This window comes from Haliotis asinina, chromosome 8, assembly GCF_037392515.1.
Source record: "Haliotis asinina isolate JCU_RB_2024 chromosome 8, JCU_Hal_asi_v2, whole genome shotgun sequence".
Lineage (NCBI taxonomy): Eukaryota > Metazoa > Mollusca > Gastropoda > Lepetellida > Haliotidae > Haliotis > Haliotis asinina.
In genome coordinates, this window is record NC_090287.1 from 58026667 (window position 1) to 58170845 (window position 144179).

General features: G+C 39.2%; 2 protein-coding genes and 2 pseudogenes across 2 annotated transcripts; 2 read left to right on the plus strand and 2 right to left on the minus strand.

Annotated features, from left to right (window-relative positions):
- The first annotated feature begins 26146 nt into the window (after positions 1–26146).
- LOC137295047 (nuclear apoptosis-inducing factor 1-like) lies at positions 26147–34123 on the plus strand (annotated as a pseudogene).
- Positions 34124–34277: 154 nt separating this feature from the next.
- On the minus strand, positions 34278–47188 carry LOC137295318 (putative nuclease HARBI1; annotated as a pseudogene).
- Positions 47189–51149: 3961 nt separating this feature from the next.
- On the minus strand, positions 51150–66918 carry LOC137295319 (probable glutamate receptor). Its single transcript, XM_067826635.1, has 11 exons — positions 66843–66918; positions 61237–61409; positions 60608–60760; positions 59175–59336; positions 58553–58653; positions 57164–57251; positions 56553–56898; positions 55895–56112; positions 53620–53885; positions 53189–53380; positions 51150–51189 (listed from the first exon to the last, which is right to left on the minus strand). The coding sequence occupies exons 1-11, from the start codon at positions 66916–66918 to the stop codon at positions 51150–51152; spliced, it is 1815 nt and encodes a 604-aa protein (XP_067682736.1).
- A 4689-nt stretch (positions 66919–71607) lies between these two features.
- On the plus strand, positions 71608–83215 carry LOC137293418 (small ribosomal subunit protein uS5m-like). The gene is made up of 11 exons (XM_067823945.1): positions 71608–71741; positions 72318–72434; positions 73256–73384; positions 75105–75332; positions 76477–76511; positions 77262–77352; positions 79812–79858; positions 80249–80306; positions 80789–80851; positions 81289–81428; positions 81860–83215. The coding sequence occupies exons 1-11, from the start codon at positions 71678–71680 to the stop codon at positions 82211–82213; spliced, it is 1326 nt and encodes a 441-aa protein (XP_067680046.1). The 5' UTR covers positions 71608–71677; the 3' UTR covers positions 82214–83215.
- Positions 83216–144179: the final 60964 nt, after the last annotated feature.

The following is a 144179-nucleotide window of genomic DNA, read 5'->3' on the forward strand; positions in this document are numbered from 1 at the left end:
TTAAATAAATTTAAAATTTTAAATGCTAAAGCACGGCGTACTTTTAAACAGAACAAACGCCAATCTTGGCAAAATTATGTATCTAAAATAAATTCTCGGACACCAATGTCCGAGGTATGGAACATGGTCCAGAAAATCAAAGGTAAAGGTACTAAATCTACTGTCCATCATCTTAAACATGGAGACCAATTGCTTACTGATAAATCAGATATTGCTAATAAACTAGGTGAAACCCTTGCTAAACACTCTTCCTCTTCAAATTATGTACCAAAATTCCAGCAATATCAAAAACAACAAGAAAAGAAAACTATTAATTTCAATTCTGATAATGGGGAAGATTATAATGAAACGTTTTCTATTCATGAACTCCATACTGCTCTTGATCAAGCTCATGACACTGCTACAGGAGCTGATAACATACATTATCAACTCCTGAAGCACTTACCAGAATCCTGCCTAGAAACTCTTCTCAATATTTTTGATGAGATTTGGACATCGGGTAACTTTCCTCCCTCATGGCGTGACGCCATAGTAGTACCAATACCTAAACCTGGACGTGATCATACGGATCCGTCCAATTATCGACCTATTTCACTAACTAGCTGTGTTTGCAAGACCATGGAACGCATGATAAATAATCGACTTGTTTGGTACTTGGAAACAAATAACCTTATAACTGACATACAATGTAGTTTCCGTAAAAACAGAAGTACAGTCGATCACTTAGTGCGTTTAGAATCATTTGTTAAAAACGCGCTGATTAATAAACAACATGCTGTGTCTATCTTTTTTGATCTCGAAAAAGCATATGACACAACCTGGAAATATGGCATTTTAAGAGATTTACATGATTTTGGTTTGCGAGGTCGTTTGCCTCAATTCATAGCCAACTTTTTAAATAACAGGCAATTTCAAGTCCGTGTGGGTTCTACCCTGTCTGATCATTACAATCAGGATCAGGGTGTTCCACAAGGCAGTATTTTGTCAGTCACTCTTTTTAGCATCAAGATCAACAGTCTATCTAAAGTTTTAAACGATTTAATAGATGGATCTTTATTTGTTGGATGATTTTAATATTTCTTGCCGTGGTAAAAATATGCATACTATTGAACGGCAACTGCAGCTGTGTTTAAACAAAATAGATAAATGGTGTCTTGAAAACGGCTTCAAATTTTCCAAATCAAAAACCAATTGTATACACTTCTGTCGTAAATACAAACCCCAGAAAGACCCAGAACTATATCTCAGTGGTAGTCCTATCAAAGTGGTCAAGGAGGCCAAGTTCTTGGGACTTATTTTCGACTCACATTTGACCTTTTTGCCGCATATTAAATCCCTTAAAGCCAAATGCCTGGAGGCACTCGAATTATTAAAGGTTGTTTCAAATTCAAAATGGGGAGTGGATCAAACTACCCTCCTTCACTTATATAGATCACTGGTGCGATCTAAACTTGATTACGGCTCCATCGTATATGGTGGAGCTTGTGAAAGCAACCTAAAACTACTTGATCCTGTTCACCACCAAGGCCTAAGACTTTGTCTCGGTTCTTTTAGAACCTCTCCTATTGACAGCCTTCTCTCAACGTACGTCGTATCAAACTATCTTTACAATATATTACAAAATTAGCTTCTAATGAGTCTAATCCCGCATTTAATTGTGTCTTTAATCCTCTCTATGAGGATTTGTATAACAAAACGTCCTCCCTTCTTCCGCCTCTTGGGCTCAGAATTAAGCCATTTCTTGCTGCTTCTAGCATTGAGCTGGAAAATATAGCTCCCTCCCGTCTTCTTTCTTCTCCTCCTTGGCAGTTGGTTAGGCCACAAGTGGACCTAACATTAACATCATTTAAAAAATCAGAAACAAATGACTTACAATATAAACAAGAATATCATCAATTAAAACATAAATATAACAATTATAAATCCTTATTTACAGATGGATCCAGAACAATATCTTCTAGATTACCAGATAATAGTTCTATTTTTACAGCAGAAGCTAACGCCATATTAACAGCTCTCAAATATATTCAAAGACACCCTAAACGTAAACAATATATAATCTATTCCGATTCTCTTTCTTGCCTTCAGGCTATTAAAAACATTTCTTGCAAACATCCACTTTTAATAGAAATTATTGAATTGTATAATGATCTTGCAACTGGCCAATACGACATCGTCTTCTGTTGGTTACCCAGCCATGTAGGGATCTCTGGTAACACATTGGCTGACCTTGCGGCTAAAGCAGCACTCAACAAATCTGTGACACCACTGCCTATTCCTTACAGTGATTACAAAGCCACCATTAGGTGTTATATCCGTGATCTGATGCAGAAGAAGTGGGACACCCAAGTGGGTATAGATAAATTACATGAGATAAAACCTTACAATGGTTATACCCACTTAGGCTGTCAGTCCAGATTTGAAGAGGTTATTTTACGACGATGTCATATTGGCCACACTAGATATACTCATTCATATCTTTTAAAAGGTGAGAATCCTCCATTTTGTATCCCTTGTGATGAGAGAGTCACGGTCAATCATATTCTGCTTGACTGTGTTGAATTCTCCATCACAAGGGATAAATATGTCGATGTCAAAACTGTAAAGGATCTTTTTACAAACATTAATTCTCATTTAATTATAGGTTTTTTAAAAGAAATTGATTTTTTGATTGAATTTTGAATAACATGTTCTGTAAATAGATGTATTTTAATTCTTGGTTGTTTAGATTTGTAACTAGAATTGTTAGTGGCTGTACCATCAAAGGGGTTTGAAGTATTGTAAAATTATTGTCCTCCTGAGAGGGTACGTAAGTCCAAAAACATTGATAGTAAATTTAATTCTACCAGGGTTTTTAATCGTAGTATTCCTGTTGTTTTAAAATTGGCTAGCATATTGTACACTCGCCAGCAGCTGAAGGGATGGTGTAAATCCAACTAGGGTTCATGTAGGTAGCAAAGGTACTGTAAGTCCCCATGGTCCCTAGTGTGGTGATCTACCTTCAGTTGTTGGCCATCTATAGCCTGATTTTATAGTGTATTGTCCAAATGGTGACGTTGTTTTTAACTTTCCATGCTAGTTTTAATTCCATTTGTGATATTCTAGTTGTTTTACTGTCCTTCGTTGACAGGTTTTATAGTAGACAATTGATTTTGATATTAGTTTTTCTCGTCACGATATGGCTGAGATATTGCCGATGTGACGTAAAATATTAACTCACTCACTCACTTAAATCCAGATACGTAACATTCTGCTATATTTTCATCGGTAGCCTGAACAGAGTGTAGAGAGGAGCTGTAACCAGTAAGCAATACATCTTTTAAGTGTGTACACATGTATAGGATATCTACCAGTTTCTCCAAGGACAATTGTATTTGATGTAGACTTTCATTACCCTAGGAATCGTTTAAATGCCCTTTCCAAGCAACCGTGTTTATGAAAGTCCTATAATGTTCATACCCGTACAATGATATAAGTAATATCTTACAACCTTATAGTATCAAACGGTTAATCTAAAACTAAAACTGCTTTAGCTTTAATTGAAATGTTTTCGGCCGAGTGAGACCAGTCTAGAGTTCCAATAAATGATACCCCAAGATGCTGATAGGTAATAAGGACTTCAAACGTAGATGATTAAAATGTCTACTTTTCTGATTTTTTGACAGTTTTTATACTTTTTCAAAAAGAATAATTTTAGTCAAGGTTTACATTTAAAGTCCATGTATTGCAGCTGGTGTTTAAAACGTTAATTTGCCTTTGTGTATCAATCACTGACTCTGAGAAAAAATACCACATCATAAGCAAACATAAAACTATCTGAATAATTCAATAAGAACTGAATATAACTGAACACCAACGGTGCTTGAACAGGTAATCTTAGACACCATTTCTTTGATTACTTTACCCGCCTACAACGGCAGGACAATCAAATACTTTTGTAAGAACATTGTACGACTTAAACATTTTCAAAAATGCTTGTTACAGTTTTATCCATTTTTGAATGGAGACCATGGATATTAAAACAGACCATAGCTTGTGTTTTGGCACTGAATCAAATGCTTGTGAGAAATCCACAAAACATCCGTACAATGTGCAGTCTTTCTTGGAAACACAGTTACAAACTGCTGATTGAACAACTGATATATTGTCTGTGGTGGTAGAGCCTGCGACCCTAATCTGCTTCTTTTTAATCCAAAATTTCTGACCAAAATACCAAACGGTTATTTAAAATGTTTGTTTAGATTTGCCTAACGGGCAAACAGCGCAATAATTTCTGTGTTGCTTTGTTACATATTTATGTATTTGCACAATTAATGGTTTTTGCATCTATAAGGAATGATCCAGTATCATAGAATGCATTCAAATGTAATTTCGAGATACAACATGGAGATATAACATAAAGAACAAATTTCGACTTCCTTCCCAGCAGCAGTTTATCAATACTTGGCCGGATTTCGCCCCGTCTAATTGGTACATTGAATACATCGTTAGTTATGACCTGTGGCTGGCCATGTGGTATAAATGTGTTGCTACCACCTTCTGCGAAATCAGAGGAAGTCACACTGTAGTGACAATGAAAGAGATTCTTAAGATAGTCATGCCATGAATATACCGTAATGTTTTTATTAAATTGACGTGAACATGAGATGTACTTTAGCTTACGCTATTATTATTGTTATTTTTTACAGAGTAAGATTGAAATGCAGCAGAGAGGGTTCAGGTGAGCCTGGCACAGTCAGACCGGTCAGGCTCATCATCAGCTCAGGGCCCTCGCCCCCTCTACACGCAGCCCAGACAGCGAATGGGACTTCTCCCAGGAAACACTGCCTAGTCGAACCCACCAAGAACTTTCCGGAGAATATGAAGGCTCCCCAACACTGCAGCCTTCTGCATTACCCAGATTGTCAGAAGGGCTGTGCTCCCGGTGGAGAACCCGAGCACTCTCCTGATCTGCGCTAAGACATCAGGAGGTACCAAACCAAGGGCACCGAGAACAATGGGGAGACTGACGACAGTGTACTTGGGATGCAAGCCAGACATTTCAAAGGCGAGGTCCGCATATTTATCATGCTTTTCCTGAATCTTGCCAATGACATTGCTGTCAAAAGGGACAGAAAATTCAATGATATAAATAATTTCATTGGTTTAATCAAAAAGGACAAGATCAGGTTTGTTGGCTGGAATTATTGGCTGTATATTGGCCTATTCCAGAGAAGTTTAAAAGCGTCATTTTCCAGGCCGCCCTGGACATGTTCAGGGTCGTACCATGGATGGACCTCAGGGTCAAAGCCACAGGCATGGCGGAGACGATAGTAAAAGCAGCGAGCCATGCCATCATGTCTTTTAAGATAAGCTGTTTGTGCCAAGGAAGGGCATCCACTGACAAGGTGTTGGACAGTCTCTGTGAATTCATTGTAAAGACGACATTTCATATTGATATTTTCTTTAAGAATCACATTCTGGCGATTGCGAGTGGGAAGTGACTGGTCCTGAGCAGCAAAAAAGGAAGCCCTCAGTTTCACATCTGAGACCAGCCGACTTCATCCAGGCGAAGGAGTCAGTTGGATTGCTGTTCTGTTCCACACACTGCATGTACACTCGGTGGAATGGCTTCTCAGACAGCTTCTCCACAAAGGACCGACTCTGGGCAGACTTGGTGAAGGACTTCACCTGGTTTACTCCCATCACTGTACCGTCCAGCAGTACATCGCCATCAACAAAATCAACTTCAAACTTCAAATTGTGTCCAACAACCTTGGCACGCTTAAAATAGCTGTAGAATTCCTTGCTTTCATCGAGAGTCTTGACATGCATCACCAAAGGATCATCCGATAAATAAATATGTGCAAAAGTACACAATAAAATTCTGTCATAAAGAGTCTCCACATTAATCAAACCCCGGCCTCCTGAATTGATTGGCATATATAAACGATTCAGAGAGGAACGAGGGTGGTATGCTCTGTTATCAGACATGATCCTTCTGGTCAGGCGGTCAAGACTCTGGATGTCTTGTTTTGTCCAATCAACTACTCCAAAGGAATAGGACAGGACTGGCACACAAAAGTATTGGTGGCTTTGACCTTGTTTCGAGCATTTAGCTCTGAACTCCAGATTTTCTTTAAACGAGATTTATACTCGGCCTGAAGTTTATCTTGAATCTGGGCATTCTGGAGCTTGTCTCGAACTTGCATTTCAAGATAGGTGTAGGCCTGATCTTCCACAAGATGCTCAATAACTCCTCCCCTTTGTAGCTAGACCGATCCATCATTAGTAACCTTGCCACGTTTCAAATGAAGAGTATTACATTTGTTGAGTCCAAATGTCATACCAATTTCCTTAGAGAAGGATTCAACAAGGAGAACCTGTTCTTTCAAATTGGTATCTCCTTTGGCAAGGAGCTCGATGTCAACCATGTAGAGGAGATGAGTAAGAGGTGTTGGGGATCTGTGCTGAGGAGGTCCGGGGTGGTACCCTTCCTCCCTGTTGAGCAGAAAACTCCAAGGATTTAGAAAAAGACAAGAAAGCAAAGGAATGAAGGAGTCCCCCTGAAATATTCCCCTTCTGATTGGAATTGCCCTTGCGAGTACATCTTAAGTTCAGTGGACCAGCAACTCATTAAAGACTTGAGTAAATGAAGTAGTCGCTCAGGGAGGTCAATACACTGAACAGACTTCAGAATCCATTCGTGAGGGACAGAGTCATATGCCTTTTTGTAGTCTATCCAGCACATGGAGAGGTTGCGATGATATGTTTTAGCCTCTTCCAAAATCATTGTCTGTACAAGAAGTTGACCCTTGCACCCCCAACATCCCTTTCTCGCCCCCTTCTGCTCTCTGTAAATTATCTCATTGGAAGAGCAGTAAGATGACACGAGGTTTTTATTATTATTATTATTATTTATTGGGGATTACTGTTGGAGTCTGAGAGCTCATTTATATTTTGTTTTCAAATTTACGGTTTGCCACACACAGTTTTCTGGATATTTATTCATGAAATATAGAATTCTCGAGATGGCTTGACCTTATACTTTCTAAATCTATTTAAGTAATGGCTTCGCTCTTGTATAAGTGCTAGACATAGTGTTAAACCGATCTGGGTTTCGTTTGAAGATGTAAGAGTCATCTCACTGCGTTAACTCGACCGTTACATTCCTAAGCATTTGTATGCCAAATTTAGTTAAAACCTGGATTTAAGTGAGTGAGTGAGTGAGTTAATATTTAACGTCACATCGGCAATATTTCAGCCATATCGTGACGAGAACGTTTAATACTGAAATGAAATATATGAATACTATAAAAACCTGTTAACGAGGGACAGTAAAACAACTAGAATATCACAAATATGATTACAACTAGTGTGGAAAGTTAAAAATAATATCCCTATTCAGACAATACAACATAAAATCAGGCTACAGATTGTCAACAACCGAAGGTAGATCACCATACTAGGGACCATGCTACCTGCATGGACCCTAGTTGGATTTACATCATCCCCTCAGCTGTTAGCAATTTAGTCACATCTAGCCAAAAATTAAAAATACACATATACTACGACTAAAAACAGTGGAAGTCTAAACGTACAGGAAATGTTTTGGGACTTACGTACCCTCTCGGGAGGACAATAATTTTACGGTACTTCAACCCCCTTTGAGGGTAGAGCCACTAACAATTCAAGTTACTAATCTAAACTACCATGAATTAAAATGCAGCTATCTACAGAACATAATAATCAAAATTCAAAGATGAAATCAATTTCTCTTAAAAATCCAAGAATTAAATGAGAACTTACGGTGTTAAAAAGATCCTTAATTGTTTTTACATTGAAATATTTATCCCTTATGATGGAGAATTCAACACAGTCAAGCAAGATATGCTTGACCGTGGTTCTCTCACCACAAGGGATGCAATACGGAGGATCCTCACCTTTCAATAGGTATGAATGAGTATATCTAGTATGGCCAATACGACATCGCCGCATGATTACCTCATCAAATCTGGACTGACAACCCAAGTAGGAATAACCAATATACGGTTTTATTTCATGTCATTTATTTATACCTTGGGTGTCCCACTTATTCTGCATCAGATCACGGATGTAAGTTCTAATGCTAGCTTTATAATCACTGTATGGAATAAGAAGTGGTGTCACAGATTTGTTGAGTGCTGCTTTGGCAGCAAGATCGGCCATTGCGTTACCGGAAATACCTACGTGACTGGGTAACCAACAAAAGACGATGTCGTATTGGCCAGTGGCAAGATTATTATACCATTCAATAATTTCTATTAAAAGTGGATGTTTATAAGAAATATTTTTAATAGCCTGAAGGCAAGAAAGAGAGTCGGAATAGATTATATATTGTTTACGTTTAGGGTGTCTTTGAATATATTTAAGAGCTGTTAGAATGGCGTTAGCTTCAGCTGTAAAAATAGAATTGTTATCCGGTAATCTAGACGATATTGTTCTGGATCCAACGACCGTGGCACAAGCCACTGCGCCACCGTCCTTGGACCCATATGTAAATAAGGATTTATAATTGCTGTATTTATGTTTCAGTTGATTATATTCTTGTTTATGCTGTAATTCATTCGTTTCTGATTTTTTAAAAGTCGTTAATGTTAGGTCAACTTGTGGCCTAACCAACTGCCAAGGAGGATAGGAAAGAAGACGGGAAGGAGCTATGTTTTCCAGGTCAATGTTTGCAGCAGAAATAAATTTTATTCTTAAACCAAGAGGCGGAACAAGAGAAGATTTCTCATTGTATAAATCCTCATACAGAGGATTGAAAACACAGTTATATGCAGGGTTTGACTCATTTGAATATAGTTTTGTTACATACTGTAAAGCTAATTTTATACGTCGCTGCTCAAGTGATGGTTCATCAGCCTCGACATACAGGCTGTCAACAGGTGAAGTTCTAAAGGAGCCAAGACAAAGTCTTAGACCTTGATGATGGACTGAATCTAATTCTTTTAAGTTGCTTTTGCAGGCTCCACCATAGACGATGGAGCCATAATCAAGTTTAGAACGAACGAGTGATCGATATAGGTGGAGAAGGGTAGCTTGATCCCCTCCTCATTTTGAATTTGAAACCACTTTCAACAAGTCAAGTGCTTTCAGGCATTTAGTTTTAAGTGATTTAATATGTGGTACAAAAGTTAAATGTGAATCAAAGATTAGACCCAAGAACTTGGCTTCCTGTACAACTTTAATGGGCGTGCCATCTAGAGACAGTTCGAGGTCTTTATGTGGTTTGTATTTACGACAAAAATGTATGCAGTTAGTTTTCGATTTTGAAAATGTAAAGCCATTTTCAAGACACCATTTATTAATCTTGTTTAAACACAACTGCAATTGCCGTTCAATGGTATGCATATTTTTACCACGGCAAGAAATATTAAACTCATCCACAAATAACGATCCATCAATTGAATCGTTTAAAACTTTTGATAAACTGTTGATCTTGATGCTAAAAAGAGTGACAGATAAAATACTGCCTTGTGGAACACCCTGATCTTGATTGTAATGATCAGACAGGGTAGAACCCACACGAACCTGGAATTGTCTGTCATTTAAAAAGTTGGCAATAAATTCAGGCAAACGACCTCGCAAGCCGAAGTCATGTAAATCTCTCAGAATGCCATACTTCCAGGTTGTGTCATATGCTTTTTCAAGATCAAAAAAGATAGACACAGCATGTTGTTTATTGATTAGTGCATATTTCACAAATGATTCTAAACGCACTAAGTGATCGACAGTACTTCTGTTTTTACAGAAACCACGTTGTATATCTGTTATAAGGTTATTTGTTTCCAAGTACCAAACAAGTCGATTATTTATCATGCGTTCCATGGTCTTGCAAACACAGCTAGTTAATGAAATCGGACGATAATTAGATGGATCCGTATGATCACGTCCAGGTTTAGGTATTGGTACTTCTATGGCATCACTCCATGATGAAGTAAATTTCCCGGAAGTCCAAATATCATCAAATATTGATAAGAGCGTCTCTAAACAGGATTCTGGTAAGTGCTTCAGGAGTTGATAATGTATGTTATCAGCTCCTGTAGCAGTGTCATGAGCTTGATCAAGAGCAGTATGGAGTTCATGAATAGAAAACGTTTCATTATAATCTTCCCCGTTCTCAGAATTGAAATTAATAGTTTTCTTTTCTTGTTGTTTTTGATACTGCTGGAATTTAGGTAAATAATTAGAGGAGGAAGAGTTTTTAGCGAGGGTTTCACCCAGTTTATTTGCAATATCTGATTTATCCGTAAGTAACTGATCTCCATGTTTCAGATGATGGACAGTAGATTTAGTACCTTTACCTTTAATTTTTTGGACCATGTTCCATACCTTGGAAATGGGTGTCCGAGAATTTATTTTAGATACATAATTTTGCCAAGATTGGCGTTTGTTCTGTTTAAAAGTACGCCGTGCTTTAGCATTTAAAATTTTAAATTTATTGAAATTATGCACCATAGGATGGCGACGGAAATAATGTTCTGCTTTTTTCCTTGCCTTCCTAGCTTGTTTGCACTCATCGTTGAACCATGGTTTTCGAATATGTGGAACTGCAGAGGACTTTGGTATACACTCATCAGCTATGGAGTTCAATTCATCAGAAAAACATTTAATAGCATCGGGAACGTCAATAAAACGTTCGGGTTTAAGTTTTTCAGAACACAGTGTTTCATATAAAGCCCAGTTAGCCTTTTTAAAATTCTGCCTTGATGATGGAGGAACATCAGATGGAGTAACAGCTTTTAATATAGTAGGAAAATGGTCACTTCCACACAGGTCATCGTGGACTGACCATTCGAATTCATTAAGTAGTTCTGAATTTGTGAGTGACAAGTCGAGAGCAGAATAAGGCCCTGTACCAGGGTGTAAATATGTGTTGGAACCATCATTATAAATACATAAATCATTGTCAGAACAAAAGTCCTCCAACAATTTACGTTTAGTGTTTGTATTTACACTACCCCAGAGTGGGTTGTGCCCATTTAAATCTCCCATTATAATACAGGGCTTCTTCGGGAGTTGATCATATAGAGTTTGAAGATCGGTTTTGGCAAACGCCGAAGACGGCGAAATATAAAGAGAGCAAAGTGTAAACGCTACATGTAAAGTAATTCGTACTGCAACAGCCTGCATATTAGTAACAAGCGAAACAGGGCTTTGAATAACATTTTGTCTGACAAGAATGGATGATCCGCCAGTGGCCCTATCACCCGGAGGCGAAAAACAATGATATGCATTAAAATGACGAAGGTCAAATATATCTGTTTGTTTTAAATATGTCTCTTGGAGAAATATCGCTGAAGGTGTAAAATCTTGGACTAATAGCTGTAATTCATGTAAATTTGTCCTCATTCCTCTGCAGTTCCACTGTAGAATATATTCTTGGAATAAACTATCTTTTGGGGGGATTTATTGGGGATCTACCCCGCACTCTTTTGGAGGGCGACAAGCTATGTGCCCTAGAATGGACGTTTTCAGAAACGTCCATGTCTTCAAGAGACCCGTATTTATTAAACAATTGAACTTTATTTTGTGACCCCTTGGGAGCTCTGCCACTTTGTTGTTTTGAAGCATCAGGCTTTGGCTTCGGTTTACTTTTCACCGTTCGTCGACTATCAGCTGTTGATTGAGACTTTGAATGTGACTGAGATGATGATTTGTGATCAGAAGACGACTTTGAGGTACTAGGATGTGATTCCTCAGTCTGTGATGATATAGCAGGGTACAAAAGCTGTGGAGAATCACAGTTTACCGAAGTCAAAGTAGTTTGGCAGCATGTGGTTGATGTTGTTTTAGAACTAGAGTGAGTGAGTGAGTTAATATTTAACGTCACATCGGCAATATCTCAGCCATATCGTGACGAGAACATTTAATACTGAAATGAAATACATGTATCGTATAAAAAAACCTGTCAGCGAAGGACAGTAAAACAACTAGAATATCACAAATGAGATTAAAACTAGTGTGGAAAGTTTAAAAATAATATCACTATTCGGACAATACAGAATAAAATCAGGCTATAGGTTGCCAGCAACTGAAGGTAGATCACCATACTAGGGACCATGGGGACTTACAGCGCCTTTGCTACCTGCATGGAGCCTAGTCGGATTTACATCATCCCCTCAGCTGTTAGCAATTTAGACATATCTAGCCAAAAATTAAAAATACAGATATACTACGACTAAGAACAGTGGAAAGTTTAAATTTACTGTGAATGTTTTTGGACTTACGTACCCTCTCAGGAGGACAATAATTTTACAATACTTCAACCCCCTTTGAGGGTACAGCCACCAACAATTCAAGTTACCAATCCAAACTTCCAAAAATTAAAATACATCTATTTACACAACATGATTTCAAATTTCAACCAAAAAATCAATTTCTTTTAAAAAATCAATAATTAAATGAGACCTAACGCTGGTAAAAAGATCCTTAATTGTTTTAACTGTAAAATACTTATCCCTTGTGATGGAGAATTCAACACAGTCAAGCAGGATATGCTTGACTGTAACTCTCTCATCACAAGGGATACAAAATGGAGGATCCTCACCTTTTAAAAGGTATGAATGAGTATATCTAGTATGGCCAATACGACATCGTCTTAAAATAACCCCTTCAAATCTGGACTGACAACCCAAGTAGGTGTAACCAATATACGGTTTTATTTCATGTAATTTATTGATACCTACTTGGGTGTCCCACTTCTTCTGCATCAGATCACGGATATAAGATCTAATGGTGGCTTTGTAATCACTGTAAGAAATAAGAAGTGGTGTCACAGATTTGTTGAGTGCTGCCTTGGCAGCAAGATCAGCCATTGTGTTACCAGAAATGCCTACGTGGCTTGGTAACCAACAGAAGACAATGTCGTACTGGCCAGTAGCAAGACTATTATACAATTCAGTAATATCAATTAAAAGTGGATGTTTACATGACAAATTTATAATAGCGTGGAGGCAAGAAAGAGAATCAGAATAGATTATATATTGTTTACGTTTAGGGTGTCTTTGAATATATTTTAGAGCTGTTAATATGGCGTTAGCTTCAGCTGTAAAAATAGAACTATTTTCTGGTAACCTAGAAGATATTGTTCTGGATCCAGTGACAGTGGCACAAGCGACTGCGCCACCGTCCTTGGACCCATCTGTAAATAAGGATTTATAATTGCTATATTTATGTTTCAATTGATTATATTCTTGTTTATACTGTAATTCATTCGTTTCTGATTTTTAAGTGATGTTAATGTTAGGTCAACATGTGGCCTAACCAACTGCCAAGGAGGAGAAAAAAGAAGACGGGAAGGAGCTATATGGTTCAGCTCAATGCTGGAAGCAGCAAGAAATGGCTTAATTCTGAGCCCAAGAGGCGGAACAAGGGAAGACTTTTTGTTGTACAAATCCTCATAGAGAGGATTAAAAACACAATTAAATGCGGGGTTAGACTCATTAGAAGCTAATTTTGTAATGTATTGTAAAGATAGTTTGATACGACGTAAGTTGAGAGAAGGCTCATCAGCTTCGACGTATAGACTGTCAATAGGAGAGGTTCTAAAAGAACCAAGACAAAGTCTTAGGCCTTGGTGGTGAACAGGATCAAGTAGTTTTAGGTTGCTTTGACAAGCGCCACCATATACGATGGAGCCGTAATCAAGTTTAGATCGGACCAGTGATCTATATAAGTGAAGAAGGGTAGATTGATCCCCTCCCCATTTTGAATTTGAAACAACCTTTAATAAATCGAGTGCCTTCAGGCATTTGGCTTTAAGGGATTTAATATGTGGCAAAAAGGTCAAATGTGAGTCGAAAATAAGTCCCAAGAACTTGGCCTCCTTGACGACTTTGATGGGGGTACCACAGAGAAACAGAGAAATAACTCTGGTTCTTTATGGGGTTTGTATTTACGACAGAAGTGTATACAATTGGTTTTTGATTTAGAAAATTTAAAACCGTTTTCAAGACACCATTTATCAATTTTGTTTAAACATAGCTGCAGTTGCCGTTCAATAGTATGCATATTCTTACCGCGGCAAGAAATATTAAAATCATCCACAAATAAATATCCATCGATTAAATCGTTTAAAACTTTAGATAAACTGTTGATCTTGACGCTAAAAAGAGTAACTGACAAAATACTGCCTTGTGGAACACCCTGATCCTGATTATAATGATCAGACAGGGTAGAACCCACGCGGACTTGAAATTGTCTGTTATTTAAAAATTTAGTAATGAATTCAGGCAAACGACCTCGCAAACCGAAATCATGTAAATCTCTCAGTATGCCATATTTCCAGGTTGTGTCATATGCCTTCTCAAGATCAAAAAAGATAGACACAACATGTTGTTTATTAATGAGTGCGTTTTTCACAAATGATTCCAGTCGCACTAAGTGATCGACAGTACTTCTGTTTTTACGGAAACCACATTGTATATCTGTGATAAGATTATTTGTTTCCAAGTACCAAACAAGTCGATTATTTATCATGCGTTCCATGGTCTTGCAAACACAGCTAGTTAATGAAATAGGTCGATAATTGGATGGATCCGTATGATCACGTCCAGGTTTAGGTATTGGTACTACTATGGCGTCACGCCATGAAGGAGGAAAGTTACCCGATGTCCAAATATCATCAAAAATATTGAGAAGAGTTTCAAGGCAGGATTCCGGTAAGTGCTTCAGGAGTTGATAATGTATGTTATCAGCTCCAGTAGCAGTGTCATGAGCTTGATCAAGAGCAGTATGGAGTTCATGAATAGAAAACGTTTCATTATAATCTTCCCCATTATCAGAATTGAAATTATTAGTTTTCTTTTCTTCTTGTTTTTGATATTGCTGAAATTTTGGTACATAATTTGAAGAGGAAGAGTATTTAGAAAGGGTTTCACCCAGTTTATTAGCAATATCTGATTTATCAGTAAGTAATTGATCTCCATGTTTAAGATGATGGACAGTAGATTTAGTACCTTTACCTTTGATTTTCTGGACCATGTTCCATACCTTGGACATGGGTGTCCGAGAATTTATTTTGGATACATAATTTTGCCAAGATTGGCGTTTGTTCTGTTTGAAAGTACGCCGTGCTTTAGCATTTAAAATTTTAAATTTATTTAAATTATGCACCATAGGATGGCGACGGAAATAATGTTCTGCTTTTTTCCTTGCCTTCCTAGCTTGTTTGCACTCATCGTTGAACCATGGTTTTCTTATGTGTGGAACTACAGAGGACTTTGGTATACACTCATCAGCTATGGAATTCAGTTCATCAGAAAAAGATTTAATAGCATCAGGAACGTCAATAAAACGTTCTGGTTTTAGTTTTTCAGCACACAGTGTTTCATATAAAGTCCAGTTAGCCTTTTTAAAGTTCCATCTTGATGATGGAGGAACATCAGATGGAGTTACAGCTTTTAATATAGTAGGAAAATGGTCACTTCCACAGAGGTCATCGTGGACTGACCATTCGAATTCATTTAGTAGTTCTGTATTTGTCAATGAGAAGTCGAGAGCAGAATAAGGCCCTGTACCAGGGTGTAAATATGTGTTGGAACCATCATTATAAATACATAAATCATTGTCAGAACAAAAGTCCTCCAACAATTTACCTCTAGTGTTTGTATTTACACTACCCCAGAGTGGGTTGTGCCCATTTAAATCTCCCATTATAATACAGGGCTTCGGGAGCTGATCATATAGAGCTTGAAGATCGGTTTTGGCAAAAGCCGAAGATGGTGAAATATAAAGAGAGCATAGCGTAAACGCTACATGTAACGTAATTCTCACTGCAACAGCCTGCATATTAGTATTAAGTGAAACAGGGCTTTGAATAACGTTTTGTTTGACTAGAATGGATGATCCGCCAGTGGCCCTATCACCCAGAGGTGAAAAACAATGATATGCATTAAAATGACGAAGGTCAAATGTATCTGTTTGTTTTAAATATGTCTCCTGGAGACAAATCGCTGAAGGTGTAAAATCTTGGACTAATAGCTGTAATTCATGTAAATTTGTCCTCAATCCTCTGCAGTTCCACTGTACAATATTATTGGAATAAACTATCTTTTGGGTGGATTTATTGGGGATCTACCCCGCACTCTTTTGGAGGGCGACAAGCTATGTGCCCTAGAATGGACGTTTTCAGAAACGTCCATATCTTCAAGAGACCCATGTTTATTGTACAATTGAATTTTATTTTGTGACCCCTTAGGAGCTCTGCTACTGTGTTGTTTTAAAGCATCAGGCCTTGGCTTCGGTTTTCTTTTCACCGTTTGATCAGATGTTGATTGAGACCTTGAATGTGACTGAGATGATGATGATTTGTGATCAGAAGACGACTTTGAGGTACTAGGGAGTGGTTCCTCAGTCTGTGATGATATAGCAGGGTACAAAAGCTGTGGAGAATCGCTGTTGACCCAATTCAAGGTAGTTTGGCAGCCTGTGGATGATTTTGTTATTTTGGAGCGTGACTCCAATGTTGTTTTTGCCACCGCAGCATAACTTTCTGGAAGATCAGATCTTTTTACTATATTTTTGGCCTCAGAAAAAGAGATATTTTGAGTGAATTTGATTTTATTTATTTCCATTTGTTCTTTCCAAACAGGACATTGTTTAGAAAATGAGGAATGGTCGCCTGAGCAGTTGGTGCATTTTTTGAAGTCACTAGTACAATCTTCTGTTGTGTGTGTCTTCTCACCACAGTGGGCACACACAACGGACAATGTACAAGTACTTACACCATGGCCGTACTTCTGACATTTAAAACATCTCAGCGGGTTCGGAATGTACACGTCAACCTTGATGTTGCAGTAACCAGCCTTCAATGATTTTGGAGCTGTCGGAGATGAAAAGGAGAAGAGGTAAGTATTGGTTGGAACACTTTCATTGTTCTTACGGACTGAAAAGCGTTTGACGTCGAGCACACCTTGATCTTTCATTTCAGTCATGATGTCAAGTTCTGTCATGTCAGAAAACAACCGATCACGATCTCTGATGATCCCTTTGCTCGTGTTTAACGTCTTATGAGCAGATACAGTAACTGGAATTCCAACAAACGATTCTATGCTCATCAAATTGACTGACTGCTGACGTTTCCCACACTCAACCTGCAGTGCACCTGAACGTAACCGTTTAATACTCTTAACTTCCCCGGCAATACCTTGAATACCTTTGGCAACTGCGAACGGGTTCAATTTTAGAGGCATTTTATCAGCAGATTCAATAACAAGAAAGCGTGGCCAAAACTCAGTTGATCTGGACGGTCGAAGGTCATTATCATCAACATCATATTCAAGAGGACGTTTGGTTTTTTTTGTGGGGATTTCATAAGCCATATTTAGTGTTGAGATTTCATCATCCGAGCTCCCCACCCACCACGGAGTATCACGAGGACAATGCTAAAAACAAGCGGATCTCCAGCTTGCAGCACCAAGGATACCCGGATGATATACTCCAGCAGAAAAATTAAAAGATTAATAGTTCCACCAGATTGGCCCATGAGTCACCGCCTTCTGGCATAGGACTCTAGGCAAATTTCAGAACAACATATGTCAAAATCAAAAATGTTTTAGATAATATAGCCAAGTCCAAAGTTATAACAATTCTAAATGATATGTGTGCATTGAAAAATATAACAATACTCCATGCACAGGGCTTGGCATGACCAGCCGATTGGTCGAACCGGGCCCATTCGACCACCCGTCTAGGCGAAGTCAGGGCCAAAGTGGTGTATTGAGCAACAGGAGCACGATTGCAGGCCCCTATTGCCCTCAACCACCAGGATCCCCTCCTCCGCCGACACAGGGCCGCAACCCACGGCAAACGGGTTGGTGGACCAAATATCCCCCCGGGTCCACTACGGGAGTGTTGGCGAGCTCTTGGCGTTACCCAGCACCCACCACGAGGAGGTGGCTCGCCACGGGTGCCTTTAGAGCTAGAACCCGATGATTTTTTTGATATTGTAGCGTAACTTTCTGGAAGATCAGATCTTTTTACCAGTTTTTTGGCCTCAGAGAAAGAGATATTTTGTGTAAATTTGATTTTATTTATCTCCATTTGTTCATTCCAAATTGGACACTGTTTAGAAAATGGAGAATGGTCACCTGAGCAGTTGGTGCATTTTTTAAAGTCACTGTCACAATCTTCTGTTGTGTGTGTCTTCTCACCACAGTGAGCACACACAACAGACAATGTGCAAGTACTAACACCATGACCAAACTTCTGGCATTTAAAACACCTTAATGGATTGGGTATATAGGTGTCGACATTGATGTGACAATAGCCTGCCTTTACAGATGTGGGAGCTGTTGGAGAGGAAAATGAAAAGAGGTAGGTATTAGTCTGAATGGTCTCCTGGTTTTTACGTGTTGTAAAACGCTTAACATACGTGACCCCTTGATCTTTCATTTCTGAAACAATATCAAATTCAGACATGTCGGCAAATAATCCATCTCTATCCCTGATGATTCATTTGCTTGTGTTAAGTGTCCTATGTGGAGATACTGATACTGGAATGCCGACGAATGTGGTGGTAGACATCAGGTTAGTAGTTTGTTGTCTTCTGTTGCACTCAACGAGCAACGCACCTGAACGCAAACGTCTGATATTTTTGACGTCACCAGCAATTCCTTGTATGCCTTTCTGTATCGCAAAAGGGTTCAACTTCAGTCTGCTGTTATCTTGAGTCTCAATCACGACAAAACGTGGCCAGTAATCAATGGAAGTGGACAGTCTTTGGTCGTTATCATCTGGATCATTGTCAAGTGGACGTTTTTTCTTTGTAATGGGGATTTGAGAAGCTATGGTTATGGTTGAATAGTTCATCATCCGAGCTCCCCACCCACCACGGAGTATCACAAGGACAATGCTAAAAACAAGCGGGTCTCCGGCTTGCAGCACCAAGGATACCCGGATGATATACTCCAGCAGAAAAATTAAAAGATTAATGATTCCACCAGATTGGCCCATGAGCCACCGCCTTCTGGGATACGACTCTAGGCAATAATAAACAGTAACGTTTTCAAATTCTGTTTCGAAATTCGCCAAGGCTAGAAAATATAAACATACAATTCTCAAATTTTTGTGCAACACTACAGAGTTATAGCACAGGGCTTGGCGTGACCAGCCGATTGATAGAAACGGGCCGATTCTACCACCCGTCTAGGTGAAGTAAGGGCCAAAGTGGTGTGTTAGGCAATGGAACGCAGTTAAAAGTCTCAGTGTCCTCAACCACCAGGATCCCGTCCTCCACCGACACGGGACGCAACCCACGGCAAACGGGTTGGTGGACCAAATATCCCCCCGGGTCCACAACTGGGGTGTCGGCGAGCTCTTGGCGTTACCCAGCACCCACCACGAGGAGGTGGCTCGCCACGGGTGCCTGGATTTAAGTGATCCAAATACCTATATGAAAATTCTTTCAAACTGTTTTCATAATTATCATCTTGCTTTGCATACGTTTCTGACAAGTATCTTTACATCAGGCGCCAAGGCAGCACTCAACAAATCTGTGACACAACTTTTTATTCCATACACTGATTATAAAGCTACCATTAGATCTTATATCCGTGATCTGATGCAGATGAAGTGGGACACCCAAGTGGGCATTAATGCATTACATGCAATAAAACGTTATGTTGGTTATACCTACTTGGGTTGTCAGTCCACATTTGAAGAGGTCATGTCGTATTGGCCATACGAGATATGCTCACGAATACCTATTGAAAGGTGAGGAGGATCCGTTCTGTATCCCTTGTGATGAAAGAATCACAGTCAGTCATGTCTTGCTTGACCGTGTTGAATATCACAAGGGATGAATATTTTAAATCAAGACTACGAAGGATCTTCTTAGTAACGTAAGCTCTCATGTGATTATTGCATTTTAAAAGGAATTAGATTTGTTAAATGACTCGTAAATAAGTAAATATTATATTATTGGTAGTTTAGATTAGTAACTGTGATTGTTAGTGGCTGTACCCTGAAAGGGGGTGGACATGTTATATAATTGTTGTCCTCCTGAGAGGGTACGTAAGTCCCAAAACCTTTCAAGTAAATTTAAACGTTCCAGGATTTTTAGACGTAGTATTCTTGTATTTTACGTTTGGCTAACATTTCCTACACTCGCCAGCGGCTGAAGGGATGGTGTAAATCCAAGTGGGCCTATAGGTCCATGTAGGTAGCAAAGGTACTGTAAGCCCCCAAGGTCCCTAGTATGTGATCTACCTTCTGTTGCTGGCGATCTATCGCCCGTGTTTTATATTGTATTGTCCAAATAGTGATATTAGTCTTAACGTTCCACACTAGTTTAAAATTCAAACTGTGATATTCTAGTTCGTTTACTGTCCTTCGTAGACAGTTTTTTTCAAAATATACATATAATCCTTTTCATCGTTAACTGTTCTCATCACGTTAACTGTTCTCATCACGGTATGGCTGTAATATTGCCGAAGTGACGTTAAATATTAACACTCTGAGGTACCATCAGTATTTGCTAGTAATTCATAAACATATCTCTATATCTATATATCGTACAGTGGAAGTCTTGCATGACTAAGTTACAGACATCATACGATCACTATATTTTCTACTACTATTCGAACTGTAGAGCAATTATCTTGTACCCCAAATCTATCTTGCCTGCCATCACTTGCAGCTATTTGTATTGATTTGTAAACTAATATTATGTTGCAATTGTTTATTGTTTATTGTAGAGCTATTGAATCTTGTTTTGCTAGTCTCTGCTGGCAGACTACGAACATTTTTTAGCTCACAGTATTCCAATGGTTTACAACGACCACCTATATGCTCTAGCCAAGACAAAGATTCACCAGTGACCTCAGCTGTATAAGTCTATAGTTGGCGTTTAGGACAACCTTCCTACGAGACAACGGGAGATTACTGTTGATTCCGATGCTGAAACTCAAAAAGGTGACTGGGGTCAGTCCATCAAAGAACTAGATGTAAACCCTGGAAGCAGCACCGTATGTCCCCATGGTCTTTACCACGGTGATATACCTTCCGTTCCTGGCGATCTATAGCCAATTTATGCATCATGTTGTTGTGTTTATATTTAGTATGTAATGGTGATATGTTTTACGTGTTAATCTAGTTATGTTACTGTTCTTCGATGACAGACTTCTCAATCATATTATATGTAGTATATATATTAGGTTACTGTCACATTATGGCTGAAATATTGCCTCTGTGGTGTAAATAGTTACATTCACTCAATCACTGGCTCACTCAATACAAACAACAAAGACATGCAAGGTAGAGAAAGTGTTATATTCACCTTAAGGCAACAATAAGACAACTTGCAACTTGGCTAAGCAAGGAATACGATCACCACCTACAATGCTGGTCTTGTGGTGAAACGTAATATGAGATGAAAGGTAACGGCTAGCACACCTTAAAACAAAAGCAAGTTGCTGAAAGTTTCCATACAGTTCCTTGCATCGGAAAAGGGTCCGAAATACAGTATAAATGTATTAAAGATCACAATGTCATCTTAACTATGAGGCATTAAGAAAAACAGCTTGCAATTTCAAAGAAAATAAAGACTAACAGAAGTTTGTACCTTGATTGTTCAGTTTTGTGGGTTTTTTGGGTGGTTGTTCAACAATGTCTGTACATAAACAGGCCGGTATCAGAATCTGTGTTCCCAGGAATGTAGTTTTCGTCATTTTGTCCATGCTTTCAAAACAGCAGTGATCAAAGTAGAGTCTGATGTCAAACTGAATCTCAGTAGCCAATCCATATGGTATCTTAGTCTTTGAGTGCACATACGAATAAAGTTTCACTTGATCAAAATCAAAGATCACTTCTTTGTGTTTTGTCTCACCTTCACCAGCAGCCTTCAGCTCGGGTATCGCCTTTTGAAAGATTTTAACACCACAGAAACGTCCACCCATGATTTTATCGCCACAATATGAGAATGACCTCAAATATCGGTTGAAAATGTGCCTGGTATTCTCCAAAGTTAATGTCTTGTATTGGCCACGTGTTTGTGTTCTCATGTCTATGAAGAAATAACTTAGCATCAAATTCAAACGGAAATATGAGTCCAAGTTATCAATTCAGACAATAACCTACTGACGTATTTTTCTTACGTACAATGTTATTTATATAATATCAAGGCCATACCACACAGCCAAACGTTTCTAGCGACAGAGCCTCCTTTTGAGATATCCAGGATTTCCGTTTGTTAGATCACAGTGTATATAATGAAAGTTTCATTAAAACATGTATAAGCCATAAAATGTGACCGACAATGGTTTATGCTGTTCGATATAGTGTTCCATCCTAGAAGGGTTTCGATAGTGCACATGTCTGCATCTCCAGATGACACCACACAACTTCTGCCACCAGAACAAGAATGCTGCATCCCAGACCAATACCGACAGCATAGAAGATCCCTTCAAATTGTGTGAGGGCTACGGGCTTGTGGACGTCGTTGATGGGGCATTTATCTTCAGGAATCGACTGCAACCATTTGTTAACAGCTTCCTGTATGATTCCACTATCTGGGAGTAAGCTTACCCTGGAGGAGATATAGAGGACTGTGTATAAACTCATACTAGTTCACACGATTAGTTAAACGTTGATACTATTCCAGTTATGTCATATTCGTCTGAAACGAATTCGGCCATTGCCACACTGAGGTATCTTTGACTGATGGTGACTGTGTTTTGATATATAGCTAACGTGCCGTGTTTATGATTTGAGGTGAATCTCTGGTACAAATCTTGGCAGAAACCTTAGCTTCTTTATAAACTGTCACAAAATTGCCAAGTTCAACACTTCTGTGCTCTCTCTCTCTAGGTGTGTGTGTGTAGACGTCGGAGGGGAAGGAAGGACTGGGGGATAAGGACGGACGTAAAATTAGTGATGACACCAGGTGTTAGCTAAGGAAGGAGGTAAGTATATCCTACACAGTGGGTAGCAGTGATGAATACTGGTAAATGTACCTGTGTTTATATCAGCTTTCCTAAAACGTTTAAAGCTATATATGAAGCAGCATTTCAGATGATCTGAAATGATTTATCCAATGTCCTTCAATAGTTCTTGTGTAATGAACGGTATGTGCATTGAGCGTCGTACCTGTTTTGTAAATCATGTTTGAAGGGAGACGACTTTGGAACATAAACTGCGTCAAAAGTAGTTCCAAATGTTGAGTCTATGGCACCCCAACTGCATTTTGTCCGAGTAAAATAGTCGCTTACATCATTATGTGTCAAGAACGCATATTTTCCATTTTCGATTTTTAGGAGATGTTTAGTGAGATTGCTGCTCAGTACATCAGGATCTGTAATTGATTCCTCCTGAACTCGTTTTCTTACTGCAACGATGTCCAACTGGTGAGATTTCTGAAAAAATGGAAGTTACGCGTAACATTTCCAGACATTTCATGCACACTTTGTCACATTCTCAGACCTAAATCCAGTGTGAGGATCAGGCACTTCTGTTACGACATGTTTGGAGGTCAAGCCAGAGAATCTGTTGCGTGAACCCCCTCCTTAGTAATGTAACATGGCATTCATACCATATTCTCCTCCACAAGAGGAATTCATGACTAGATTCTTGCTTTGAGAGGATGCATTTAGTACCCATGTTGCGAGAACTGTAAGCATTAACACGTGTCGAAAATGAACACACTACACGAAAAGGGGTGAAAATGACCTCTGTGCTGTTGCACCAACCACTCTCACAATTGGAAAAAATGTGTTAGTTGGCTGGCAACATATCACTTGGGGTTTCTTTGATATGTCATACTCGCAACAGTGTTATAGTTTCATGCTCAGTCGCCATACTTTCCAGTAAATAGTCTTTCTGTTATTTGTATTTCATGATTTCAACAATTTCAGACTGATAATCTGTCGCAGTATCCTGTTTATACATGTTTTTCATGCATGCATATCACTAATCGGTTCTCACTGTGCATGCTTTACTTGGGTTATATTGAATGTTGTGATCTTGACTGAACAGCAATTTTCATTTGATGCGCTTTGTTATCCTCGAAGAAAAAGTATGCTCGACTGTTGAGTGAGTATTGAGACCAGTGCTGGAGCTACCAGACAATTTATCAAAGTAAAATGAAGACTGACCATTGGAAATTTGAAGTTCAATCTCTTGGAACATAGTGTATGTTTGTTGTCATGCAAAATATATGATAGGCCTGGATGTGACTACCGCACTTTTCTGGCTTGTTCAGCTGGGAAATGGAGGGGGAATCAACTATTTGCCTATTATATTCCAAAATTACATCCTTACTATAAATGAGGTTTGGTCATAATCTCTACATCGCGTGTGCCAAACACACATGCTTGCCCCAAAAACTGAATGTAAAGAAAGTCAGTTGGAACTTTCGTTGGGCAGATATCTAAACGTCAAAAGATGGAAGGCGTTGGAGAGACGATCGCTGAAGACTGGATCTCAGTGTGTCTGTGACATATTTGGGGAAAGCAAATACCCTACTTACGTCCAGCTGATTGTATACGACACTTGATTCATCACAACCTATTTTGTAGTCTTCTCTGGTAGCAAGTTCCGCTATGCTATTGAAGGGTTTTGTTTCTGTTCTGACAGCAAGGGTCGCCACGATGGTCCCACAATACACAGCTGAGAAAATGGTTGCAAATATCCACCATGATGCCAACAGAATACGGTCAGAGATTTCAGATGAAACGTATGGCAGTCCTAAAATATACAAAACAGATGTAAAAGTCAGCTACAGTTGTAAGGCCATGAGAGGTACAATATTAAATGATACATCTTAGTTCCATTAATGCATCATGTGTAAAACATAACAAACAATCAAACAAACAAAACCACACTCTCACCCAAATACAATCTGTTTACGTGTCTAATGGCTCACCTTGTCTTAAAGATGCCCCATACACATCAAACAGTGAGGACGTTATCCTTGCAATCACAGACATGCAAAGAGGATGTGTAGCGTCTGTCATATCATTATAGTGAACAGTTCGATGAGACTGGTCATGGTGCTTGTGGGAAAACCTAAAGCAAGACAGACAGACAGTTACAAGAATCACACAGACACCAAACAATATAACTGATGTAGGAAGGACAGGGCGTAGAAAGACCATCAGATTATCCTTGTCAACATCGTGTTCTTTCTTGTACAGGATCGTGAATTTAGACTGTAGTACTGGTGGCAAAATGAAATCTGCAGCATCCTGGCGATCGCTGTGGATGGTCAACAAATCCATCGACAAGTCCACTTCCTGAAAAGATTATATCTTTGAATAATACAGTGTATATGAGTGCTGAGTGATTTTACATCCATGGAGTTGACAAACATATAAATTATGATTATTATGATAATTCTATCTTTAATAGTATTTCGTAAACTAACATACCGTGTTAGACATGCCACCCTTATAATATAGCACTGTTTAAGAGTGTGAGAGTACTTTTGAACTGTTCACTGAGTATGTCCCTATTGCTGTTTACCAAACACTGTTGTTGCGGCATCCTACCTGCCTCTGTAACATCCCAAGAACACCTGTCCAGGATCCGTTCATGTTCCTGCCCCACTCGTCCTCTCTTGGCGGGATGACGTTGTAGCTGTAATTATAAGCGTTATAGCGTTATAACGCTGGCTCAGAACCGCGTATATCATTGTCATACCCACGCATGACACCTGTAATAAGCTGTCTGTATACTGACCACAGAGCCTACATACACACCAACAGCCAGTGGGTGAACAGGAAATGTCAATGTGGTCCGCTTCAGGGGTTCTTCAGTGCCACAGACCTAAATCAACTTCAGCTTTGAGGATATAGAACTGGGGCGGTATTCATAAAGAAACTAAGATTTTTCCTAAGTCGTAACTTAAGTTTTTGAAAACTGACTTAGCTAAGTCTGAGACTTAAGTTGATATTCATAAAGCAACTTAGTCAGAGACTTAGCTAAGTTTCCAAAGACAAACTAAGTTTTTTCCATAGTGTGTACCCGCGTGATCACCAGGGTGATTCCGAGTTATTTTTAGACTTCCGGTGGAACTCTTTCACAAAAAGGTGTGAAAATTGCTTTTTCGGGATTTCCCACTGGTTAATTACGGCAGACGACACAGTGAGGGGTCTGCGCTTGCGGTATTTAAACATTGTCAAAGAGAATGTCGGAGGCAGAAGCGAAGAGGAGAAAACCTAACTGGAACAAAGACGAAGTACTGCATTTGACCGAACTCGTCAAAACAAGCGCCAGTGTGCTGGAAGGAAAGTTTGGTCCGGGTGTGACATCGGCGAAGCGGCAAGAGGCGTGGCAGGTAACGTAAACATTCGGTCCGACTGTCAAATTGTAGTCAAGAATACAGAAATGCCTTAGACTACGTGCCACACATAGATCTTATTTGTTTTGAATTATATGTAAGCCTTGGATATGTACGATTTTCCCTTTTCTATCCTGAGTTACGACGCTAGTCTTATGAAACAAACAAATATTCATCAAACACTGGAGAAAAATACAGCCGAAAAAGACTGATGATTAGCCGAGGTCACACGACGAAGGAAAGGAACATGCATAAACGGAAAATGTTTTCAAAGTGAACATGACCTCAAACAAATAAGTTGATGAGGCTACAGCATATATTATCTTGAATAATTGTAAATGTTTTGATTGTTTTATCTACTGACAATTCACTGCCTGCAGAACTGGGACTAAAATTTAACGTGAAAGCTTTAAGTGATACCTGTTAAAGTATTACCATCAAAAGTTTTGGATCGATTTATAAACTTTAAAACAATGCCGGCACCCGTGAAGAGCCACCTCCTCGTGGTGGGTGCTGGGTAAGTGCTCTTCTCCCGTGTGGACCCGGGACAGAATGTGTCCACAGCACCCCATTGCTGGTCGTAAGAGGCGACCAAATTGGGCAACCTGTTGGCCGTGGGTTGCGCCCCTGTGTCGGTGGAGGAGGGGATCCTGGTGGTTGAGGGCACTGGAACAAGGACTAGGTGATCCTGTTGCCCAACACACCACTTCGGCCCTAACTTCACCTAGACGGGTGGTTGAATAGGCCCAATTCAATCAATCGGCTGGTCACGCCACGCCCTGTGCTACATATTGTACTGTTGCACCAAAGTTTGAAAATTATACTTTGATATGTTTTAAAGTCTTGGCGAACTTTTGGACTCCGAATTTCAATACCCAAGTTAATGTCTGTTTTTGCCTAGAGTTGTATGCCAGAAGGCGGTGGCTCATGGGCCAATCTGGTGGAATCATTAATCTTTTAATTTTTCTACTGGAGTATATCATCCGGGTATCCTTGGTGCTGCAAGCTGGAGACCCGCTTGTTTTTAGCATTGTCCTTGTGATACTCCGTGGTGGGTGGGGAGCTCGGATGATGAAACTTATACACTTACTATGGAATACAAAACCCCCCTAAAACGAAACAAGCGTCAACTGGACAGTGATGATGATGATCGACGACCTTCAAACTCAAATGAATATTGGCCACGATTTCTCGTGATCGAGACACTTGACAAATCACCTCTAAAACTCAATCCTTTTGCGGTATCAAAAGGTGTGTATGGTATTGCTGGTGAAGTTTCTAACATAAAAAGGTTACGTACAGGTTCTCTGCTCATAGAATGTAGTAGAAAACAGCAGGCAACAAATTTGATGTCCACTGAGTTATTCGTTGGAATACCGGTATCAGTTACTCCGCATAGAACTTTGAACTCAAGTAAAGGCATTGTGCGAGACCGGGACCAACTGTTTGCCGATATGGATGAACTGGACATTGCCTCGGAAATGAAGGACCAAGGAGTAACTTTTGTGAAACGATTTATGACCCGGAAAAACTCTGAAAATAGACCAACAAATACCTACTTATTCCATTTTTCTTCGCCAACTGCTCCATCATCAATTAAAGCAGGATATTGCAATATCAACGTTGACATTTATATACCAAACCCTCTGAGGTGTTTTAAATGTCAAAAGTATGGACATGGTGTCAATAGCTGCACAAATTCCATAACATGCGCTCACTGCGGTGAAAAAACTCACGTGACTGAAGATTGTGATAGTAACTTTAAAAAATGTACAAACTGCACTGGCACTCATTCATCTTTTTCTAAAGACTGTCCATTATGGAAACAACAGATGGAAATAAACAAAATTAAATTCACCAGAAATATTAGTTTTGCTGATGCCAAAAAGCTTGCTCTTCAGACCCCAGAACCAAATCAGTCATATGCCTCAGTTACTCGAGTATCCGCTGGAACGAGTCAAAAAGCAACTGCACCTATGTCCACCTTTTCCACATCATGCCAAACTGATTTGACATGGGTTGACACTGATACACCTGAGGTATACTCACCTCACCAGTCAACACAAACGATTGAATCACAATCAAAAACACCAGTCACAGTTGAAGTTCAATCTCGGTCAGTGTCAAAGGATAAATCATCATCACAGTCTACCCCAACACTCTCTCTTGGAAATTATGGAAAACAGGTTTCAAAAACCAAAGTGAAACCAAACAATGATACTTGTAAGAAAAATCAGAGTGGCAGAGCCTCTAAAGGTGCAGAAGATAAGATCCAGATATACAATAGGTTTGGATCCCTTGAAGCCATGGACGTGTCCGAAAACATCCAGCACAGGGCACATAGTCTGTCACCCTCTCGAAAGTCAAGGGGTAGATCCCCAATAAACCCCCCAAAGAAATAGTTTCTTCGAACATTTTACAGTGGAACTGCAGAGGCCTTAAAAATAATTTGCATGAGCTACATCTATTAGACCAAGACTTTCAACCGTCAGCAATCTGCTTACAAGAAACGCATCTGAAGCAGACAGATTCTTTAAACGTTCGTCAGTTCAGCGCATATAATTATTATTCTCCTGCTGAAAATAGGGCCACTGGAGGATCATCCATTCTTGTCAGAAATGGCGTTATCCACAGTCATGTGAAACTCACAACAAACCTTCAGGCAGCTGCAGTACGACTTACGTTGAACATTACACTTACTCTGTGTTCATTGTACATTCCGCCATCATCAACTCTTATTCTGGCTGATCTTCAGTCTCTCTATGATGAACTTCCCAAACCATGTGTACTCATGGGCGATCTGAATGGCCACAACCCGCTCTGGGGGAGTGCGACCACAAACACTAAAGGTAAAATTATTGAAGATTTTATTTCAAATAATAATTTATGTATCTACAATGATGGTGCAGATACATATTTACATCCTGGAACAGGAACATATTCAGCCCTTGACCTGTCAATAACTGACTCCAGCTTACTTAATGAATTTGAGTGGTCAGTCCACGATGACCTTTGTGGAAGTGACCATTTTCCTACTATACTTAAACGTGTGACCCCATCTGATACTCTTCCATTATCCAGATGGAATTTTAAAAAGGCTAACTGGCTCTTATATACCATACAATGTGCTGACAAACTCAAACCTGAACATTTTATTGACGTTCCTGATGCTATCAAGTGCTTTTCTGATGAACTAAATAACATTGCTGATGAGTGTATTCCAAAGTCCTCTGCTGTTCCACATATCCGAAAACCATGGTTCAACGATGACTGCAAACAAGCTAGGAAGGCAAGGAAAAAAGCAGAACATTATTTCCGTCGCCATCCTATGGTGCATAACTTAAATAAATTTAAAATTTTAAATGCTAAAGCACGGCGTACTTTTAAACAGAACAAACGCCAATCTTGGCAAAATTATGTATCTAAAATAAATTCTCGGACACCCATGTCCAAGGTATGGAACATGGTCCAGAAAATTAAAGGTAAAGGTACTAAATCTACTGTCCATCATCTTAAACATGGAGATCGATTACTAAACGGATAAATCAGATATTGCAAATAAACTGGGTGAAACCCTTGCTAAACATTCTTCCTCTTCTAATTATGTACCTAAATTCCAGCAGTATAAAAAACAAGAAAAGAAAACTATTAACTTCCATTCAGATAATGGGGAGGATTATAATGAAGCTTTTTCTCTTCATGAACTCCATACTGCTCTTGATCAAGCCCATGACACTGCTACAGGAGCTGATAACATACATTATCAACTCCTAAAGCATTTACCAGAATCCTGCCTAGAAACTCTTCTCAATATTTTTGATGATATTTGGACATCGGGTAAGTTTCCTCACTCATGGCGTGACGCCATAGTAGTACCAATACCTAAACCTGGACGTGATCATACTGATCCGTCCAATTATCGACCAATTTCACTAACTAGCTGTGTTTGCAAAACCATGGAACGCATGATAAATAATCGACTTGTTTGGTACTTGGAAACAAATAACCTTATCACAGATATACAATGTGGTTTCCGTAAAAATAGAAGTACTGTCGATCACTTAGTGCGTTTAGAATCATTTGTTAAAAACGCACTAATCAAAAAACAACACGCTGTCTCTATCTTTTTTGACCTTGAGAAGGCATATGACACTACCTGGAAATATGGCATTTTACGAGATTTACATGACTTCGGCTTGCGAGGTCGTTTGCCTGAATTTATTGCCAAGTTTTTAAATGACAGACAATTCCAGGTCCGAGTGGGTTCTACCCTGTCTGATCATTACAATCAGGATCAGGGTGTTCCACAAGGCAGTATTTTGTCTGTCACTCTTTTTAGTATAAAGATAAATAGTTTATCAAAAGTTTTAAATGATTCAATTGATGGATCGCTATTTGTGGATGATTTTAATATTTCTTGTCGTGGGAAAACTATGCATACTATTGAACGGCAACTGCAGTTGTGTTTAAACAAAATAAATAAATGGTGTCTTGAAAACGGCTTTAAGTTTTCTAAATCCAAAACTAATTGTATACATTTTTGCAGAAATTATAAGCCACATAAGGACCCTGAACTATCTCTAGATGGCACTCCCATCAGAGTTGTTAAGGAGGCCAAGTTCTTGGGCCTAATCTTTGATTCCCACTTAACATTTCTGCCTCATATTAAGTTCCTTAAAACTAAATGTCTTAAGGCTCTTGACTTGTTGAAAGTTGTTTCCAAATCAAAGTGGGGAGGGGATCAAGCGACCCTCTTACACCTATATCGATCACTGGTCCGTTCAAAACTTGATTATGGATCCATCGTATATGGCGGAGCCTGCAAAAGCAACCTTAAACTTCTCGATTCTGTCCACCACCAAGGCCTAAGACTTTGTCTTGGGTCCTTCAGAACTTCACCTATTGACAGTCTGTACGTCGAGGCTGATGAACCATCTCTTGAGCAGCGACGTATAAAGTTAGCTTTACAGTACATTACTAAGTTATACTCAAATCAATCTAACCCTGCATATAACTGTGTTTTCAATCCCCTTCATGAGGATTTATACAACAAAAAGTCTTCTCTTGTCCCGCCTCTAGGACACAGAATTAAACCCTTTCTTTCTGCTGCGGGCATTGAACTGGAAAACATAGCTCCCTCCCGTCTTATTTCTTCTCCTCCTTGGCAATTGGTTAGGCCACAAGTCGACCTCACATTAACTTCTTTTAAAAAGTCAGAAACTAATGAATTACAGTATAAACAAGAATGTCATCAATTAAAACATAAATATAGGAATTATAAATCCTTATTTACAGATGGGTCCAAGGACGGTGGCGCAGTTGCTTGTGCCACTGTCATTGGATCCAGAACAATATCTTCTCGATTACCAGATAATAGTTCTATTTTTACAGCAGAAGCTAACGCCATATTAACATCTCTCAAATATATTCAAAGACACCCTAAACGTAAACAATATATAATCTATTCCGACTCTCTTTCTTGCCTTCAGGCTATTAAAAATATCTCTTGTAAACATCCACTTTTACTAGAAATTATTGAATTGTATAATAATCTTGCCACTGGCCAATACGACATCGTCTTTTGTTGGTTACCCAGCCACGTAGGTATTTCCGGTAACGCAATGGCCGATCTTGCTGCCAAGGCAGCACTCAACAAATCTGTGACACCACTTCTTATTCCATACTCAGATTATAAAGCCAGCATTAGAACTTACATCCGTGATCTGATGCAGAAGAAGTGGGACACCCAAGTGGGCATAAATAAATTACATGCAATAAAACCCTATATTGGTTACACCTACTTGGGTTGTCAGTCCAGATTTGAAGAGGTCATCATGCGGCGATGTCGTATTGTCCACACCAGATATACACATGAATACCTTTTGAAAGGTGAGGATCCTCCGTTCTGCATCCCTTGTGATGAAAGAATCACAGTCAGGCATATCTTGCTTGACTGTGTTGAATATTCCATCACAAGGGATCAGTATTTTAATTCACATACTATGAAGGATCCTTTTAACAGTGTTAGTCCTCATTTAATTATTGCATTTTTAAAGGAATTAAATTTGTTAACCGAACTGTAAATGGATAAATATTTTAAAATTGGAAGATTAAATTAGTAACTCAAATCGTTAGTGGCTGTACCCTCAAAGGGGGTTGAAGAACCGTAAAATAATTGTCCTCCTGAGAGGGTACGTAAGTCCAAAAACATTTGACGTAAATTTCAGTTTTCCAGCTTTTTAATCGTAGAATAAGTGTGTTTTTAATTTATGGCTAGATTTGTCTAAATTGCTAACAGCTGAAGGGATGATGTAAATCCAGCTAAGGTGCATGAAGGAAGCAAATGTACTGTAAGTCCCCATGGTCCTTAGTATGGTGATCTACCTTCAGTTGTTGGCAACCTATAGCTCATTTTTATATTGTACTGTCCTCTATAGATACATTGTTTTAGATCTATTCACTAGTTTTATATTCTATTCTGTGATATTCTAGTCAGTTTTACTGTCCTTCGTTGACAGGGTTTTACAATGTCCGTGCTAGTAATTCATTTGTATTTTTATAATTAATCGTTCTCGTCACGATATGGCTGCAATACTGCCGATGTGACGTTAAATACTAACTCACTCACTTAAAACAATGCCAAGAATGTATGGAAAATATAAAAATAGGATATGCTTTCTCCCAAATGCACTGCCTCTTACTTGTTCACAACAGTAAAACAGTAATTTGATTTCAAACATGTTTTGGCTGTGAGACAGCAATTTATAAGCAGATAGTAACACATATATATCATAATAAAGGATGCCAGTTTTCATTCAAATCAACAGGTTATTACAGCAACCCTGAACTCTTCTGGTTTGCATCCAAGAACTAAGGAAGAGGTAGAAAAAAAAGTGGAAGAACATAAAGAGTCTGTCAAAACAAAAATATTCGGACTTCAGCAGAATGACTAAAGGAACAGGCAAGTAACCGACTTCAGTTCATAAATACAGTATATGTGTCACAGGTGTTAAATGATAACGATCCGTCTTCTGCCAGTTGTCTTGATAAAGAAGTTATTACTGATGGATTAATATTCAGTAACAATCTTCTCTGCATATTTGTTGTTGTATTTCTTTTATGAAGGGTAATATTTTAAAAAAATGTGATCCAGAACCAAATGGAACAGTGATTGTCCTATTTTCTTATTCTAATGGATATATATATGAAGTTATTTTACATAACATATATCAAATTAATGATTGTGATTAAATTTTAATATAGGAGGTGGACCAGCCCCAACACCAGTCAGCCCAGTGACCAATGCTGTCATTGATATTTTAGGCCACTGACAGGAGTGTGGCACTGACAGGAGTGCCTGGGTCACTTGACTCAACAATGCTGCAGGTACTTGACTTTGTACCAACTGATGAAAGGTAAACATGAATGATACGAAGTACTTTTTGGCTAGAACATGATCACATAACTTGTGCATAAATGCGATCACACACTGTTGGTGTGACACTCTCTATTGTAATAAATGTAATGAACAACTTCCATTATTACTTTTATCTACTTGTAATAACATAAAACAAGTCCAGTTATTACAGAAACAATATGTATATAAATGTTGTTTTTTGTAGACAGATTTATGCAGCCGTGTGTGACCCCCATCCACAGCCAGAGGGAGCGACAGTGGGTCCTGAGGAGCCGCCAGCAATCCATCACAATGCTACAGGACGCCCCACAGTTGAAGCTCTGTTAAAACAGAAATTGCAACTAGAAATAGAATGCCTCAAATTGAAAAAGGAGTACCTACAACAGAAGATAATGAAACTGAATTAACTTAAACTGCCATAAATGTTGATGTTGAATATTAGACATATGTACATACTTGGATAGTCATATTCCATTTTCTTCTAAATATATGGATAAAACAGATTCAGTTAGAAAGGAGAAGTATTTTGCGACTTAAATTTAACAGAACATAATCTACCATTTATAGTCCAAACTCAGACACTATGAAATAAGATCCTAATTTCCTACATGGAAAGTGTGTATAGGCGAAATGCTCCCTGTATCTCAGAGCAGCCACTGGTGTTGTGATCCCTGGTACACCTCCATCATGCCCATCTTACCTCCCAGATCGATCATTCCCATCTGTGGGTGGTACTTGAGTTTTTCTGTCCTTGCATATGTTGTGTAGGACAGCACATGCTATGATCACCTGATATAGTTAGGGATAAATGAAATTACATTCAAAAGTCAATTAAGGCAAAGTCAGGCAATATATATTTTGAGATGATGAACTATTCTATACATACCCTCCCTACCCATCAAAAGTTTAGAATCACTAGTGTAAATGTAGCCACATACTTCAGTCAACTGTTCAAAAATATATTTTGCAAAGTAATACATATTGTTGAAATAACTGTTTACATATGAATTGATGTATTGTGAAAACATATGAATTGAAGTATTGTGAAACAAATTTGTAACACTGAAAAGATTATTGACATGTGTTCAGTAAATGATTAGACTCTAGCTGTGAAAAATGCCATTTCCTTATAAACAAAATTACACCAAACTGCAGCTTTTCACATGTACAATACTTGTACATGCTTTAAACAGTTTGATGAATGATCCTCATGCAATTAATCATACATCCTGCAAAACGGTAATTTCTTCATCATAGTTTTGCCATTCAGCTTTGTTACTGTAATGTTTTAAGTACTCCGCGTACGCTTCATATACAATTCCCATTTTGTAGAGAAAACGTGCATGGCATGTTGGGTAGAGTTAGTTCAGGAGTCACGTCCGCCATGTTTGTACCTTAACGGTATTAAAACCAAAATCGAACATTTATCCATGTTTTGTGATCCATCACAAAATTGGCGACGAGGTAAACTAAATCTACATGTTCAGCAGCATGTCTGGTCACCATATTTTCGGTGAATTCAAGCCTAGTGAGGAAACTTGGGCATGTTACATCGAGCGGTTGGACGCATACTTTGTTACCAACGATGTAACCGAAGAAGAAAAGAAACGATCGTTTCTCATCAGTGTTGTGGGTCCTAAAACTTACGGACTTATGCGAAATCTAGTTTCGCCTGATAAACCGAAGGATGTTCAGTTCGACGTGCTCACCTCGGCTGTTCAGGATCACCATCACCCCCGACCGTCCGCCATAGTGCAACGTTACAAGTTCAACACATGCTTCCGGCAGCCCGGTCAGACTATCGGAGGATATGTAGCCGATCTTAGGCAGATCGCAGAATTCTGTGATTACGGAGAGGAACTTGAAAACAATCTGAGGGACAGATTAGTGTGTGGCGTAGCGGATGACCGCATACAACGGCGATTACTCTCTGAAACGAACTTGAACTACTAACGTGCTTTGGAAATCGCTCAAGGCATGGAAATGGCCGCGAAAAACATATCGGATATACAACCTCAAGGTCAGTCTCACAAGAAAACAACGGGAAACCACGGAAGTGTCAATTACGTGAGTAAAAACAAAAAACAATTCTCATCCAAGGGGCGTAACTCTGGTTTCTCTTCATCAAACGGAAAAGTAAACAAAGTCAAAAAGCCATGTTATCGATGTGATAGTGACTCTCATACCTCGGACAAGTGCAAGTTTATTGATGCAGAATGTTCATATTGTCACATTAAAGGCCATATCAAAAATGCATGCAGGAAAAGGAAAGGAAAAAAGCACAGAGTTAATTTTGTTGAGGGAGAGGAAAATGATGACAGTGAAAATGATGAAACTGCTTATGAACTGTTTTCTCTACAAAAAGGGAACAGCAAATCTGAACCATTCATGATTACTGTAGGTCTTAATGGCAAAGAAACAAGCATGCTTTATGACACAGGTGCAAGCATTTCCGTTATGAGTGAACAGACATACAAAGCACTTTGGCCTGACAATGCTCCTCCCATTAAACACGGACCAGTTGTTCTGACCAGTTATTCTGAAAACAAACTTGACGTACTTGGATACATTGAGATTGAAGTTACATGCAAACAACAAAAAGCATCAGCTCAGCTGACAGTCATTAAAGGTAAACAACCCAGTTTGTTTGGCCGAAATTGGATCCGAATGTTCAAGATAAACAATCTTTCAGATTTGAATTGTGTTTCCCTGAATGACATTCTTGACAAACATGATGATGTGTTTCGTGCAGAACAAGGTGAAATCCAAAACATGGTAGGCAAGATTTACGTTGATCCTGATGCTAAGCCTATCTTTTTCAAGCCACGCCCACTTCCTTTTGCTATGAAGGAAAAGGTGGACGCTGAGCTCGATCGACTTATCGATCAAGGTATCATTTCCCCGGTACAACATTCTGATTGGGCCACACCCATTGTACCAGTTCTCAAGGGGGACAACTCAGTGCGTCTCTGCGGAGATTACAAAGTGACTATAAACAGGGTGTGTCAGCAAGACCCCTATCCTATTCCTCGCATTGAGGATTTGTACGCTAGACTTTCGGGTGGTCAGCGTTTCACTAAGATAGATCTCACAAGTGCCTTTCTCCAACTACCTATTGATGAACAGTCAAAGAAATATACCACAATAAACACACACAGAGGACTCTTCCAATTCAACCGATTACCTTTTGGTATAAAATCGGCTCCTGGGATCTTCCAAAGGTGCATGGATAACCTACTTCAAGGCATCAACATGACCGGAAGTTATCAAGATGACATCATCACCACGGGCGCTAATGACAAACAGCATCTACAGAATGTCAACACTGTCCTCAGCAAGCTCTCAGAGGCTGGAGTTAGAGTGAAACGTGAGAAGTGTGTCTTTCAGACACCCGAGGTTGTCTACTTAGGACACCGTATCAGTGCCGACGGATTGCACCCAATGCAAGACATGGTATCAGCCGTAGCCAATGCACCAGCTCCGAAAAACGTGACTGAACTGAAATCCTATTTGGGATTGCTGAACTACTACGGTAGGTTCCTGCCAAACTTATCTACAGTGTTAGCACCACTGCACACCCTGCTCAAGAAGGATGCTAAATGGCAATGGGAAGCCATGCAACAGAAAGCCTTCCAGAAGTCAAAAGAACTTCTACAGTCTGCTGAAGTTCTCGTTCACTTCGACCGTGACAAAGAACTGGTGCTTGCCACAGATGCATCTGCCTACGGCCTCGGCGCCGTACTCTCACACAAGATGCCCGACGGTTCACAGAGACCGATTGCCTTCGCTTCACGTACCCTAAACCAGGCGGAAAAGGGCTACTCACAAATAGAAAAGGAGGGACTCTCAGTCTTTTTTGGTGTGAAAAAGTTCCACCAATATCCCTACGGCACCCACTTCTGGATCTCCAATGATCACAAGCCTCTACTATTCCTCTTCGGAGAAAAGAAAGGGATATCTGCCATGTCATCGCCAAGAATACAGAGATGGGCAATCACCCTCTCAGCATATGACTACGCGTTCATGTACACCTCGGGTAAGGACCTGGGTCACGCGGACGCTCTCAGCCGTTTGCCTCAACATGTGAACATACCTCCTGTGCCGTCGCTCCCTGAAACTATCTACCTCATGGACTTCCTGGAGACAACACCAGTTACAGCCAAGGAGATAGAGAAATGGACAAGTCGTGATCCCGTGTTGTCCCGAGTACACAGACTCGTACAGCATGGTTGGCCAGAGTCAACACACACTGATGCATCACTCCGACCTTACTCAGCCAGACGAAATGAGCTCAGCACTCATGGTGGTGTGATACTGTGGGGATCTCGTGTCATTGTCCCTGAACCAGGACGGAGTCGAATCCTTGATGTACTTCATGAGGGACACCCAGGTATTGTAAAGATGAAAATGCTCTCGCGCAACTATCTGTGGTGGCCACGACTAGATGAAGACATTGAGCTGAAAGTAAGAAGCTGTGAGCCCTGTCAGATCAATGCAAAGGCCCCGCCTGCTGCGAACATTCACCCCTGGGAGTACCCCCGTACTCCGTGGCAGAGGATACACATAGACTTTGCTGGACCCCTCATGAACAAAATGTTCCTGGTGATAGTCGATCCACATACCAAATGGATGGATGTACACGTCATGAACAACTCTACTTCCGAAGCAACCATCGGTAAACTACAGTCTTCCTTCGCAAACTTTGGTCTCCCCAAAACTCTAGTCTCAGACAACGGGACTTGCTTCACAAGTTCTGAATTCCGTGACTTCACACAGAAAAACGGAATAAAACACGTGTTCACTCCTCCGTACCACCCAGGCTCAAACGGTCTCGCTGAGAGGTCAGTCCAAACTCTAAAAGAAGGACTAAAGAAAATGGACGGTGGTAGTGTAGAATACAAAGTCTCACGATTCCTGTTCAGATATCGTTCCTTACCTCACTCAACCACAGGGAAATCCCCAGCGGAGCTGATGTTCAGCAGGAGAATGAGGACCAGTCTGGACTTGTTACACCCTGACGACTCTGAAACAGTGCTAAAGGCACAAACCACTCAGAAACATTACCGAGATACTCACACCAAACAGAAAACAATCTTAGCTGGTGACCCAGTCTACGTCGCAAACTTCGGATCGGGTCAGAGATGGATTCCGGGTAAAGTCAGCGAAACATCGAGTTCGACAGCAATCATAGTCCTCAACGATGGCCGAGTAGTCAGGAGACACTTCGACCACATCAAGCTGAGATACAGCACGAGCGAAGACGCAACACAGCTTGAGACACCCACCATGTCTCAGGCAGGCGAGACAACCATGTCTCCGGTGGGTGAGACAAAATCGAACACTTCGACAACGGAAGTTGGGCCGACCAACTCGCGACCAAGAACTGTGTCAACGCCGGTGACCCCTGCTAGTACACGCTCTGAGGCGTGTAACCTGAGGCGTTCGAGTCGCACGACCAAACCTCCAAAGAGACTGATCGACTCGATGTGAAGACCTGATGTTATGATTATACGAACTTTAAATGTGTTTCAGTGTTAAAGTTTAACCCAAGAATGGGACAGTTTCAGTTTTCGTTAAATTCTACAGTTCTAAGTGATTTCCAATGGACACTAAAGTTATCTAAAGTTCAAGTGATTTTCAGTGGACTCTAAGTCTTAAAAGTTTAAGTGATCATTGATCATTACCTATGACAGGCAGTCACTCCTCTTTTATTTCACAGAACTATTAAAATCTTAAAGGGGGAGGTATGTAATGTTTTAAGTACTCCGCGTACGCTTCATATACAATTCCCATTTTGTAGAGAAAACGTGCATGGCATGTTGGGTAGAGTTAGTTCAGGAGTCACGTCCGCCATGTTTGTACCTTAACGGTATTAAAACCAAAATCGAACATTTATCCATGTTTTGTGATCCATCACAGTTACCTTGTCATTTTTTTTGTATAATTTATGAAGCAAGTAAAGTGTGCTAAAGACATAACTGTTGTTGATTATATTTTTCTTACCTTGCAAGCCTTATCAGGTTTTAACCTGATTTCCCCATGAAGAACAGGAAATCTGCGCTTGAGTTGGCCAATTGCCCTTTCAACTGGGCTCCTTGTTCTTTTATGTGATCTGGGTTATGAAAACAACACAATAGAGTAAGCCTGTACATAAATCTGCAGCACTTCAAGAATTGTTTGTCTTACCATGTAAACTGCCATTTATTCAGTAAGTAACTCTGAAAATTAAAAATAACTAGTAATTCATTAAAATAGTTTATTTTGGTGGATTATTATGTTTTTGGAAAAATAATTCCTAGTGTTATTCAGCATACTCATAAAGAGCCTACATCCTGATTACGGTTATATTATTTATATACATCATTTTATATTCGTAATTCTTCTATGCTTATAAAAATATCGCATGTTACTTACACTGTTTTTGTATTTTTTCGTAACCGCTTCGATTATCCAGACTAAATGTAACAACGATTATGCTCTATAATAATTAATGACAACGAGTCCCCAATGTTTATGCGAGGTAAATACAAGGGACACCACTCTATGTTACAATCAGCAACTGTACACGGAAGTTGACGTACCTGTTGTAGTTTGTGGTCCAGCCAATGGTCTTAGGAAAGGGGTTAGCAGCCACTTCTTACAGGGGTAACAACTGTCACCGAGAAGGTGACATCCGATGGGGACAACACCTCGGTCGAATAACTGGTAGAGACCGCTGTTAGTCAATATGCGTGAATCGTGTGTCGATCCAGGCCACCGACCGACAACGTCAATTATCTTGTCTTCGCTATCGAAAGCGATCTGTGTATTGATGCTGTGGTAATTATGCCGGTTTACAAACTCATTTTAGTTTTCTGTTGGAGCTTGAATCTGAACGTGTGTTCCGTCGATCATCCCCACAACTCCGGAAAAGTGTGCAATCTGATAAAATTTTGACTGGTCACGCCTGATGTCACGAAGTTGAAGGGGGAAGCAAACGAACTGTTTGACAATCCTGTCAGATGACAAACTTCGAATGCAGTCATTCACAACTCTGGAAATAGTTGGCTGGCTGACACCTTGGTCGTAAGCATTACACAACTGAAATTTTCCGGTTGCAAAATGCCTCAGTGTGATGAGTGTCGTGTGTGGCATCCAGTGCGTGGTTACGGGTGGTTGTGGGCTCTACGTCTGGCGCTATTAGACTGGCAACGAATCTAATGCCATTCCCATCAAGACGGTATCGCCGAATTAGTTCTTCATCACTGGTATTCAACGACACGTGGCCTTCTTTGTTGAAAGCAACGACGCCTCCTCGCTAAGGCAGCCATGTTGTTTACTGACTTAAGTCAAACACCTTCTAGTTAAGCCAACCCCTGCCCGGTCTTAAGATTTAAGTCAGAAATTGCCAAAACTTAAGCCTAAGCTGCTTTATGAATATGACTTAAGTAAAATAACAAAACTGAAGTCAGAAAGAGTGAAAAACGTAGTTTTTCTAAAAAACTTAAGTTTTTTTCTGACTTAAGTTCTTTTATGAATACCGCCCCTGGACACTTGTTCACAATATTAATACTTGGGAATCATGCCGTCAGAACATCTGAATTATAACTTAATAATGAAGTGTGCGTTGAAGTCGGCAAACAGTCTTAGGTTTACTCATCACTAAATTCAAGCATTTTGGAGGAATGTCTGTCAATGTATAAACAAAACTCTTCGACTCGATCGTTTGGCCGATTCTAGACTGGTACAGGGGTATGAGGTAACAGAGAACATTCTGCAGTCAACGCTTTCATCTCAGACCGATACTTTTTATGGGTGCAGCCACATACACACCAAATCTCAGTGTGAACGGTGATTCAGGTTGGACACCCTTAGTGGTGAGTCAGGTGACAGCAGCTACCAGAACATATCCACGGTTAGCCAACATAAATAAAAGGACAAATAAACGTATATTCATATTGGACTAAGAATATGAGCAATACGGAAAGTGCTGCAATATGAAACCTGCTGGGCTTGTGTTAAAGAATATCTAGAGGACAATGGAATGGGTCACATAAACTTTAGAAACACGCCTTTCGACTAGTTGATAGAATATCTTTTGAAAACTATACGTCGAACTTGAGTGAGAACCCAAAGGCTAATCCTGACCACAACCGTTCATCATCTGGTCTCAGCAAGGTTCTATACTATAAACAGTTTAAGGGACAAAATCAAGCTGAGAGCTACCTCACTCACTTACCCTTTTCCCAGATCACACAGAGCCGCCATTCTTTAGTTTAGCTGTAGGGTAGCTCCACTTAGGTTTGTAACAGGACGTTTTATAATATCTGCTTTTTAACCATAAATATTGTTTTAATTGCGTCAGTATTATAGCAACTGAAATTCATGTTTTTATTTTCTGTCCTTTTTCAGACACCATTAGGTCTGAATTGTTTTTGTCATGTTGTAGTAAGCTAGGTTTTGAAATTGTATTTCACGAGCAGTTTTATGGCTTACCTAGCAGCCCGTTTCTAGCCTTTGATTTAATTTTTATGCACTGGTGTCTCCACAAAAAAAAACGTTGAAAGACTGGCTGTATAAACAAGTGAGACAATAATTCAGTTATCTGTCTGTCTGTTTTGTGTCAACAATTATTTTCATATAACCTGCAAACATAGGATTCCATGTTACATATAAAGGATGAGCTTCTTAACAGATTACATCAAAAACATCTACGATTTTGGACATCAACTTGATCAACTAAAATGCTGAAACGACGGATACAAACGGAAAGTCCGTCATTTTTGGGCTATTTCAGTATCCTGTACAGATGGATAGATATACTGTTATAAAGCTGGCCATATGTGTGGATATAATGATGACCTTATCAAATTTGTGGAAGAGATGGGCATGTATTATCTCTCGTTTGAAACGTACTTGTATTTGTCATTGGCGACATTTGAATGTTGCAACATATTACTTTAATGATTTTATTGATCAGTAACGACATTTAATGAAGTAAACTGTTGTGTTGTTTACGGAATATGACGTCTTTTGTTAACATTGTACTGGTCTGCAATTATCTGCCGTTAAATATAGAAAGTCTTACTCATGTAAAGCGTATAGACTCACCTGAAATTGAGACTGAACGCGAGGCTGTGCAATATCCAGAATTTCAGACCAGACACTGAATAGTTGTGAATTCTCACAGAACCATATTCCAAGTGGTACTTCTGTAACATCACACGTTTTCTTTATGATTGGTTAGTTTGTTATTTGTTTTACTCCGAACTCAACATTATTTCAGCTGTGTGGCGCTGATCTGTAAATCGAATCTGGACCAGACAATCCAGTGGTTAACAGCATGAACATCGATCGACACAATGAAAGACGATGACATGTGCCAACTATGTCACCGAACCTGGTCACCCCATCCCGTTGGTCGCCTTTTACGACACACATGGTTTGGTGGAGACCAATTCTTGCCCAGATGGTTACGGGTTAGTTTTTAATGAACGCATCGAGGCTCACGAGTATTTACTGACTACCCTAATATCAACGAAGCGAAGGATCGACATCTGACACTATCATATATAGCTCAGTAGACGTCTCGGCTGCCTATAACTGCAGTTAACTAGGAATGTACCCATGCATCCCTGACTGCTGCGTAAAGTATACTGTCAGACGCTATCCAAGACGACTGAAGGTCTGGGGTCTTGGTGCTTGCTCTTCTTGTCATTCTTTGGTTTGTCTAGACAAAGGAAAAACCCATCGCCTTGGGTATGTACTACTTGCGTGGACATGTGCTCTATATACATATTCTATCCTGTCCTGTTTCGAATATGGTATATGAATATTGAAATGAACAGTGAATACTACGTATACAGAAGCGTGTCGCTTGCGTCGAACCATTAACGCACGCATTCGTTGGTTAAATTTACATTGCTAGAGACACTTCTATTATCAAAACAAAAAATATCGGAAAGATGAGATTGAAGGTATTGAAATTACCTTCATGACAACTTTGAGTTGTCGACCATTGAATCCGAACTTTACATTGGGAAACACCTCTGTTATGTTTGTTACTGGCGAGCGGGAGAGAGGTACGTCAGTGAAAGCACGACCATTTGGGTGAATCATCTGTGTCCACAGTTTTGGCTCGATGAACCTTTCCTGTTTGTTGAAAAACAAAGAATGAATCAGTAAATATTCATGTTATCCTTCAAAGACAGTACTGGTGTTATCTAAGGTAAGGATTTGACAAGTGGTTGGCTATTGATCAAGCTGACGACGTATACAATCTTAAAAGTCGCAAACGCTATGAAGAGGCAAGACAAACCGCAGTTATCTTCACGATTCGAATCAACTGGGACCACAAGTAAATAGTTCACTTCTTATACAATCATGAAAACTATTAGATACATTTTGAATAATGTGTTTTGTAAATAGAAAGTTGATACTTTAAACACTTTAAACACACTGGTGGTGTGAATTGTCAACTGCGATTGTTAGTGACTCTACCCTCAAAGGGGTTAAAGTAGCGTAAAATTATTCTCCCCTTGAAAGGGTACGTAGGTGCCAAAACTTTCAAAGTGAAATTTAAACTTACCAGTTTTTTAAACGTAGTATTTTTTTGTCATTTTGAATTTCGGCTACATTTTCCTAAAATCGCAAGCGGCTGAGGGGATGGTGTAAATCCAGCTAGGGACCATACAGGTAGCAAAAGTAATGTAAGTCCTCGTGGTCCCTAGTATAGTGATCTACCCTCAGTTGTTGGTGATCTATCATGTATTGTCCAAATTGTGCTGTAAGTTTTAGCTTCATATGCTAGTTTTAGACTTGAATTGTGATACTCTAGTTATTTTATTTGACGACGGGTTTTATAATATCTACAGATTCTCTATAATCATATTTATTCTCACGATGCGGCTGAAATATTGCCAACGTGACGTTAAATTATAACTCACTCACTCACAATGATGAAACTGACTGACAGGTTATAAGCAGCCCAAAATGACATACAATTCCGAATCAACTTCAGCTGACAATTCATAAATTCTGTTCTGTTTCATAAATTCTGTTCAGAAATACATTAACTCACGGTTGATTAGTTCATATTTCAATTTGGGATTGGATGCGTCAACACGGGATGCTTTCACAGCCAACAATTTCAATTTGTCACAACGTCACAACGTTGTCACAACATTATGCATTAGATGTTACAACGTCATTTTGTGGACTCCTATTAACGCTTTGACGGCGTTGTGACCTGACGTTGTCTTGAGCAATTTTTACGTCGCCAGAAGGTTGAAGTTATTTGATGCTGACGTATATGACGTTGTCTTAACATTGTATGTAACGTTAATAATTGAATAGTTTTCCCAGTAGTGAACAGTAGATAAGTCGTGAGCCGAAATTCACTTCAATGGTTATTCATAAATTTGCATATTGTTTTGGTCGTGTGATTTTCTGAAGCTGCGACTGACTAATGAAGAAAGAATCTCATAGTGAAATATTTTACAGGAAAGTCTGTTATAACATCAAATTATAGGTACCGTTCTTATAACGGTGTGAAGAGTCCAAAGAAAAACGTTTCTCAATAAAAATAGACAACGTTGTTACTACGTTGTGACATGACGTTAAAAAATGACGTTAGACTGACGTTGTGAAAACGTTGTGTATTAGCTGGGTTATCTCTCACGAGCACCGATGTGGCTTCGTCAAATTCAGTTTATTTTTATAATTTGGCCTTGTATCATTAAGACTTACGTTTCTTCCTGGAAGTTCCAATACTGCCATGTTTTCTACTTGTATATCGTCATGGACGATTGGGTCAAGATAATCTCGCGACCCAGCAATGAGCACCCGGGAATAATGGCAGAAGTTAGCTGATGCCTTGGTGCGTTTGTCGCAAACTCCATACTGTCAAAAGAGAGGACCACGACAACATATGAATTTTAGCTGTTTCTATTATCTTATGAGACGATTTGTTTGCATTAATTATGTTTCATTGATTCATTTGTACACTTCTCATCACAACTGAGGGAAACTATATATCCACAGCTACCTCTTCGCATAATGAATTGTGAAGCATTAGCAGTATAACGCTAGATATAACGTCGAATGCCACCATTTTGAGGTTGTTGGTGTCTGCTCTATGGAATCAGTTTGGTAGTCACGAACTATGGAACATCAAATGTATTGACCACTGCACTTTTGTCTGTTTCAAGAATGTCCGTTGAAGTCCGTTACCTTGGAAACGTCACGCAACTACTCTACACAAACAGTGAATGACATCAAGTAGGTCATAACTGCAAGAGATAAGCAAGAACAGTACCACTGAGAGAAATAATGGCCTCAATGCATTCATTGAACTTATTTCAGAGTGGGAAAGTTTTGCGTGCAAACAAACAAAAGGATGCGTTTTAGTGTGAGTGAGTGTCACAGAGATATACCTACTTGCCCAAATAATAAAATAACAAAAATATATACATTTTACCTGGCGTAAGAAAGAAACAGTCGAAGTGACGTCGCATAATAACAGCAAGTTGAGATCTTGCTGAAGCTCGAGGTCTTCCGGGAATGTCAGCGGGTGCTCTTCTGTGAACATGCTGATGTCGTAGTTGATGAAGGTAATACCAGCCTCTTCCAACGAAGGCAAAGTTAGAGGATCTGGAACAGTTCGAACATGGCAGTATGATGAAAGATCACAATCTGAGCTGATTGGGTGTGTTAATACTGAAGAAAAACAATGTTAAACGCACAGCGTCACAATGTGGGCGAGCTTTGTCTAACAATCACAAACAGATGACCTCCAGTCAGCATCCTTCACTGGATACAAAAACCGTACATCATCAATCGTAATATCAATATCTGACAATTTATATTCAACAGTTTTTATTTATCTTGGATCCCTGCTACAAAGACTGCAGTTAAGCTGTACAGCTGTAACAAGACTTCTCCTGCAAGTGACCCAGAATTATTGACCGTTTGCACGAACATACATGCATAAGCGGTTTACTGACACTCGTTCAGATTTGGGAAACCCGTGCTCATATACAAATCAGCTACTATTACAGTGAGCCCGTCCATGTTGAAAGCCTTAATTCTTTCATGCCCTGTCCTACCAATCCTTACCAAATGTATAACATTCTATCAATATATTTCTTATGTCAGTGTTATATATTTGCAAATCACCTTGCTATGGAATTTCACGTAAAAACCAGATGCAAACATGTCAAGAACAGGAAACGTCAGTCGAAAAGGGCAATATGACATCTTAAGTCACTTCACACACATTTCATCTTCTTTGAGGTTGAGATAAAATTCTATTCACTTCAATTTTATATCTCTGCCATTCATGTCGTATGTCAGTGCATGTCAAATTTGATTATAATAAATTACGTACCTAGATCCGAGTCATGAAGAACAAGGACGGTCTGCCATTTGAGCGACATCAGCAACTCCACTAACATGCAGATCATGCTGTTCCTGGTGTCAGTACCTTCAGTCATACGTACTGAAAACGTATTCTACGATGATCGAAGAAATCAACGTCTTTAAGTGTTTAAGATATTTGACACACAAACAGATCAATAGGCATTGAGAAAGCAAACCATTGACCTTTTTAAATGAACATTCCGCACTAGCAGCCAGGCTTCTGATAGAGTAGCTACAGGGCATGGTGGACGTGATGCCATGGTTGACGATTACCAAGCAATATGAAATATACATTGGAATATAACATTGATGGAATGACCTTGGTCTAACAGACTTTCCACAGGACTAAATGATCAGAGGCATGACTCCCTGACTAAATGATCAGAGAGCACCATCGATCGGCGTTCATATTTTACACTGGGACATGTTCTTTGTGTGATGTGGATTACAAAGGAATTTGTTTTAAGTGTAGTTCGGTGCTGAAAGAATTGTAAGATGTAAATGCATAATGAATTTAATCAATTATTCAACCTTTTTTACGGACGATGTGACGTTTTGAATCTTTTGAAAAGGATTTAAATTATAAGTATAGTTTACTCACCTTTATCTGGAATGGACCCTTTGCTGAAAGACATGAGCTTCCCTGCTTACAATGAATGCATTTTCTCTCGATGATGTGACATGAAATCAGATAGTTCATTGTTTGTTGAAGTTTATCAATACTATAATGGTACAAGAAAAATATCATTTTGAAAATGTAAGTGTTCTGCAAATACGACCCTATCAGACTCTATACAAACCTTTTAACGACAACCCCGATTCAGCATGAAGTTGATTAGAACATACTTACAACAAACGCAGACTCAGAACATGAATTTCAGAGCTCGTTGTCGGGCAAACATGACATGACGAAAATCTATAAACGCACGGGTATATCCTCATCATAGTGGAGGTAAATGTTACCAGTCCCCTCTATGATATTTTAAAGCATCCTTCGGTATCGATTCAGCACATTGGTGTTTGGCTTCACACCTCGCAGCTGTATGTGTAAATATGCATTGGTGTGTGAATATATATCAGCTCAGTTTCAGTTTTGATTCAGCACGGAAGGCCACACGAATATATACAATGATCAACAGCATACTGGACGTCTGATAAATACTGGACTTCTGATAAATAATGGACTTCTAATAAATACTGGACTTCTGATAAATACTGGACTTCTAATACTGGACTTCTGATAAATACTGGACTTCTGATAAATACTGGACTTCTAATACTGGACTTCTGATAAATACTGGACTTCTAATAAATACTGGACTTCTGATAAATACTGGACTTCAAATAAATCAATACATACATCATCAATAAATCTATGTTTTGACGGTTATTCACGTAAAGTTAATGGATATATATTTGCTTTTGATGCTACTATATTTATTACAAATTAGCAGAACATGGCATTCATCTTCCAGGACATTTAATGTACAGTATTTGCACACAGTTGGTTTCGTATGAATTTCCACCTAATAACACCTTGCATGATACTATACTGAACGCAACTGGGATAAGTGGTTCGTATCAGTGGTTCGCACATGATGTTTCTTTAACCAGGGAATAAGAGAAAGCAAAAGGAGTATTTTAGGGCTTTACATGTCACTCCTTTATACAGCGATGTTTGCTTCTTATTTAATTCAAGAAATGCTGTATATTTCCAACTCTTTCATATCCACGCATAGCAACGCCCAAATCTAAGTAGATGGTTTACATGTGAAACCCAATTAAAACTATGACGCTCAGCGCTTGCGATTAAATCCAGATACGTAACATTCTGGAATGTTTTGATAGGTAGCCTGAACAGTGAATGGAGAGGAGTTTTAACCAGTAAGCAATACATCATTTCCATTCAGGTGTGTACACGCGAATAGGCTATGTAGCAGTTCCTCCCATTGTACTTGGTGTGTACTTTCACATACAGTATGGTTCAAAATTATTGAGAATAGCTAAAGCATTTCATATTATTAAACGAGAACAAATCAGATAAAATTGAATGTATTGTGAAAGTGAACTGACCTTTTCATGTTGTGTAGGTAACAATTTAATATTTTATCAAGTCTCCTTGAGCTTCACGGCACAGTCTAAGACGGGTAGGCATACTTCCTATCAGAGAGGTTAGTGTCTCGTGAGTTATGCTGTCCCAGTATCGGACCACTTCTCTTCATGTCTTCAATTTTTGTCAACCCCTTTTGATTCACACATTCTTTCATCATCCCCCAAATGTTCTCAATGGGATTTAAGTCAGGACTATACGCAGGAAATGGTAATGCAGTCACATGTTTCTCCTGAAACCACTGCTTGGCATGTTTTGCGGTGTGTTTAGGATCATTATCTTGCTGCAAAATCCAGTCATTTCCATAAAACACATGTGCACTTGGAAGGAGAAAATTATCTAATATGTTAGTGTAGCGTTGACTTGTCGGATTTCCCTCAAACACACACAGCGGGGTCGTTCCTAATAAGGATATCCCTCCCCATACATGAAACTTTGGGCTGTATTTAGGTCGTCGATACAACGGTGCTGACGCAGACTTTGTCCATATTTTCACATTATTGGGATATACCCATATTGAGCTTTCATCAGTAAAAATCACATTTTCCCAGTCAAAGTTTTCATGTGCCAAACACCACTCAACACGCCTGTCTTTATGTTCTTGTTTCATGAGAGGAGAAGGAATTCCAGTCTTTTTCTCCCATCCAAGATCAATCAAATTTCTTCTAACTGTAGATTTTGATACAACTGTTGATCCCCTTTCTATCATTTCATACCTGATGTTGGAGATGCTTGCCCTTTGCTTTTTAGACGCTAAAATTCCCAGCCGGACGCGATCTGAGAAGTCCAATTTTCTGGGTCTCCCTGCTCCTTTCTGGTGCCCAAAATCCTTTCCCTCTTTAAAATGTCTCCTAATCCTATACACAGTAGAAAGAGGAGTTCCTGTTCTCTCTGCCAATGTATTTACATCATCTATTCCTTGATTACACAACTCAAAAATCAACCTTCTTTTATCTTCAGCAGACATTGTTGACAGTGCTGAGGAAAATGACGTTTGCTACAAATTCAGGGGAGGTAACTCTAATTGTACTATACTCAGTAGGCCAAGATGAGTTACCTCCCTTATACCATTACTTAGTTTTAAGTATCAGTGAATCAGTTGAGGTGTTAGGATAGCTCAAAGTAAGAAGAAAAATTCTCAATAATTATGAACCAGACTATACATGCTTAAAGTATTACCCTTTCCAACCAATCGTGTTTATTGAAGTCCCGTAATTCTGATCCGTATGTTAATGTAGGTGATACATTACAATATCAAATGGCATATCTTTAAACCTATTAAAGCATTTTCGCTAGATACTAAGCTTTCTTTGCTGTTATGCAAATGTTTTCGTCAGAGAGGAACCAGTTTAGAGTTCCAATGAATAATACGCCAAGATACTGGTTGGAAGTGACATACATAGTTTATTTATATGTCCACTTTTCTCATTATGACAGTTGTGATCCTCTTTATAAATCATAGTTTTAATTTTATCAAGGTTGACATTTAAAGCCTGTGTATTGCAGTTGGTTTCTAAAACGTTTTCCTTTGTATTGTCTGTGGTTTTATAGCCTGTTCTAAAACCTGCTTGATCTTGATCACATTCAAACTGTCTGACCAGATACCAAGCGGTTATTAAAAATATTTGTATAGATTTTACATAGATACGTAATAGGGAAACGGCGCAGTAATTTCTCAGATTGTATTTATGACCTGATTTAATGTATTGGCAAAAGTATTGCCTTTGTCCACTTTATAGAGAATGATCCATTATCATACAATGCATTAAATGTGATTTCGAGATAAGACATGGTGATATGACGGGGACTTATAAAGCTGACAAATTACGAGGTCTTCCCTGGCAGCTTTATTACATTTGCGTTTATTAATACTTGACTGGATTGGATTTTGCCCCGGCTAATATGTGTCCTGAATATATCGTTAGCTATGTGTTGTTGCCATCTCCTGCGAAGTCAGAGGTCACACTGGAGTCACAATCAAAGAGATGAAATACTCATCTGATGAATTTACTGTAATGTTAATTTTTTGTAAACGGACATGAACATGCGATGTACTTCTGCTTTCACCAAATTAAGTGAGGATAACCAGTTGAGTGTGACAGTTCATTCATATTGTTTTCAAATTTAGATGTTGCATCTCTCCACACAGTTTTCTAGATATTTCTTGATGAAAGACATAAATCTTGAGATGGGATGTCGTTATACTTTCTAAATATATTGCGGTAATGGCACTGCCCTTGTTGAAGTGCTAAACACGCGTTATTAAACCAAGCTCGGTTTTGTTGAGTCCGCTCCATGCACTCTTTTGACATGACTATCATATTAGTGAACATTTGTATACCAACACATTACGACTGTTGTTATCTACTTAACAAAAGCTGTATTTACATATACTTCAGTATATGTGGTCGTTTTGCCAGCAGAGAAAACTATATCGGAAGATGTAGAGACGTACAATGGGATACAATATCAAATCTTAATCTCTGATTAAATACTATAACTGTCTTGATGGCATCTTAAATCACACTGCACCACGCAAGACGTATAAGAGTGCACATATACCATGCACATATATATCATTCATATATACCATGCACATATATATCATTCATATATACCATGCACATATATATCATGCATATATACCATGCACATATATATCATTCATATATACCATGCATATATATCACATCTTCCATTTACCACGTGGACGTTAAGCCGACTACACATTTGTAAAACACATTTTCAAAATGCGTTTATATGTACCACAAGACATTCGTATTGACGTGAATCCATCATTTATAAAGTCATTCAACTCTTCACAATCATGTACGTATAGTAAGGCATGTTGGCCAGTTTTAGCATTTGAATCACCAACCAGAAGAATCGACTGCAAACATTCTTGACCGTTTTCTGAAATGATGAGACGACGATTCTGTACTCGTATAAACAAGATAGCGTTCCCAAATAGATATATATATATTTGTGGGTCAGCTCAGATTAATTGTTGATTGCCATTCAAATACTGTTCTTACTTATATAAATCGTAGCTTGGAAAGCATACTGTTATATATGAAGTCAGAAATATCCCATATAAACCTAGAAGAGAAAACAAATAAAATTTGTTCTCGTCAGATCTAATATAGGTGTGACGAGCTTGTAGAGCTAAAATGAGTGGAACGTGCGATGATTCTGCACTAGAAGTACATCACACTGAAAAGGGTCCGGAGGATATGTCATATAATCAAACAAGTTTTTCTTATTGTGCCTAATGCATCTAAACTCACCACCACCCCAACTGCCATAATATTTTTCATGCATTATATGGATATTCAAAACTGCACGTAAACCAGTTAAACATTTCCAAATCTATACAAAAATCAGTACCCAATAAAGAAATGCGATGACGATATGAAATGAATTGGAATTATTCTACCAGAGGAAATTTTCATTTTAAGTGCATTTTGAAACAGGTCAGATTGCAGGTTTCAGAAAAGAACGAGTTGTTTCGAAATATTCTCCAAGTGTTGGAATCTAAAATTAAACGTGATTTTTAGGCTTGAATGATACATGATGCTGTGTAAACCTAGCGCAACGGAGTTATTCTGGTGCTATGACATATAACACACGACAAAGACTGAGCTGTAGTAGGCTAGCTCATCATCCGTCTAATCATCTAATCTAATCATCATCTTATGGTCCAATACTGTTTCAATATAGACATATCAAATTTACCAGAAGAATATTCTTCCTCAGTGGAATGAGATCACGAAATATGTCCAAGTTACATAAAAGATAATGCATAAATCACAAGATGTGGCTGATTATAGATCTTTATTTTGCACACTCCAAGTTTCAGAGAAATCAATATGCCGCTATTTATCACCAAAACGCAAACCAATCAGATACCGTTGGATACTAGAAGCGTTTTGATAGTGAACAAGTGTGTAGTTCCAGGTTATACCATACAACTTCTGCCATCAGACCAAGAACACTGCATCCCATGCCAATGCCGAGAGCATAGAAGATACCCTTAAGCTGTATAAGAGCTACTGGTTTATGGAGTTCCTCGATGGGGCATTTGTCTTCAGGAATCGACTGCAACCATTTGTTAACAGCTTCCTGCATGATGCCACTATCTGTGAGTAAGCTTATCCTGGAGGAGATATAAAGATATAAAGAACTGATTATAAACCCATGCTAGTTAACACGATTAGCTAAAAGTTGTGAGTAAACTAATCCTAGGGGAAATATACACATAGTTCATTTTGGTAAACTGTTTTATAATGTATTTTAGGTACTAAGGTGCCGCATGGCTTTTGTACTGTGCGAGTGGGAAATACTGCATCATGACTTGGTCACATTTATGGATCAAATGTGCATTCAACGTCATACCTGTTTTGTAATTCGTGTTTGAATGGAGATGACTTTGGAACATAAACTGCGTCATAGGAAGTTCCAAACGTTGAGTCAATGGCTTTCAAACTGCACTTATTCCGAATCAAATAGTCGCTCACGACGGTGTGTGTCAGGAACGCATATTTGCCATTTTCGATGTTTTGTAAATGTTTGGTGAGATTGCTGCTAAGTACATCAGGATCTGAAACTGATTCGTCCAGAACTCGTTGTCTGACTGCAACGACGTCGAGCTGGCGAGACTCCTGAAAATAGGAAAGTTCCATATAAAATGGTAAAACGTGGCATCCACCCTTTGTCACATTCTTAGAACTAAAACCAGGGTCGGTTAGTGGTAATATACAGTGTTTGATTAGCCAGTTGCCTATCAGAGCCTGCTGCCGCCTACTGGCCTTGATATCTACCGGCCCTTAATGAAATCTGCAGGCCCATTTGGTAAAGACAAACCAATAAAAACAAATTACACTTCACTATACAGTTTCACACTATTTGTATAAAATCAGTTAGCGAAGACTATGAAGCAGTTTGTCTTTTAGTTAAGACTGCTGCTGCCATTAATGAATCATGTGTGGTTCGCGAACGTTAATAGAAAAGATATGGGAAACATTCAGGTTGCACAAAGATTGACAGACAATTTACTGAGGGCCACAGAGGCCTGTACGTATTTGAAACTGCCCGCCTGATACAATAACAACTGGCGCTGAACCTTCGAATGCCGGTAATATATACTACGAACAAAAGGTATGGGAACATCCTAAAACAAGATAGTCTTATATAAACTTAAACGTGGTGAGGTGTTTTACACGCTCAGGTAAATGCATCTTTGTGTGTGCTAAACAGGCACTTTGACCGACATGTTAGAGCGTGCATCTGATTCAATATTCGATGAGTTTGATTGAAATAAATAAATAAATAAATAAATAAATAAATAAATAAATAAATAAATAAATAAATAAATACTTGAACGAAGAAATCAGAAAAAAATAACATAAAGACATTTGAATAAACGCTCCAGCACCATGGTTGCGTCAAACACTCAAACATAACAGCCCAGTGCATGTGGTAGACACACTTCATGGAGCTTGTGGCAACTCATCCTCGATATCTCCAGGGTATACGTTTCGATATGTCTCCACTATACACTGGACGCATCTACGGGTCGGCCCGATAATTTCATTACCTCCCTTTGCTGGCTTCGAATTCTCACAATAGGCAATCAGCCAGGCCGTCGTTATAACCGAGCTAGCCAGTGTCAAGAAAGGTAGCGGTCGCGAAAGTTTGCACGCAGTGCGACTCTGATTTGGGGGAAATCATACAGGCATATTTTTAGGTTCGAAACTTTTAAAAACATACATTTGTATGTGCAAAAAATCCTCCTACCTCTTTCAGAGAACTTCTGCATGGTTTGCTTTGCCAAGTTTAATCGGTTAGATAATTTGAAAAGCGAAAGCGAGACACCTGATTGAATAAAAAGCCGGACAAAGGAGATAATACATTTATTGGGCTGATGCATCCAGGGTATAGTGCAGACTTATCGGAACCTATACCCTGAAGATATCGAGGATGGTGGTAACTGGGCACCGGCAGTTGTGTACTGGTTCTGACGGGTTATGTGCTCTTGATGTTGCCTTCTACTGCGCGTCCAGAGCGAGTTCTGTCCTGTACTGGCTTAGAACCTGTCCCTCAGTGTGTGAATGACAGAGGGAGACACCCTAAGACGGCGAGAAAAACTTCATACGGATTCACCATCTTGTCACCATGCAATGATCCAGCTTCCGTCGTGGGCGCTTAACGGTTTGTGTGGTGGTTTGGTGAAGAAATTGTGAGGCGTGAATACTGTTTGTTTCTTTTAAAGGAAACGTTGATCAGCTATTTGCCTTTTTTAACGATATCAGATCATCAGTATAAGTCAGCTTTACCATATTCTCCGAATCTCGTTTCGATTTTTGACCCCAAAGTCGTTTGACACAAAAAATGAAGTTAAGGAAGGTCTATTCCTTCGTGAATTAGAAATCATTGCTCATGTAGTTACTGGACAGAACCACATCTCCTTCGCTATACAGATGTTATGGAGCTTTAGAATCCGGTACAAAAGAGCAATGGATAGGTCTTTAGACAAGCCACATATGCGATAATGTTAAAACCTGCACAACCATGATCGTAACTTATGTCATCACAGTTGAAACTTTGAAGTTGGTCAGCAAGGACTGATTGGATTTAATCGTTCAAGGTACTTTGTAAATACCACACTCACCTCCATCCGATGGTGTGTGACACTTGCTGCATCATATCCTATTTTGTAGTCGTCTCTGGCCGCCAGTTCGGCCATGTTATTAAAAGGTCTTGTTTCTGTTCTGACAGCAAGGGTTGCCATGATGGTTCCACAATAGACAGCCGAGAAAATGGTTGTAAATATCCACCATGATGCCAACAGAATACGTTCTGAGCCTTTAGATGAAACGAATGACGATCCTAAAATTAAAATGGTTACAGCCAGTTACAGGTGTAACGCCATGTGAGGTACATTATTGAATAAAACATGTCTATTCTAATGCAAGATGAATTTCAAGTATACGTTGAAGCCATCAACTCTAAAACATAACCAGCATGCAAAGAAAACCACCCCTTCCCAAAACACAATCTCTTTACGTGTCTATATTGTTGCAAATATCCACCATGTTGCCAACAGAACACGTTCTGACCCTTTAGATGAAATGAATGACGATCCTAAAATGTACAAAAAAGATTTCTACAGCCAGTTACAGCTGTAACGCACATTCTTGAATAAAACATGTTTATTCTAATGCAGGATAAATTTCAAGTATACGTTGAAGCCATCAACTAATAAAACATAACCAGGCAAAACCGTTCCCTTCCCAAAACACAATCCGTTGACGTGTCTAATGGTTCACCTTGTTTTAAGGAGGCCCCGTACACATCAAACAGAGACGACATGATTCTTGCCATCATAGTTTCTGTCATATTATGGTGAGCAGTTCGCTGTGACTGATTATGGTGGTGCTGGGAAAACCTTAAGAAAGACAGAGAGACAGTTACAAGAACCACAGAGACACCAAACAATATAATTGTTGTAGGTAGGACAGGGCGTAGAAAGACCATCAGATTATCCTCGTCAACATTGCTTTCCTTCTTGTACAGGATCGTGAATTTTGAGTGTAGTGCTGGTGGCAAGATGAAATCTGCAGCATCCTGGCGATCACTGTGGATGGTCAACAAATCCATCGACAAGTCGACTTCCTGGAAACATTAGATCTTTTAATTCTGTAATGACTGTGAGTGCTGTGTAATTTCACATCCATGGAGCTGCTAAAATACATACATAATCAATATTAATATAATCTATATATACCTCTTATAGTATTTCGCCAACTGAAACACCATGTCCATGTTAGACATGTCACCCTTAAAATTTGACATGGCGTAGGTGTGTCAGAATGTTGACCTATTCCCAGACTAATCTCCCTATTGATTTTAACTACAGAGGATTATCGGAGCATCCTACCTGCCTCTGTAACATCCCAAGAACACCTGTCCAGGATCCGTTGATGTTCCTGCCCCACTCGTCCTCTCTTGGCGGGATGACTTTGAAGCTAATTGATAGCATTGATTATTCTGTATCATAACGCTGGTCCAGAAACGCATATACCATTTTCATTCCCACGCACTGGTATTGAGTTGTCTGTATACTGACCACAGAGCTTACCTGACACATCATTTGTTACAGTTTCCCATCTAGAACTTTAATTTAATTTAATTTATTGACCAACATTTTGAGAGACAGGTCTGAAATCTTTAACTACAATACATGTGACTACATTGCCATCAACGTTGACATTATAAGACATCCAGCTTTATACCTGATAATATCTTACCATCAATCTCTCACAGAACTAACTAGACATTTTAGGACATACATAGAGCATATCCACATAAATCTGACTCAACATATCTTCCAAATTGGCACTTCAGAGACCTATTGGTGTCAAGACAAGATTGCATGGCAGGCTATTCACCAGCGAAGGCAACCAAATGAACAGAAAGGAGTGAGTGAGTGAGTGAGTGAGTTTGGTTTTACGCCGCTTTTAGCAATATTCCAGCGATTTTACGGCGGGGGACACCAGAAAATGGGCCTCACACATTGCACCCATGTTGGGAATCGAACCCGGGTCGTCGGCGTGACGAGCGAACGCTTTAACCACTAGACTACCCCACCGCCCCTGAACAGAAAGGAAACGTGTTACATGTTTGAAAAAGTTATATCATAAGCCATCTTTCAATTTCTAACATCCACTCGATCATCATAACACAGTAGGGCCTAACATCTAAGCCCAAAGGTCCCTGTCACTGACTATTTTTCTTTTTTTAATAAGTCAACAAAGTGACAAAGGGGTTCACACACTCTCATGAAGATGGCCATATGACTCTTGTTGGAATCAAATTTGTGAAGGGATTTGTCAAATTGTGATAAACTTTGTTTAAGTATGCATTTATTGATCAGTGGCCACATTTGAAAGTTGGAATATATTACTTTAAAGCTTAAGATCTTACTGATTACTGACGACATTTCAATACTCGAATATATTACTTTAATAATCTAATTGATAGTTGAGGATGGAGACTTTTATGGATAGACAACTTCTTTACCGCAGTGGATGCGATGATAACACCGTTATCAAACAAATGAACGGTGTTAGAATCTACACCGAAACATCGCATTCACTGCAACAAAGAAGTTGTCTATTCATAAAAGTCTTCCTCCTCTTCATAAATACCACTTAAAGGAGTATTCGATCGTTGGCGACATTTGAATGTTGGAATATATTACTATAAAGACTTTACTGACCATCGGCGATAACTGAATGTTTCAGTTATTTAAAGGATATTGACCTACCTGAAATTGAGACTCAATGCAAGGTTTTGCAATATCGTGAATTTCAGACCAGACACCGAGTAGTTGTTGATTCTTACAGAACCATGTTCCCAGCTGTACTTCTGTAACATGACACATTATTTTGACAGTTAGTTAGCTGGCTTGTTATTAAGCGCCGCTCTCTACGATAATATAGCTATATGGCTTCAGTCTATATATAATCAAGTCTGAACCAGACAACACAGTGGTCAAAGGCATGTGGATTAGGCATGTCAAGGCATGTCAAGCAAGCCATTAAGCCTGACCACTCGATCCCGTTGGCCGACTCTTACAACATATATGAGTTTCTGAAGATCCGTTTGAGGGAACATGTGGGCGAGCTGTCTAAAGCGAGTATGAGGTGGAGGGATCGAGCCCACCTGTGACCGGGTGCAAAAACTCTGGAGTCAAATTTGTGTGCAACTCTTTCCAGTTTGTTCACAACCCCTAGTGTACAGTATACAACCCTGTGTGCTTAAAAGAACCCACGAATCCGTTGGTAAATAACCATGTGAATACATGCAAACACCTAGTTGCGGGTACAACAACGTGTAGTAAACGTGGACAAAGTACCTTGACTATGTGTCCCAGTCCACCCATTTACCTTCATGACAACTTTGAGTTGTCGTCCATTAAAGCCAAACTTTACATTTGGAAACACTTCTGTCATGTTTGTTACTGGCGACCGGGAGAGAGGTACGTCAGTGACAGCACGTCCATGTGGGTGAATCACCTGCGTCCACAGTTTTGGCTCGATAAACCTTTCCTGTTTGTTGAAAACAAAGAATCAGTAAATAATCTTGTTATCCTTCAAAGAAAGTACTGGTGTTATCTAAGGTAAGGATGTGACAAGTGGTTGGCTATTAATCAAGCTGACGACGTTGTATGCATCGTAAAAGTCGCAAACGCTATGATGAGGCAAGACAAACCGCAGTTATCTTAACAGTCTTGGCTCCATGAACCTTTTCTGCTATTCAAAAAGATTTGTTAAAAACAATTAAGAATCAGTAAAAAGGCTTGTTGGTGTGGCTGGTTATAGATGAACCGGACCTTTCAATAACAAACGTTGACGACGTTGTGTGTAATTGTAACTGTCGCAAGTACAGTGACGTGGCAAAACAAACCTTAATGATCTCCAATTCATCTGAGACCACAAGTAATATATATAAATTATTGGTTTCGAAAACAGGGAATTGCACATGTAATATAATACCGAATTAGCCTCAGCAATGGAATACATTCTAACTGCAGGGCGATTTCTATGGCATTTATGGCAGACAGTTTCCCAGAGTAATGATGAACGACATCATAGACGGAGACAATGTCCTACTTTCTTATTACGGGTATTTTCGATCGCAGTCGAGAAGTAATGCAAATTTATCAAGTAAAGACAGGCTCAAGTTGGACGATGAAAGTTATTCGTTTTGAATATGTATGTTTTACAAAGAGTTATTTCTTGCCAAATGGCATATCTATTACATATGCAAAGTAAAACATATAAGATAGTGATTTTTCTTAAAGCTGGTTGACAATTACGTTCGTTCAGTCTTGATATTCAATCGGGATAGGGTGCGTTAACACAGGTGCTTCCCAGTAAAGAATTTCTCTTTGTCACAACATTATTCTTTCGTTGTTAAAATGTTATTCTGCACTCCCATTCTGTCACAATGTTGTGGCCTAATGTTGGGAGAAATCATTTTTACTTCGCCACAAAGTTATTTGACGTTAATGTACATTACATTTTCTTAACGTTCTATTTAACTTTAATGACGGAATAGTGAACAGCACATTTGAAACAAAGCCGACATTCACTTCAAAGGTTATTCGTCAATTTGCATGTTGTTTAAGTCGTGTTTTGTCTGAAGCTAAGTGAAGAAGGAATATCAATTGTCACCGATGTCATGGTTTTTAACTGGACAAGGTCCTTAGGTTGCCAAAACATCTACCGTGCCAGACATCTGTCTTGCAACGTTTGTTAAAAAAAATGATCAAATCCTGTCTATTTTTATTTCTCGACTTTGAGTCGCTAAGGCTTACGTTTCTTCCTGGAATTTCCAGTACTGCCATGTTTTCTACTTGAGTGTTGCCATCGACGATCGGGTCAAGATAATCACGTGACCCAACAATGAGCACCCTGGATTGATGGCAGAAGTCGACTTTTGTCTTGGGGCGTTTGTCACAAAGTCCATACTGTCAAAAAGAGAGGATGATGCAAATGGTAAAAACATTCTGTCCATACTGTCAAATGAAGAAAACGTGTACTTCAGCTGTTTTTGTGATTATGTGAAGAATGTTGCATTTGTTTTTATATTTCGGTGATTAATTATCTTCTCTATTGAAGAAAACTGTATATACAAATGTACCTCTTTTCATAATGAATTATGAAACATATGTACAGTCTTAAGCATTATAACGACATGACGGTGCCTTGTGTAGTTTACACAAACAGTGAATGACATCGAGTAAGTCGTAACTGCATGAGATAATCTGAAAAAGGTACTATTGACAGAAATAATGGTCCCAAGGCATGAATCGATCTTATTTCAGAGTGCCAAAGTTTTGCGTGCAGACAAACAACATGATATGTTTTGGTGTTTCACAGGTATAGGGGTATTTGCCTTAGTGACTAAAATTAGAATTTTGAAATAAATAGAAATACATTTTACCTGGCGTAAGAAAGAAACAGTCGTAGTGATGTCGCAAAAGAGCAGCACGTTGAGATCTTGCTGAAGCTGGAGGTCTTCCGTGAATGTCAGCGGGTGTTCTTCAATGAAGATGCTGATGTCGTAGTTGATGTAGGAAATTCCAGCCTCTTCCAAAGAAGGCAAAAACAGGGGATCTGCAATTATTTGGATATGAAAGAAATGTCAATCTTGAATAAAACAATTGCAAAAGCATAAAGTTACGACAAAAACAGATGCACTCCCAATCCTTTCCTGAATATTTGATAAGACGAAAAGTAAGATGACTCTTAATAGCCATATCTCACAAGTATTATTCACCAATACCTGTCTGTATTCATCTGGGATCCCCATTACTACCAACTGCAGCAAAGCTATGCATCTTTAACAAGACCTTCATTCCCATTACACATTTCCAATGCTCATAGCACTGTCCTTGTGATACTCCATGGCTGGTGGGGAGCTCGGATAATGAAACAATATAAACTTACCATGGCTTACGAAACTCCCCTCAAGAAAGCAAAACGTCCTCTTGATACTACTGCGGTGAGAAGACCCACACAACAGAAGATTGTGACAGTAATTACAAGAAATGCACCAATTGTTCTGGAGACCATTCCTCTGTCTCAAAAGAGTGTCTGATTTGGAAGTACCAGATAGAAATAAACAAGATAAAATTTACTCAAAATATTTATTTTGCCGAAGAAAAACTTCAGGCTCAGCTTCGGATCATGATTCATCATCACAGCCACCTGCAAGGTCTCAGTCGTTGTCAAATGTACAACAAATTCCTAAAGGAAAAACTAAAGCTATGTCTGATTCTTCGGAAAGCAAAGTGGCAGAGCCCCAAAAGGATCTGTAAACAGAAGTAAGCTTTATAACAAATACGGATCACTAGAGTACATGGACGTGTCCGAAAACGTTCAATCAAGGGCGCACAGCATGTCTCCCTCAAACAAGTGCGGGGTAGATCCCCAATCAACCCGTCCAAACGATAATCCGTTCCAAAAATATTGTACCGTGGAACTGTAGAGGCTTAAGGACCAATTTCAACGAGTTACAGCTAAGTACTTGTCCAGGATTTTGCAACATCAGCTTTCTGTCTCCAGGAAACCTGTCTGAAGCTGACACTTTTGATTTACGTCAGTTCATTGCATATAATTATTTTTCACCGCCTTTCGCCACATGAGGGTCTTCAATTATTGTAAAGCAGGACGTTATCCATAGTCCTGAAACACTCACAACTAGTCTCCAAGCTGTTGCAGTGAGACTAACTCTTCACGTTACCTTTACACTATGTTCTTTATATATTCCGCGTTCTTCAGCACTCCAGCAGTCTGATCTTCAAGCTCTCTATGACCAGCTTCCTAAACCTTGTATTATAATGGGTTATCTCAACGGCCGTAGCCCGATTTGGGGTGGTACAAACACAAACTCTAAAGGTAAAATTCTGGAAGATTTTATAGCCAATAATGAGTTGTGTATATACAATGATGATTCAAGCAGTTATCTGCACCCTGCAACTGGAACATACTCTTCTCTGGATCTGTCTCTTGCAGACTCTTCTCTACTAAATGAATTTGAGTGGTCAGTTCACAATGACCTCTGTGGAACTGACCACTTTCCAACTATCTTATCAGCAATTAATCCACCTGATTCTCCATCTTATACGAGATGGAATTTTTCCAAGGCAGACTGGTCGTTATTTAAACGTTATGCACATCTAAACTACGGCCGCAGTGTTTCCGTGATGTAACTGACCCTATTCGGGTTTTTTTCTGACACTTTAAATAGCTGATGAGTGTATACCAAGGTCCTCTACTAATCCACATGTACGGTAACCATGGTTCAATTCCGATTGTAGGCAAGCAGGAAAAGCAAGGAAAAAGGCAGAAAATTGTTTCCGCTATCATCCAACTGTCCACAACTTGAATAAGTTTAACATGCTCAATGCGCAAGCCCGTCGAACCTTCAAACAAAACAAAGTGCAATCTTGGAGGAACTGTGTCTCCAGGATTAAATCGCGCAGGCCAATGTCCAAGGTATGGAACATGGTTGAAAGAATTAAAGGCAAAGGTTCAAAATCTTCAGTTCACCATCTCAAAGATGGTGATAATTTAATTATTGACAAATCTCAATTTGCAAATACATTTGGCGAAACACTTGCCAAAAATTCATCATCGGCAAATTATGTCCCCGAGTTTCAGAAATACCAGAAATAACAGGAAAAGAAGAAAACTTAATTTTGAATCAAATAATGGTGAAGATTATAATGAAGTGTTTTCATTACATGAATTATATACAGCTCTTGAGCAAGCTCATGACACTGCAGCAGATGATGACAATATTCATTGTCAGCTACTGAAACATTTGCCTGAACTATGTCTGGTCACATTTTTAGATATATTCGACAAAATATGGACGTCTGGAAAATTCCCTCCTTCGTGGCGTAACGCCATTGTGGTCCCAATACCCAAACCTGGCAGGGATCATACAGATCCGTCGAATTACAGGCCGATATCTCTCACTAGCTGTGTCTGTAAAACCGTGGAACGTATGGTGAACAACAGATTAACTTGGTATCTTGAAACCAATAACCTGATCACAAATATTCAGTGTGGTTTCAGGAAAAATAGTAGTACCATTGATCATTTGCTACGTTTAGAATCCTTCGTTATAGTAAATAAACAGCATGCTGTATCGATTTTCTTTGATCTCGAGAAAGCTTATGATACGACCTGGATGCATGGCATTTTGAAGGGTTGAGAGGCCGTTTGCCTCTTTTTATATCACAGTTTTTAAAAGACAGGCAATTTCAAGTCCGAGTGGGTTCAACTCTGTCTGATCATTACAATCAGGATCAGGGTGCCCTCAAGGTAGAATTTTTAGTATTAAAATCAACAGTTTATCCAAGGTTTTAAATGAAATTGATTGATCATCATTTTTGTGGATGATTTTAATATTTCTTGTCGTTGAAAAAATATGCACGCTATTGAAAGACAACTGCAGTTGTGTTTAAACAAAATAAATAAATAAATGGTGGCTTGAAAACGGCTTTAAATTTTCTAAGTCCAAAAGTAATTGCATACATTTTTGTAGATAATATAAGCCGCATAAGGACCCTAAATCACACTCCCATCAAAGTTATACATCAAAGGATATAATCAATTAAAACATAAAATATAGCAATCATAAATCCTTATTTACAGATGGGTCCAAGGGCGATGACACAGTGGCTTGTGCTACTGTCAGTGGATCCAGAACAATATCTTCTAGATTACCAAACAACAGCTCTATTTTCACAACTAAAGCTAACGCCATATTAACGGCTCTTAAATATATTGAAAGACACACAAAACATAAAGAGTATATAGTCTATTCCGACTCTCTTTCTTGCCTTCAGGCTATAAACATATTTCTTGAAAACGTCCACTTTTAATTGAAATTATTGAAATGTATAATGAGCTTGCTACTGGCCAATACCACATCGTCTTTCGTTGGTTACCCAGCCACATAGGCATTTCTGAGATTACTGTGGCCTGTCTTGCCGCCAAGACAGCACACTACAAATCTGTGACCCCACTTCTTATTCCATACTATGATTACAAAGCTAGCATTAGAACTTACATCCGTGATCTGATGCAGAAGAAGTGGGACACCCAAGTAGGTCTAAATATTGGTAACACCTACTTGGGCTGTCAGTCCAGATTTGACGACGAATATTTTAAGACGTATTGGCCATACAAGATATACCCATGCATACCTATTGAAAGGTCAGGATCCTCCGTTTTGTATCCCTTGTGATGAGAGAGTCACGGCCAAGCATATCCTGCTTGATTGTGTTGATTTCTCCATTATAAGGGATAAGTATTTTACAGTTAAAACAATTAAGGACCTTTTTAACACAGTTAGCTCTCATTTAATTATTGTTTTTTCAAAAGGAAATTGATTTTTTGATTGAATTATGAGTAATATGCTCTGTAAATAGAAGTATTTTAATGATTGGTAGTTTACATTAGTAACTTCAATTGTTAGTGGCTGTACCCTCAAAGAGGGCTGAAGTATTGTAAAATTATTGTCCTCCTGAGAGGGTACGTAAGTGCCAAAACATTTCATGTACATTAAGACTTTCCACTGTTTTTAATTGTAGTATATGTGTAATTTGTGGCTAGATGTGACTAAATTGCTAACATCTGAAGGGACGGTGTAAATCCAACTAGGGTCCATGCAGGAGGCTAAGGTACAGTAAGTCTCCATGGTCCCTAGTATGGTGATCTACCTTCAGTTGTTGGCAATCTGTAGCCTGTTTTTATATTGTGTTGTCCGAATAGTGATATTAGTTTTAACTTTCCACGCTAGTTTTAATTTCATTTGTGATATTCTAGTTGTTTTACTGTCCTTCGTTGACAGGTTTTTCTTGTAAACATATATTTCATTTCAGTACTAAATGTTCTCGTCACGATATGGCTGAGATATTGCCGATGTGACGTTAAATATTAACTCACTCACTCACTTTATCAACATACAATGAAGACGTTTGATGGTTTTTTCTAGCCTAAATATAACTACCGTTAATAGTGGAATCTTCTGTCAGCCTTCTATTTAGATGCAAAACCTTATACTGATTAATAGCAGGGACTTAACTTGTCACCACGTAGTAGATCATTTAGTAGGTAGGTCATTTAAGGTTGTATACATTCATATAAATGATAAAAAGTCAGGTGTCAGGTCGATTTATAACTCTGTGGTAGATGTTTATGAGTGCGTAACAAAGATGAAACTGTAGTGATGGCTCAGTTGCAGACAGAAAAAAATTAATAATGTGGAATTCTTGAACAACTTAGACGCATTATATCTCCTTTCAGATTCAGGTTAAGGTATGTATTTACATAATCTGACACATGTCATGTTCTGATGCATGTCAAGCGTCATTTATACTCTTAAAAGATTTAGATTTGTTGACTGATTTGTAAACAGATACATATTTTATGATTGGAAGTGTAAATAAATAACTCAGCTTGTTAGTGGCGGTATCCTCAAGTGAGGGTGAAGTGCCGTAAAATCATTGTCCTCCTGAGAGGGTACATCAGTCCCAAAACCAATCTAATTTCCACTTATTTATTTATTTATTTATTTATTTATTTATTTATTTATTTATTTATTTATTTATTTATTTATTTATTTATTTATTTATTTATTTATTTATTTATTTATTTATTTATTGTCATTTTAACTTGTAGCTAAACTTGCGTACAGTCAGCAGCAGCGGAAGAGATGGTGTAAATCCAGCTAGGGTTCATGCAGGTAGCAGAGACACTGTTAAGACCCCATGACCCCTAGCATGGTGATCTACCTTCAGCTGTTGGTGACCAATAGCCCATTTCTACATGGTCTTGTATAACACAGTTTTCTGCTTTTAAAAATACATGTAAGCTAGTTTTAACTTGTTCTTGTGATACCCTGGTTATTTTACAGTCCTTTGCTGACTGATTCGTTTATTGTGCATCTACACCATTTCTCGTCAATATATGGCTGCAGTATTCCCGATGTGAAATTTTAACTCACTCACTCGTTTATACTCAGTCACTTACCTAAATCCAGGTCATGAAGAACAAGGACGGACTGCCATCTGAGCGACATCAGCAACTCCACCAACATACAGATCATGCTGTCCCTGATATCAGGACTTCAGCCTTCTGTAAGAGAACATGAAACTTTAAAGAAGATCGAGAAACGTCCTTACGTTTTTTTAGTGATGCACAAATAGATTCACCTAGATCAAAGATTTGAAAGTGTGGAACTGTGTGGAAGGAAATCATTGAGGATGTTCAATCAACATTCTGCAGGTTTCTGATATAGCAGCAATGATTCCATGGGTGACGATTAACTGACATAGGAATAAATCATTGATGGAACAATTTCGAACAAACAGACTTTCCACGGGCCTATATGGTGAGAGGCATGACTTTACAATATTGTAATATAGCAGCAGAGACCTCCATCGATTAGTTTTTACATTTCACAATGGGACAAGTTTTTTTTCTATGATTGCAAGATGCAGATTGAAATAAAGAACAAAGAAAGAATTTGTTAAAAGAACAGTTCAGTTTGAAAGTACTTGCACTAAGAATTGCATGATTTAAATGTATGATGAATGAATGCGGTCGCTTAATTTGCTTGCGGAAGACGTGATGGTATACACCTATATAGAGATAATTTATAAGTTATGTATGATGGATTTCATCTTTTACTGGAATGGACTGTCTGTGGAACGACATGAGCTACTCTGTTTACTTGTAGCTCATGCTTCTGCATTTTGTGGAGACGATGAAATGAAATCAAATAGTGTATTGTGTTTTGCCCTGGAAGTTAATCAGTGCACTTTTCTCAGGAAGCTAGTTAGAATTTACTTTGGACTTTACGACAGATCTCTAATGTTTGAATTCATGGCTCATTATTATGGCTGTAAATGTGTATTTGAACAATTTCTCCCATGGGGACCCAGCTTATAAAATGTTTTCCTCAGCACCACTATATTGGGTATCAAATACAATCGTATTGGGTAACATGTCTGTCATTGGTAGCAACCCGAGATGGTGGAGGAGGGAAGTGTGTTCGTTGTTCCTTTTGCTCAACAGAGAAATTCGACCAACACTTCACCTACACTGGTGGTATAACCGGATGGTCATGTCATGGCCTGTGCATCATGTTGATTTTTTCACTACTGGATGGTGAGAGTTAATGTTATATTAATAGACATTTTGAATGTATATTTGCCTGAGGTCCTGTGTCAGAAGCCGATATGTCATGGGCCAATCTAGTGACCTCCAAATTCTAAGTATCCAATTTCCTGTCAGTCTGACGTTTGATATGGGAAACAAATATTGCTGTGTGTGTCCTACTTGCCTTAGTATGACTGTATTTCCGATGCAGTTAAACACGGCCCCTACAAGTACATATTTGTTCATGTTCTCTCTGACTTCAGTCGCAGTATTTATAAATGCTGGTGTATATCAACATCGGGATGAAGGTGTTTGTCCCTAAACCCCTCCGGTATTGAGAAAAAGGTTGTAGATTTTTTTTCAAATTTTGGAATCGTCCGAGCGAGGTTGTCTAAGCAACCATTAAAGTTGCATAAAACATGGACGTCATCGTAAAGGTCAACATGCATAATTTTCTAATTATTCATGTCCTTAGGGGATACGTGAAACATGTTTTGGCGGTTAAATGTCAAAACAAACATTTTATTTCAAGATGCTGAAAAGCTTTTTACCAGTCGGTCACTTTAAAATAAACATATGCCTCACGTCTTCCAGTACCTTCACAGAATGTCATTCCGATTGCCAACAATGAGCAATTTTTGATCGACTAAATCTACGCCATGTCGCAAAACACCAGCTTCAGCTGTCCAAATAAATGATTGATCCAAAACTGAAGCCTGGAGCCCCACTCCTATACCCATGATCATCATAAGGATGATATTTGAAAGTGCTAGTTCTGTGAAAATATGGATTTTTAAAAATTTAAGCTTAGTATTCTCCTCGTCTTTTCCAGCAGAACCAGTTTCTCATCCGGGGGCACGGCGCTTCTGAGCAGGATGCAGAAAACTTCTGAAGCTCTGGGAATGCAAAAGGCTGCAGTGTTTGGAGTCTTCATGTTTCCCGGAAGGTTCTCGATTGTTCCTCATGGTAGTGCGTCCAAGGTGAAGTCCCATTCGCTGTCTAGGCTACATGTCAAGAGGGCAGGGGTACGTATACGTTAGCTGATGAACTTTAGGCATCCAGACTGCGCTAGATTTAAATCTGTAACACATAATACATACCTACATTCACAGATATGTTATTATAATTTGATTTAGTATTACACAACATGATGTGATATTTTAGTTTTTTCATGTACATTGTATATGAAATACACTTTTAATCCATAATGTTAAAGATATGAACCCCCATAACGTAAGTAATTATTCATTTCAGACGTATAAAATCCATGATGTTATCGTGTGTGTGTTAAACATTACAGACACGCCTGAAACAGTAGATGGGATCGAAATATGCAAAGTAATAGTATCCACACACATGCACCCCACCCCACCCCACCCCCTACACACCTCAACTGTCTCCCAACTCCCTCCACCTTCCACAACTCATTATCTGTTCATCAAGTTGAGTCTACAGAACGTATTTGTTTGTCTTTGCTAATGCAAGTTAACGGCACTGTTGTTGTTTGCCTGTTCCAGACTCATATTGATTGAACAATTTACATGACGTTTACAGACAGGAAAAGGCAGCTTAAGTTAACAAAAGCGACAAAGCGATTTCCATAATCATGTTGACAGTCCTTTTAAAACATCGGCGGTTGTGCGATTCTGACTATGAAATATCAAAAACGTGTGTTTGTAAATCAGTGTCAAATAATGACGATACCATGTAAACTTGTGAAACCTTACGAGCACAGCGCAGCATAAGGTTGAAACCACTTTTTTCCCCAGCGCGTACAACTTTATACTTGCGATATTTCGTAAATTAGGTATATCTGCACCTATTTCACCTTCGTCCTTTGTGTTTATGACACTGGTATAACATGAATCCTACACACTGATGATAAAGTCCAATTCGTACAACTGATACAGCTCTCTGCTTATATTTTATATTTTCTGAATCTTGCCGATGACACTAAAACTGCTAGAGAATTTTAAGATATATGTTATTTCACTGGAATTCTGATAATAACAGAGTCAGGTTTGCTTGAGATCCGTCTGAAGTTTGTACACGTATCGCACCAGGAATGGACTTCTGAGTCGAAACCTTAAGCATAGCAAAGGCTTTAATAAAAGAATCAAGCCACAGTAACATTTCGATCAAGATAACTGTATTTCTGCCCAAGCATTTGTGTCATCCATTCAGTTCATGTTATGATCTACATTTATTTTTTCACGTTTTGGTGCAAGATCACATAAATGACATTTTCTAGAGGGAAGTGATTGGTCCTGAGCTGCAAACAGAAAGCTTCATTTTTTAGACCAAGTGATTTCATCCACGTAAGAACTTTGCACGGTTGCTTTTCTTCTAAACACAACTCGATGCAGGGAGTCGTCTTGAAACCCGAGCCGGTGACGGTTCATTATTTCACTTCGCTTAGCTGACACTCACTCGCGTTCAGGACAGGACCTTCAGACCAGCAGAGCAGGACCTTCTACAAAAGGTCCTCGTGCTGTTTTTTTACAAACAGAAGTTTCGGTCTATTGATCTCGTTACTGTAAATCTTTCCGTAAAATATTTACTAATGTTGTAATAACAATTACGTTGTTTCTAAATCACACAACAATAATGCACGAGCATTTCATCTAGTAGAGGATGAAACCTGCAGTTTAAAACAAAACCAAAACAAGTCCTACTGAACAATATCTCTTTTCTTTGTTATATATAGTTATAGTGTGATACCTCAGGCTGATATTTTGTTGTTTCACGCTACACCTGGCAATATTCCAGCAATGTGATGGCGGTCTATAAACAATCGAGACTGGACCAGACCATCAGGTGTTTGACATCATGGACATCGATAGGGGTATTTAGGATACGATGGTATGTGCCAACCAAGTCAGCGAGTCTGACCACCCGATCCCGTTAGTTACCGATTACGCATGCCAGTGTACGCCAAATGCGTGTATCAATTAATGCTCTTGATGTCAGTCACTGGATTGCCTTGTCCAGACTCGATAACTTACAGACCGTTGTCATATACACTGCTGAGTGTACAAAAGTTTGAAAAAAAATTAAAAGAAGAAGAAGTAGAATTAGAAGTGGGGTATCCTTTTCAATTAATAAGGTGGTTTCGGTAGGGATTTTTTTTGTCGAAAGAAACTGAATACTCAGTAAATTAATGCCATATCTAATTAAACAACGTGTCATTTTCGCTATTTGGGGTACACACAACAGCAAGAAGTATGACAGTATCAGCACCACTACAAATGATGACATTCCTGGTATCCATCGGCGTAATTTGATTGAAAAACTCACGGACTCGCTCATTTATTTTCACTGTAGTTTTCCATTTTCCTGCTACCTGAAAAATTCCAACACGGAATCTTAAATTTCCTCACCAAACAGAGGGCCATACGTATGTGACCTTCATACTATTTTACGACATCAATGATAACACCCTTAACGATAATGGCTGTGATCACAAATACATCCAGTGAAGGGTTATAGACATACATAAATATATATTGATGATTTAGTTACGCAAAAGTCCTGAATCCTTCATCCGGTTGGATTCGAACCGTAATCAAAATACATCAAATTGAAAAATTAGCAAAATGTAGACTCTGTTACAGTGCGTTCTATAGGCTTGTGCACATGAAATGAGTTTTTGACAGTGCGTGGAGCTTTGACGCCTTGCACTCCAATCAAACGATTCGAACAAAATGGCCGGCACTTCGTGTCTCGGGGTGTGGAGACTGGCAAGTGCTTGTTCGTCTCAGTCATTAGGTATTGTCATACTTTATATTCATTTTGCAATTATATTGTAGTTAGATACATGGTCGCCTGACGTTCTCATCTCTATCATTACTGTCACCGCACCGCGTAACTCCGATAGTGTCGCCTATTTTCGATAGTCTACACGTGACCTTGGTAAAACAAATAGCGTAAGATAGCAAAGGAGATTTTTAGGTTTTGGAAAGAAAATTGATGCATAGTTAATACTACTGGATAAGAGTTCCGCCCGTACCCCCGACCCTAATTAAAAGCAAAAGTTACAAACTGACATGCATGCCCTACTTAACTACCTCAATTCAACTTTTTGTCGTGGAGGACAATGGCTTTTGCACATGCACATCAAGATAATCTCAAGATGTAGAAGTATTCTGCTGAGCACTAAATAAACATGCACAAGAGGAGAAAATGTCACAAATGACACGTCAAGTCAAAGACAATCAGCAAAAGCACAGTCACTAGACACACCACTGTGTCACAAGGGTCTTAAAGCTATCACCATTTATTGACCATATAGAAATTAGTGTCCTATTTTTGGGCCATTAATGTTTTTACCTTTTGACTTTACAGGTATGTTACGGTGTACCAGACTACCAGCTGTAAAGGAGACAGCTGCTATTATGTGTCAGCACAGCAGCTGTCATCCCCAGGTTTTTCTATGCAGAAATGCAGGATTCTTCAACCGATGTGAGTGTTATTACTTGTTAACGGTAGCTGACATGTAGTTTCCAGGGACCCTATTGACAGAGAGGTTTTAGCACTATGTTCTTCATAAGCCAGTGACAGTATAGACTTACGATTAGTGTTGGGAATTGGCTGAAATCTCATGATTGATGATTGGTTCAATACCAACAAGTAGTCATCCAAAAATCTGGTAAATATCATTTTTCAGATTTTCCTCTTCTGGTTATTATTGCACTTAAGTATTGAGTTCCCAAATCGTTTGTGTTTGATTATGATATTTGTATGCAAGCAGAGACCATAGAGATGCAGGTTACTCAAAATGTGTCTACTTATGGTGATTTTTGCCTGTTGCCTGTTTAAAGCAAGCATGTGGCTTGTCTGGACCTCTATCTCTACATATACTGAATTCATATCAAAAGGATAGCATGCAAACAGTATGTTTTTGTTTGATATATAACTGTCCAGTGATCGACAGCATAATTAATCACAGAGGCAAATCATAACCCAGATCTTCCTGTGGTCATGGAAATGTTTTGACCAATATCCCAATATGACATTGGTTGGGGCAACTCAACCCTACACAAATGATTTTTAGTTATATTTAGACAGGACTTATGATTTTGAGGCAGGGTTTAAAGACAATATATTGACAGGGTAATAACCTGGGCCTAGATTTTTTATGCTCTCTTAGTGCTTAGTTGTAAGTTGATGTTACTATATGGCACTAACAACTATCTTAGCGCTAAGAGAGCTTTGAAAATCTAGGCCCTGATTGTCATTCCTTGTTCCTAGATCTCTGGCACTGCTGTGTTGTATGTTCTCAGTGACTGCGGATGAGTTGTGGCAGGGGGTGCAAGGAGTCAGTAATGCTGGTAAGAAGCGAGGTCGTGGCAAGCTGCGGACAGGTGGCCGACGGAAGATTAACCTCAACAAAGGCCAGGTTATTGGTGAAGGTGAGTGTGAATCTATAATAGCTTGGTAGGAGAATGTTTATAACATACACAATATAAAAAGCATTGACATTTGACGAGTCTATCAGTGTGTTGACAAATATTTGGTATTTGTGCTCCATCTACCATGGTTGTAACTCATGTGCTTATTATTGGTTAGAATTGGTCCCTGTCGAGATGTGCTTGTTGCAAAGGGTGACTAACTGGATTATAGCCTAGTTTTTCAAGTAAGAGACAGTAAAATACTTTTATAACAAACTACAAGGGACCACTGAAATTAGTTCGTTATATCCATTGTTCGCTATTCACGAAATCCATTAAAAGAAAAGTAAAACACTATACAGTACAACATATTCCTACTCAGTTTATTCGTACATTCATTCATTCATATTACGTTCTTTTCACTACAAAGTCAGTAATCTTACACAGGTCACTCGTCACTACACACTCATCATTGAATATATCGTATTTTAAAAGTCTCACGAGTATCAAAAGATTTTGTCCACATTTCTGATGTGTGTGTGGGGCATATACACATGCCTTTTGAAGGATGTACTTGTCGTGTTCTATTAAAAATCACCAAGTTGCTGTGCTGGAAGTATACAAAACTAGGTCGTAAGCGACGGGCTTTACGGCCTCCGGCAATCTGATTGGTTAATAATGCAAACTACAACTTCACATGGGTGTAAAAACTGGAGTGTGTTTTGTACACAAAAGTGTTAGCCATTGACGTCTAACTTATAGGTCAGATTTCAAAGTGAGCGCCGCTAATTGACACTGATTGAATTTGCTCAATTGACTATTCACACCATTTATTAGTGTTAACTGGAACTGTCGAGGAGTTCAAAGTGAGCATCGCTAACTGGCAATGACACTGATTGACATCGTTAATTAGGGTTACCTGGGACGTGCGGGGATTGCAAATCAGTTCGCTATAGCCGGTAAGTTCGTTATAGAGAATTCGTTATTCACGACTTTCTTTATATGATAACATATAGTGGTTTATTCGGGACTTTTAAAACAGTTGGCTATAGCCGTCGGTTCGTTATATCTGTGTTCGTTATAAAAGTATTCTACTGTAGTTGTAAATGTCTCAGCGCTATGAGAGCTTAGGAAATCTAGGCCCAGGCTGTCATACAGGATCGTTGTGATAACCTTGTGGTTAAAATGTCTGTTCATCATCCTGAAGACCTGGTTTCAATTCCCCACATGGGTGCCATGTGAAAAGCCTATTTCTGGTGTTCCCACTATAATATTGCTAAAAGTGGTGTAAAACTAAACTCACTCAGCTTTAAACATCAGCCTACTCATTGACTTCATATCAGTCACTAGATTGTCTGGTCCAGACTTGATTATCTGTATGTTGCTGTTGTATAGCTGTAGCATAATGACTAAAAGGATCTTGAAATAAGGGATAGAATTTGTCTTCAGTGTACCATACTGTAAAATGTTCCAGGATTGGGTTGTCAGGGTTACTGTCTTGGAGAGTATTTGCAAAGATCAATGCTTGTGATGTCAATCATTTATTTGTCTGGCCCATATTAAATTTGCTATGGAGTGCCATGATATGTCTTAAATAGTGCTGACATTGGTGTAATTTGTAAAATGATCAAAGAAAACAATAAACAAGTCAAGAATGTGAAATCAAGTTGCAGCTTTAGAAGGTCATTTATAGTTTCCCATTCCCCGAAGGACTTCGAGACTTGTTCCACAACTGTTACAGGAAGTACTGCCATGGTGTGGCCTGGTCTCAACACTCAGGTGATCCAGGGCAACCACCTGATGCGGGTCCAGCAGCTGTCCGCTAACACGCAGCGCATGAAGAAGATCCAGGAAGCTCGAGATAAAGGCACCAAGCGGAAATCTATCAAAACACCAGCTCTTAAACGTGGCTATACAGGAGCCAAGTTTCCTGGGCAGAGTGTTGGGGCACCAGACAAAGTTGGGGACTGTAAGTTCAACTTGCAAGACATTTTTGAAAATTATTTTACTCCTCAGCCATGTTGTGGATCGGTATCAGTAACATGATTGAATTCCTTTAATTTCATGTTTTAAAACCTTGTTACGAAAACACCACTCGATATCACCTTTATCATGTTCATGTTTTGTTTATGGAATAAAAACTTTGATGCCTTATACACAAAACTTAAATATATGTGTGGTCTGTTGAATTAGAATTTACATGGAATTGGTATGGAAAAAAAACCCCACCCAAACTGTACTTTTCAAATACATATCATTTTCTCGTGAAGTGAACATGATAAAGTGTTTAATGATAAACATGGTTATATGTTCAATATCCTTGAAATATTTTTCTTAACATACCAGCTGATGTGAACCTTCAGATAGTGAAACTACATATAACACATAAATCGCATTTACAGTAGCTTCAAACTTGCCAATTTTATATAGAAGAATATGTGTGCTTTTAATTTCTGGCTAGATGTGCCTTCTATCACCAATGGCTGAAGGGATGGTGTAAATCCAGCTAGAGTCCATGCAGGTAGCGAAGGTACTGTAAGTCCCCATGGTCCCTAGTATGGTGATCTACCTTCAGTTATTGGTGATTTATAGCCTATGTTTTATATTGTGTTGTCTTCTTTAATTATTTTGTTTTAGTTCTATATGCTAGTTTTATGTTCATATCTGTGATAAGCTTGTGTTTTTACTGTCCTTTGATGACAGGTTTTTACGTAATCAATTTATTGATTTCAATATAAATAAAATTGTTCTCTTCACGATATGGCTGCATTATTGCCTCTGTGACACTAAATATTCGCTCGCTCGCTCACTCACTCACTCAAATAAATCGTTTACAGATAGTGAAGCTATTAAGTTCACTTCCCCATTCCATCAACCAATGTCTCTTTTATGGTGTATTTATAATATTCACATTAAAATGAACAGTGTTTTCCAAGCAGTGATAAGACAGGAGGATGTATGTCTTGTCATAATGATGAAAGATGCCGTCATCCACAGCAGTCAAATGTCATAGCTTGTTTAACCTGACTAAACAAGCTGACACAACAAACTGCTGGCAAATGGTGTAGTTGAATGATTGTATTTACATATATTCTTTGTCAATCTCTTCGCAGATCAGTTTGAAGGGTTTGACTCAAAGATCCTTGAGGTACAGTATGTTTGGACACTCTAATTTTGTTTCCTTCATATTCTTGTCGTGGGATTGAGTTAGTGAAGTTTTGCTTTAAGCAACATTTCAGCAATATCACAGTGGAGCACACCAGAAATGGACTTCCACACATTGTACCCATGTGGGGAACTGAACTAGGGTGTTCGGCATGATGAGTGACGAATAAAAAGTTGTTTATCAAACTATCACTAAAATATTGACACAGTTCACTATTTGTTATGAGGGAGGAGTGCAGAGAAAGGGACAGCCAGGTGTGCGAGAAAGCATGGAGACAGCACAGCACAGGTTAATGAATAAATGATTTTCTCAGCACTTGTACACATGCTTCTCGAATACCTTGCTGTGCCTTTCTCTGCACTCCTCCCTCGCAATAAACAGTGAACTGTGTCAATAATTTAATGATAGTTTGTTGAACAACTTTTTTATTATTAGGACAAAAATTCTACAAGAACCTTACAGAATTGGTATGTTGTTTTGACTATGATCACCGTTTCTCTGAGTATGTTATGCGCATTAGTTTTCAAGTTACATTGCAATTCATTGGTCCACTTTTGAGCCAAATGGACTATAAGTAAGTGGAAAATGAGGCATTCTTTACTTCCCTTTAAGACTGAAGATATCATTTGAACAATAAAGCAGTTTACAACCTTGATCACCTTATTATGTGATTGTGATGTGTTTCTTTTGGACATATATGTGAGAGTAATAAGATAATATTTGTGTTTCCAGTTTAAGTTGGTTGCCAACATGACTGGAAATCTGGGCAAGAAGTTCAGGTCGAGTGCGTTTGTTGTGACGGGCAACAAGAATGGCCTTGCAGGTAGGTCAGCCAGTTTGTTTCCATTATGAGGATTGTAACCCAAGCAGTGATTGATATTGTGAACTACAGACAATGCCATCATCAGACAGTGGCACTCGATCCACAAAGCCTTCGAGCCTACTATCAATCCATGTCGTTGTACCTCAACATCACATTACACCCGTGAAGATCATGGTAAAGAGTCCTTTTCAGCAACCCAGTCTTGTCTTGTCATCATATCCCAACTGCAGAGATCAATCTTCATGCTGTTGATCACTGGATTGTCAGGCCCAGACTCAATTATTTAGATACCGTTGTCATATAGCTGGAATATTGCTGAAAATGTGATGGTAAACAACACACAAACAATAAATTAGTTTCCTTGGGTATATGTCTAAAATGTGTCTGTTGTGTACATTAAAGATATCATTCTTGTTAGACTAGTTTAAAGCAGCACTTTTTCACTTTTTCTTAGTATACTGAATATTAAAGCCTTCAGTTACCATTCCCTTCCCACAGAGGTTACTTGTCATATCTTCCCATGAACCTCTGTTCTTATATGGCCATTTATGATCATGGTTCTCATAAAACCCTCTAGTTGCAAATAATGGCATCACAAATTATCTCCCTACTTTCTATCCAATCAGAACATGTAACATTGACTAAGATACAGCTTGACTGATACAAGCAAATGTGGGGACAAAATATTCCCTTATCTTCCAAGGACATGTGTTGATGGGGCACACAAGAATCTGATGAATAGTTTGTCCTTTGTCAGTGAGAGCAGTGGAAATGCCATTAATCCCGCCATTACATGACTGAGTTCTCTCCAGATGAAACATTTCTCCATCGGGAGTGAGAAGAGGTTCTAGTTTACCCAAAGCATACAGGAATTACCAAGGCCTTGTGAATGATCACTTTTGAAACAATTTTCCTCATTGCGCAACTAAATCTGATTGCAATCAATCACAAATCCTGAATACTGGCACCATGAAAAAGGTGTATTTGAACAGTTGTTCGTAGGAAGATATGACAGGTACCCTGTGGGGGAAGAGAATGGCAGTTACTTACTGCAGTGTTCTTTCTGAGTTAATAAGCTACAAGCACATTCAGAGATTAATCCTCTTACGACACTACAACAACATGTTGCCATAGTCCATTTGCGTAACTATTGGAGCTATTTACACTGATACTGAAGTATTCCAATAGTGACCCGTGAAGGTCCCGGGGTAGAATAGGCCTTCAGCAACCCATGCTTGCCACAAAAGGCGACTATGCTTGTTGTAAGAGGCGACTAACGGGATCGGGTGGTCAGACTCGCTGACTTGGTTGGCACATGTCATCGGTTGACCAATTGCGCAGATCGATGCTCATGTTGCTGATCACTGGATTGTCTGGTCCAGACTCGATTATTTACAGACCGCCGCCATATAGCTGGAATATTGCTGAGTGCGGCGTAAAACTAAACTCACTCACTCACTCACTCACTATTCCAATAGTACTGAAGTATTCCAGTAGTACCCGGCATCCTACGGTAGGGGTATGTAAGACCCAAAACATTCAAAGTAATTTACACTAACAGATTTTTTTAAACGTTGTATTTGTCTTTTCTTAATTTATGGCTAATTGTGGCCAGTGGTTTAATGAAAGGTGTAAACCCAACAAGGGTCCATGCAGGTAGCAAAGGTATATATACCCCTATGGAACTTAGCATGGCGATCTACCTTTAGTGATTGTGTCATTTGTATACTGTATGATGTATTGTCCTAATTTTAGATCCATTTTGGGAGAGAGGTGTTAGTTTCAATCCTTATTAGTGTGATATTCTAGTTCATTTTACTGTTGACTAACGGGATCGGGTGGTCAGGTTCGCTGACTTGGTTTACACATGTCATCGGTACCCAGTTGCGCAGATCGATTCTCATGTTGTTGATCCCTGGATTGTCTGGTCCGGACTCCATTATTCACAGACCGCTGAAATATTGCTGGAATATAGCTGAGTGCAGCATAAAACTAAACTCACTCACTCATTTTACTGTCCTTCATTTAGTGGGTTTTTTTAAAACTTAATTGAGTATATTGTGACTTTACTTTTTAAGTCATGATATAGCTGAAATATGACTATAAATTTTAACTCACTCACTCACTTCAATAGTACCTTACGCTTTCCAAAAGTATTGTGATATCATTAAACCCAGCTGTTAATAGAAATAATGAAATACTGCCACAATGTCAAAGTTTGCCATTTTCACGGTGAGTGTTCAAATCAAAGGGAAGTAACTCCAGTGTGACATTATCCTAATTCTCTTTAGTCATCACGTGACAGATGTAAAATTAGAGTGTACAATGTCAGTTTTCAGATGCATAATCTTTGTTATGATAATGACAAATTGCAAATATTGTTCTGCAGTACCATCTGCATTTTTACATTCCTGTCAGTGTGGTAAGCCATTACAATACACCAAGGCTTTCTATTGCAGGTTATGCTCTTGCCAAATCCTCCAGCTTTGACGGTGCCTTCAGGAAAGTAAGTGACCTAAAATGTTTCTGTCTGTGTTGAGACGGGTCATTTCATCAAAGTGAACACAGTTATAATTTGGAGTGCAATGCATGGTACAAAGGTGCATCCCATAGACTTCCAGGAAGATATGATTACTGTACCAGTGCTTGTTAAGATAAGAGATTCTTGTTAAGATAAGAGGTAGGTTAATATAAAACTTTATTATCCCTGAGCAAATTATTTTTCCATAAACAAACAGCCTCAAAATGAATATATACAAAATTCATAGACATATACACATTATTTACATGCACAAAGTGATTGCAGGTGATTCTGATACAATTCACACATACATGTGAAGAGGTACAACCTGCTTCATTTAGGCCTTCTCCAAAATGTAGGTTTTTTCTCCTTCAGGCAAAGAACATGGCCGCCCAGCGTCTGCAGTATGTTGACAGATTCCAGGGACACACAGGTACTGCCAGTCATGCAAGAGAAAACATATGCAAATACAGTCACATTCTGATCATCAGCACACACATTCACTGGTCTAACCCACTCAGCCTCATGGATTGCCTCAGTAATATCACATGCTTTGTGTATCACTGTGACATATATTGGAAGCCATGGTGGCCGTGCAGGTCAGATTGTGCAAATAGCAAGCTGTACAATAGTGTATCAGATGATGGAAGTGGCTGAAGGAAACCCATAAATTGATTGAGGCAATATCTTGTCTTGGCTTAAAGATTCCCCAAAAATAGTGTTCAGAATGTGCATGAATGTTAAAAACTGCAACATTTCTGTCAAAATGATCCAGCCGAGGTAAAACACACCCTTCTGCTTTTTCTGAGCTCAGGGGATATGTGTTATATGCCATTTTCACCGTCTAATTCCCCAGTTTTCACAGCATCTGTAAGTATCTCCTTCAGTCTATCATCCTGTGTCATCTGCTTGCAGTGTACCACAACTTCTACTCCAAGGAGAAGGAGACAGCAGTCATGGTCAGGAAAGCAGCCAAAGGTGATTGAGATTATAGGGGAGACAACCCTTCATCTTTTGCTTCCAGTCAGAGTCAGCATTCTTCTCTCCCTTGGACCATAAAATGTGATATGAAACCTTGATTACGTCACTGGATGAATGCAAATTTATGTAGATATGCCCAAAGGACATAAATTGTTAACAATCAGTTTGACGAAGTTTGCATTTTGCATAGTTACGCAATATGCTATCAAGATCCAAAACTGTTCCACCGTTCTGCCTTGGCCTGTTAATGTCAGAGTGGAATTATCTAAGGTGGTAAATGTGCATTGTCTGGTTTTAACGTTCTCCCCACATTTGGCTGAAATGTTTTGAGCTCAGATTGTGAGCAGTGGTGTGTTTGGTCCAGAATGTTGCCAACTGGTGTGAAGTGACACTACTCAAAGTGGCGTTGTATCCAACTCCTTGCTATGTTCCAGGTCATGGTCTCCGATGTCATCGAGTTCTCAAAACCATTTGTGAGATGATCGGCATCGAAGACATTTATGTGAAGGTGGAAGGGTCCACCGGCAATGTTCAGAACATGACCAAGGCTTTCTTTAAAGGTCTCCAGCAGCAAGTTAGTATCACTTACAATATGCTCATAATATCTATCACTGGCATGGACTATTCGACATTGAACAATAAACAAACAAAACACAAAGCCTTACCATTTATGAATTTCTTATGTAATATTATGTAATAATATGTAATAAGCTTGTGCAACATCAACATTTATGTCTACTGGGAAATGTCCAGATTATCTTGTATTGTGAAAATCACTAGTAAATAACTCCTCATCCTGCCAGTGAAGAAGGCTTTTCTGCAAACAGAAATTTTGTATTTTACCGGGATACAGTTGGATAAATGGACTCATTGGTATTGCTTAAATTATCTTGTCTTGTCTGTTCTAATCATGACCGAATTTTCTCTTTGCAATTTTCTCTGTGAAGTAGGTCCTAGGAAAGTAGTTTTGGTATGCCTGATGGAAGTTTTCCTCCATATTCCTAGGAGACACATCAAGAACTCTCTGATCGTATGAACCTTCATCTGGTGGAGCTGCGACGTGAACGAGACTATTTCCCAAACGTCATCGCCTCACCCAGCTCAGAGGTCAGCACCAAGGGCATCAAGGAGGACGTGGTCAATTTTGAAAACCTGTACTTCCGTGGACGAGTGCCACTCTACAAAGCTAAAACCAAGCCCTTTTGGCAGAAGCTTCCTCACTGGTACAGGAAGTGGAATCAACTCCATGCAGTGCGGAACCAACCTGCCGCTCAGCTGGAGAGAAGAGTTCTTGGATTTGAACCGAGCACTGATGAAAAAAAATTCAGACAGTTACCATTAAAAGGGTCACGAGATTAGAAGTCATAGTGCTAAGAACTTTTGTGTCAGCGTTGCCTATGCTGGAGCAAAGATTGCTCAAAGATGTGCAGGGCGATGCTTGAGATGATGAACAGAGGATGAAGTAAATCTTTTGTGGATGTTTTGTCACTGTGTTCCAGTGGGTTAGAGTGATCATTTTAGTTGTGTGGTATTGCTGATGGATGTCCTTGGATACAAGTTGTGATAGCTGATGAGGATGTATGTGATGTGTCGTTTCGGAAGGATGTAAATGTCCGTGACATTTGTTGTGTAGATCATAGTAAAGGGATGTTTGAAGAATCAGTGTGCAAGACTTGTTTTTGTGCTTTATAGCTTGCAATGGTGCAACCCAATATTACAAAGTATCACATAGTTACAAGTCCAACTTGCAAAAGGTGCAAGTCAGTTTTTATTAAGTAAGTCAACAATAAATTTAACATTGTAAGCATTAATATGTCAGCTCATTTTTCATCTAAAATTTGAATAGCTATAGCAGCGAAACATTGCTAATCATGGAGACATGTTGGCTGTTACAGCTCTGGTAAACAGGGATCATCTGTGTCTGTGTTGCTATGGCTTCATGGGAATATGTTTATGTTACCAAACCCTGTCAGTTTTTAGCACACTATGTTGCAATGGAATTTGGCTAGTGCAACTGGGTCTTGTCTTAGGTTGTACCTGGTGCAAATAGGTTAATGTCTCTTAAATCAAGCCTGCTTGGTTCGTCATGTTTCATTTCTCTGCATGAAATAAATCTGTCTTGAACATGTCAAGATGCATTAAAACAGCTTGGCCCTGTTCCATGAGATAGTTCCAGCATTGTTACCATCTTGCGTGTTTTGTGAAGTATTTCTGCACTGTTGAATATTAGTCATTACAACTCAAACACAAAGTTTTATTTATTGAAATTTGATTCAGCAAGTCATTTCTCCTCAGGATGTTTGTGTGACAAAAGTGAACACGTGTGTTCATTATGTGAGGAAGTAAAACATATTTCTTCCAGGGTTGTTTGTTGATGGATGTTAATTATCCTTAGTGCTGATAGTGGCAGACCTGCATTGTTGTCCCCTGCCTTAAGGAAATCGGGAACTATGTCTTCAGTAGTGTCTGTCCGTCCTTACATGTCGCACAGTCCGTATCGCACCGTACGTACGCCCCGATTCTTGTTAATGGGTTATGTCATTAACTGTTGTACCCAATGTCTTTATACTTGGTGCCAGCCTACATTGGTGGATTACGCAGACACCAGGTGAGTTTGGTGACCTTGAAAATACGGTCAAGGTCACGACACTTCCACTACTTTTCAAACTTATCTAAACGCGATATCTCATAAACCACTGTACCCAGTGTCTTAAATTATGTCGACAGCCTACATTGGGTGATTATGTAGACACCGGTCATTTCAGACATCTTGCAAGTGACCCAAAAAGCAGTAAATATGATATTGGTACTTCTTTCTTTAGCGGCGGTTACATTGCCATTTGTTCAGTGTTGTCTCAGTCAGGAGCTAGTTTACTCTGGACAATTCACCACAGATGTTGGAATAGCTGTCCACGTTGCCAATCTGATTGGTGTTTATTTTTCAGCAACCAGCAGTTAATAAACAGTTGTAGTATTTCATCATTAGTCACGACTGTTCGGGGCTTGATAGTAAAATATAAAGCAGTGAAATTGTGTCGTTGTTGGAAGGCATTTTCAATTACTAGTACCCATGCGGATTTGTTACTAAATGCTGTTTTATGCTTGTCATGTTCACATTATGCATGGAAATGCAATTTTGGCAGAAAATATGGAAATTACAATGATAGCGCACTTCGTTTGAAGGATGCCAACATGCTTGGGATTCTGCTCTTTCCTTCAAATTCCAGTTGTTCGTCCTGCGTCACAATCACCGCTGTGTTGTGATAATATTGAAAGGTGGTCCCGTTCCTCAAAGCAGACGTAGCCTTAAGGTGATCGTAACTCCCGTGTTTTAACATATTACGACTTTCATAGCGCTACAATCGCTTTGAGGGAGGGGCCCAGAGCCTAACCTCGTAATGTGTGCTTACTTTCCATTTGTGTTTCACTTCAGTTTGCAAAGAGGTACTATATACTTGAATACTAAAATGTGTTTGAGCATTTTTCAGTACCAACCTATGCCGAGTAGTTTGTGTCAGAGTTTTCATAATTCAGCTCGGCAGCTCCATCAGAACATTGGACTTAATCCGTGACCCCAGCACAAAAGAGTCTGCAAATATCGTTGCCGCAGTTGATTAGAAATGAAACCTCAGCGTTTATGGTATGTTTGTAACTGCACTAAGTTTAACATTTGAAATCTCACATTGCACTTAGTTTCCTTTTCGATTTACCTGGTAGAATATACAGATAATCAGCTCATTATAAACTCAGTAGGTCTTATTTCCCAAATCACAAACAAATGGGAGGCTGTTTCACGGCATGTAATTGCAGTTTAATGACTTGGGCACAGAGAAAATCCTCAGTAATCTTTTAATCTCCTCATTACTGATTCCACTGTATTGTGGTACCTGTATCTGTTGGCCTTTGACTAGTCTACAAAGATTGGCGACAGTAACGTCAGCATAAATACCAATCCTGATATTTTATGTTATTTTGCCACTAATGTGTACAGGTGGTGGTTGATGAATGGTCCTATTTTGTTATAATGGCTCTTGAAATGAGAAAGCCAGACACATTCACACCATGGGACCAAAGAATTATTACATTTGGTCAGGTAAATAGCATGTTCGTCTCCAGCTGGTTATGTTTGTTTACCTTGAGATGACCTCGAAAGTCACTGTTGTCTCATCTATGAAACATTCCTTGCCATGCGTCCATATCAGCAAAGATTAATTTGTTTAGTTATTTATATATCAGCGTATTATTATCCTGGTTTCCTTACTACACAACACCATACATAGGTTTGCAAGGTGTTTTCTACACGAGGTTTTCTCACTGAATAGGTAAGAAATGTTTAACAGAGCAAGAGATGCCTTGAAGAATGCTGGAAGAGTCTACTTTTTCATCAACTTTAAGGGTGTTAGGTCCCGGGGTAGAATAGACCTTCAGCAACCCATGTTTGCCACAACAGGCGACTATGCTTGGGATCGAGTGGTCTTGGACGTAGTTGACACATGTCATCGGTTCCCAGTTGCGCCGAACGATATTCATGTTATTGATCAGGGTATTGTCTGGTCGATTATTCACAGACCGCCGCCATATAGCTGGAATATTGCTGAGTGCGGCTTAAAACCAAACTCACTCACTCACTTAAGGATGTTGGTTCTTTGTGGAGGTGTAGCCAGGCGTACCCAGTGCAAGTTGCTAATGGTAGAACAATGAAAATCGAATCTTAGTCCACTACTCAACCGGTAGTCTGAGCTGAGACGTCATGTAGATGTGTTGTGCACCTGGCCCCTACACTGGCTTGTAAATTCTTGGAATATATACAAATAAAAAAATATATATCCATGCAAATGAAATATGTCCAAACATTTCCAAGGAAATTAAACAAATTGTCACATTTTCCATTAATGTATCTTCAATTGTTTCCTCTTTGACTTTGTCATTTGCATTTTATGAATCTTGTAAATCCAATATCCCCTATTTCTTAATGGTATATTTGGAAGTTTGTTGGTGGGCGATATTAGGCCTGCTTGCTTGATGATGGTGTTAAAATCTACAGTGAAACATCGTGTGTTTCGTGATAAAATTGTTCATCTATAGAATTATCACCTTCGTTCAATACATGCAAGGACGGACCAACTCTAACAGCCGATAAAATATTTGCAATACGTTGAGCCCAAGACCCACACTCAACTGGTGATAATAATTTTCACCCCAAAGCACAGACTCGCTTCGGGCTATACATCTTCCTGTTTACCCTTGAAAATTACGTTTAGAATTCGGCTTCAGCAAGCCTTGATGTCGCGGTGCTGTCGTAGGCGGTTAATGGGACTAGGTTGTCAGGCAAGCTTACTTGGCTGATGTATGCCGTCGCATCGCAGTGGTATTGGTCGGTGTCCATGCCAGTCATTGGATTTTCTTGTCCACAGCTTATATCAATCCTGTCCATACCCTACATGCAATCCTGTCCATACCTTATCAATCCTGTCCCTACCTTATATCAATCCTGTCCATACCTTATATGCAATCCTGTCCATACCTTACATGCAATCCTGTCCATACCTTATATGCAATCCTGTCCATACCTTACATGCAATCCGCTATCATAACAACCAGCTTGAAGGTCGTACCGTGACGCTGGACACGAATCGTACAGTGTTAACGCTATTCAAGCACTATCACGGCGGGGGACACAGGCACGGGCATCTTGCATTAAACTCGTTGGGATCTGTGTCGAATCTGGGTCTTCGGCGTTACGAACGAACACTTAACCACTAGGCTACCTCAATTCGCCATATAGGCGATAATGATAAGACAGACTATTTGATTTGACATTACATTTCCTACATGCCCTCACATCTACCAGTAGATTGTCCTCTTGCCACTCGATTGTTTTATTACAGTAGAGCGTTTCATTTATCACAATATTCATTAAGCAGTAACCATTGCAGCATAGGGGGACTTCATTCAGGGTTCCTCAAGGAATCTACATTATCACCCTCTCTATATCTATAGGAATAGGAACACAACAACAACATTGTAGATGAATGATTAATTTCTGTGATAGATCAAAGCGAGGCTAAGACTGTTTATTGCCTCACATCCATAATACCAGACCTCTGGGGCAGAAAGGTGTAAATTGTTGCCGTGAATGGAATGAGTAGAAATGAGAAGGTGGAGATCTACAGCCTTGTCTGCTCTCTGCAGAAGCAATTGGTTATTGAGTCTGACCGTGTGATGTGTGGACGTGGGTCTAACAATGCCGGTCATATTTGCTCATTCATCAACTGGACACTCAAATATCCTCCCACAAATTAACATTGGTCTGTTTCATCTCGCGGTTCCAGTCGGATCGAAAACACTTTTATTTCGTCTTCATCATTCACGCTTTATTTGCGCTCATATTTCGGGATATTAAATCAGCGGACGTATTAAGTATGGATAATGAGTTAAGGCCTCGTGGAACAACGGCAGGCGTGGCTCAGGGAATACCTCGTGAAAGCAGGCATCATATTCATGCACTGTGCCATGTGCTCCTGGTTTTTTGTTATTGCATCGCAATTATTAGACAACGTGTAATTTTAGAGTAAAATGCTTTTTCACTCTCATATTGCCTGACAACTGAAAGATCACTTTGTGAAAAGGGTACTATGATTAAATGTAGATGGTCTGTTTTTATTGCAAAGACATCGACATGACCATTGCTAAACGTGGCATTTGAAGGGTAATGATTGTGGAATATGACCAGGTCTGAACTTGCTTTACAACAGTGGTCAACGAAGTGTATTACGATTTAAACTATGTCATATGACAGGACCAAAGGTGATACATGAACTTGATGTATGAACATTATTCAAGCACCGCCATTGTACGGTAACACTGTATATCGAAAAACGAATTAGGCACTTTAAGTGGTAAGTGCAATATTGCAACTGATCTGACTGAATTAAACACCATATTGAAACTGATATTTGGTAACAATTTACCGGCCGTTCGAGGGGATTACACGAAAACGTGAACATTAACAAAGCCTCGTAACATGTCACCGTGTCCCAATTACGTACATCGATGCTCGATGGCAATCAGACGCCAATAATGAAAGTAAATAAATAAATAAACATAAACATAAATAAACTAAAACAAAAATAAAAAAATAAAGAACAAACACTATGTACAATCACTGTTCCCTTGTTTCTAACTCACCAATTGATACACATGCATTTCGATTTGCATTTGGTTCTGACAAAATTCCTCACACACAAAGACTGTTACCACAGGCGATGGTGGTTCTGCTCTGACGTCAAACAGGCACTATACACAGCTAGTTATACTGAAAGAGCCATAAAGCCATAAGTAAATCCTGTGCTAAAAAGCTTTTTGGAAGATAATGTTCCTCAAAATTGCGTAAGACATGTAACTCTTCTATCATCTTTCCAATGTATTATTATCCATTCGCTAATCTTCTCTCCTCACCGGATAGATTTAGACTAGCTCAGATCACCCAGTTTTCTAAAAGAAGATCAAACGAATATAAAACATACAGACCTGTCAGCATTCTACCTGTTATGTCTAAAGATAATAAATAACCAGTTATTAAGACATTTTACAATTTTAGACACCTAATAAAACCACTTTTACCAGGATTTGGAAGACAGACTACACTATTAAGATCGGGCTGCAGATATGCCTTGATAGCAGCGATTATGAGGCTTCAGTGTTAATGGATCTATCAAAGGCTTTTGATTGTCTTCTTCATGACTTGATACAGATGCAAGCCTACGGGCAAACGGACAGTACACGGTATTCATGTACAGCTGTAGAGTAAGAGGAAACTGTAGGTACAACGTGGCCTAAATTACAGTCACTGGCCTCATGTTATTAAAGGCGTACCGCAGGGTTCCACTCAAGGCCCTATCCTATTTTTTAAAAATATTTCATACTCTATGTGAGTCTTCTTTATAGGATTACGCACGTGATATGACACAGTCTTACTCTCAGAGTGTGAAGAGGTGTCCTAAAAAGTTTTCAAAACATCTTTCCCATAGCTTAAGTAGGACCAAAAACTGAAAAATAACCGAGAAGAGTGGTAGGAAAATTGTGTATGGGTTCTGCCGGGCTGTGGTTGGCAGACACACAACTGGCGAGGTTATTATTTGCTGTTCAGTTCTTTATCTGTTAATCTCTTATTCGTAATAATCGCTCCCAAGAGCTCATGTTATATATATTTTATTAGACCCAAGACTTGTGATGGCGAGTGGTCAGCTCAGGTGCGTAGTGCGAGTGCGTAGAGCTCAGGTCACCATCAGTTGAAGTTACGCACCGTCGAGCTCGGTCGGTCCTTGAATGGGTGACCGTGTTTGGCATTTTGACTCCTGGGGGTTTCTAGGACTTCGGTCCTGCCCTACAACGAAGCACATGAGAAACATGTGGTCTCTCACCTCAGGCAAGTGAAAGTAGGTACCCGGTGAGATAAAGTCCTGTGACTACAACCTTCTAGAGAAGCGGCTTGGGTTATCCGGGGTAATGATAATCAGATTCTGATTACATCATCCAGTGAGAAACTAGTCAGATGGATACTAGGCGTTATATAAGTGAATTATTATCATTATTATCATTATCAACATGTAAGCAGGTGTGTTGAAAGACATCTCATCGAAGTGTGGTGTCATATTTTCTCCGTCCCAAATATATGCATAATGAAGAGAGTGAAAACCGGGGTAGAATAGACAACCCATGCTAGCCACAAAAGGCGATTATGCTTGTCGTAAGAGGCGACTAACGGGATCGGATGGCCAGACTCGCTGATTTGGTTGACACATTTCATCGGTTCCCAATTACGCCGACTGATACACATGTAGTTGATCACTGGATTGTCTGATCCAGACTATTTAGACTCGGACTATTGCCGAGTGAGGCGTAAAACTAAACCCACTCACTCACTCACTACAACAAGAGATAAGTGAAAACAGCACGACTGACAGAGGTCCAACCCAATAACGAAATCGGTTGACTGCACGAAATCTATTGGACTTTAGCCTTGGTCAGTGCTTTCCACCAATACAAGGCTGTGGAACTGTTATCAGAGGCAGCGTTGAACATATGAAGTACATGTACCAAGCTCCGTCTGGCCAGATGACACATCTGCAGTACAGGACAGACTTACACGATATTCACCATGGACACCGGGCTCTACAGCAACAACAATACCATGATTGCTCAGGAATTCAACCAACACAGTGAGCAGCAGGTATTCGCCACATCCTCGATAATCTCCAGAGAATACGTTACGATAAATGTCCACTGTACCCAGGATGCATCTTTGTCTCGGTCCGATAAATTTATAACCTCCCTTTGCTGGCTCCGCATTCTCACAGTAGCCAATCAGCTAAGAGGTCCGAAACTTTAAAAACATCTATGCAAGAACTCCTCTACCTCTTTCAGAGTACCATTTGTGCGACCCAACGTAGACACCTTATTGGATAAAAAGCCAGGCAATGGAGGGAATAAAATCACCAGGCATAGATGCATCCCGGCTATGGTGGAGATATATCACCATCATCGCTCGTTTATTACTCAAAATAATCCACCATCTGTAGTACATGAGTATACCCTGGAGATTATCGAGGATGGTATTTGCCAGAGATGGCCAGTTTGAGGTGTCATTCTTGTCCAGCAGCACAGTGGTGTCAATGTCACTGATTAGAGCCACAATAGCGACGGAGACGCATTTCCTTACAGTGACTGGTCACGTCTTTATAGTAAGCAAGTTGGTACAGCTCAAAGAAATGCCAGAAAATATTGTACATTCGAGCAGTGAAACAGGAATATTATATGAACTGATTACTGTAAATACGAGATGAACCAAGGCAATACTTATAGAACAGAAATATGCCCTTGATAGCTGAAAATGGTTATCCTCATAAAATATATTTGTGCAAGATTTTCATTTCAAGTATTAGGTGTGAACTGTTAACTTAAGAACCGTATTGTTTTGCAGTTCTAGAAAACTGAGGATGAGGCTTTTTTTAGAAAAGTATCGACAGGATGACACGGGTGGTGGCTGTATGAAGAACAAGAGGAACTGTTTCATCAGATAGTTTAAGATGCAAAATCCCAGAGTGTCACCAAAAATAGAAAACTGTAAGATGTCTGTTTATGCAAGCACACGCAGAGGCACAAGAGGGAAATCTTAAGTGTTCCGCAAATAGGGACAATACTGTACACTTGAGTTATAAACATTCACGCGAAACACTATTGGAGTTTTTTGATGAATGCAGAACCCAAAACACAAGCTGGGAGGAACATTTTTAACTCTACGTGCAAATATGGTTTCACTTATTTAATTGTGGAAATCCAGCTGGTATCTGTCAGTGACTTTCCGTTTTAGATTGAGAGGCTCAGCAGCGTGTTAGGGACCAGAGGAAATAGATAGGTGTATTATTATCCACGATCCGTCTCTCTGATCAATGTGACAGTTCCTCTTTAGACGGGCAATGTGACATGGTCTGGTCTGTGTTCATCACGTACGAAGTAGGCGTTCTGGAAAGTTACATATATGTTAGCCTATTTGCTTCATTTTGATAAAGAGAATACGGTTGAATAGTAGGGCCGACATCGGAACTTAAGCCAGATATTACCAAAGTATAATATCTTGCCTTTCAAAAGTTTGAAAGTAATTGTAATGTTATCTTATCTGTATAATTTTAATGTTATCTTATCTGCAATCCTCCCTCCTTGCATCGTGTAAACATGGTTAATATATCTATCTATCTATCTATCTATCTATCTATCTATCTATCTATCTATCTACAATATATACTCTTCAAAAAGGTTGTGGAACTGTACTTTCAATGTACGAGAGTCGAAACTGGGAGGTATATGGGATTGAATCAATGTTAATACAGTAATAATGGATGTTTTGAGAATGCATCACCACATTGATTTCATTCAAAGCAAAGCTGTTCATTCAGTTTTCTCCCTTGTTAGGTGACTGGAGTATGACACGAAAATTTCAGGTTTACAATTTTCAGTCAATAGTGTGTGATTTGACCCTGAAAACCCTGACCATGCACAGATACAAGAAAATTATCGGAAAAAAAGATCCACAGTGATTTATCGACCTGCCTGAAAAACGTCAAGATTCATAATGACACCCCATGCACGTGTAACAGGCTCCCACGTTGTGCGCGTGCTTCCCATGTATTGTGGTTGCGTGTGGTGATAACGTGAAATTACTGCATACACAACATGAATGTCATTGTAACGTTCCTCAACGTGTTTCTTTCTACCTGACTTCAAAGTTCAAATATGTATATATTTCATGCTATACACTCTGTGTACTGACTCAGCATTCACCCGATGAAGGAGCAAGAATTAGCTCTGAGACATCGAGTAGTGAATAAAAAAAGGTTGTTATCCATAAAACGTGTCTTGCCTTTCATATCTTTTTCCTAGTGAACCTACGTCTAGCCCATCAAGATTTTTGTCAAGATATTTGCCCAGCCAAATATCTATTTTTTCTGATTTGCATGTTCTCATAAAAGAATGAAGACAATGGACAACAGCACGTTGCGACATTCATGCAGTAGTAAGGATATGAATGCAACATGTCTGACATCTACATTATCTACATCTATCATTATCACTGACTCTGTGTAGACGACAGGACCGTTAATCGCCAATGACTTCAGTTAATAATGAGAAAGAGTTGCTGTCACCATCCTGCTGCCAGACCATCTGATCCGATACTGTTATATTCGATGTAACCACTAGCAGCACAATATACTTCAAGTTAACCTAATCCCGATGTGTGTAACTCATGATGACATTCTGAAATACTCATTTCAGTGACAACTACGGTCATTTTTCCTTCACAATATGAGTCATAATGCTTGAACTATTAATAAATCACCGTGGATAGCTGGAATGTTTTTCTTATGAATATTGTTCAGACAATACCTACGTCTTCAAAGCTGTGCTAACCATATTATAGTGCCCATTTGTGAAAGTTCATCCCTCACAGTATACTATATTCAATGCAATAATGGCGTCTTCACCATTTGCATTCTGTTTAAAAGAGGTGGAAATCTGACGGTGCCAAATCTGGTACTTGCTACATTGGTCAATGTCTTGGGGCAACCACACTTTTCAAGTGTACGAATTTTCATTGCCTTAGCAGAATAGCACAACATCGTAACACTCTACAGGTGGACCATCACTCAAATCTTAGGAAGACTGACCACGTGGAATTGTTTGAAATCCTAATACCCGTAGCCATTCCTCGGCAAGCTAATGGAAAGAAACATTAAATGTTTCGACTTATTTGACTCCTGCAGATGAAACCAAAGAGTCCTACATGTTTTCGAAAATTTTCTACAAAATCACCTGCTTCAATGCTAGCAAGAGATGACGTTAATGGATTCACTTCTGATGCAGACCCAAGTGTGCTGACACCTTTGTCATGGCTGATGCTGACTACGACAGTGCTATGTATGGCGAGTTGTCGATCATTCATAATTATAATGTATCTCCTCAACATTTTCTTCAGAGGTGACAGATGAAAGTGTAATGCGAATAATTTGTCAGGCTTCCAATATTGAGCGCCACTGTTCAACTCTTCATAGAGGTAAAAAGAGGAGCACCATCCCTGTAGTTGACAAAACGGTCACGTGAAGGCCGTTTGAGTCAGTCCTTCGAAAGCGGATATTTGATGGATTTCGATCATGGTCCATGTGACGTATTTTTCGTTAAGCAAGACACTTGGTTTAAAATATCCCTCAGCGAATGGATGTCAGATAGGGTGAGATGGTAGGGTGAAACAAACGCTGAATTATCCCAAGATTAAGAGTGCACGGGTCTTCTTATTATCAAACACATGAATGGTGTAGACAGGGTTTGGGTGATCCTGGCAGAAACGGGTTGGTTGACACCCGAATAGGGTCCTTGTTACCGTTTCATGCAGCCCAGACAGTTAATGGTACTTTTCCCCAGAAAAAACTACCTGAACGTTTCGGAGACTTTCTGTAGACTTGCCAACCCTAACACCTTTAACACTGCTTAGAGTGTCAGTATTACCTTAACGTAGGCGGATGGCAGTCTTACCAAGGTTCTGTTCTACAACGCCACCCTGACAAGAGTGAGTGAGTGAGTATATGTTTACGCCAGATTCAGCAATATTCCAGCTGTATGGCGGTGGTGTATAAATAATTGAGTCTGGACCAGACAATCCAGTGATCAAAAGCATGAGCATCGATATGCGCAATTGGGAACCGATGCCATTTGTCAACCAAGCCAGTGGGCCTGATTACCCGATCTCGTTAGTCGCCTCTTGCGACAAGCACAGTCGTCTTTTATGACAAGTATGAAGAACTCTTCTACCCCGAATCTTCACGAATCTCACTCTGACAAGAATCACAGGTAGTCTGATAGCTTGTTACTTTGGACACAAACGCTACACACACTGAGCAGGTCCGCGTGATTTCCATGTCTTTCCTGTCTCATTCCCTACGCCGTTGTAACAGGGACATAATCTTCAGTACCATGTCTGTTGACATGGATTCGCCTGAAGCAGTATGTGAAGATGTATATTAGATCCTGCTTTTTTTAGAAATTATTCATCAAAATTGTTGCCTACTTTATCGTAAACAATTGTGTTTTCACTGCACAGGTCTTTGTAGTTTTATTCAGTTCAATTCCGGTCACCAAACGCTGTTTATATTCATGAAATGACAACAATCTTCCCATTCAACTTGCCCCTGCCATTATGCATCCGACCAAAATTTAGATTGGACACGCCACAGGGGACGACACAGACACCATGAAATAATAGCTTAAGGAAGAGATCACTTCTAAATGCCTTTCAAAGATAAAGATATCGTGGACACATAATATAACAAACCTTGTGTGTGTGGTAACTGGATGGCAAGAATTACTGAAGTATCATTGCCCATGTATTAACACCTGACAAAACAGAAGGTACCTGACAAGCTCAGGTAACGAAAGCATGCGCACTGAAACAGATGAGTTCAATGCCAAACACCGGCCAGGTGCAATTAAGCCATCGGTTCCAACAGCTGCAAATCCGAAACTGCAAGTAATTATTCCTAAACTGCCAGATGCCCCTTCCACTGACTGCATACAACGTGTAGTCCCTGATGATTGCCACAATAATCTTTGGGTTTCTTTATTTCTAACCGCTTGTCTGTCAATACATTTTTAGAAGATCCATTCTCTATTTTGTTCTTTTAATAATAAAACCCGTATTTTGACAATTCAGCAACGGGAGCAAACTAAACAAACCAAAAGATTATTTCCACAGGTGCAATTAAATAAATGTGATCTCATTATTTCTGTCACCCTAAATAAGTATTGTTTTTTTAAATGACATTCATTGTTGCATGTATGCTGCTTACAAACTGGAGATTATATTAATACAGTGTCTTAAGACATAGAGGACAAAATTGTTTACCAACATATAACATTATTCGAAACAGAGGAAAATGACATAAGAAAAGATGTGTCCTTGGTAAAACTTTGCCTGAAATTAAGGTCCTCAGGTTTGAGTGTGTGAGTGTGGTTTTATGCCCCGTTTAGCAATTTTCCAATATCGATCGTCAGGTTTGAAGAAAATACAAATTAACAAACGTAAATAAAAAAAATAAATCGTTAATGATTTGGAAAAGAAGGTGGGACAAGAAATATAAATTAATCATAGAAAATGAACTGTTTAACATTGACGAAAATTAAACGTAAATGACTCTAACCAACGACAAGGTTTTCCATGGGTTCCAATGAAAGGTTTATGACCGGTAACTGCAACCCGGAAGAAGCAATGGTAGAGGATTACAGCGATATTGTACGTGACAAATAAGGTCGCCATTGATGGTTTCATTACGTGAAAATGGAAATTAAATGCCCAAATCTAATACGGCACAAGGGCCTTGTTGGCATTTGAAATTGCTGTTTGGAGACTGGTCCCTTGTGTCCAAACACCATTACTTCATGCTTTCAGTTCTCTGACAACAGGATAATCCTTATTTGTTCAGAGGTCAAACAATACTTTTTACAGGGAAAGGTGATTTCACTGAACCTAAAACCTCTCGTCGTTTCAGATATGCGTGACCCGTGAAGGTCCCGGGGTAGAATAGGCCTTCAGCAAGCCATGCTTGCCATAAAAGGTGACTCTGCTTGTCGTAAGAGGCGACTAACGGGATCGGGTAGTCAGGCTCGCTGACTTGGTTGACACGTGTCAATTGCGCAAATCGATGCTCCTGCTGTTGGTCCCTGGATTGTCTGATCCAGACTCGATTATTTGCAGACCTAGAATATTGCCAAGTGCGGCGTAAAACTAAACTAAACTCACTCACTCACATGTATGTATACACACTACAAAGTATTCGATGACTTACAGATCCTATGCCACTATATTGTCCAGCCACTGACCTCACATGTCTGGAGCAGAAAGGAGTCGGAAAAGAATTGTTGGGATAGCAAGGATCGCTTGTTGAAGATGCAAAGCCTTATAACAACAGAGTCTCAATGTTAGATAGACCTTCTAATTCTGTAGCTCAAGAACGTATTTTGACGTCACTTAAATGCACTCTTATTCTGGATCATCAGTGAATTGCTGGTTAGATGTATTCGCAAAAAAAGCGTGTTGCTGATTAGTGTATACGGCCTGAGAGGCTGGTAATATATAATACGTCTGGCTCAAAAGCTTACAGATGAATTGCAAACTAGCTCGAAAACTAATAAACATAACATACTCAATGGAACGCTGATCGTAATCAGAACATCATACCAACTCTGAGGTTTTTGCAGAATATTTTTCCTTAAGATAAAAAGTAGTTTAACAAACTCTCATTACAATATTGCCACAGTTCACTCTTTGTTACAAGGGTGGAGTCCAGAGAAAGGGACTGCCTGAGGTGCGAGAAAGCATGGTGACGGCACAGCGCAGGTTAATGAATAAATAACTTTCTAAGCACTTGTGCATGTGCCTCTCGAACACCCCGCTGAGCTGATATTTTAATGATAGTTTGTTAAACAACCTTTTTATTATTAGGACAAACATTCTGCCAAAAAACCTCACAGAGCTGGTATTACAGTGTTTCATTGAGTATGTTATGTGTATTCGTTTTCGAGTTACATTGCAATTTATCGGTCCGCTTTTGAGCCAAACGGACTGTAGGCAAACAACATATTATATACTCGAGAAAACTATATTCCTTAACTAAATGCAATTAAATGAACATGTGAGAAACGTGGTCAAGAAAAAAACCCGAAGTTTGACATAACTAGCACGCCCGATGATGACTTACCATAGCAGATATAGTTCCTTGCATTTCTGTTTAGAAATGAAGATTACCATGTTCTTTTCTCATCGGAGAGTGAGTTAACATATAACTTCAATATCCCAAGATCTCATTGCTATATCGATGATACAATATCGTTCAACAACATTAGTCAGGCAACTATTACCCGCCAAAATTGGAAATTACAGGAGACAAGTAACGGTCTCAGCTGATTCAAATTTAAATATTTAGCGTGACAAATCCATCTCCTCGAGCGTGGGTGACACAAAAGGTGTTGTTTAGCTTTCCAGCAGTCAATTTTCCCTTCATGTCGAGCTACCTTCCAGTAGCTCCAGCCTTTGGTGTTCACATTTTTCGCAACCTCCGATGAACAACCCTGTATTCTCCATTTACCAAAATATCCAAGAGCGACAAGCAAAGATCTAAACTGATCAAAATTTAGAAACTTCAAGGCTTTCTACAAGTTTAATGGTGCATTTCAAACTTCAAAGCTTAAGAGACTAAAATGATGACCGATAAAATTCCATATTTTGACTTGTACCATAGGTTCTGAAATTGATTCAGGCGAACCACAGACTAGCCTTTGCAAATATTTATAACGACGAGGCAGGATACGGCCAAGAGTCCAACCAAAAGGTGAGAGGTATATTTCATGGTGGCTTTTATTCTTATTACAGATCGGAGGACCTTTAAAGACAACTCTATGAGTGTCCGTTGTCGTCCGGAATCCTGCAAATCATATAGCTAAGCTGAAGTTTGTTGGTTGACTCTTTTGTTGCTTAACGCCCCACTTACAGGTAAGGTAAATCGAGGACATTATAGCTGTGAGTGCCACATGGGGAGGGGATGTGTCTGAGGTTACTTATTAGAGCATGTTATGGTGATAGTAAATCAGATGTGTTATCTTCAGCGACATATTAGACCAGCCGATAATGTAAAGGATTACCAGATTAGTCAGAGGACATGAGTGGTATCTGTACGAAGAATATATGGAAATATGTCAATGTCTTTTATTGATGTTTTTTCAAGAAAATGTCAGCGTATTAGTCCAAATACACAAACCTTCATATTAGTGCAAAAAGATACAAGACAGGCGGGAAAGATCTGAAGTGTTCCATAAATACAGACAATAGTGCTCAACTGCATTATTAGCTTTCTCGCGAACATTTATGGGCTCTTTTAATAAAAACGAACGCGATAAAAAATGAAATGAAGTCAATTTGGATAAGAATAATAAAAAAACCACTCATACTTTTGTAATTTAGAATCCTGCGTGCTGTCCACTGAATGAGTTCCGTGGTAGATTGAGAGTCTCTACAGCGTTATGTAGCATTACAAGCAGATACGTGTTTGGGACGAGTGTGGGGAAGCGTGATGCGACTCAACAGCCTCTGTGATGTGACAGTAGTAGGTGGTGTTCCTCCTCAGACGGTTTGTTTATATTAGCCTACGTCTTTCATGTCAAGACAAAACAGCCTCAGGTGGAGTTAGCCAGAAACATCTATCTTTATTGCTGAATAATAGGACGGATAAGGAGCGGATCTTGATCCGGATATTAACAAACCATATCTCGCCTTCCATCGAGGTTTCCTTGCGTATTGCTTTCCAGCTGGTCGTTCGCTCTACATCACAGCTAATTATAAAGTTTTTCAAGAAATCTGCAAGTTAGATACGTAGTTTGGTTTATGTTGCGAGTGTTCGTATCAGAGTGAGAAGCATTAGGGCGTCAAACTTCCATCTGGACGCGTGCGCTGGCATTGATGCAGTGGAAAGGGTGTGAAGGAACTACAGTGGAAGCTGTCACAACCGGCATCTGTCCAACCCGGCGAGTTGTCAACACTGGCATAAAATCTCAGTCCCGTTCGTGGCTCGTACATTTATCATCAGCTCTACAATCCGGCACATAGTCTAAACAGGATTACTTCTTCAGTCCCAATGAGTGCCGGTTTAGACAGCTTCCACTGTATTTGGAACTAAGGCACATAGGAATCTATCAATCTCACTGGATGTACGTTGGTGGTAGTACATTTACGTTACTATTAAATGCTGATCTCATCTCCTACTTAAAAACATTTTGTTGTCCCGAGCACCATTGCCTCTGCGCATTCAGTTCCACTGTTTCATCTGGCTAAGGACAATGTTTGAATGTTGTCAGCTTATGCCGAAATGAGTGTAATGCACATCAATCAAATAGCTCTCAAATCCATAAATGCCATACATACGTCTAAACCTTAAATAACCACAACTATGAGGCATGGGGTGTTTCTATGGGTGGACATGCTGTAATGTTGTACACTCTTGGGTCTTATTTCTTCAAACACTTTGAATGAGCACTTAGATACAAATATTTTCAGTCTTTCAAACATCACAAAGCCATGTGTGAATAAACCGTTGACATAACTTGTTGACTCTTGAATGCTAGAAGATGAATGTGAGGTACCAAACCGTGGTTCAGAATGGCACACTTACCGATACAAATTTGCTATAGACATACATGAAATCAGTCTTCTGACCACGATTTTTCCTGCAAAAAGCCAATATTTTCCATACCAACATCAATCAAAAAGGAGGAAACGTCGAGCAGCTTCCTGAAAAACGAAGGTGCAAAGCATCCATGAACAGAAAATACCAACGTACAAATTTCCCAAATAGTTTTGTTTTGTCAATGGAAATGGTGTTAACAAAATATTTATATTTATGACATGTTCTGAATCATACACACTTTTAGGATCATCTACCAGGTTGTTGAATTGAGCCAATAACTTTACACATAATAATAGAATTTTGAGTACTAAATTTTCGTTCATATATATAGTCAAGACGTATGTGATATACACAATAGCAGTCAGATAAATGCATTTGTTATCCTTTTGTTATTCAGTCAACACACCATGTTATTAAACATTACTTAAAGCAAACGAACGGACGGAATATTTAAGCATGATAAATTAATGGTAAAATCCAATGTTCCTGGAAAATCAACAACGAGAGCCTTTGCAGTGCCTTGAATTTATTTACATGTATTGTTGTGCTTGCTATTGGTCATTTTATAAGCTTTATAACATTAAATGTTTATTATTTGTTTAATTCAGAGTCGAGTCTTTTTTGTAATGGTAAAGGGAAGAAACGCTTGCTGAGACGTGGGATTTTATTCAGTAGTCCGGATGATTCGCATTCCGGACGAATTTGCTGAAAAACACATCCGTCCGGATTAACGAGGCTTCACTGTATGTCACTAGAGAAAAACACAATCAAACTTGCTCTTGGTGATCGTAGAAAGTGCAAATACTAGCAACGTGTGGGAAAACCACAAAGACTCATCGATTAGGTGTCCCTATACAACACTGGATGTGACGCTGTAGACAAGATCTCATTTGGGTCTTTGATACTGATATTTTCTCTGTGCGGGGTCATTTGACCAGTTTATAAATGTGTCAAAATGACCAGGTAGGAATATTCATTTTATCATAGGTTGACAAATTATAAAAAGGATTGGAATATAAAATACTTATTTATTGAATGAAAATCGTAGCTTCAATCGAAATATATTTTGGTAGTATTGGTCCGTAATGAATAATCATTATGATGGTGACGAATTTGATAAAAATGTCGATTATCATGCAGGTAACTTTCTCCTTTTTGAACATGAACGGTTTGCAAAGTAAGACATAACAGAATATCTATTTGAATACATTATATCTTTGACAATTCAATCATAATATTTCAGTAGAACTTTGTGACGTTATATACATTGTCAGTGGTTCCAACTACAGTTCTGTTTACCTATCATGACCCACCACCGGGTATTTTGCAACAATGAACAGTGAAGTCGTGAACAGTGAACACCAACAACAAATGGCGGGGTCAGACGAGAGGCGGTTGAACAGTAAAGTGTATGTGACTGTATTAAGTATGTTAAGGTTCTAAGATGGGAAAAATAGATCAAATTTGCAATTAAATTCTCTCAATGCATGTGAGAAGAGATAGGTTTTGTCTTTCTACCTGTTGAAATGTTGGATTACAAACGTATTGACCCGTAGTTAAAGCAGTACAGCATGTGAATCATACAACTGCACATGGCTAGGTACTTACAAAAGCAACATGAAATCTTCCGATGTAAGTAAAACACAAACTGCTTATAAGTAGCTCGTATATTTACAGAAAATATAACCTTCTAACAGGTCCAAGAGATACATTTATATCAGTGATACATTAATGCTCGACAATGAAGTGTGGAAGGTTTGGTGAGAGATAACAAAGCTTGGATGAAGACCTTTGATGCAATCGACTAAAACAGATATCCTTCTGGTTGTAAATTGTCCAAAATATCAATATACATGTTTCTAATACAGCGTACGCAACTAATTACAATACGGCCTCTGTCTAAAGTGGTCACGCTGAACTCCCATATTGGTACAACGTGTGAAGCTCATTTCTGGTGTCCCCAGCCTGATAGTTCCGGAATATTGCCAAACGCGGCGTAAAACCCAACTGACTCATTATGAACGCTGTAACTGAGGGACCAACTACTTGTGTTGACACAACAGACACACTGTTTCAATTCCGCCTTATGTCTGGAATGTTGCTAAAAGCGGCGTAAAACCCAACTCACTCATTATGAACACTGTAACTGAGGGTCCAACTACTTGTGTTGACACAACACACTGTGTCATTTCTGCTTTATATGTCAGCAATGTTGCTAAAAGCGGGGTTAAACTCAAGATAGACTCATTCACGTATTTCTTAAAACAAAAGGTAAATGTAAGCATGATGAATTTCTGATAAACTAGAGGGTTATTATATTGGTACAACGTGTGAAGCTCATTTCTGGTGTCCCCAGCCTGATAGTTCCGGAATATTGCCAAACGCGGCGTAAAACCCAACTGACTCATTATGAACGCTGTAACTGAGGGACCAACTACTTGTGTTGACACAACAGACACACTGTTTCAATTCCGCCTTATGTCTGGAATGTTGCTAAAAGCGGCGTAAAACCCAACTCACTCATTATGAACACTGTAACTGAGGGTCCAACTACTTGTGTTGACACAACACACTGTGTCATTTCTGCTTTATATGTCAGCAATGTTGCTAAAAGCGGGTTTAAACTCAAGATAGACTCATTCACGTATTTCTTAAAACAAAAGGTAAATGTAAGCATGATGAATTTCTGATAAACTAGAGGGTTATCATAATGGCGAGGGACTAATGGGTGTCATAAAACATCTTGCTTTAATAGCTGCTGCTGATATGACATCAGCTGCTGTTGATGATTAGGATGTCCAGAGTATTAGCTTCTGCCGATGCCCTTCTTCTTCATCCATCTGAATACAATCCAGTATTTATTGATGAAGTAACGCTTAGTCTTCAAGGAACAAAACGGTGTGTCCACTAAGACTGATACATCGCCAGCCTCTTCGAAATTCCATGTTATCAGAATATATATAGTTCAATGTGTTCACTGACGTGGGTCATGTCCGTTTACCGTGTTATGTCCTCGTAAAGTATGGGGGTGTCACGGAGACTTCCTGTGTGGAGTCTGAATCAGGTATCACGCGTCCCGTATCCTCCAGGATTCGCGCAACAGGATGCAACATTGCATTTCCTAATGATGCATTACGTGGTTTTCCTTTCTATTTCGACGTATTGCCATGGTCACCGTATCATCTTGTTAATATCAGTGGCATGTTGTGAAAGATATCAACCCTTTGGTGACGATTGAAGTTACTGCAGGTTTGAAGGATCATTTAACGGCATGATGCTTTATGTAAATTAAAGCAACAAACTATTTCTTTATTCATGAGTAATACATGTTAAAGTTACAGTCGATTCACATTTCTAGGTACATCATAAACTTGTGTCGGTACCGATCTGAAATACACCTAATAAAGTTAGAAAATGTTCCCTTTCAGACAATATATGGTACAAAAATAAGGAATGGTAAGAGGCCGGACAATTTGCAACACATTGAAATGTCCTCCATCTGTCTATCGTGCAACGTTATGTTCTCCTGATATTGCATATATGCAAAGATGCAAATATTGTATTTCAGAGACGAACCACACGAAGAAAGTATTGCTGTAGGTCATAGAAAATGGCAGAAAAATAATGTGCCATTGGCTGGTGTAACAGAATAAAGCAATGCCCTCACAACATTACCCAGTGTTGAACCAGCATGAGATCAACGAACCAAGACACCAAACGTTGTCCTGTGTCTAAAACAGATGCACGCCTTTGATGGGTAATAGGATGTGGGCAGCAGTGTGGCCAGGGGAAGTACTCAGATGTCAAGCCTAGTAACCACTGAAAAAATAGAATAAAGGAAGAATATTAGTAAATATTAACGATGAAATCATTATAATTCACTAATTACACCGTTACATCTTTGACAGTCAAGATGGAAATAATGTGCACCCAGTTGATCAACAACCTACTAAATGCAACCTACTAGTTTAATGTTTCTTACACACGAGCAAAGACTGATGATTATTGTGTAAGCGGACAGACAAGTTTATTTTAGTAAAACTGCTTAATTCTGTGGGCATTTTCATGTTTTCATGTTTCTGACAACTTCATTGATGTGCTCCATGATTGGCTCTTTCGCCTTTATACGGGTTGAAAAGTTATACCGAGGTTTGCACTGCAATACACATACACATTCAACCCTATGAAATAGTGAGTTCAGTTCAACGTTGCACTCAGCAATATTCAAGCGATATGAATAAATCGTTTCAGTATATAAAAATAGAACGGACTACAGAAATATGCCTAAACATCTAACCACCTTCAACAACCAATTACACTTCACGTCTTCACGTTTACGTGGGTGCGCATTCTTGCTTTTTCGGGAGTTCTGGATTCAACATTTCAATCTTCATTAGGACACATCTCTTTGACAGTGGCTTCTGCAGAAAAAACTTCTCAGAGCTAACCTTTCTGCTGTGGTATTGTAGTTTCACAAATTAAATTACTTTAAAAAACAACTGGAGCTTCAAAGACGTGACAGAGGCTCGGTTAGGGGCTGGTTGTTCGTTAAAGAAGCCTCGTTATCTTCAACTTTGTGAATGAAATGGGGTCTGTAATAAAATCAACAAATTGGTTAGATATCAACCGAAGCCACAAAGCTTGTTTACAGTTTTGCCAAAATAGATCCTTTAATGCTGCATGTCTGCTGTTTTCAATAAAATTCCACTTAACCGATATTTGGAGGACATTCAAAGTGATTCTACAAACAAGACGTAAATGTTGAGGTGTCCCGTTTCTAAGGTGGTGGGCGGATCTCTCAAACAACCGCCTGTGTGTCTTTCTTGTGCAAATGTCCACAATGGCATTGAAGAGAAAATATGAACTGGTTGACTGGAATTCAAGAAGTTGGTAACTGAAAGGAAGCATACAACTTTATCAATAAGATTTTGGGAAACACGGCATCATAAATCAACACATGACAGCGTAAGTTGCAGTGTAACATTCTGTCAAAACATGGACCTAATCAAGTTTTTGAAAGGCATTTAGAAGCTGAACAAACGTGAATACATGACACGTTTTATTGATTTATCCTTTACACGACGTTTCAGAGCTAATTCTTGCTTCTCCATCACGTGAATGCTGAGTCAGTACAAAATGTGGATATATATATATATATATATATATGTGTGTGTGTGTGTGTGTGTGTGTGTGTGTGTGTGTGTACAAAGATAACAATATAATTACGAAGCCATTGAGATTAGATATTCATGCACAATGGAAACAATGTATTATGGCGACAAAGCCAAGAGATGGGGTTAAGTTTGTTGATAGGACCGAGAATGTACAAAGAGACTTACGGGAATGTACGAAGTGATTACGAGAATGTACGAAGTGATTACGAGAATGTACAAAGATAATGACATAATTACGAAGCTAAAAACATTTGACGAATGTTCGAAGAAAATAAATATGTTGCAATGACAAAGCGAAGAGCGGGGGTGGGGTGTGTTGTTGGACAAAGATAACTGTATAATGGACGCCAATCAAATTAATGTGCAAAGATAACAAAGTAATGTGAGACAAAGCTGATAATCATAGGACAATAGAGTATACACTGGAAAGGTAAATGCTTTCGTCCAGGTTCACGGCTGGCTACTGCCTCTGGATCTCGATGCTTTCTTAAAGTTTCCTCCTTTTCCAGAGGTTGTGTGCAGAATCTTGGTTTCTTACCAGGAAATATGCTGGTCTTGAATTTTTATGAGTTGTTCAGAAAGGACTGATTTCATGTAAGGTTTTTCTATGGAAGGTTTTGTCGTCTTTTATTCTTGTGGCTATGGGGCGTGATATCTCTCCGATGTACTTTTCTCCACAGTTGCATGTCATCTCATCCGCACATCATCTTGGGTTTGTGGTGGACCCTTCCCATTAGCGTATTCTTTAGTGTTCTGTCTGAGTTGAAAGTGACATCTGTTTTGGCTGTTGTAGTGAGCAGTCTGCCGATCTGGTGGCATATGGGACCTAGATGTAGGATGCTGTCGACGATAGGTGATTGGTCTGGTTTGGAAATGGGATGAGGATCTGTTTGATGGGAGGCCAGGACTTATGGGTTTTCTCCTCTGGCTGTTTAGGGTAACCCTGTGCAATCCGACACTCACTGGGGCCGGGAAAAAAAACGTCGGATTATACACAGTGTATCATAACTCAATGTCTCCGGGCTTAAATACTTTTCAAACAATACCACACATTGTAACTGGCTTATATCATGAGATTAATTCTTCATAGTTATGATATTGGTAAATAAAGGGATAAGAAAGCAATTCTGTATTATATGAACATGGATCAATATATCAATGGATTTATTATCTTCAATTGAGTGACTTTAGGTTTACGCCGCACTCAGCAATATTCCAGCTATATGGCGGCGGTCTGCAAATATTCGAGTCTGGACCAGACAATCCAGTGAGCATCGATCTGCGCATTTGGGAACCGATGTCATGCGTCAACCACGTCAGCGAGGCTGACCACCCGACCCCGTTAGTGGCCTTTACGACAAGTATAGTCGCCTTTTCTGGCAAGCAGGCCTATTCTACCCCGGGACCTCCACAGGTCTGCATACACTTTAACTGTGGGCTTAATACCATATATCATGTTCTGTGCTCAGAGATTGATCATCGCGTACATCGGTGTCCTCTCATTTAGCCAGATTCGGTCCATACTGGTCGCTCACATAGCCAGAGTGGGATTTGGCTGACTGGACTTAGGATAACAGATGAGCAAGAGTTTCAACGAATGCTCAGCTGATAACATTAGTGACATTTGTATCGACGTGAGATACATTATATAATTAGTGATGTTACTGAAATGACTATAACTAGTCTAAGATTATATATGCCAAAATAATTATTATTTTGAGCACAAACCTTTACACACCTGGTTTCAAAAGGACGCATATTGGACTGCTCAGATAAATTCTGTTGTTGATAAAGTTTCACCAATGATTAATCGTTGAATGAGTTACAAACACCGAGTACCAAGACAAAACCATTTTTACCCAGTATTACTGAACTTTGGAATCCTTTGCTTGGTGAACTCACCAAGTGAATTCAAGAATAGATTACACCATATTATAATATTTTTACTTCATTTAGCATCTCACGCCTAGCCATGATACAATGTTGTTTAAACATTTTTTATTCGACTCTAGCTGAGAGAGAGTGAACACGTACATCATTAGTTTTGTTTAGCTCAGCGTATATACACAAAGACTGCTTTGTATTCCAACGTCTTCAATGCATATTGTTCTTGGTTCGGACAAAAATACACTGTCCATTCCAACACTCTCGCTGGGCTGACATTGGTGATGGACAATGGTTTACTTCATTAATGCGAGGCGTCAATAAGCCTCTTAGCCAAGTTGCATTAATAATCAGCGTGTTCGTGTCGCTGGGGGGCCTGCTCATTCATAGACATCCAAGGTTCCAGGCGATCTTTGTCATCTTGGTGAGCTAGGACCATGATGAGCAGCGGCGAGGATGTACGCCATCCGCAAGCTTAGCCACACTTAATACAGGTAATGTGACTGAAAGTATACGAATCAGGTACAAAGTCATTTTAGAAAATACGAAGTCGTTGTTTTAGCAGATCTCTTTCAAAAGTACGCCGTACACCTGCCCGAGGATTCATTACTTAGTATGTTCCAGGATCATTCGTTTCATTGATTTTCACTTACCTGACTTGTACGTGTGTACATAAATAAAAATGTGTGAGTTGTCTCTAAGTTGAAACGCTGCTGAATGAGGCCAGCGAGTCTTTGAACGTTAACAGTGACTCTGGATCAGACTAGTAGGGTGCTGGACGAGACAAGTTATGTCTCAACAACACTGAGGTTCTGAGTCAGACGAGTCAATCGCCGTATTCAGCAATATTCCAGCAATATGGCGCTGATGTGTAAATAATCGAGTCCCTACCAGATAATCCAGTGACTGATACCAAGAACATCGATCTACGCAATTGGAAAACGATGCCATGTGCCTGACCACCCGATCGCGACAATAAAGAGTTGCTGAAGACTAATTCTCATCTTGATCTTCACGGATGACTAGTGAGTATCTAATGTGACTCATCTGACGCTTCACGAAACTAATGGGGTTCAAGACAAAGCTTCTGGTCGAAACTAGTGACATGGGAACAAGATTGTTCAGTAAGTCTGCTCAAACGCTTCATAGAACTAGTGTTGGGAAAATTTGGACAGTCAGACGTGACACGGGAGAATGAGGTTTACCAAAGGCATTCTTAGATGCTATAAGGATTCACATATACATGAGTGTTACCTGTGGAGACCGCATGATACGACCACTGCTAGTCAGACTACCGAAACTAGAATGACAAGTGAAATCTATCAGACAATCTACGGCGCTAGTGCAACCAGTGTTAGTAGACCTATGCGGAGTTTTGTTTGATTAGTGAAAATTTGGCACAAATGAGATTGTAGATAGTGAGACACATGCTTCACTGATGTAGAACTCTGTCTCGGTGCAGTCGTGCTGACGGAACTATATGTAAGAGCATCACTTTTTGTGAGAAGATCGTCTGTGCGAGGAACAAGTCGATTGTAATATTTGTAAGACGAGTGAGATGGGCCTTGGTGGCTGTAAGTTTTCCCTTAGCAATATATCAGTTATATGAAGGCGGTCTATAGATGAACAAATCTGGACCAGACAGTCCAGTGATTGTCCATCTAAGCAATGCGGATACCACAACACGTGTCAACTAAATCCGCCTGACCATCCGAGCCCGTTAGTCGCCAGGATGGTTTGCTGTAGACCCGGATTTTTACGGACCATGAGTGAGACTACGATGTGTGATACTAGTGAAAAAAGACTGACCAGCAAGACGTACAAAACTATGTGAAACAAACCAGACCAGATGACTAACCGGAGTCGTTTTTCAGTTTGATGTCAATCGTTGTATTTAGTAAGCTTTTTAATTAATTTGTAATATGTCTTGTCTCTGTTTATTGTCCATTATGTATATTTTTTTCCATATAATAGTCGGAATCGGGCTTTGATAAGTTGAACAACCTGTGTCCAACCCATTTCAATACTGAATGATACATGTCCAAACTACATGTAATTATGCTGATGAAAGGGAAAAAAGGCGTATAGAGAAAACACACTCTGATAACGTATGCAACACATACAAAGTGCAACAACAGACTAGTGAGTGAGTGAGTGAGTTAATACTGAACGTCACATCCCCAATATTTCAGCCATACTGTGACTGAATATGTAATATATTATAACACGTGTAGGCAAAGGAAAACAAAACGACTAGACTATAATGTGCGAATTTGAAACTAGCATGTGAAGTTAAAAATAATAGCACAAAACGGACAATACAAAATGTAGAGGTGACACGATACAGGTGCCTGGCAATACAATACATATCTCGACACTGAGGTCACGATACTATAGGTATCGCGATACGGCATATTTCACATTGTGTGCATAACAAGCAGCCATTACCATGGTTGTAGGTTGTCTGATGTAGAAACCATGGAAACAACTAATCCAAGTCATTTCTGATATAGGATAGCACTAACAGAGAAAGAAAAACTACTCATCAGCCAAGTACCCATCACGCACAAGTCATGTTTGCTGTTTTGTGTAAAAGATTACAGGAGACAAATGTGTTAAGACTCGAAATAGGAATCGGTAAATGTAAACAAATAGTAGATATGACGTCACATGAGTCGTGTATCGTATCTTGCAGAGCATATTGGCGAATCGTGATATCCCTAACAAAATGTAAAACTAAACTTTATATCGCTAGCAACTGATGGTAGACCATGGGAACGTACACTACGTTTGTTAACTGCATGAACCCTAGTTGGATTTCCATTATCTCTTCAACCACTGGCGATTCTTCTGATATTTATCCGTTATAAAACAACAACTATTCTACGATTAAGAAAGTTGGTAGAGCGATTCTGACGTTAAAGTTGTGGAACTGACGTGCCCCTCTGTAGGACATTAATTCAACGCACTTTGAAGATACAAAAACTAACAATCTCGGTTACTACTTTAAATTACCAATCATAAAATATATCTATACACAAAATCGATATCCAAACACATGTCTCCAAAGGACAAGGTATGATAGAGGCCCTTATTGGCCCACAACATGTCATGATTATCAAAATTTTACAACAAGATAATTTTAGCATAAAAGGAGCTAAATTAATTGTTGAAGTTAATATGTTTTAGTGTTGTTAGTTTTCCTCTTTGAAGACCTCAAAGTTAACATATTTTACAATATCTTCTAGAAACCTACATTTTCTGATTTTCAGAGTGACAGAAAAGTGTGAGCAAAAGCGTGACCCATCCCAATTTTTTCACCACATATGAAGCGAGTAAATTAGAATGTACACCTAAAAGATTGTGGTGGGTCACGCTTTTGCTCACATCAAAATCTTTAAAAAAGTACATTTTTTCGGTTTATGAAATTGCCCCATACAACATCTCAAAAAATAAACATTGACATAAACTAACATCTTTAAAAACAATCCATCACATTTACACATCTGTCCCATGATAAATTATATTTTGAATAGTTTTGTGCTCTAAAATACACATATCAAACATCGTTATTAAAATTTTCAATATCATAGGGCACCTACAAGGCAGATTTATGACAGGTAAACATTGGTGTTTGGTTGTTGGTCTCTGCTAGAAAAGTAAGAAGATGTCTGAAGATTTTCAAAATATGATCAAGCAGTACTGTAAAGGTGAAAATCTTTGTTATTATGTAAGAATTTGATCATAGGTTTTCTATCATCTGTGTATCTAACACCTTTGAGTCACCTGTTACTGTCAAAATAACACTGTCATTCAACAGGATTGCCATGTATAAACATATGCATTTTCCAAGAACTTATGTACCTTGATGTTTCCAAAGACATATTAGACTTCATTTAACCAAAATGACTACACTTAACTGTATGAGAAGGATGCTTTAGTTAGAATAAGAACATTGTATCAAGGACTAGCAGGTGATGAACACAAGCAGACGTCAAGTCATACATAGTTGTAAAGTGTAATATATAAGCTGAAATTAACAGAGGGAGGTAAAGGAATATGTAGCCTAATGGTTGCAATAGTGGACTATAAGTTTCTTTTGTTATAAGACATGCAGGTTCAAATCCATGTAACTTTTCTTTCTTTTTTTTCAAAGTTTGTTTATCAAGCCTACAATGTTTAATTAAACTGTTTCACATCAAATCCAAATATTGTAATTTTTTTCTTAAGTTTGGTAATCTATGTTACAACACTGGTGAAACAAGCTTTAATTAACATCATGTAAATCTTTTCTTAAGACACTGACCATTCACCTTTTCAAGTCGGTCTAGTTGCCTTTGTTCCCAATATTTTAAATTCATATTTTATACATTTTGATCTACTTTAGGTTTATACACTTTTGAATACTGCAGTTCTTGAGAGTGAATCAGATACTGAGATTGATGACTGTGTGAATGAAGAGTAATAGTGGATGTTTTATATCTTTAAAGTGGATAAGTTGTGAATAATTACTCTGTGAAGTCTTTTGATTACTGACTTTAACATGTGCATGGTGTTGATATGAACCTGCACTGACAATGAAATTTCACCCGAAATGGGCCCCTTTGAGGTCAAGACCTGTGATGTTTTGTGCAGCATGATTGGTTATTGTAATAACATATGATGACTGAGATGTTAACTGTATATTTGCTAAAACTGGTTGTAAATGCTGACTTGTACCACTTAATAGTTAAAATGAAGCTGTGCCCAAAATGAAGCTTCACCCAAAACAGGCCCCTGTGATTCGTAGTGCAACATGATTGTTATCATGCTTACATGTTGTACAATGGACCCATGGATTACATTTGCAAAGATTGCTGTGAATAATGACTGAGTTTTGGGACACAATTGGCAAGTAATATTGAATTAACAATGTTTTGCAACCCTAATTGGGCCCCTTGAAGTTAAAACATTATGACTGACAATGGCATGTTTTTCAGCATGACTACCTGTCGTAAAACTGCTGTAATATGTATGTAAATAAAATATCAGTTGTAAATAAGCCATTATGACACACTGATATTTCAGACTTCTTGTTATTTTTCATGGGAACTGATAAAACCCATTTTGGGCCCCTCTGCAGAAAAATTACACCTCAGAACATATAAAATATAGCGTTTTTATGCAAAGCTAACTTGTCTCTAAACAAATAACATGTTTTCAGCCAATTCTGTCAGTGGGCCAAAAACCACCCTTATCATACCTTGTCCTTTATCAATCAATTCAGTTTCCTTTACAAATTCGATAAGACAATAACAGCTTAGTGAGAACGTATGAACGTATTTATACCTAATACCACGTATCTCTTATAGAATACCTGACAGATAGTAACGACACAGTCATATTTCCACATTACACTATTACAAACGTATGGGATATTCCTTTATGGGGATATTATGTGTGGGAACCAAGTTATGTAACTGTGTGTATGTTTAGAAAATGATGATTTCGTTCACAACTTGTAAAGAATTCTTTACAGTCAAGTCAGTTTTCGTGATGGCAAGATGAACATGTTCGGGGTTTAATTCAAAATTTACAGTGACACGTGCCGGTATGTTCCATATTTTAGTGAAAAAGAAACAGGAAGAAAGTTGATATTGTGGTAATCGTAATTAAATGGATTTTGACATGTGGTTCCTACCACGTCAGAACTAGTTGACATGATGGAAGTCACAGCATTGTAGCACTATCTCCCGAAGTGTCAGAGTTAGTAATTACTAGAGTACAATCACGATATCGAAAGGCAAATCACGTTGATGACTGACGCTGATCCGGAGCTACTTTAAAGTAGCAGATAGATACTTGACTGTCATTTTAGAAGATGCCATTTGATGAACATAAGAATTATTTGGGTTTCATCTTTTTGTTCTATGAATACTAGAAGATGGAATCCAGATAATTACAAAGGTGACTGTTAGAACCGCATATTGTTACTGTGTACCTAGAACATAACCACCTTCTGATGACCAAGAGTCAGTTCAGAAGTGTCACCCACATGTCAAGGATATCCTGGAGATAACAACAGTCCCCGATCACCATGAACGTGGTCTGTATGTACTGGATGGAATGAACCAAGCTTTGGAACTTTAATAGGGATTATACTTCGTCGTGTCCATCATTGTCTAGAGAGTTTACTTTTACGCCGCACTCAGCAGTCGTCCAGCTACATGTCTGGACCAGGCAATCCAGTAATCAACAGCATGAGCATCGATCTGCTAAGGGTCGTGATGGGCATCTGGCTTTCAGTTGTCCGTTACAATGATAAACTAATTATCTTATTCAATATCAACAGTTTTTACACCTGTTTATCGAGTATCAGCTCCTTCTCCCTACTATACATTACCAGTGGCATTCAGGAAGGTCTACCTGACAAGCCGTGACGTGTGAGATAAAACGTGATGACTGGAAACATCCGAAATGAGTTAGAAACACACTCAGCTGTTATTGTGGATAAAGAGCAGACGCGACACCAATCATCTCCAAATTGTTGAACGTTTCAAGTGTAGATTGCAAGTATTTGATGAAGAATTAGACTTCATTACACACTTGTGTCCTTTGCCATATACTCACAGACGGTACTCCAAAGTCAACATAGCTATACCAATATAACCCATACTAATTCGTCTATCTATAGTGTGACCTGTTTAGAATTAGTTTTGAGTAAAGTCCATTCTGTCGTGATTGCCACTAACAGGATCGGGTGATCAGGCCGTCTGATTTGTTGGACAAATGACAGTTAAGTGGACGGATAATCAATGTCAATCAGTAGATTGTCTGGTCCAAACATTTACTAACTTCTCCCATAGCAGCAGGAATTTAGCCGGGTTAAACAACAAACAAACTGCTGAAGTAATTTTACTAGTTCCGTTGTATTTCCAAACATGAAATCTGAAGGATGCGTTGTGGCGGATGTTTTCTTCGGCCATCCTAGAACTGTGGGGAACGTCATTTTACTTGCCTGATGTCATGTCGGCACCTACTAATTATTATACACCCCATGCCTCACATTTTACCGGCTTGCTTATAAAGGCCATGGGGTGAGTGAGGATTTACGCTGTTTTACTTTAACGTCATATTGAGTGAGTGAGTGAGTTTTACGCCGCACTCAGCAATATTCCAGCAATATGGCGCGGTTTGTAAATAATCGAGTTTGGACCAGACAATCCAGTGATCAACAACATGAGCATCAATTTGCGCAATTGGGAACCGATGACATGTGTCAACCAAGTCAGCGAGCCTGACCACCCGATCTTACGACAAGCATAGTAACCGTTTATGGCAAGCATGGGTTGCTGAAGGCATATTCTAACCCGGGACCTTTACGGGTTTTAACGTTATAGAAGAAACGTCATCTTGGTATTATCATCGGCATTTGACATAGGTCTTTGACAATGCATGATCTAACAATAAGGCGGTAAATTACGCAGTTTAACTGTTCCTTAACTACTTTATTTCCTTATCTTTAGCTTTGAAGAAAAGAAATGTATTGCCAGAAGTCATCTACACATATACACCAGGGAATACATGGTGTCCTCCGAGATAAATGACAGATAAATGCAACAGGGATGACATGTCACCAGAATACAACTGCAACAGGACATACAGGTCATCCTATAAACAACTGGAAGTATGGATCATACACGCAACCTTTAAAATCAGGAATCATGATCATTTAAAACTATAAAACACCAGGAAACATATCACCTCAAAGGACCCTTCATTACCAGAAAATATGTATGAACCACGCACCCCACAAGACCAGCACACACAAAACACCCACCCACCCTTAGACACGAAACTACATGCGTCCTCTCTGTGCACCATTGCATCAATATCTGTCAACCAATTACCAGCTTTATCAAGAGTTTTGATAGTGTACACTGCATACCATTCCAGAACAAGTTTAGAAGTGGTGGCGGTCTGTAAATAATCGAGTCTGGACCAGACAATCCAGTGATCAACAACATGAGCATCAATTTGCGCAATTGGGAACCGATGACATGTGTCAACCAAGTCAGCGAGCCTGACCACCCGATCTTACGACAAGCATAGTAACCGTTTATGGCAAGCATGGGTTGCTGAAGGCATATTCTAACCCGGGACCTTTACGGGTTTTAACGTTATAGAAGAAACGTCATCTTGGTATTATCATCGGCATTTGACATAGGTCTTTGACAATGCATGATCTAACAATAAGGCGGTAAATTACGCAGTTTAACTGTTCCTTAACTACTTTATTTCCTTATCTTTAGCTTTGAAGAAAAGAAATGTATTGCCAGAAGTCATCTACACATATACACCAGGGAATACATGGTGTCCTCCGAGATAAATGACAGATAAATGCAACAGGGATGACATGTCACCAGAATACAACTGCAACAGGACATACAGGTCATCCTATAAACAACTGGAAGTATGGATCATACACGCAACCTTTAAAATCAGGAATCATGATCATTTAAAACTATAAAACACCAGGAAACATATCACCTCAAAGGACCCTTCATTACCAGAAAATATGTATGAACCACGCACCCCACAAGACCAGCACACACAAAACACCCACCCACCCTTAGACACGAAACTACATGCGTCCTCTCTGTGCACCATTGCATCAATATCTGTCAACCAATTACCAGCTTTATCAAGAGTTTTGATAGTGTACACTGCATACCATTCCAGAACAAGTTTAGAAGTGGTGGCGGTCTGTAAATAATCGAGTCTGGACCAGACAATCCAGTGATAAGCAGCGTGAGCATCGATCTGCGCAATGGGAACCGGTGACATGTGTCAACCAAGTCAGCAAGCCTGACCACCCGATCCCGTTAGTCTCCCCATACCACATGCATGGTCGCCTTTTATGGCAAGCATTGGTTGCTGAAAGCCTATTCACGGGTCAGAAGTTTATTGTTTTTCAGGGCCAGGAGGTATAGCGTATATATCATTCCATACACAAAGTAACGGATTAACTGCAGTGATTAATCTTGATGAGAATTGCTGTTTGACGTGAGCTCGTGAACGAACTCCCCGGCACAACAATCTTGATCCCGAGTCACCAGCAGCAGGAAATCAATCAGACTATGATATCTTTTATATGATAACATATTACTTCTTGCTGTCCAATCTGTCCTTCATTTGTCACAGAAATTAAGAATACCTAACTTGATGGATCACACTGATGTTAATACAGCCAGAATGTATGCATTTACATGTACTCATTTCGCTAAATGAAAACAGTATCACAGCAAAACCAAATATTTATGTACGCTGTTACTATAGAAAGCAGAATGGGTGATTGATGACCTGTATTTTGTCGGTGAAACCCTGCAATTAATACAATACAACACTGTTGACTGCGAGTTACAGAGACTGCTGAGTGAGTGAGTTAATATTTAACGTCACATCGGCAATACCTCAGTCATATCGTGACGAAAACAATTTATATAAAAAATGAAAAATGAAGACGCCACCTAAACGGGTTGTAGAATGGGCCCAGTTCTATCAAGTGGCTGGTCACGCCATGCCCTGTGCTTAAAACCATTTTTGCAACTATAATGTATTGGGTATTGGTGACTTTGATGTCTAATATACAAATTATTTCCCAGCTATCTTATATTGCCTAGAGTCCTATGCCAGAAGGCGGTGGCTCATGGGCCAATCTGTTAATGTCAACCTCTTAATTCCGTATGTCTCCAGTTACCTGTTATAACAAGGAGCAACTATTAAAGTAGAAGGGGGTGAAAAGAAAAATTCAGATTCGTATCCCGAATCTGAAAAACATATTCCTGCCTGCACGAACGCAAGCACGCCTGCTAGTCACACGCACGCACGCACGCACGCACGCACACACACACACACACACACATACATACATACATACATACATACATACATACATACATACATACATACATACATACATACATACATACATAAAAAACCCGAATATGAACAAAAACTTCGAATCCCGAATCCGTTTCTTCTCCTCCTTGGCAATTGGTTCGGCAACAAGTTGACCTAACATGAACTACCTAATGAATTACAATATAAACAAGAATATAATCAATTGAAAAGTAAATATAATACTTACAAATCCATATTGACAAATGGGTCCAAGGACGCAATGGCTTGGTTTGGATCCAGGACAATATCTTCTAGAATACCAAAATGACAGCTCTGTCTTTACTGCAGAAGCTAACACCATATTAACGGCTATTAAATATATTCAAAGGTACCCTGAGCATAAGCAGTTGATAATCTAGTCAGATTCTCTTTCGTATCTTCAGGTAATTAAAAAGTTAACGTGTGAACATCCTCTTTTAATAGAAATTATTGAACTGTATAATGATCTCGCTACTGGCCAACACTACATTGTCTTTTGTTGGTTACCCAGCCAAGTCGGCATTTCTGGTAACACAATGGCCGATCTTGCTGCCAAGGGAGCCCTCAACACATTTGTGACACCGCTTCTTATCCCATACTCTGATTACAATGCTACCATTAGAACTTACATCAGTGATCTTATGCAAAAGAAGAGGGACACCCAATACATTCTACATGAAATAAAACCGTATATTGGTTACACCTACCTGGGCTGTCAGTCCAGATTTGAAGAGATCATTATGCGACGATGTCGTATTGGCCATACAAGATACACTCATGCATACCTTTTTAAAGGCGAGGATCCTCCATTTTGTATCCCTTGTGATGAGAAAGTCACGGTGAAGCATATCCTGCTCGAATGTGTCAAATTCTTTATCATAAGGAATATATATTTTACTGTAAAAACAGTTAAGGATATTTTTGCCACCGTTTTCATTTAACTACTGGTTTTCTAAGGGAAAGTTATTTCATTGTTGCATTTTGAGTGATGTAGATAGATGTATTTTAATCATTGGTAGTTTAGATTAGTAACTAGAGTTGTTAGTGGCTGTACCCTCAAAGGGGGTTGAAGTCTTGTAAAATTATTATCCTCGTGAGAGGGCACGTAAGTTCCAAAACATTCGATATAAATTTAAGTCTACGGCGTTTTTAATCGTAGTATCCTTGTTATTTTGAGTTTGGCTGTCATTTCTTACACTTGCGAGCGGCTGAAGGGATGATTTAAATCCATCTATGGTCCATGCAGGTAGCAAAGGTACTGTAAGTCCCCATGGTCCCCAGTATTGTGATCTACCGTCTGTTGTTGGCGATCTATAGCCAGGTTCTATATTGTACTGTCCAAATAGTGCTATCAGATTTAACTTTCCACACTAGTTTTTTTCCAATTGTGATATTCTGGTGTTTTTTCTGTCCTTCGTAGACAGTTGTTTTCATACTATACGTATATTTCTTTTTCATGTCCAGAATGTTTTCGGCACGATATGGCTGCAATATTGCCAGTGTGACGTTAAATATTAACTCACTCACATTACATTAGAAAACAGACTAGTGTTCCATATCACAAACATAATCTGTACATACGCAACATATATCTATAAATGTTCCCCCTCAACATCTACACTTACACAGTTTGTAGATTTGTCAGATTTGAAAGGATTCCTACGTCGGAATCGGTATGGCGAGGGGAAGTAGGCTGTCAAAGCGACGACAAACAAAACCTTACCTGTCATACGTCGTAGTATAATACCATTCAGATGGTGATTTCTGCAGCATTCACACTTGAATGTATTCTCATTTGAAAAGAAATAATCAATGCAACGACAATGTGAAGGTTTTATGTCGACCCACGCAGTAATGTCGGTGAGAAATTACCCATTTTGTCACATGTAACATAATTACGGTATCGCCAAAGATGCCATGTCTGCTGTATGAAGTACCGTATGGTTGGTTTCAGAACATATTTCTGCCTTGAAAATCCATGAGAGGTGCCGAGGTTGTAAAGCCTAACGAACCGTGGGATAGTCTAGTGGTCAGCGCGTTCGGTGGCCAGAGAGGTTCGATTCCCCACATGTGTAAGAATATTGCTTAAACCGAAGTAAACGTCAACTCATTCATTCACAATGGTTCGAGCTGCATTTTGGGAAACAGGCCATCAATATTGTTAAGTCACGTATTGAGTAATCACACATGGTTAAACAATCCGTTCAGTAATTGCGATGTTTCAACAGCTATTACTGCTCTTCCCTTGGGAATATCACTACCGCAGAGCGGTCCAAATACCTTTAATAATATATGTTTGTGATGCAGACAAAAGGTTGAAAAGGGGATTGGATGAGTGAACGGTAATGTATTAGTTTCCTCTCCAGAGTTCCGCGATGACATATTTATTCCATTGTGTAGTCTTGTTTGTTGGCAATTTTGGCCAATATGGCGATCATACTTCACTGTGCAAGACCATGCTTCCCCGAACACGGGCAATTACCCCAAGAAAGAAATGTCTCGCTGACTACAACAAAACATTATTTGACGATATTCAAAACCGGACATGTTTCCACTTTTAATGTTGAATTCTTCATTGTTTACATAAAACCGATATTAACGTCTTTAGGGGGTATATATTATGACTTTTTTTCCCCAATAGCAAACAGAAAGTTGTCCGAGGAATGTACGCACCAAAGGAATTCAGCGTAAAACAAAACAACAACAAAAAACAAACAAACAAACAAACAAACAAAAAACAAATAAGAGAATAAAAAGATAAATAAAAAAAATAAAGAGACAGCTATGTTGCTGAATTAACTAGTTTACAAATCCATCCAAATTACGGCAAAGTAACGGTAGAACACGTTTAAGCACAGAGACCAATTGCGATGGCAATGTATAACATGATTGCAGCGGAAATTAGCCATAATGTAAGTGAGAACAATAGGCTGACCAGCAAAAGAAACCCAGTTCAAGAAATCCTTGATAAATCCAAACTCATGCTGAAAAAGTCTAATTTTCATGAATTCTGAGTTACGTTTTTATTGCTGGTCAGTACATTTACCAACAGTGGTCAAGCTTCTTAGTGTGAACGTAAATGGTGTGAAAGAGTAAGTCACATTGGCAGTATTTCAACCATATCGTGTCTATATTAAGTTGAAGATTTGTAATAATAAAGGGCACATTTTAATAAAATCTCTCTACGACGTACAGCAAAACAGCCAGTTTATCACAGATATAGATTTTAAACTAGCAATTAATAAAATAAAAGACATTTTAACTATAGATGATAATATAACAACAGGCTATAGGTTGCCAACAACTGAAGGTAGATCACCCAGTACCCCCAACCAGAAACCCAATGTGTATCATCTTCGCATCACCACTAGTACTAGTGTTGATGCACTTTTAGATGATAGAGTTATGCTCTTGATTTCTCATATAGTCTTAAACAGCTTCCGGGTTGTTCTAAACTATGCTGGATTCAGGAGATCCAGGGCTCAAAAGTCCATATTAAAAAAAAAAAAAAGCACCGCTCTCTTCCAAATGTTAACAATGACAAAGTAATATAACTAAGTTCAACAATAAATTACACTGACATAAACAAGTACGTTTGAGCTTTTCCTTCATAAAGTAAAATGCCTGTTAAGTAACTACTGTTCAGTAACAAAGGTAAACCACAGAAGATAATTCTGAGACATGTTCTACTAAAATGCATATGCATGTATTATTGCAAAATCATAAATGATAACATTCATCTCCTTGAGTGGTATTTTAGATGTTGCAATGCACAATGTTGACGTCTGACTTTATGGATATAAATTTCTATAAGTTCATGCAAAGAAAAGAAATTATTATCAACAAGGTTTGTCAATACGTATCACATTCATCTTAATCGATAATGCAATAACAGTCTCAAATATTTTAGTTACTCTGTACAATGTGTTCTCCGAGTGAATAATGCTGAAACATTTTTTCTAACAAGTGGAACAAGTGAACTACTTAGCCATTGGCATTAAGGCATGGAGTACACACCCGGATCACTGATCACATCAACTAGTTGATGACCTTTACTACAGTACTTCGATGGTTAAAGGTGGTGCCATATAACAACGTATGTATCTGTTCAAAGCAAGACATATATATAATCACAAAATGTCGATTTACTGAACCAGTATTGAATTGTCCTGGTTTCTGTTTGTAAACCTTTAGATTCTGGAAAGCTATAATGCGTGATAACATTTAGGTCTTATCTCTCACAGGTCGCATTCCTCTCAGATATATGCATATTATTCATGTTATTTCTCACCCTCCTTTTATTTGGTATTTAAGGCTGCACGAAGAAATCATCTATATGGCTGCCAGACAATCAGAAAGTCCAGTGCATGCAGCTGGGATGGTCTAATACGTATCAACCGAGTCAGCAAGCCCGACCATCCGACGCCGTTCATCACCTCTTACGACAAGCATGGGTTACTGAAGACCAATTATAACCAGGGACTTCCCATGTCAGAAGTAGCAGTAGTTAGTAGTAATAGTAATAGTAGTAGTAGTAGTTAGTAGCAGCTAGTGGTAGCAGTTAGTAGTTAGTAGTAGTAGTTATTGTTATTATTAGTAGTAGTCAGGAGTAGTACTAGGTAGTAGTACTGGTAGTTGGTAGTAGTAGTAGTAGCAGTAGCAGCAGCAGCAGTAGTAGTAGTAGTAGTAGTAGTAGTAGTTAGTGGTAGTAGTAGTAGTGTAGTAGTAGTTAGTGGTAGTAGTAGTTAGTAGTAGTAGTAGTAGTAGTAGTAGTTAGTGGTAGTAGTAGTAGTAGTAGCAGCAGCAGCAGCAGCAGCAGTAGTAGTAGTTAGTGGTAGTAGTAGTAGTAGTAGCAGCAGCAGCAGCAGCAGTAGTAGTAGTAGTAGTAGTAGTAGTTAGTGGTAGTAGTAGTTAGTGGTAGTAGTAGTTAGTGGTGGTGGTAGTAGTAGTAGTAGTAGTAGTAGTAGTAGTAGTAGTAGTAGTAGTAGTAGTAGTAGTAGTAGTAGTAGTAGTAGTAGTAGTAGTTAGTGGTAGTAGTAGTAGTAGTTAGTAGTAGTAGCAGCAGCAGTAGTAGCAGTAGTAGTAGTCTCATGGATTAAACAACACCCCCCCCCCTGCGAGTCATTGAAAATGTTTTAGACGAGTTATAAGACGTTTCTTGAAAACAGTCGTCCTATGTGAGAACGACTCTGTGTTTCAAGAGCATTACGTTTGCTGGCAGCTGAATATTCCTGTTCGAGCTGTGTGGGCGCTAATACAAACTTATCAGTCACGTTTTGTTTCACGGTAAAATTTATTACGGGAAATTACATTTACGGGATTTAAACAGTTACTTTCAATATTTCAAGCGCGTTCCGGCCACATTGCGTGTGTTGTTTATTGGAGACATAAACACATACATGGATAATCAAGTCACCATTTACTGCTGCTGTGTGGATTGGCCGTGAATGCTGGATGGGTTGCGCAGTAATAAAACTGTCAGGAAATGGAATGTACATACGCGCACATTCTCCAACCATCCACGGATAATCATCAACAAAATGTGTTGTCGTCTCATTTCATCTAAAACACTAAACGTTGATTTTAATTGTGGCACAGTGCAAGTGAACTGGTTCTTTTATAGCAAGTATTGTCCGTGCTCGGATTAAACATGACACCGTCATATCAAAACAACACAGATTCTTATTTCAATTAATCTTGTGAATCTCACACTCTGATAGATCATGTTTCCGTCTAAAAGTTTATTAGTTTTAGCTGCAAAAAACCATTCCGGTTCCAAATACATAGGTTATTGAGGCCGATGCCCGACTGTGACTAGGCCAGAAGTAATCATAATTTGATACGATGCCAGTCCTTGTCATACTTTACCGTACGGCCATTTTTTAATGTTTATAAACTTTAGCCCTAAGGTCCTTGAAAGTTAGAATCGGTGTTGATGGTTTGATGCGGATAATGACTTGGCTTGCAACCTAGGTTCTTGTGAATATGACAAGGTTTGTGCCGATTATATGCTTTGAATTATTAGTGTTTCAACGTCTCGAAAATATAGACTTTTTTCAACATCGAAACTGGCTGAGTACAGACTAGCGAGTACTGTTATACACTGACGGGTTAGATCACGTTAAGTCCTCTCCGTTTCCATCGAGTATGCGAGCGGTGAAAGATCGGTCATACAATAAGGCATGAGTCAACTATTTGGGAACATATACACCTCGTGTCATATACATGTTCCTGTGTTCAATGGTATCTGTATCAGTGATATATGACTACATACTTGCTAATGGTCTTTGATATTGTAATGATCCTGTCATGGGATTCGAACCACGGGGTTTCGGATCCAAGGTCCGTCTGGCCAAAGCAGTTAACCCTGTTGACAAAGATGTCATTATAGGGATGACTACATCTCCTACAACGATATCTTTGCAACTAATGTTATCTACTGGAAGGTGAATAATGTTTGACTACAGCCATATCCTTGGCGATCTATGGCACATGTTTTATATTGTATTGTCTGTTTTAATTACTAGAATGTTTTACTTTTCCATGCTAGATTTATACCTATATCTGTAGTATCAGTAGTTTTACTGTTTTCGTCACGATATGGATGAGATGTTGCCGATGTGACGTTATACTGTAACTCACTCACTCACAACCATGCTCATGGTGTATTGCATCCTACAAAGCTGACGCCCATACGTTGATAACATTTTCTATGATTGTCGTTTAACAATAGTAGTGCTACACATATAACGTCATCTGTTGTCACACGCCATGACCTGGGGGAAATACTCCATACGTATATAGTCGTATAAATGGCAGCGCGGCCACATGTTACACTGCGAAAACCAGTCAAACAGATCCCAGCTCCACTCTTTCATCCCTTGGGTATTTCTAAGGGTTTCTATTAGATAGGCTAGGTGTCGTAAACACACTGGCCAATTGCCTCATATTGAAAACAAAGTGTAAAGCCTATTAAGTGAACTGTGTGCTGTGGGGGTATTACAGAAAAGCATTTAATGTTTCGAACAACTGTACTCACCCACACACTGCTAGATTACGCCTGCTGTTCCAGAAGATTCCAGATTGTACTGGACTCTAAAACTATCTAAATATACTAATTCGGGTACATAGCTCCACATGGCTCCTCATTGCTCCTAACAGTAAAAATGCAATTGTTTTACAACACAATTCAGCATTAAACTACACTACCATGTAAGATCTGAACAAACACGTTTGTGCTTTTTAATAGAGTGAAATAACTGCTAAATTTAGAAATCCATGTAAACATCACAGAGATATTTTATAAACATGTTTCACTTAAATGTATACATCATGTATTGTCACATGTGTTGTTCATTTGGGACATACATACATTTCAAACTGCCAGATAATGACATGCACATAAGTATCATGGTCTTGTACACATTCTCTGGCCATCCAGAAATAATTCTCGACAAAATGTCTTTTCGTCTCATTTCCTCTAAAGCACTAAACGTCGATTTTTTTTATTGTGGCACAAAGCAAGCAAACTGATTTTTTCATGGCGATTATTTTCCGGGCTTGGACTGAACATGACACGGTGGTCTCAAGGCAGCATAGATTCTTATTTCAATTAATTGTCTTGTGAATCTCACATTCTGATAGATCATGTATCTTTATAAAAGTTTCTTAGTTTTAACTGGGAAAAACGTTCCAGTTCCATATACATAAGATATTGAGGCTAACCAGCCACTAAGAATGGTCAAAATGAGGTAAAGAAGTAGTCATAAGATAAGATACCGGCCCTCGAAAGAATTGACTCATTTCTTGATGTTTATCAACTCCGGCACTTAAGTCCTTCAAAGTTAAAATCTTTTTAATGTTTGGATATGCATGATGACTTCGCTTTCAGCAGAGGTTCTTATGAACATGTCAAGGGTTGTGCCGATTTCGTGTTTTGAATTTTCAGTATTTTGATATCTGTAAAATGTGAAACGTTCGATCAACGCGGTCCTAATACATACTGCCGAGCACCTTCATACACTGACGGGTTAGGTTAGTGTAGTCCTCTGCGTTTCCATCGACTATGTGAGTGGTGACAGATCGGTCAAAAATATGGCACGCTTTAACTATTTGGCAACGTATACACATTTTTAAAAATGTAATGTCCCTAATGTTTAATGGCATCTGTCCCTAATGTTTAATGGCATCTGTCCCTAATGTCTAATGGCATCTGTCCCTTTGTTTAATGACATCTGTCTTCCTCATGTATGACTATGTTTTGCTAATGGTCTTTGACTTTGTAATGAGTCCTGTCATTGGATTCGAACCACGCGGTTCAGATCCGATGTCCTTTCGGCCAAAGCTGTTTGTCCCGTTGACAAAGATGCGATCTTAGAAGCGGCTGCCTTTCCTGAAAGGCATATTTACAACTAAATTTAACTTCTGGAAGGCGAATAATCTTTGGCTATATCCATGTCCACAGTGTTTGAATTATGCATTGCATAGTGAAACAGCTGACGCCCGCACTATGGTAGCACTTCCCATGAATGGCGTCTAACAATAGTACACATATAACGTCATCTGTTATCACATGCTTTGACCTGTGGGAAATACTGCATACGTACATGGTCATGTAATTGGTAGCGCGGCCACACTTTACACTGTAAAACGAGTCAAACAGATCCCAGTTCTACTCTTTCATCCCTTGGGTATTTCTCCGTGTTTCTATTAGATGGGTTAGGTGTCGTAAACACACTGGTCAATTGCCTCATATTGAAAACAAGGTGTAAAGCCTATTAAGTGAACTGTTTGCTTTGGGGGTAATGTAGGAAGGTATTTAATGTGGCGTACAACTGTACTCACCCACAATGCCCCCAGGCATTAGAGGGGCTAATGTTTTGTCGCTACATACACGTTTATTCCAGCGATAGCCACGATACACAACTGTCTGGATATCCGATGGAGGTCACTGCTCTAACTAAAGTTTTCATGTAAAGGAGACTACTTCTCTCTGAATGTCAGACGGTTAAATATTAACTCACTCACTCACTCACTCACTTCTCTCTGAATGACAGCACCTCTAGTGCAATATTTGCACATGTATTTATATACTTCCTGTGTTTAGTTTCAACGAGAGGCGGTGGGGTAGCCCGGTGGTTAAAACATTCGTTCGTGGCGCCTAAGAACCGGGATCGATTCTCTAAATGGGTACAATGTGTGTTATCTTACCTCACACATGAATGTCACTTTCTTATTGGCTAAGCTTTATTCTGTGATTTTCAATGCACCCCCACTTACAGGCGATGTGTTATTTTCAATGTACACCGCTGGGAATTCCGAACCCTTCTGATGCTTCATGGTTGTACTTCTTTGTCTCGAATAACATTGAATCACGCATGAAGCACGGAAATTACCGATGTTTTACCTTCAAGTTGTTTAGTCTGCAAAATGGCGATTCGCCTCGCATTCAGCAGAAGTGCTTCAAAAAGTTCAAAATTAAAATTCAGGTGTTCGGTAAGATGAATACGTTGTTCACTGGTCCCACGGGGGCCATGGACTCATGTATCCTCGAGGTTTGTTTATGTTCCCCTGGCCCTGCGGGCTCGTGACCAGTGAACAACTTATAAAATACATTCCTAGTATCTCCGGTCGTGATATTTATAGGATGTAATAGGCTCTGTTCATATGCATATCTGCAATAAAAAGTGTAATGTTACCAATATTCCTTATGATTCATTTCAATAAAAACATGCATCTATGATACATCTTATAAAATGACATTTATCAAGGATTAAAGTCTCCACGAGGGCGAGTTAGAAAGGATTTGTGACGTTTTGAGCATAGAATATTTTTATGTCGGTAGGACTTCGGATATGGGCTCCACAATCACGTGGGAGATCGAACCCGAACATGACGAGCGAACGCTTTAACTACAAGCAACTGAACTTGAGTGTACGCTGCCGAACTACTGGTCCCTGAATGAATCATGAATGGTCGGTTCCCAGCGGCCAGTAGTAGATTGGGTTTCATTACTGATTTCAGTGATCCACTGATTTGTTTCTTATCTCTGTGGATTGTCTCGTCGGAGGTTGATACTGGTTGGTCTCAAACGCCAACGTTCCATATCTGCAAGAAAACGAGTCAGAAAGTGAGTATAGTTTGAACAATATTCCGACAATTTCACGGGGATGGAGTGATACCAGAAATGGGCTTCACACGTTGTACCCATGTGGGGAATCGAACCCGGATCTTTGCGTCACGAACGAATACTTTCAGCACTAGGCTATCCCACGGCACCAAACTGATCATTAATGTAGCTTGGCTGCATGTAGGGCGCACAAGGCTTAAGCTTTCTGCTCCTCGAGGTCGCATATTCCGTTGATGAGTTTCGTAGTATGTACACATCGATATGATTAGAAATCTCTTCTTGGATGTGATCAGTCTGATAACCTAACAGGAGTCTTTGTGATAGTCGTTACTACTCATTACTCATAACTCACTAGGATATGCTTCTATAGAGACACAGCTTTATTAAGTGATTATATACGTTGTTTTCCTCAGTTCTAGACCGACGGTTGGCATGTTTCCTGGGGTACGCCCGTGGGCTAAGAAATAGTTTTGAACCGAACCTGAAATTGCCAAGGAAATATTTATTTGGGGAAAAGAGTTAGCATGTTTAAAAAAGTAGATGTGTTGTAAGATACTCGCGACAGACCATGTGATTGAATTTATCTGGGATAAATTGTTTCCATGTGAGTTTTCATGGGGTACTTTGTCTCATGCACCCACGCAGTGAATCTGATTGACAGCAATGAATTTCCGTAGTGGCCCCTCGCAGCATCAGTGGAGGCAAACACTCCACACAGATTCACACACGTCATCTCACGTTAGACCATCAAGGACATGGATAGTGTAAATACCATCCCTAATGCTGAATCAATTATTGCTGAAGCATTCAGGTTAAACTATCCAAACACAGCTGATGAAAGACACAGGTTAATCATGCCATTTGATAGAGGTGCAAGTATTGGTCGTGTGGTCGTACTATATACATATCTATTACAAGCAATCAATGACAGGTATATGCATCTCGCTTAAAATGAGTGGCTATGGTTTTATATGGATTTCATTATTTTATAACGACCACCACCGCTGCCATCATCGTTGTTGTTGTGATCATTGTCTTCATTGTCATGGGCATTGCTGTTATCATCATCATTGTCATCCTATTCATCATCATCATCGTCGTCGTCGTCATCAACACCACCACCACCACCACCACCATCATCATCATCATCATCATCATCATTGTCATCCTATTCATCATCTCATCATCATCATCGTCGTCGTCGTCATCACCACCACCACCACCACCACCACCATCATCATCATCATCATCATCATCATCATCATCATCATTGTCATCCTATTCATCATCTCATCATCATCATCGTCGTCGTCGTCATCACCACCACCACCACCACCATCACCATCATCATCATCATCATCATCATCATCATCATCACCACCACCACCACCACCACCACCACCACCACCACCATCATCATCATCATCACCACCATCGATGCTCAAGCCGCTGATCACTGGATTGTCTGGTCACTGTCACTGATATGTCGTAAGCACCCGTGAAGGTCCCGGGGTAGAATAGGCCATGCTTGCCATAAAAGGCGACTATGCTTGTCGAAAGACACATCTAATGGGATCAGGTGGTCAGGCTCGCTTTATTAGTTGGCACATGTTATCATATCCTGCTTGCGCAGGCGAATGCTCATACTGTTGATCACTGGATTGTCTGGTCCAGACTCGATTATTTACAGACCGTCGCCATATATCTGGAAACTTGCTGATTGCGGAGTAAAACTAAACTCACTCACTCACTGATGCGTCCTAAGAGGAAACTTCTCAAAATGTTATCCTAAAACATATGGAAACTTTATTTACTTACATTCAGGAGGTTTTTCGGATTGGTAGAGTGGATGATTTCCGGATACTTCCCAGTCCAAGTGTATAAAAGGGGTCAAAGAGGAGATCGGAACCAAGTGCTTGTAGCGATATTGATGGAGTTGGTAGTGACTGTGCTTGATGCTGATGAGAATCGTTGGTGGAATAACAAGGATATTGATGCACAGTGGCTTCCTGGTACTGTGTACTATGTGGCACAGATCTCCCCCTGGAGTACTCTCCACTGGACAAGTGCGTGTATCACTCCCCACGTTTCCTTTCCCTATATTTTCCTACCCTGTCACGTTTCACAGAGTACACTTCCAATCTAATCCGATACAGAGCGATTTTTGAGACTTTATCGAAGTCACACGATTTATTAAAGAAGCCAATAGTCTGCGATATCTTATTTATCCCGATATCACACATGATCTCTGTCTTCTCGATCCAAAGAATTTCTAAATCAGATGACTTCCTCCATGCCAAGAGATTTTATTATGGGCGATGATTCATTTTGGCTTGGAATGAAAAATGTTTTGGTATTACAGTATCTTAAGTTTACAGTTTGGTGCCAACAATTAAGTCTGATAATGTAAGATAAGTCGATAACAGTTGTAATTTGAGTGAGGGTGGGGAGGATGGGGGTGGGAAAAAATCTGTTTTATATTTTTTTCCCAGTGGGTTACGATAACAGCGACAAAAATAATGAACTGATAATTATATTCCTAACCCATCATTGATGCTGTGACATTATTGGCAATGATGATGTTTTTAAACATTTTTAATCGGAAATTTTCCATATTTATACTAACCACTTATATTTATCCGAGTTTCCATGTAAATCGTCACCATTTCCTCCAATAAAATTGTTCTGTAGCTTTAACCTATACCTCTGTTTCTAACAATGTGTGACTTTTTTGTCATGCAGTATTTCATACCACGAGCAACTGAGGAACCGTTTAATTAATAACCAGTTCCAAGAAGTGTGTGACCATGTACAGTTGTAATGAAAATGTAATCCAGGAATGTCGAGAGGAGGACTTGTGTGTTAAACGTATAAACTCAGTTCTTGTTGTAGTCCCGAAATTGATGTTTATTTGTTTTTAACGTCACACTCAACACTATTACAAATCCACTTTGGATACGATGACATTGTCGCCCAAGTCAACGTGCCTGACCACCCGGTCCCCCAAGTCGCTTCATACGAGCATGGCAACTGCATGTATGATCATGCTTTTGATCACTGGATTTTCTGGTCAAGACTCGATTATGTACAGACCGCCGCCTTATTGTTGGAATATTACTGAGTGTGGTTTTACACAACAAACAAACAGTGAAACTCAAAGCTTTGGACTAAATTTCCTCATAGCCATAATTAATATCTTCAAAGATTTGAAGACTTGAAAGATAACAATCTAATAGTTATTAAAAACTATTTCAGTCAGTACATATGATTATTTAACATATCTCTACCAGTTTGTTTTCCAGTTGTAAGGTGAAGCTTTTCAGTTTGTATCGAGATAGAAATAATTAGTTTGCAGTGATCTGACGCAATATCATGTAAACTAAACGACAAAAATATTAATGCTGATAATTCAGTAAGAACTTTAGGTCTGAAAAGCGATTAAATAAAAATGAAAATATTCCATTCAATTTGGATCACAAATCATATCACATTACGAAATATTGGAATACATATACAAGCAATTACAAGCTTCTTCGCATATTTCAAAAGAATATCTCATTACAGAAATACGAAACGTATTGAATATTCGATACTCATTGAATGATTTAAACTGATGTTTTATGCTTCTCTAGACAAAAGTATTTTATGCATAGGGTTGGAATATCATAACAGTAAATTCCAGGTTTAATTGCATTCGATCAAATTTATTTCAGGTTTGAAAAAAGTTAAATGTCTCCAAATAGATTAGATTTTAAGTTTTGTTTCTTCGTGTAGATAAAAGTAATCATTTTTGAACAAAATTAAGCATATTCTGTATCTAACATATGTTTTGTTTTTGTTCAAAAGGCAATTGCCATTCTGTCAACTTGTTAGGTTTATACTTTAATCTGGTCCTGTGTTGGAGGCATATTTTTTTCATTGTCTTAATGGAAAGACATTCGGTATTCCTGTTGACTCTAATACTGGATCAGTCCCGATCCGTTGAGCGATGGTTAAGCTGGAACAACCTGTTAAGAGGTGGACAGCCACACTCTAGGGACGCAGGAATCCGTGCCCCCCCCTTATCAAGGGATTAGACCAGGAGAGGACAATTAACCTTTTTCTATCTGATGACTGGATGAGACAAGCAGAAGTAAAATCGATAGGGTCCACAGTTGTCGCTGGCACGAGGAGCGCGCGCGTGGATGAAGCTTGGTCGAATGGAGGGAGGATCCTCATCTTAGTACCTTGTCGCAATCCCGAGACCACTTGAGCACCCACCCGCCTCCATATTGATACACCATCGCCATGAGTTTGAAACAGACTAATCTCCATCAATAAATAGATTAGATCTTTTCATTCAAGCATGCGTGTTTAATTCCTGACTTTAGATTTCCTTGTTCGTGACGTCAGGGCGCGTGCAGTGGCAGCAGAGGCGGAGGTGGGTTTGTCGTCTGCGCCTACGAGAGTGATCAGATCTGTGCTGCGAGCAGCGGTTGCAGCGAGAACAATGCCCGACAACTCAAGGGTGGCTTCTGGTGGCATCTACACGGCAAACCAGGGCAAGTACCCTGGTGTAACATTCGTGTAAACATTGTGATCTTCTGAGCCTTACGGAGCTGCTAGCATCAATACGGTAAGTGACATATCTGCACCTGTTGTTCCAGCTGTAAATCAGTCATTACTTCAATAGTTTGTACATGGTCAATACGTATGGTCAATACGTATGTGTATGGGTATGAACGGCCTTCAACCAGAGTACATACAGTGTCTGTCGTATACCATAATACAGATGTCGTTTCATGCCTCTAGACCAATATATTTTTGTAGATACAGTCCATTCATTTTCAGGTACACTTACAGCCGTCTGTGTCTCTATTATGAAAGGCTGTGTCATTTTGAGATAAGTCAGTTAGACAGAATCAGGCAAGAAGCGGATATTTGGGAAAGTCTGCTGTAGACTTTTGTCAGATGATACTGTAGTTTAATGACACCTGCCAGGGATTTAGGACGTAATAACATTATCATGATTGTTTTGACAATTAGATTTTATTGCGATCCGCCTTCTTGTCTATTATGACCGTACATACACACTATGGCGATCCAACATGGAATACAACTTAGGTTTGTAACACCGTAGGCGATACTAGATGAAGGATTAGTGTCTTGTAATGTACAAGTTTCAGAGACAGCAAGATGTGATGTAATAGCTGGTAGCAAATATGTCGAGTCGTTTCAGCAACATCAGGTGACTGGAATGCATTCATTAAAGCGCAATAACACGCTGCAGCCAATGAAATGTCACTGATTGATTAATGCAGCCGTATCATAACGCCATGTATTGGTATCCTAAATGACTGGCATATATCAGACTCCACCCCCCTCCTTGCTGGACTAGCAATTTCTCCGATGGTACTTTTTTTCATGGCACGGTGTGGTGTATTATAGGGTTCTTCTGTTATTTATTGATTTTATGTCAAATTCACCCCCAATTAGGCAGATAAGAACACGAGTTACAAAACCTCGTTTCACGGTGCCATATCTCACAGTTACCAATAATTAAACAATGAATGTGTGAAGAAATAAAATTTGAAAACCGAGCACATGCATATGTGAAGACTGAAATATCGTCCCTGAGTTTCTGATTCTGCTATTACCTGTCAGAGAAATCATCGCTATCATTTTTGTTCTTAAGCTTTTATTTATTATCACCTTTGTTTAATGACCACTATTTGAAATTGTCCTTCTGATCAAAAGTCTCATGGTGAGTGTCCATATCGCTTTGACAGCTGATGTTGCGGTCCATCTATTTGTACAACTGTTTTGGGATATTGGTTGTTGATTCTACTCTACTCATTCATATTCTGTGCATTTTGTTCAATGCCATTAAACGAAATCGCGCGGTTTGGCTCAGTGAACTGACTAATAGCAAAAGAGCATGTCCCGACACAATGTGTTTAATATATCAATCACTGGTTTGTTTGGTTCGGTGTCTATCGTATCAAATATTGCTGTGTGTGGTTTTGAACATCAAACAAATCTCTGCTTCATACCATTAACGCACTAAGTCAAAACTTTATCAAATTATTCATCTACTACGCTGTACACAACTGACGTATTCTGCTACGTTGTACACAACTGACGTATTCTACTACGTTGTACACAACTGACGTATTCTGCTACGCTGTACACAACTGACGTATTCTGCTACGTTGTACACAACTGACGTATTCTACTACGTTGTACACAACTGACGTATTCTGCTACGCTGTACACAACTGACGTATTCTGCTACGTTGTACACAACTGACGTATTCTACTACGTTGTACACAACTGACGTATTCTGCTACGCTGTACACAACTGACGTATTCTGCTACGTTGTACACAACTGACGTATTCTACTACGTTGTACACAACTGACGTATTCTGCTACGCTGTACACAACTGATGTATTCATCATTACATAACAGTTTAGCTATCGGTCAATGCGGCATCTTTCATCACTTCATTGTCCGATTTATTTACGGGGCATCGTCGCATGGCAGCAGTTCCACGAAAAGGAAACAAACACTTAGTCTCATCATTGATTTCCAGTGATCTATTGAGACATTCCTTTCATTTACGTCCAGTGGCATCTGTTTCGTGTGGAAATTGTATTCTTTAATGTATTGTTGGTATTGTTCCTAACGAGTGCATCTTCGGCCTTGTTCAGTAATTGTTCTTAATGCTTAAGGAATGGTTAAAGCTCGTCACGGTGAAGATCCGGGTTCGATTCAAAAACAAGGGTATCTTATCGTGCTACTCCCATCACTACGCGGACCGTTCACTTCAGCTCCAAGACCAACACCGACAACACACGCCATAACCTCTTGCAAATTTCCATCAAACCAGCACACTTCATTTTCTGTTCCAACCTATACACTGGCGATAATTTTACATCCACGACCATTTTGCTATCATCACATCTCTCTCTAGGTAATCAACTTCAGCACTAAGACAATATTTTGTTCAGATTTCCATTGCCAATCCCACCATCTTCAAACCAAACAGAGTGCGAAATAACAACTTGCCTGGTAGCCCGTGGCTAGTAGAAATGAAGGCGGGCCAGTAAATCTCCATGGACAGTGGCTCGAAAGGCTAGAAACTTTTCATGGGGTCATTTTGTAAATATATCACCCTCTCTGACTTGTTACGTTACAACACATATATAAATAATGCATGAGTATGGCTGATAATGATATACTAATCATAAAACCAGCGTCATGCTGACACTATCTTAATCTCATCTATTTTAACTTGAAATATTTTGCTGTGTTTCTATATTCATATTTTGAGCTACTGGATGATTTCGTGGGCAGGTAACTTTCAGGAATAGCTAGCCAATTGGCCAGTAAATTTCGGAATCTATTTCCCACACTGCCAACAAGTCCACGTTCACACTCCACCTTTCATCTCTACACTAGCAATACATTTCACAACCACGACCATTCACCACCACCTCGATCCCTGCTACGCGATTCCAGTTACGCGAACTTCAACACCAAAACCATCTTGTGTACATTTACTGTTTTCTCGGACCAGACTTTTCTCTTCATCCTCAAGATCCTTAGATCCACCTTCTCCATGTCCATCCTGTTAATAGTTCCTCCTTGTTATCCTCCTGTTTCCAAGTCTGCCTGAGCCACCCCCTTCATCACCAATAACATCTTCCGTTTCTACATCCCGTTACTATCAACGATGCACTTCGCCACCAAGACCGTTTCATCTTCCTCCAGCCTTTACTTCGACCATCCACTTCCATACAACAAGAACCAGACAACGCTGTCATCAGAACCATTTGATATCCTTCTTTCAAATCCTTTCAGAATTAACACCTGACAGTTCGGGTTAAACGCATAACCGCGTCTATATTTGTGGTCGTCTTCTATCTCATGGAGACAAATTAATACTGTCTAGCCGAGGTGACCCTTCTTTGATCCCAAGTCCATTCAGAGAGTTTTCACTACAATGACTGTCATCACTGGGCGCAGAGTAGGTCAAACACCAATACGTCTACCCACAATGCACAGCGGTCATGGCTTCTATACCTGACATGTTCACATCACCTCGGTGGACTATCTCCTCTCCAGACATGTTAGCTGCTGGTGGCGTCTCCAAGACTATTGTGAGCGCAGTACAGTCCTGTGGCAACTTGGCGTGCGATCCTACTGGATCTGTCTGTGTCTATATGTATCCCGTCATTTACAAAACTGGCGACACTGTATTGGTTAGGACCACTTCGAACGTCTTCATTCCATGGCGGTTAGTACGAAGGACATATCTACGTGGGAATCGAACTCGGGGTGTTTGCCAGAAAAAAGTCTATTATTACATCATCATGTTATTACATCTCAAGAAGTGACAAAGTTGATGGACAAACGTCCACGTTCGTAATTAATAAAGTAAAAGTCGGCGCTCTTCACGCCGAATGCCCAGGTTTGATTCCCCATGTTCGATTCCACACTGGTTCAATGTGTTGAGTTTGAAGTCCTCGTCGCTGTCGGACTATTTGCAGAAACGTATTGTACAACCAACTCATTCTCCTTATGTCGTTCATATAATCTGTTCGTTGCAGCTAGTTTAACACTTGCGTCCAAGGGAATGGTCGCCGGTGAATATTCGACTCTTTACGTAAATTGTTATGGTTTAACGTCATACTTAGATAATATGTTTCAAATGTTCTCATTACTAAAGTTTAAGATCCTTTCACAATATCTTTTGACATAACTGACATAATTGACATAACTAGTTATGTTATAGAAATTGTAAAGTAGATCATTAGGGCTTTAATAACATTTTGATGTAACATTCTTCCGGATTTTTTTACCGGCTTCAAATATATGTTATAAGAAAACCTAGAACTAGTTCTGACTGCCTCTCAAGAGATTTGGGTTGTTAGAGGTGAATTCGTTAAAACGTTTTTTGCTATATATAGTGCACGCAATATGCCATGCACACTCTAGGTAAACCCGTGAAGATCTTGGTTAGAATTGATCTTCAGTAACCATTGCTTTTCGTTGTAAGGGTCACTACTGGGATCCAGGTGGTCAGACTCACTTTATTGGTTGACACATGTCATCATGTCCTGCTTGCGCAGGCGAATGCTCATACTATTGATCACTGCATTGTCTGGTCGAGACTCTATTATTTACAGACCACCGCCATATAGCTGGGATATTGTGTAAAACTAAACTCACTCACTGGTGTAGGTACCGTATTCTTTTCTTTCCTTTATTAGTTTCATTCATTCATTTCATTCCTGCCAATGCAGATCTCTCCAAGATACCTGCTCATTTTGGTCTTCCCACAAACTACCAGCATTCTCCACAGCAGTCTTTGTCTTACGCTCTCCTGTCAGTCTTTGCAAGATCATATTTTTATGGATCATTCCATTGCATCGCCATGACCCAGATTGTCCTACAACGTACGAAACCGTATCGCTAAGTAGCATATGTTCGGGTGATCTCTGTAAGAACCGAGCTGGAATTTCTGCAAGATATTTGTCTGTAGGTGTTAAATGCTCACTCTGATACTCTACACTGATTTCTCCCAACTGATAACGTTTCTTAAGTGGGGGTATAATATATCTCCCATTATCAACGGACAACCCCCAGACAGTTTGTGACAACAATTTGGCCTATAGATAGACCATTGCCTTTCACGAAGCTACCTCGCCTACATCTGTCACGAGTAAGGACATTTACCATCTGATATTATACCAAATTCCTGCGCAACAGAGGAATCGGGTGGGATAGTTGATTATCTACAGTATTCCAACCCACCTATATTTGTAGTGTAGGTAAGGCAAGACAGGCGAACTTCCGCCAACCTCGGGTGATATACTGAACAGCAAAAGAAATACAAGTTTCTAAAAAATGAAATGACATAAAAGTAAGCAGTCTTGTTTTCTTGTTTATGTCTCCTGTTTAAAAAACCACAAAACATACTTGCGTCTCTTTTGCTGATCAGTATATAATGCCACTACAACGATCACAGGTCCTCTTCAAGGTGTTTGTAAATTGACACATTCCCCAAAAGATGGTGATGCCAAGAGGTCTTTGGATCATTCCGGTTTTCTTTGAGGCGAGAAATATTCATCTGTCTCAATACTCCACGTCCAAAATTCACATCATCGTCACGCTTCTCAAAGAAGTGCTCGAAATAATTGCTTGCAATATTTTTAAGGACAATCATTGCAATTCCCAGGTCGAGAATGTTTACGAGTTTACGACATCCACCATTCATTAAAATGTTTAAGAAAATACGTTTTAACGAAGACACTGGCTCCTACCAAATAGAAGTTGATGTTAAAGCAAAGGGTCAATGTGATCTCAACTAAAGCTAAATTTGACATTTTAAACCTTGCGCTACGCATTCAGGTCCACTTTGATACGTTCAAATCGACAAGTAAATGGCCTTGCATCGAAGACAGTTCGTGTTAATGTGTCCCCAGCATACCTAAATATACGCCAACATCTAACTCAGTCCTAAGTTTTGAGTGATTGAATTACGATATCATGGACAACAGCCGGAGATCGGAAGGCTTCTACTCACTGGAACCTGTAACGGGAACTGATATTATGTAGCACCGCAAATTCGAAAGCACCTCACCTCGCTGTAAAAAGTAGATAAGAGAAAACCAAAACCAAAACGGAACAACGCCAAGGTTCTCTGTACATATCACCATTCTGACGTCTTATCGATCATTATGGCTTACGCAGTTATATGTATGAAATTACAATTCAAAATTCAAGTTCTTTGTCTGCGAAGTACGAAATGCTTTTTAGTGTATTTATTTCATGGTATCTGCACACATCACAATGCCTCTCATATGAAAATTGCATAATTGCATCCTTGCATTTAAAGCCTTATATGTAAATAGAATTATTTCAAAATGCTAACTGATAATGATTGATAAAAGGGTACATTTTTTGTGCGCGTGCGCGTGCGTCTAAGAGAAAATGTGCGTGTGCTTGTGTGTAGGTGATGGTAGGTGCGTGTGAAGGGGATGGTAGGTGCGTGTGAAAGGGGTGGTAGGTGCGCGCGTGTGTGAGAGAGAATGTGCGTGTGCTTGTGTGTAGGGGATGGTAGGTGCGTGTGAAGGGAATGGTAGGTGCGTGTGAAGGGGATGGGAGGATGGGGATGTTGTGAAATACTGTTGGGTTATAGGTATTATCGAGAGGAGTACATATTCCATAACCTACAATTCTGTACGTGTTTCGTTTCTCCGTGATCTAACCGGTTTATTGTTTGTGTTAATTTGTACACCGCAAGCAAAACAGAGTACACCAAACGCTGACCCACACTCTGTTCCCGGTACACAAACACACTGATTCGAATCCATCCCCAACACGAGAGGATGACTCGATACCGTCCTCCACATCAACAATCCAATGGTAGACCAATCACGCAGGGCGATTATAGAGAGATCAGCTTGATGGGAACAGTGACAGCCATGATCTGCCATGGCTCAAAATAAATGCATCGGTTGCAGGTGCCCACAGCCGTTTTTGACAATATTTGACAAGGTTTAGCGATAGCTGTCTTGCTTGTGCGCTATGCTGTTATTGCGTTGTTGCTTAAAAGCGTGTCGCCATATAAGCAAGATATCTATTGACGGCGCCCCATTTCTAGTGTGTTTGAATGTCCTGAATGAAAGGGTTTCTTTGCGTTGTGACAGACTACAAAGTGAAAGGTTTTTGCATGTATTTTTCTAATGTAATTTACCCGTATAGAAACAGGTTAGAATTGGTGTTCAGGGATCGGGTGGTCAGACACCCTGTCTTGATCGACACATGTCATCGTATCCCAACCGTTTATTCAAAGAATGTCAAATATCTTTCTGATTGAAAATTGAACAGACAGTCATTCAAAGTTTGTTACTTTGTTCCTAATTGGAAGCCAGTTGAAGTTTTATGCATTGATCCATGTTCGCGTCACGTGCGCGCGCGCGCGCACGCACGCACACACACTTTGGGGTTGGATTGTGAATATTGAGTGTGTCAGTATAACTGGAATTTCCATTCTTTCGCAAATGCAATGAGCATAATGTTACATAATGTAAACCTAAAGTACAGGAAGGTAATTGCTGGAACCAATGGTAACTCCGGCAACTCCTTGAGATTATTTGGCGTTCGCCTAGCATGATATGCATGGCAATATTTCAAACAAATCAATCACATGGAGGTCCCGTCGGCACCTTTATAGAAGATGAAAGAAAGATCAGTATTTCTTTTACTGACATCGCTTTTATCGTTGTTTTGTCAAAAATAAAAAAATAAAAAACAGTTTATGCTATCAGAAACCCACGTTTCCTTCTTGTTTTCTTTTCGTTCTTTCTTTCATCAGCTTTTGACAGGATTTCATGTGAAACAAAGACGTTTTGAGGAGCTAAGGGACTTCTGTTGAGTCAGTGCTTGGGATAGGCTGAACGTCAGATAACGTATTTATTTGACTAGCAAAGGTCTTAGCTCATTGTGATTATTCATATGGCACGGGTAGAACTTCTTTCTGTTATTGTAGGATAGGGAAACATGAGCCGAGGTTAATTAGATGCTTCGTTTACCTATCACATACATTATTTCACATGTCAACATATGCATAGTTACCAAAGTGCCAAAAAAATTGTCCGCTTGGGATATTGCTCGCTGAATGATTTACAAGGAATTAACGTTCACGATTCTTTGACTTTAGCAATCAAATCGTTCTGATGATTACTGTCTGGTGCTCAATTTTGATCAAAATGACTTCACACCAAAATGACGCTGCATCATACTTGTAGTCATAATAAAAGTATAGGCTGATTGCTGTCTGTAAGACTATAGTTCTGGCTTTTGGACTGGTCAATAAGAAATAAGTGAAAATGGTCTGCCCAAATATACTGAACAGCAAAAGAAGCACAGTGTTTATTTCATCTAGTTAAACACGTGCCAAAAAGACAGAGTAGCGTTTCTTTTTCTGTTTGGTATATTTGACAGTTTAACTGGCTTTCAACACTGCAATGGACTTATTATGCTAAAATCAGAATTCTTGAAAACAACAACAACAAAATAATAATTTGTTTTCGTCTTATCGTGTCATTTTCAGACACTGGAAAAGTGACGTGCAAGTTAAAATGGTTCCCAATTTATTATCGTAACAGAAAAGGAGGTCTTAAGTCCGGAAAATGTCAATATTTCACCTCATGACTTACTGGTTGCGGTTTGGTTATACTTTTAAGCTAACATTATCTATACTATCAGCATGAGCTCTTATAAGCTATACCATTTAATTGGATTAACTGGACATGACTTCATTCCATAACTTTATAATGGACTCTAATTTTCAAAGGTTTAAATATTTAAGCGTTAAGGTAGGGAACAGCCTCTTTGACTGTATTACGTCCGTGCAGTTTGTCTACTCAACAAACATGGAAAAGCTTCTTAATATTTTTTTAGACCTCAGACCTAAATCAGATAATGAAGTCTGTCAGTTGATGCCGACTAAGCACAATTTACTTGTCCTCATTTCTTGTGTCTACATCAAGCCAACGTCTAACTTCGAAGAGGCGGTGCGATAATCACGCGACTGAAGCGCTAGCTTATCACGCAGAAGAGCCGTTCTATGTAAATTTAGTACGGCCAAACTTTTAATCGTAGTATATTTGTTGTTTTTGACAATGGCTAAATTTCAGTATAATCGCCAATGACTGAGGGGATGGTGTAAGTCCATCTGGGGTCCATGCAGGTAGCGAAGGTACTGTAAGCTCCCATGGTCCCTAATATGGTGATCTGCCTTCAGTTGTTGGCGATCTACAGCCCGTATTTTATATTGTATAGTCCAAATAGTGATATTTGTTTTAACTTTCCACACTAGTTTCAACTGTAACTGTGATATTTTAGTTGTTTTACTGTCCTTTGACGACAGGTGTTTATAATGTATACATATTCCATTTCAATATCAGGATGTTCTCGTCACGATATGGCTGAAATTGTCTCGTATCTACCTACACTGACAAATCTTTTTTGTTAAATATTGACAGCAACCATAGTCATCAAGTATCTGTTGAACACTTTGCACACAAACACATTACATGGGCTGTGGATCCTTTTGTTATTTTGAGAAACTATTTACGTCAGTTATATCACCACGTTACAACGTCACGTCATGACACGCCTTTGTTAACGGAGTCAGGAACTGACCAACAACTGCGTCTGGATCTCTTTAAACATGTTGCAAAGTTCGGAAAGTCATTACATAGACACTATATACCAAACAGAAAATATGCAACAAAAATGAACATCCTTTTCCAGAGACGCAGGCGTAACTTAATACATCAGGCAAGCTATTCTCGAAACTTTCGTGGCCCTCCGAACGTCTTAAGTCAATACTTAACACATTTTCTACGATCAAATTTAAGAATTCTTTGGGCTACGAACGTTTCGAGAATAAGCTCCCTGGACGTCGATGAGGTTCACACATTGCAAGTCTGATGGTAATGCTCGGCTTGACGTCAATCGGTTCTCTTGTTCAGATTATGATAAGCAAACAATATGTTGTAACATTCATCATCATCATCATCATCATCATCATCATCATCAGCTCTGTTCGATGACTACTCCATACGGCGTGAGAATTTATAGTCATGACGTCAATCAAATGTAATGCAGAACTCAACGACTCTCCTACATGATACTAAGAAGTTTGGTCAATCACGTTTTCCATTCAAAACCTAAGAATTATTCTATTTATTCTGGATATTAATTTTGAGGCATGTTCTTTGGAATCCGAACCAGCTTATTAAGCATGTCCGTTGATTCACATTTCTCGCAAAAAGTGGAAATATTGTGATTGGTCACCATTCCATATCGACAAAAAGTATTTTAGAAAATGGCTGCTAGCGTTTCCTCAAAAACATAGTCAACATAATCAGATAAATGAACTCACTGAAACTTCAATAAAACGAAACTGTACAAAATGGAAGCGCTCACAATACCATTTTCGAATAATTACTTCGTAAAATTCAACGATGCATTTTACTTGAGGTAAGGATTAATGACTTAAATATAACTTGTCAGTTTGAGGTGAATTGGTGCCGAAGTATCCTGAGAGATTGTATGAAAACGCCCTTTTTAATACCTCTCGCCTTGCCCACTCACATAGCCGTTGGACTTCAGAAACTTACAGCTGATACGGTGCCTATTTTTAAAGTCAGGCGATAATATTAGCGGATGTTGGCTAAACGTTTGGCTTTATGAAGATTAAAAGAAGATTAGCGTTAATCCTGTTGTATGGAGGTAACACCTATAGATTTTACCGGAAGACAAACGACGCCTAGCTTTTAAATAGGTTTCACTTCGGCTTCGGGGTGTGTGGCTCTTACATGTTTGTTATCTATTTCGGCAGTTGGACTACACGTTTGTCAAGCATTGATAACACGTATTGTGCGTATATTGTTATCCTCACATGCTCCAAAATCAATTCGGCCGATGTAACATCATCAGTCTTTTCAAAGTAAATCAATTGCTGTGGCCTTCTAACCCGTGTCTTCACGGGTGAAAAGTGAGCTTAGTGGGCTTTATACATCGTGGAGAGTCTCCAGCGGATCCTCTGGATTCCAGTCAGTGTGTTGTGTTTAAATGTAGCATCCACCTAACCCTGAAACAATTTCAGTGACTAGCACAATAAACCCAGTCATTGTCCGGGCGAGCACAATCAACCTAACACACATTCGTGCATACTACTCTATAAATGAAATGCATTGGTTTTGATCCCACCGTTAAATCTCTTTTTACCACAATACCAGTACGTGTTGTGATTGCTTCAAAGGCCATTATCTTTGTTGTATCCAACTGTTCTTATTCTCCAAAAGAAGGAGGAGTATTCACGAGTAATCACATGGAAATCTTGATACAAACAAAGAGACTGTGAACAATATGTCTTCATATTTCATTTCCCCTGCTGTGTCCAGAACAATACACTCAGTGAACCCTTGTAAACGTGCTGGAGCGCTAAACACATGTGCCTGGTTCACCGAGGACAGTCTATTAAAACAAACCGATATCAAGTTGATATGCATCTGTAAATAATTCAAAGCCTTTATGCGAGAGTGCATGCTTAAAGCATGTAATGTGATAGTCCTCAACACATCGTTGGTTTCCCCGGTGTGTACAAGTATCTACGCAGAAAACAATTGCAGAATTGCCAACCCCGTGATGTCGGTGTGCGGTATCACGTTGCCAACCCAAACTCACGTTGTTTGTATATCCTCTGAGACATCCACACGTAGTCGGTTACAGCCGCCGCCTTCAGCGACGTTGTATTAACTTTTCACTGTTTATTGATGTAGGTGTTACCGACTAGGTGTCAGACAAGGTTTTTGATTTATCAGTTATTACCAACAAATATACCTTGTACGGTTTTTCAAGGATGATATTTTTTGAGTGATTATGTTCGATAATTTATCTCAACTGCAATCCGATATTTAATTTTCAGTAGTATCTTTTAAATCAGTGTTTTATAGATAACGTCAATTTACCTTCGTAAATTTATTCGTTAAATGAATTATCTCAGTGTAAAATGAAAATTTCTGTTAAGGTGAGCGATTATTTTATTGTAAATGCATTCAGTTTTACAAAACATCTGAAAGGGATTTCTGTTAAACCTAAATATTCAGTTCGACTTTAATTAAGTGTTTTTAGAGAGAACGCGCATGTGCATTGATAAGAGAAACACTTTGACACGCGGAAGCCCTGAGTCACCCATACCCTTCCATCAGTCCCTCCCTCTTCCCTCTCCTGTAGACAGACTCGTCATATATTGTAGCGTTAAACGAGGAAGCGTGGGCACCTGGTTATCTAGAGCAACCTGAGCGCGACGACATAGCACGTGCCACAATACTCAGTGACATCATTGTGACCACGACGACTTCCGGAAGGAAGGCCCACTGTACATTGTTTGAATTGAAAACACTGTGGTTATCAGGGTGTGTGCTGGGGTATATATGTGATAACATAGGCCATATACTGGTATTAACAGTCTTTCTGACGTATTTGAGAAACGAACATCAGCTTAGAGAATTTACATTGCCCGAGTTACAGGTATAGTCCAAAAGAGTCTTACGGGATTGGTTTTCAGAAGGTTTAAAGTTTAGTTATATTGCTGGGTGTTAATAATTCAGTGATACTCAAGTAATTGTGATACGTGTAACTGCATGCATTAACGGTTTCCCCTTTAAAGCGTCACCAGTGTATGTACCTTTGACAAAAAGGTGTGACTGGAAATATGTTTTTGATCTAAGTAGAAGTTGTGACGTTAGTCAGTTCTAGCGAACTAAACAGCTGATATGATGGTGTAAATACATTTTGGGCGTGTGCAGGAAACAAATGTACTGTAAGTCCCCGTGGTCCCAAGTATGGTGATCTACCTTCAGGTGGT

Bases quoted from the DNA above. Each gene is read 5' to 3' on its own strand.
- LOC137295319 (XM_067826635.1), bottom strand. From the start codon at position 66,918: ATGATCTGTATGTTGGTGGAGTTGCTGATGTCGCTCAGATGGCAGTCC. The intron at 57,252-58,552 runs GTAGGTCAATAT...GCTATCAATTAG, and splicing joins GCATTGAGTCTCAATTTCAG to CTTCAAAGTCATCCCGCCAA. The intron at 56,899-57,163 runs GTAGGATGCTCC...TAATGTTTCCAG, and splicing joins TTGGGATGTTACAGAGGCAG to GAAGTCGACTTGTCGATGGA.
- LOC137293418 (XM_067823945.1), top strand. From the start codon at position 71,678: ATGGCCGGCACTTCGTGTCTCGGGGTGTGGAGACTGGCAAGTGCTTGT. The intron at 80,852-81,288 runs GTGATTGAGATT...GCTATGTTCCAG, and splicing joins GGTCAGGAAAGCAGCCAAAG to GTCATGGTCTCCGATGTCAT. The intron at 81,429-81,859 runs GTTAGTATCACT...CCATATTCCTAG, and splicing joins TTAAAGGTCTCCAGCAGCAA to GAGACACATCAAGAACTCTC.